The sequence below is a fragment of the Parambassis ranga genome, chromosome 5 (assembly GCF_900634625.1).
Source record: "Parambassis ranga chromosome 5, fParRan2.1, whole genome shotgun sequence".
NCBI classification, from domain to species: Eukaryota; Metazoa; Chordata; class Actinopteri; family Ambassidae; genus Parambassis; species Parambassis ranga.
Genome location: NC_041026.1, coordinates 22534484 through 22654748, shown reverse-complemented (window position 1 = coordinate 22654748; position 120265 = coordinate 22534484). Strand labels below are relative to the sequence as shown.

At 39.2% G+C, this 120265-nt stretch overlaps 1 protein-coding gene across 1 annotated transcript; it reads left to right on the top strand.

Moving 5' to 3' along the window:
* The first annotated feature begins 12922 nt into the window (after nt 1–12922).
* Nucleotides 12923–106049, top strand: LOC114435631 (copine-5). The gene is given in 22 exon segments (XM_075353404.1): nt 12923–12959; nt 13118–13390; nt 37279–37319; nt 37617–37663; nt 41869–41972; nt 42798–42837; nt 45716–45847; nt 52227–52228; nt 71193–71256; nt 78064–78167; nt 79340–79444; nt 87160–87201; nt 87507–87582; nt 89335–89388; nt 90024–90085; nt 92314–92360; nt 94004–94185; nt 94316–94443; nt 95647–95749; nt 100492–100549; nt 101091–101164; nt 102583–106049. Coding segments are annotated over 22 exon segments (1941 nt in total). The 5' UTR covers nt 12923–12948; the 3' UTR covers nt 102775–106049.
* The last annotated feature ends 14216 nt before the right edge of the window (nt 106050–120265 follow it).

Below are 120265 nucleotides of genomic sequence, written 5' to 3'. Positions count from 1 at the left end.
AGCATCACAGTTTCACACACATAATAAAAATTGTCAAAAATCTATATACTGCATTTACATTTATAAACAATTATCTAGGAAAAGATAATTGGACAAGCCATGGCCTCGTTAGATTTATTCGTTTTCTGCATTGTCAAAGCAAAGAAACTATGAGTTTCCCATTTTAACCTATATAAGTAGATACTAAGGATGTGCAGTGGCTGACATCCCAGTATTATTTAAGTGTTTTTGGATTAATGCAGATATTGATATATGCATCAAGGCTCTACTGTAGTGTATTTAGTGTTGACAGAATGTGGTTTCTCTCTACAGTCCATGATAGACTAAGTAATAATTGCTGCAAAACCTCCACAGTGCAACCTATTCTGATTTTACACTTATAGGTAATGTGATTTTTTTTTTGTTACATGCCTGCACACTAGTATTGCCAACGTATGTCAGTTTATTTACTGCTAGTAAGATGTTTTCATTTTAAAGCCATTACTGACCTGTGATGCACACCCATTTGAACAATTTCTTTACACTTTTATGGCATGTTTCAGCGTATTACAACTCCTAAACTAACCTATGATTGGACAATCGTTGTCATGGTGGCATGGTTTAGTGGATGGTCAACCAGCTGAAAGCAAAGTTAAATTGCACCAATTTTAAGAGGAAAACAGCTTCCACAATATGACCGCAGAACAGATGGAGAGTCAAGCTGCCAGTCAAAGTGATTGTGTGATTACCACCTTCAGCACTTACTTCCCAGCCTGACCATCTTATGACTTATGAGGATATAAAAGCTAAAAGTCTCAGCATTAGCCTCACACCTCAGCCAAGGCCTTACTGCCTTATAAAACAGACTGAATGTAGGACGGTGAGAATCAGTCACCCTAATAAGGATGTAACGGTTGTATTTTGAGGGTTGCATGTTGTCCTACACTGCGCAGTTTGGTTTTAAGTGAGTCGACGTCTCAGCTCGCTTTATCATTATGGCTGAACAGACTTTGCCTCTGGCTGTCGAGGGGATTAGACTCCATTAAAACACAATCACGACGGCACTTGACAGTGAATCTCTATCAGACACCAACACACACCTTCTCTGCAGCTGCTCAACTAGTTTTTCAGCAGGTGTGCTGTATGGTAGTACAACATGTTACAATGTCTTTGAAATGCGTACTCATGGGACATAAATGCAGGGTCAAAAGTCATTTGTGCCTTTTATTGCACAGACTACTCCCTCTCTAATGTGTGTAAATGTGTGTACAGGTTTTTTTTTTATATATATATGACAATGCATGTAACCAAGCCATGTAAAATGTTTTGACTGTAAATAATGTACATAAATATTTAATGAAGGATCACATGTTCCCACAAGAAAATAAATAAGGTAAAATAAATGTGAGTATGTGTTGCTGTTCTCCGCATTATACCCAGGCATTTTCTTTTTCTAACAAGAATAATGATTCTTTTAGCATTACCTTTGTGTATATTACAGGTGATATGCAAGCAGTTGAGCAAGAAAGTCCATCTTGCTCAGCTGATGGACAAGACGTTTATTGATTATCCATGAGAAACAAATGGGCTGAAAGGGAAGACAAGTAGACCTGTGAGGATGTTTTTCATTTAGATGCATTTCTCTCTATCTCAGGGATTGAGATACACACTCTGAACTCGTAAATCTTCATTTTCTTTGCACACTCTGATCATTAACTTGTGTTGAGCTGCGTCTGTCCCAGCCACCACAGGAGTCAAAAGCATTGTGATGTACGACGTCCATTAACGCCTCAAAGGAGGCAAAAACCCTTTATGGATGTCAGTCACAAACAAACATCCGTACACAAACCATGTCGCACCTCGCCTGGGTGCGCTCCATCTGCTCACACATAGGAAACTCTGGAAATTTCATTTGAATGCCTCCGTCTGTTTCATCACACTGCAAACCTTCCACTAAGTCTGTTCTCACTCGCTGAGCCATCAATCTCCGTCCTACAACATCCATCACATTGTAAAACTCAATGAGGAACACAGCCAAATATACAAAGAGCATTCTGAATGCCCTTTTGTAATTATGCTTAGTGGTAAGTAAAATAAAAAGATTTTATTTCAGTTTCATAGGATCAATAATAGAGCTTATTCAGTTGGGGAGCAAGAAGGTTCCTAGCTTGAACCTCCAGGTCAGCTGGCTCTGATCTCTGAAGAGTTTACATGTGCTCCCCAGGCCTGCATAGGTTTCCATTGGGCACTCCCATTGTGTGATAAACTGGTGACCTGTCCAGGGTGTACCCTACCTCTCGCTCATGGAAGGCTTCAGCACCCCTCCCCAGACGGTAGCCATTTTTGGCTGCCCTACCCCCACCCACCCACACAATTGTTTTCCTAATGAGGGAGGACTGTTTTTAATTTCTGTTAGAACGCATGTTAAATGTGTTAGACTAATGTATTGAATGTGTATCATATATTCTACATTTGCATTGCATTGTTTGGTTTTATTTACGCATATAGGTATGTTGCAAAATAGCATTATTGGAGATTAAAGGATAATAAAGTATTCAATATAAATATTGTCTTATATATGATAACATGGTAAATAATTAGGTTTACTACTCCAACACACTGGGTGATAAATTATAGAACAAATCCATTAACTATGTTTGGGGACGTTCCTCCCCAGCATTAAATTGTCAACACAACACGTAAGTGCAGAACATAATCAGATAATGCAGATTTAATTATAATTAACATTTATAGAGCTTTTGTTTTTACTCTTGCAGCAGAAACTTGTTTCTTCATATTATATAGAAAACAATGTTGCTTTAGTGGAGTGACAAGGTTATAAAATGGCCGACTCCATATAACTTGTCCCAGCTAATTCTAATGTCCGTTCATCATTTGCTGTTAGACTGTGTACTCACAGTAATAGTGTTTATTTACAGTAAATGACAGAAATGATCCAAGACTGATTTATTATAAAAACTTTGGATTTGGATGGATGGATTTGTAGCAGCACCATTGGGACAATAAATGAAGTAAACAAAGAACACTGCACATATATACAGAGCAGCTCGAATAGAGGGTGGAAATAATGTGTGAAAAGTAAAAACTGATCATTTTTCTCAGCGGCTCAACCTTCAAAGAAGATAGCAACTGTGATCATTCATGTCTAACCTAGTTTAACCTACACAAATTCACAAGAAGAGAATTCATTTAGAAGCATTTTTTGAGCCAGATGGAATGACATGAAACCAAAGACAACTTTACTGCTGAAGAAAAAAGAAAAAAGCACAGCTTCATGTTTCTCAGATACACACAGCGAGCGACTGAACCACTGCTGAACAAAGCCTTGGACTATCAACCAAATAGCATGGTCTAATCCCATTATACACTCGCTCTTTGAATCCAAGCTTACACACACACACATAGCTTCTCTGCTGGCAGGCTTAACCACATCAGAGGGTGACAGTCATTCATGAACATGGGTGGATAATTAAAAAACACAATGCTGATTTTTTTTCAGTGTTTCTAATAATTGTTTTTTTTTGTCTGAGCTTTTTGCGAATGGTGTATAATTTGCATTGTTAATTGAATTATCCAACTCATTCATGTAGGTATCCATGGGATCGAATGCAGAAATGAATCAATGCAGACTCAACTGCACAGTCAGTCAGTCAGTGTGATGTCAAGGAGGGAGATCTGTCCAGAGCTATTTTCTTTCATATTAGAGCACTTGTAAGAACAGAAGGGGAAACCATTTGTTGTATCTGCTGGTTTCTCACTTAAAGGGAATTATTTCTCATATTTGGTAAAGGTCTCTCACCAGGAGCTAAACAACACCATTTTCACAACTGTTAAGTGGTTTTAACTCGGCTTAGCATACACAGCTAGCCTGAGTCAGCCCAGGAGTATTTTAACAGCCCCTGTAGGTCTTTGCTTTTAACATGTTATAAGGATAATCATCAAAAAAAAAAAAAAAAAAAACAAACAAAACAACCACAAAACAGCTTCATCTATGCAGAGTGGCATGCATACAGTTTATACCCAGAGTTGGATTATTCACACATTTTTTCTCTCATGAGATATTGGCATCAGCAAAATATGAATATATGTACACTCAACAAAAATATAAACGCAACACTTTTGTTTTTGCTCCCATGTTTCATGAGATGGACTTGAAGATCTAAACTTCATTCCAGATACACAATATTACCATTCCTCTCAAACATTGTTCACAAATCTGTCTAAATGTGTGATAGTGAGCACTTCTGCTTTGCTGAGATAATCCATCCCACCTCACAGGTGTGCCACATCAAGATGCTGATCTGACATCATGATTAGTGCACAGGTGTACCTCAAACTGCCCACAATAAAAGGCCACCCTGAAATGTGCAGTTTTGTCTCACAGCAAAATGCCACAGATGCCACAAGCATTGAGGGAGCGTGCAATTGGCATGCTGACAGCAGGAATGTCAACCAGATCTGTTGCTCGTGCATTGAATGTTCATTTCTCCACCATAAGCCGTCTCCAAAGGCGTTTCAGAGAATATGGCAGTACATCCAACCGGCCTCACAACCGCAGACCACGAGTAACCACACCAGCCCAGGACCTCCACATCCAGCAGGTTCACCTCCGAGATCGTCTGAGACCAGCCACTCAGACAGCTGCTGAAACAATTGGTTTGCATAACCAAACAATTTCTGCACAAACTGTCAGAAACCGTCTCAGGGAAGCTCAACTGCATGCTCGTCGTCCTCATCGGGGTCTTAACCTGACTCCAGATCGTCGCCGTAACAGACTTGAGTGGGCAAATGCTCACATTCGATGGCATCTAGCACGTTGGAGAGGTGTTCTCTTCACGGATGAATCTCGGTTTACATTGTTCAGGGCAGATGGCAGACAGCGTGTGTGGCGTCGTGTGGGTGAGCGCTTTGCTGATGTCAATGTTGTGGATCGAGTGGCCCATGGTGGTGGTGGGGTCATGGTATGGGCAGGCATCTGTTATGGACGAAGAACACAGGTGCATTTTATTGATGGCATTTTGAATGCACAGAGATACCGTGATGAGATCCTGAGGCCCATTGTTGTGCCATACATCCATGAACATCACCTCATGTTTCAGCAAGATAATGCACGGCCCCATGTTGCAAGGATCTGTACACAATTCTTGGAAGCTGAAAATGTCCCAGTTCTTGCATGGCCAGCATACTCACCGGACATGTCACCCATTGAACATGTTTGGGATGTGCTTGACCGGCGTATACGACAGCGTGCACCAGTTCCCACTAATATCCAGCAACTTCGCACAGCCATTGAAGAGGAGTGGACCAACATTCCACAGGCCACAATAGACAATCTGATAAACTCTATGCGAAGAAGATGTGTTGCACTGCATGAGGCAAATGGTGCTCACACCAGATACCCCAGACCGCCAATAAAGCAGAAACAAAATGCACATTTCAGGGTGGCCTTTTATTGTGGGCAGTTTGAGGTACACCTGTGCACTAATCATGATGTCAGATCAGCATCTTGATGTGGCACACCTGTGAGGCGGGATGGATTATCTCAGCAAAGCAGAAGTGCTCACTATCACACATTTAGACAGATTTGTGAACAATGTTTGAGAGGAATGGTAATATTGTGTATCTGGAATGAAGTTTAGATCTTTAAGTCCATCTCATGAAACATGGGAGCAAAAACAAAAGTGTTGCGTTTATATTTTTGTTGAGTGTATTTATTTATCTATTTATTTATCTCTATATATCTGATTTTCTATCTTGAAGGCAAACAGTAATTGTTCTTCGATCAGTTTGATTTGGCCCTGTTAAGGTTTACTTAACTTTAAACTTACTATTTCTTATTTAACTTTCATTGCAAGAGATGACATTACTAAAGCACTGTTTACCAAAACAGCACTTTTACATATTCATTTTCTTTCTATAACTAATTTTATTGTTTGCAGTTTGAACCCACTTCCCGTTATCTCTGTGCTGTGGATGTTTCTTGCTTTCACTTTGTCTTTTTCTTCTTTGTTTCTTTTTCCTTTGCAGGCTGTTCCATTTTTCTCCATGGCAGAAAGTTGTAGGAAACCAGCGCTGTGAGGAGATAAGTAATCATGCCAGTATATCCTCCGATAACAAGACACAGCGGCTGAGCTAACACGAAGAGATAGAACACGTTCATCGACGCCCGGTCATCCAGTTCCACCCGATCATCCTGTGTGGCTTTCATCACTCCGAAGAAATACACAAGTGCCACTGCAGGATAGAAGGCGAGTTCCACCATGGTAGCAGTGATGAAGATGAGGCACCTTGGTACACTGCCTTAGGATGTAATGTGGACTTGAATTAGAGAGCATAGTTGTAAAATATTAACAAACTGACTGAGTATTTTCAGAGACGCACTCACCAGGATAAAAATTACACCACAACTCCCAGACAGAAATCCCCTGAAGTATGAAGGTGTAACAGGGGAACACACTTGGACCTTTGAGCCACCAACAGTCCTGTCAATCATTATCTATCTATGTGTTCTTTATCAGTACATTTGACAGGCGTTGCCATCACAACACATTCTGCTGCTTTCTTTTACTACGTTGTCCTTTAACAAACTAATTATACTGTGCTTTCAGGTGGCACATAAAGCCTACAGAGTCACAACAATTCTTCTGTCAGAGCTTTATGCTGGAGGATGCATTAGTTTGTGTAAATTAAGTGGCATTGTGAATTATTTATGTTTGTCATTAGTTATACTTTATTTTTATTTGTTTCATTTTGATATGGACACAGCTATGGTCACCACATGTGTTTTTATTGTAATAATACATAAAAAGGATGTAGCTATACCATTATCTGTGACACTGAGCAGAATGCTCCTCCTAGATCACTTAAGAAGTCCCCTGTGGAAACTTTGCCTTCAGGGATTTCAGTCTCACTCCTACTCAGTTTGGTTCATTTTCAGCATTTAAATTCAGTCACAGCTTACACTTATCAGCAGACAAAACTTACTGAACATATGGTTCACTGGTAAAAACAGAGAGGTGCTTCCCTGGAGAACCCGGGGTTGAACTTTCCCTACAGCATAAAAACTTCACCAAAACGGCACCATTAAAACTTTTGTATAAGCAGCAAGGACAGTGTGTTGTATCAAGAAGTTGATAATTAATATGACAGCTTGTATATCTCCACCTGCTCAAACTTGTGTGTGTGCTTATTAGCATTTTGCCAGCAGGTCTAAAGCAGCATTACATGCCACTGCTGCAGGCTGAGGGAGTGCTGGGCTCAGCCAGCCAATCAGTCACCTGGGCAGCTGTGGTGACCTTCCATGAACACTGGATATACTGTATGTGTGCTACCTTCTGTTTGTTTGTCAGTCTTAGAGCAATCATTCATAAAAGGCTTCTTAGTGATGCCTGCCACCTCAGGAGGGGTTTGATTCTGGATTAAACCGTTGAGCTGCAGAGCAGGATTACACTCTGGGAGGGAACATGTGGTCTCTTTGAACTGGGTTTATCAAACCCCTGCTTCTCTACAGGGTGCAGGTGAGGTACACAGAAGGAAACACAAAGCCTCAGCAGCCAGTTTAAATCCAATTCTGTCATAAATCAATGGACACTGGTGTTCACTATGACAAAATGGCCATTATTGTAATAATTAAAAAAAGTTTGAACTGTTCTCAGTGATGTTTGAGCACGCTACCCTTCTTCAGTCAGTGTGGGATGCAAAAAGAACAATTTGTGGTAATAACACGTAATTAATTTTTTGGGAGGATGTTATGAATATCCTGCACCATTGCACACTTTCAGCTAAAATTATTATCACACAGTTTTGAGTCTGAAGTACCCCAGCAGCACCCCTACTGACCTGACATTCAAGATGTTCAGTCAGTATACAGTGCTCAAAAGATAAAGAGAACACTAAAATAACACATCCTAAATCTCAATGAATGAAATTCCAGTTGAAAATCTTCATTCACTACATAGTGGAATACGTTGAGAACAAGATAGCATAAAAATGATCAATGTAAATCAAAATTATTAACCCATGGATTTGGAGCCATACTCCGGAGGTTCCTCAAGACGGTCTGTGGTCAGCACATACAGAACCTCTCCTTTATAGGGGCTGTCTTGATAACTGCCTCTCATTTCCACCTGTTGTCTGTTCCATTTGCACAACAGCAGCTGAAACTGATTCACAATCAGTGTTGATCCTAACTGGACAGGCTGATTTTACAGAAGAGTGACTGACTTGGAGTTACACTGTGTTCTTTAAGTGTTCCCTTTATTTTTTGAGCAGTGTAGTTACTACGAGATTCTACATCTTTATTATTATTATTATGTACGTTTTAAATACTTTTATATTTACATTTAAACTTTGGACAGATGCAAGTTTAGTAGATGCAGTTTAGTAGACTGTAGCTTGACATCTGCAACCTAATACATTAAAGGCCAAAGACATGCATGTTTTTGGAAGTTCAGAAAACAAAGCTGGAGGACCAAGAGACAATTCATGCATTCAATGCCTACATGAATTTTAAATTGCATTTATATTTGGAACACTTTTGGACAACAACAAAAGGATTTAATTTCCTTCTTTGGAGAAGTTAACTCCATGTGATAGAGATGAACACGCTGTTATAACTATTCAGATGATGATGCTCAATAACTTGACCACCGAACCAGTCAGCAACACTTTTCATGCCTTGGTTGAAGCCACTGAGAGTCAATATTGACTCTCAGTGGCTTTCCCATCCACTGATTCTGGTCAGTCATGCAGGAATACACAGTCTTCATTGAGGGAAATTGTTCATGTATCTACACCAAATCCCTCCTTATTAGAAGTCTGAGATCTGAGAGGCATTAATCCCATAATCGTTGCATCCAGCATGGACAACCAAAATATCAGGAGGATGCCCCTTGGATGTCTCTGCATAAAAACAAGGAAGAACATCTTTCCAGTCTTCTTGACCAAACCATCTGACTTTGGCATTAGGTCCAAAATTCTCCCCAAAAAACTTCATATGCTGCTGTTATTCCTCAGGGAATGTGACAATGGTGCTGGGAAACAATGGTAAGGTCACCTTCTGGGGTGCTCAACATCTGTGTGTAGTATTTCTCTTCCATATTATCAAATGAGCCCCTCATTTTTAAGAACTCTGAGGTGTTTCTGACACAATCTGACTTCTCCTTTCCTTTTCTCTTCTGCCTCTGCTCTTATGCATTTTGTTTTTATCTGAGAGTGCACCTGTTAAAATAACAGTTTTCTGCACGTAATGACTATCCCCAAATGTGGTCATCATTGGTTCATTCTAATAAAAGGATGCTCCAAAACCTGAGCCAGATGTATTCTTGCACTGGGATCTATGTGCTTGGCTGGATTGTTCGGACATGTGTCTTCTTAGGTTCATTAGGAACTGGCAGTATAAAATTGAAAGCCCAAAAACATCTCAGCAGCAAGGCACCCAAGAGACCACATGTCTACAGCATTACTAAAGGGGCAACCCGAAATGATCTCTGGGCCCTGTACCACAAGAACTGAATTAGCCGGCCCTGCTTTGCTCCTGACGTTTTAAAAGAAATCCCAAAATCTATTAGTTTTATCCTTAACGGCTGCTTTGTGTAGTCTACCATCATAATATTCTCAGGCCTGAGATCTGCTTGAATGATCCCTCAGTTCCTCAGAATCTGAAGAGCACTAGCTGACTGATGTATAATCTTCCGAATCTACTTTCACAGCACTAGCAATAATTAATGATCTACCAAACCTTCCAAAGATCTGCAGGACCTTGCTAAACCTTGAACCTTACTATGTTGGGACTGTGTTCCTATGATCTGGGGTAGGTTCAGTTGGATTTTACAAGCCCTAAAAAGATGGATTGGCCACCAAAAAGTCAAGACCTTTATCCCAGTGAAAATGTTCAGGATGTGCTTGAGAAGGCTTTGCACAATTGTCTGACTGGCAAATAAATCAGGCTCATCATAACAGTGAATGTGTTCTGTTTCTGCGTCTACTTTTTAAACAAAAGGCACAAAAAATCTCAAAAAGGCAGTTTATTTTATCAGATTATTTGAACACTGAACCAACACTACAGTAGTTCAAATGATGACCGGGACAATCCTCTGTCAAATATACCAACGTACCAGAAATGTACCACATCACCAGATTAAAAGAAAAGGTTATGTTGTGGGAGATATTTGATCACAAAAGCATAATTCCCTCAACAGCAGAAGGCAACTAAACCACACAACTGCATTATGTCTAACTGCAGATCCTTTTCACTGTGTTCGTTTTGACAGTGATGTCAAATTTGGCAAAAACATTTTTAAACATGTTCATGGCAGACAGGACAGGAGAGTGGACATTCAAACTGTATTTATTGCTTTGTCATTCTTTGAAATCATGTTAAAAACAGTAAAGTAGGATTAAAGTACATTTGCTGTGGAAAAAAAAACACATATTTTGTTGTAAGGAGCTTCATTTACTTGCCAGAGCATTTGTTAGTTTTTGCATAATTGCCTTCAGAAAGGCGATATTTTTGGACAGCATGACGCAAGTAAGAATAAACACAGTAATTAGTGCTTAGGAAACTGCAGGAAGCTGCAAGAAAAGGACAGAGGAAAAGGGGCATTTGAATCCCCTATGGTGTTATTAATGTCAATGGCAGTACAAAGCATTGACCACCTCCTAGTCCGCTGCAATTGGATGACAATTGCAGTTAAAGGATATATGTAGTCTTTGTAGGTCTTTGCTATTGATCACTCAACAAGCCCACACCTTATGGCATTCAGAAACAGGCATGACACTGTTTTCATTTGTGATAGAAAATGGCACCAACCTGATGCAGTTTATAAGAAATAAAACACTTTGATGGTGCAAGAAAAAAAGTGAAAATATCCAGATGTATAGTGCTAATGAGTCCTAATTTTTAAGCACTTAACATTCTAAATTATCAGCAAATATCCTGTTTAATATGTATTTATTTTAAATATGATATAGCTACAGGAAGTGACTGTGCACGTAAGTGTTTTTTATATGAGGTTAAACCATTACTGTGTATCAGTATCAGTTCCCCCAGAGCACACTGTTTGCAAATGAACAGATGGTAAAAGATATATGCAGGATTTAATTTGACATTTGTTATCCCAGTGTGTGTGTAAAGCATGGTCTGTTGTTTGATACTGCAGGTCACTACTCAAGGAAAAATAGCTGTTGTGAAGGTCTTCTTCCTCCCCTTCCTGCATTTTTTGTCCTCTGGCCCTGATCCCACCAACCCACTCTACGGAACATCTGCAATAACATACTCACCCACACTAAACAGAGAACCCTTGAAATACATGAATCATCTTGGAGAGAGAGAGAAGGGGGGGGTGTATGTGTGTCTTTATCTCTGTGTATGGGTCATTCAGTGACATATGAGAAAATTATTTGTTTGTATTTGGGCACAGTGGTACGTACACATCTGAAGGAATGATGTGCGTGTGTGTGTGTTCCTGATCCTGAGCTGGAGGGCTGTGTGGGCAGAAGCTTCCTGTGCTGGTGTAAATTGATTTCCAGAATCCAGACGCTAGGTCCTCAATGCAGGAAAGAGCTGTGTGCTTCTTCACCCATTTATGAAAGGAAACAAAATGGTTTATGGCTGCATGTGTCTGTGTTTGTGTGTGCATGTGTGAGCGTAAACAAGATGAAAAGAGAGACAGAGAAAGAGAAAAGATACAATGACACAGGAAATCTGACATCTCTGCTACAAAAAAGTGACAGTGGCACGTTTCTGGTGAAAAGTGGTTTCTCTCCTGATGCAACCAGTGATCTAAACAGCTGGTTGATTCTTTATTTATGACCACTAGTGTTAATGTGCATTTCATACATGTGCGTTGGTCCTTTGTTTATTCATGAGAAGAGGCAGAGAGGGATGTTAGAGAATACATGCACACACACATGCCTACATTTAGGAACAGCAGCTATCTAAAAATGACAAACCATCACTTTCTTGGCAGGCGGCTGCATCAGTTTAGCATATTCATTACAATGTGTTTTATAGGACAGGTTGTAGCTCCATATACAAAAAAATGGGCTAATGATGGATGGTGGCCATTAAATCTTTATGTAATTCCCTCCCTGTAATTAATATTGATTTTAAATCAGCCAGTATGAACACCCTTTTGATTGGTAGCTATTTCTTAAATGTTGTGCACAGAAAATTATACAATGCGAATAGAAGCAGCTGCAACATGGACCATTGTAGGACTTGAACTCTATTTGTATTTAACAGCACTGGCTGAATGAACAGTCACTGTTCCAAACAGCTAAAGGAGGTTTCTGAATTTTTAAGCTGTTTCCCCATTATTGAGGTCAGTGGTTTTCTCTGGGAGCTGTTCCACAGCTGTGGTGCTGAATTATTTCCTTTAATTCTGCATCTCAGTCACTCTGCTCTTGTGACCTTTATGGGGGGGAGTGCCTAATTAAACAAAGCCATGCCACTAATTAACAACCTATAGATTATTTCTGGAAGCTGTTAAGGTGAATTGTGTCTATAATTACTCAACAAAAATGTTGGGAAAAAAAGAAGTAAATGTGCACCAAAGTTTGTGTAGCAGCAGAAAGCTTTTCTCTCCCACCCTTAGACCCTCTGAATGATCCACTGCCAGTATCACGAGCCCACAGTCTGCACAGCTGCACTGTATTTAATAGTTTTAAATAAATCCTTCCACGCCTGGAAAAAAGTCACACATCTGTGCATGGTTAAATTTCTATGACAGACAGACAGTCTCTCAATGAAGAGTCCGCAGAGGAGGACTTCGCAGGGTGACAGCAGCAGCACCGGGGTATATGGGCAGGCTGGCTGCCCTGTGTGAGTGTAATTCCGTGTGGGAGGAGGATGGGTGGGTTTAAGTGTATCTAGTCTCTTCTCTTCACACGCTCTGCTGTGTGCACAGACTGAAGACAAAAGCAGAGAGCGGTCCACCTCTCCATGTGATGTGCAGCAGGTCGGTGAGGGCGCAACAGTGATTTCAGATATTGTCCCCCCGCATTCAAAAATATTTACTGCATGGAGAGTTAGACAAGTCGCTTCTTTTTTTCTTTCTTTTTTTTTTTATCCGGGTGTTCACTCACCGAGTGCTCCCTACCCTTCCATCTTCTTCAGCATCAACATTTGTGAAGTGGCTGCCTCGCCCGGTCGGACCGGAGGCCGTCTGGTCTCTGATCTGGTCTCAGGAGTCACCGGAGACTCGACGCGCTCCGTGGGAGCCAGGCTGTGCGCTTCTCGGATCACTCCCGAGCCACCGCGAGCTTTGGCGATGGAGATGATGGAGGGAGACGTTATGGACAAGCTGGAGGACATGTCCTCGGTGTACGACTTCGATCCGATCACCGGAAACATCCCCGCCACCAAAGTAGAGATAACCGTCTCCTGCAGGTGAGTGAAGGCGTACGCGGAGAGCGGAGAGCGCTGGGGAAGTTCTGTGTTCAGTCTGCGAGCTGGGAAAGTTGTGAAGGGGCCCCACCCTGTCTGTGGGATCAAGTTCGGATCGTTTATTGTCACGTTACTTATCCTGCAGCACTGACAGAACTAGAATAAACAGATCTATCGTGCTGCAGTTCACTTAACTAATCACATCCCAGAAAGTTCTTTTATACGGAGACTCTTTCTGTCGAGCTGTTTTTAAGATTATTATGTAAAATGCGATCAATATCTAATAAAGTTCATCATTGTTAACTTTTTGTATCAAAAACAACCTCTGAACATAACATGGCAGTGTTTTACATCTGTGTGCCGTAAAACATGTGAAAAGGTGTGAAAAGCTTTTTGCGCAAAACGCTTATTATGTAGACAAAATGTGACATAATGCACCCAGTGGTTATGTATCATATACATCCATTACCATCTCTCCAGCCAGAAGCCTCATTTATACTGTACTCCCTGTAACCACTGGTCGCTTTCTGAGCACTGACAGCCTGAATCCTCCTTCTCCTGCATTTTTAAAAAAGAGTTAAAGATTCAAAGCTTTGCATCACACAGCATGCATGTGTCGCTGGCCCCAAGCTTTACATCCTTTCTTGATTATTTTTCAGTTGGTATTTCCTTCTCAGAAAGTATGTCAGGAAAAGTAATCCTGCCTCACTAACTGTATAACCCTGCAGCACAGTGAGAATAGACAGTCACTCTTCTTACCATTAGGAAAGGTTTTAAAGTCAAGGCTCTCAACGCCTTTCGCCTCTCAGACACTAAAGTGCTGGCATGTGAGTGTCTTCATACACACACACACACAGATACACATGCGGATGTTTCTGGTCTTTGATGCTGGGTTTTAGGTTGGTGAGCCATCGAAGCAGAGTGAGTTTGAGCTATAACAAGCTGTGCGTGCATTATTGATGGGCTTTCCGACGTTCAGAGAAGCTTGCTGCCACATCTCTCAGCTCAGAGTGCAAAAAAAAAGCAAAAAAAAAAACAACAGAGAAATTTACTGAATGAACAACCACTGTGTTGGAAATGGTGGGCGATAGTTGAGAATCAGTTCTGATGGAGAACAGGATGGTCAGCCTCCTGCATGGATTTGTCTGTGAAGAAGACTGGGATTACATCATTACTGATGCGCAATTAAGCACCATTCAGGTAAACGATGAGTCCCATTCTGACAACCCCCTGCATTTATGCAAATGATACCTGTGATATGAGTATGCCTCTGCAGTGATGGTAAATAGAAGGAGACTGGTGGTGCATATTCCTCCTTCCAGAAGGAAGAGGAGTTTGAGGAAGAAATCATTAATCGAAAAGGGAGGGTCGATGCTTTTCCCTCTTGCTTCACTGCCTACCTTGTTTGTGTGAGAGAGAGTCAGGAGGAGAGAAGTGAAGGCAGAGGGTTCATCATAGATGGCAAATCCCCGCTTTCAATGAATAAGATGTTGAATATTGTAGCCTGCTATAAACAAACTCACTGATGAGGAGGTGTGCTCCCGGTGATCAAGCTGGAGGTTGCTCTTATAACCATGCCACCAATTTTCCTGCAATTCTTGCCATGTGAATATATGTATCAGCTGTGCTCAGGCTCCTCCTGAAGCAGAAGAAATCAACAGCTCAAGTCTTTCTATCACATTCACACACTTCTAATAACAGCTCAAGGCCTCACAAATCATCTAAATCCTTTGTACAGATGTTGTGTGAGTCAGATTTCTATTCAGGAGAAGAAGAGCCTCCCTGTCGGGTGTTCTTTGCAGTTCTCCCTTTGTCATCATGTACATGCACTCTCTGAAACCTCTGAACCATGATGATAGCTGTTCCGTGGGGGTTAATACCCCTTATTACAGACTACACCCCCTCTATTTGACAATGTATTATTATCAGGACCAGTGAGAAACGGGTAAAAGAGAGGGGTGGGTGGGCACTGGGATCAGGAATAAAGGGGGAAATGATAGGAATTGGTGCATCTTCATTCAAGCACGGGGAAGCATGGAGGATTTGGCAGCATATATGTGTGTGTGTGTGTGTGTAATTCAGAGCTATATACCATGTTGCCATTTGTCAGTATGTTTGATGTGCACATTTGTTTTGTGGGGAAGCTTGGCCTTCAGGAGCTGTGTCAGAAATAGAAAACTGGTGAGACAGCTTGACACTAAAAAAAACGAGAGCGAAGAGAGAAAAGAGATTTTTGGGCCAAAATCCAACCTGTGGTTTCTCTTAAACTGGTGTTTACACTCCCACAGGGCTTGTCAGTCAATGGTCTACTTCCTACGGAGAAATGAGGGAAAAGGGAGTGCAACTGGCATGTGGACAGGAAAGCGGAGGTGTAAGTCCAACAACAGCCACAAAGCCCAGCCGCAGTCCTCCATTCAGCTCTTTGTTGAATCCCCCCAGTGCCGTTTGTGAACGAATCAAAGTCCAGTTTCTGCTTCACTATCTCACTGTCCAGTCAATACAACAACATAACGAAGTACTTATGGGTCTAACGTGGCTCATAACCATTTCTCCAGTCAGCTGAGGAGAGACTGTCTGGCTTGCGCATTGAACCAGCTGCTGAGAGTGATATTGAAAAGCACTAAGCTCACCTGGAATTACCTATTGCTTTGTTACTGTGTGTTGCAGTGTAATAGGAGTATAAAAAAGAAAATAACAACTACATTTTGAGGTTATAGCATAATGTTTCTTTTCAACAGAACATTAAAATCATCTTCAAATCTTTGAAGAACACAGTTACTGAAGGCATGTGCAGAATCTTCTAATTTCTTCAAAACTTCTGGATAATAAACGCAACATACCACACCGAAGTCCGCTGTGGTCTTTAGAAAAATCATAGTTTAGGTGAAACCAGAACCTATCAATCAAACATCAAGCTTGTCCACCATCTTTTAGGCTAATATGGTGTTTTGTCCAGAGGTTTTGCATGTACTACTATGTATGTTCACATGACCACAAGAGGGAGCTATGCATTGCCTTTAAATATTGTTTTTCTTGGAAAGTCAGAAAGGGATAACATGTCCATGCCTTTTGTGTACAATGCAAAAATAATTCTAATTCTATCAAAGTAAAGAATTACACAAAGTTCCATCAGTACTGAGTATTGGTACAGACCTTAGTTTGGTTACACCGTGCAAACTGAGCAAGAAATATTTGTAATGTAATACAGGTTTTGATGGATTTTTAAGTAGCAGGTGCTGTCCAATATTTTTACCAGCCTTCTTGCTGTGTGGTTCTCTCTGCCTGTGTTGCTTTTCTCCAAGGGCTCAGGCTTCCTCCTGACATTTCAAAGACATGCATGTTAGGTTGGCTGGTGGTTCTAAAATTGACCATTGGTGTGCATGTGAGCATGAATGGTTGCATGTCTCTTTGCATTAGCTTTGTGATAGGCTGGTGACCTCAAGAAGCAATTCTGATACGTGTGATAGTGATTGTGAACATTGCAGGGCCACTGATTATTTACACATTGAGACAGTAAAAAATATGTCTGCATTCATTGGCCATTTGCTGGTGCTGATTTTCTCTGTAGATCTAGGCAGTTTTAATGTGATTTTCCTCCTCGTGTATTGCACACATTGCAGAACCCAGAGCGCAATGGGTTTCTACCATTTGTTGCAGGATGCCTTGTGGCTGAATATAGTTCTATGTGACACTGAGAGCATATTTGTGGTGTTTGTCATTCTCCAGAAGAAATATGAATTAATTAATTGTGGCAATATTGCTTGATGAATAAGACTGAACATATAAAGTGCCTAAAGCCTTTACACAGTATTGAAGGGGCACGTGAAGCATGACTTCCAACAAGCACTGGGTCAAAGTTCACATTGACTGAATGCAGCAGAAGCCCAATTAAACCATTAATAGATTGGCCTTTCCCTGACAGTGAGTGACACCTAGTATAGGGTGTTCAATAATTTAAAGATAGATCTTCTAGTAGTAGCTGGATTCTACTTTAATTGGTGGCTTGTTGTTGTGACATAATTCTATTCTCTCTGCAGTTGGCTAGCAGTGGGACGTGGGATTTCACAGCTTGTTTCCTGAGTGCAGGCAGTGCATGTGTTGCTGTGATTAAATTCATCCGCTAAATGTCTGGATTGTCTGCATTTGCATAGAAATATGTGCTTATGAGAACCCTGATTTCATCTTTCGCCAGCTTCCTCTACGGATCTGGGACAGATATGAAAGCATCTCACACAGAGTAGGAAAGCCCCGGGGAGATCCAGCACCACTGCTGCTCAACATTCTGATTTCCCTCGCTCTTTCACATCTCTCTTGGTTTTGTGTACTATTGGTGTGAATATGTGCTGCACCACATGCTTCACTGAAGCTTATTAGCCACAAGAAGAGTGCTGTGAGCTCAGCTTTCCAGAACACAACATAATTATCTTGCGGATGATTCCCCTCCACCAAAACGGCAACCACCCTCTTTCTCTCTCTGTAACTTACTCACACCCACGCACCAAAGCGTGGCCACATTTGGATTATAACATTCCCTCTAGTTGTGACATATGGTTATGTTTGTGCTAAGAACATCATGGACATATTGCCTGACATTCACTTTTATGTTATGTTTAAAGAAACATATGATTGTAATACCTGACATTATCCCATCAGGAGACAGATACAGCCACTACACTCCACGATAGGAGTTAGATTGGGGATGGTGGAGGTCTGTAAAAACACAGTGGACTTTTCACTTAAGTCCCAAGTTCTCCTGACTCCGCAAGAGGTTAACTTATGTTTTTTAATCACAGTTGGTTTGGCACAGAAAACTACTAACTACTACTACACTTTTTGTTAAATTAGTGTAACTTCTCTCTACAATGCGATAGCAACAGATTAGTTCAGCAGTTTCGCATTAAAACGAACAATATGAATCATCTGTGGAAGCTATAAAACGCTAACAACATCAGCCAATCCTACGAGGCGCCCCTGCGCGTTTAGTTGGCTGGTTGTCACTCTCTTCCTGCTCTGCGCGCACCAGAGATGATGTGCATGATGGCCGAAGTCACAGACTGGTTGGGAGGAGTGGCTTCAGGGTGAACTCGAGAGAAAAGGGCATGTGTTTACTTTCAAAATCTGGCTGACTCTCATTGAGTTTTCAAAATCTCCTACCCTACCTGTTTTACATGAAATACTGCTCCTGTGGCATGGTCGCCATGTCAGCTTCTGTTGCAGCAAGTCGACCATTCCAATAAAGACACTTTCCAGCATCTGAGGAGCAGTAAAACAAGTCGTGAACCTAAAATCAGCAATAATTATGAGTTAATGTTGTTAACACACAGGTGCATCATTTATCAGTCACACAGTGTACTGAATATTCACTTTATTTATTTTTTTATCTCTGTCTGATTTATTTAAAAAGACTCAGTACCAGCCACTATCCAACACTCCCAGCTACTGCAAGTGTTAAAGAAAATTAAGTTTGGTTAATTCTGGTAATTAAACACCATGCAGTTGTAAATGTATCCACTTTGTTCACACAGAAAAAAGACTCCTGATATGGCACAATAAAGTCTTACAGAAGTACTTAAAGCTGTGAGAATGACTAAATAACAAGGGCTACATTTCCCAAGTTGCAGTCACTCAATGACCCACATGATGACAGATGACAGGCAAATAAAGCACTTAAGCATTGTTTTATTGCAGGGCCAGCTATTCCAAGTATTACCCTGCAGTGACATATGGAAAGCATTCAATCATCTTTCAATTATTTATTATAATAGGCCCATGAGCCCAAGTAACACAGTATTTTATTTATAAAACTAACCACAGTGGATTTTTCTAACATGCAACCTGTCAGGTTGGTTTCACATATGAATGCTTGGTCAGGGTCACTTGAGTGACACACTGTAGCACATGGGTTAGTTTGGCAGTCTGCAATAGAAGATGTTAGGCATCAGAAAGAAATTCTCGGAGACTGCTTTGAACTGTTTCAAGCTACTAATGCTACTAAAGCTCTAATGCTTTAGATGTACTGGGACTCATTACTATGGCAACAGAAACTAAAACCATCTTCTTTCCCTAAACCTAAACTCAAGTCTCCTGGGTAACCCACCTCCTCCACAGTTTGAGTTTGTTAGCTGGCTAATGCTACTGGAGGTTAACAAAATCTTTTTTTGCTAATTAAGCCATGGGTACTTCCTGAAGTTTAAGTTCCTTCACCTTGTATCTGAAGTGTTAGCTGAAAATGAGCTTCTGTTAAGGACTGTGACACTTTAACATGAGCATTGATGAGGATGTCCGTGACTTCAGTCAGCTCCGATACAGACCTGGCCTTTTGGAGGGCAGTACACGAACTCCGTTGATACAGTAGTAGATCACAACCTTTCTAATCCACCTCCTGTGCTTTGCTGGTAGCTCTGTTGACAGCTGTGGGGTCAGTTGTGTGTGTTGAGGCTTCTCTAGCAGCATTTTGGAATGAAAAAAAAATCACTATATGAAGCTCAGAAGCAGTGTATATAAACACACATCAGAGTTTTGTGTTTGGCCTTTCCTTCCTGCCTGCAAAAACTGCATTGATCCACAGAAAACATATTATATTTTGGTATGTCTGTGGGGAGCTGTTTGCATACAAAAGGACATTTGGCTGCTGTTATATGCTAAAGCATTCTTTTCTACTGACCTGGCAGAGCCAATCAATTATTTTCTACCCTCTCACCTAGCTGCTAACAGAGTGAATGAGTGCATTACAGGCAGCAAACACATTTTGCTGAACGCTATTTACTATCTTTCACAGTTCAATGCTTTTTTTTGCCTTTTTAAATTCCTTTTAATTTTTTTTTGCCCTCTCTGTACGCTGATGGACAGACTGTGACTAATGCTTTCACTAAATCAATAAAGTGGACTGTGGGCATGCTGAAAAGGTCAAATGTGCACATGTCAAGAGCTTGCATCTACATTTATCAGCAATATTTTCCTTTACGTTTGTTTTGTATAAATCATATGAATGAATGATGTCAAAAATGTCATCATCTTTGCACCTGTTTTTGCCTTCAGTATGATGATATTATAAGGATGCTGATTTTTATCCGTCGCTCCTCACTCTGCACCCAATAATCCCCTCCAGTCCTGACAGCAGCACTGTTCAGTTGTCAGCGTCTTCACAGAGCGATGCCTATAATCGGCTCTGTCTGCTCTGCTACTGAGAATTAACTGTCTCATTCCTGTAGCCATCAAACTCTTCCATCCTCCATACTTGTACTGAGCTTGTATCTCGTGGCTCTTGTGTCTAGGTGAGAGAATCTCCTTGAATGCAAACAAGGCCTGGTGAGGCTGTGGATGACAGGCACTGAACATAAGTGATGTTAGTTCCAAGGGAAGAGGGGTGACACTCTCTGCGAGTGTTAATGATGGTTCACTGTCATGCTGGCTTTAGTGGCTGAGAGGCTAAAACGAGGCTTTGATCTGTGCTCTCTGGCTGACGGGGCTTGCTGAGTATCTGGCAGAAGAAGCAGAGAAACCATGGGAAGACAAAGTCAAAATGTATTGGTGAAGGTCTGGAAAAATCAAAGCAACAAACTCTCTCTGTTTTGTAAGTAGCTAAAAAGTGTGTTACGAGTAAACATGTTATGTTAAAGGGCTAATTTTAAACTCAGGTCGGGTGGGTGAGGCTGCTGTGGCCCCATGAAAAATCCTTTGATGTGAGGCAAAATTCTCAGATTGCTTTGGATTCCAGTCAAACTCAGGTAAATCTGAGAATCTTCACAATATTGTAACTACATCATTTTTTTTCTGGAATCCTAATTAACTTCACAAAACCACAACTATGATTGTTGCTGTGTCAGAAGGCAAAAACTAGTAGATAAACAGCAGAATCACACCTGGTTTGCCCTACTCCAACCCACACCCTGCTGTTTTGATCTCAATCCACCTCCGGGAAGTGTGGTGGACTGTAATGCTAATGCAACAGAGAAACTCGATCGTGCCATGGAACAGCTCACTTCAGGGATGGACAATTTACAAATGGAGGGTAGGGATTTGAGAGTGTGTACCTGTGGGACTGAGAGTGGCGGTCGTGCCTCCCCTTTTCCTGGGGCTCATCAGCAGAGCACAGGGGAGCACAGAGAGCATGTTTACTGACTCCCTGTGTCCTATGGGGGGTTGCATATTGTGTTTTTTGTTTGTGCTTCTATTGTTGTATGTTACCTAGGATGTGTTTTACAGTTATTGAATTTATTGAATAATCACCTCATGCCCTGTTTAGGCTGTATGTTGTGTTTTACATGCACATCCTCCCCCTCCCTGTGTATCTTGTTTGCTTGTGTGTTGTGAAATACGTGTCCGCCCCTTTGAGTAAGAAATGTATTATTTGTGCGAAAGTGACGTCATCAGGAGGGGACATCGTTATGTTTTTCAGAGTTGGCGGAAAAGTTGTCATTAGTGTTTGTCAGCTCCAAAAGAGGTTGGCAACAGCACCAAATAGTTAAAAGAATAACACAAGATATCTCTAAATAGGGTAATTTAATGCAGCCCGAGCACATCAAATCTGCTCTTACTTATTTTCCGGGTGTAAATGATTGACAGGTATCATGTCCCGCCCTCGCCATCTGGTGACCATTTGGGCTAAGTGACCAATCAGCAGCGGGCTGGCACCGGTTACATGATTGACAGGTGTCGTTTCACGCCCTCGTGATTTACTTTACCGAAGAAGAAAAAGAAAATGATGAAGAAGAAGAAAAAAAGAAGAAGGCGACAAATGGCGGGCGCTAACATGAGGTGGAGGTTCAGCACAATTAAACGGATAAAGTCTTTTCTACGGAGTAAAATGGGACGGGACAGACTAAACGCCCTGGCTATGGTCTCTATCGAGCGGGAGTTCATCAACACCAGACTTTAATGACATGGTCGTTAACAACTTCTTTTTTAAATAAGGTAGGCCCCAGCTTATGAACTGTTTAAAGGACAAAAGCCCTCCTGCCTGGCCTCAGTTGTGCTGTTGTTCATTGTTTTATTCAGGGTCCAGTGTAGCTACATGATAAGAGTTCAGATCCATCGTAATGCATGTCACCCAGTCATTGTACCGGTGAAAATTTGTCAGTCGGTTTGCGTGTGTGTGCGCATGTGCGTGCATATGACAATATTTTTTTTGTTAGCCCACCCAATCAATTTCACCACCAGCCACCACTGGTGTCAGATAAAAATGTCCCCATTCATTGCTATGTTTAAGGCACAAAACCAGGCAATACAGGAGAGTGCTGATGTTTTGTGACGGTAAAAGGTGTTCAAAATGGAATCATTTAATTGTACAAAAAGCTCTAAATCACCATAATTTTTATAGCTTGGCTAGAAGCCTGCAGTGTGCTTGAATACACCAGTATAACAAAGCCGTTTTTCACATGGTAAACGTATTCCAATCAGTCACTTGCACAGTTCTTGCTCCTACTGAGAAAGAAAAAAAGTTTTTAATCTTCCCTTAAGTCAAGGACTGAAGAGTGTTTACACATGTTTCATCTCCACGTTGGGAATTGCGGGTCACCTAAATAGACTTTAGACATTAATTATGTTTGTCTTATTAACATCTGACCAGGGTGTACAACTCACAAATCCCTGATTAGCATTTTATCAAAGTTACACTGGACTGCCACTGCTATCTCAGTGTGTCTTATTACTTTATTACATAATTGGATTAATTTGGCTTTCTTAGCTGGAGCTGTTGAGAAACTCTAACAAAGCTAAGAGGAAGCAACACTGTAGTCATTCAGCATGACAATGCTCACAAAAAAAATAAACAGTGTCTGTGGAGGAAACAGATGCAGTATTTGTAAAGAAAGAAAGACCTGTTTAATGTTAATTAATTACAGATCATCAGCAAGCCCATTTCTACTTCTTTGCCACTGTCTGCTTGCCTGGGGGTTGACAAGTTTGCTTGAAAAAGGTGCTATATACAATTGAGTTGAATTGAATGCTATAATTTACCATCTGCCTACATCTCTTGCAAGGAGATCTACACTGTACCTGCAGACAAAGTTTGAAATGCTGAGTTGACATCCGCTGGCACCGTCAGTAATGGGACCTGTTGCAGGAAGGTGTTCAGTGTGCTGTGGGTACTGTCAGTACTGAGTGTGAATGCACACATTCAGCATATATTTCCAAATGTGCAGGGAAAGGTCAGGAATGTGAAAAATAAGATATACCCACGTCATTAAGCCCACTAAATTGCAGATTTGCTGTGCCCTCTGTGCAACAATATCTACATGTAAACATTGTTAGACTGTTAGTCTGTTGTTTTACCTCCTGAAATCGAAAGATGAAATAGAATACAGTATCTGTGAGCATCAAAGCCCTCTGATAAACAAGACAGGTGCACGAACAGTCAATTACCTGTGTGAATTTCACCCATTGTGAAACCCGTGCTGTGGTAGAGGCATCTGTCCTTAGCATATGTGAGAGAGGATTGGGAGCTTAATGGCTCTCAGTCAGAGCTATTGAGGTAGGTGAGTCACAGCTGTGGACAGCTAGCATCACCTGGCAATTAGAAAGATGGGCCCTTTTCATCCTCAATAGGACCACATCACCTCAATTGAGGCATTTTAGTTGACTACAATTAACTAGTTTGTTTAGAAGAGCATGCTGGCGCTGGCCAGGAGCAGGCGATTGAATACCTACAGTGCTTACAGCTGTTACTTTCACCAGTCTCTTCTTTGAGAACTGTTGGTAGTTTAAGTTGCTAAGTAGGTTGGCTGGTGTACATTTTTTTCTGCTCTTGGTCTGAACAAAGTTCTTTGCAGCATGTCATTAATTTAATGCTTGTTCTCATCAATCAGGGCCACTTTAATCAGTGATGCTTAAAATTAGAACTAATATCTGGCATGCAATAGTTAACAAGCTCACCCTGCTACTGCTATGTGGTCTTAGGTTTGGATCTTTTAGTGTATTTTTAAAATGATATGTCTCCAATCTCTTATCAATATGTCATTTAGCTGATCTGTAGCTAGATTTTATTTTGAAAAATGTTTAATTAGGCTGATAATTAAATTCATGCTGTACCTGTGGAACCTTAAAACCTGATTTCTTGACACTTATAAAACAACAACAACAAAAACAAAAAAAAACATTCTATTTTATCTGACATTTCTATTACACAAGTGGGACTGAGAAGTAATTGTCTGAACAGTCTACCACCAACATTGTGTATAATTCCATTTTTACCAACTATGGGGAAGTCAGCATCTTGTAGTGAATGATGCATGATTGAGTTCGCTCCTCAGAGAAGATGTGAAATTGGTTGCCTATTCTCAGCCCACAGTGCTATTTCAGCTCTGGCTCGGTGCCCCTCATTGCAGGATGGGATGGTGATTGGACAAGATGGTCATGTGTGGTACAGCAAAGCTGTAGATGTGTGAAAAGAGTGTGGGTGAGATGACTGGTTTTGATGATGGTGCTACCAACGCCCTGAGTGGAAAAAATATAATGAATAAGGGAAAATGTGTAGGTATGTGAGTTGTTGTACGATTGCATCTGTGATTTTAGACAGTTATCGTGGTTGGTTATATGTGAACTCATGCAAATAACAAATATAGCCACATTTGCAAGTATCTATCCACCTAAAGTGTAGTTAGTCCCCTAAGGCATCACTGGTATTATATAATGAAACTTTCTTAGATGTGTCTTTATTTACAGTGAGTCATTGTGGACTTCTAAAGCTGTTAGTGTATTCTTTCTTCTTCTTCTTCTTCTTCTTAGCTAAACTGGCAGGGCTTCATGTGGATATCCATGTAACCTTGTATACTAAGCTCAGATCAGCTGTAAAGATATCTAAAGGGCTCTAATACCATCGGGATTTATTTCGCAGTTTTTTCTATTAGCCTGTATAACAGCACACAGGAAAGCCAACAGAGGACCACATTTGAAGGTGTGACTCCCAGGAGATGGGTTTAATTCCCTTGTGAGGCCATTATTTATTTTTTTTTAACTAACAGTAAATTGCACTTCTATTTAACTAACATAAATATTTTGGGTACAACATATTATCCATTCTAAATATGATTAAAGATTAAAGCATCTCTTGGCAGAAGAGATCTTATAGACCTATATATAGCTATACAGTTTTTGTCATGTCCAGAGTACCTCTTTATACAGAAGTGCATGTCTCAGTGGCAGGAAGAGGTGGACATCTGACAATAAGGTCCTCTCTCTATAACGACCCACTTTCCTCAAACGATCACACATTTTTATAATGACCTACTCTGAGGCAGTTTCCAAACTTTTTTTTTCCAAGGACTGCAGTTTTACTGTATTCTTTCATTTTTATTTTGTCCCTGATCCCCAAAACGTGTGCTGCATTCACTCACAGTATCAAAGGCGCAGAGTTGTAGAAGTATAAATATGTTCAATATTCCACCTCCAAAAAACGTATTTCTGCGTTTTCAGAACGTTTTCACCTGTCTAATATGAAGATTCATACATTAAATATTACTGCTTTAAACTGTAATCAATGATTCCCATTGGTCAGGGTCCTAACTGTACAGTAGTTTCTGCTCATTACCTGACTTCTGGTCACTTGTGCCATGACGCAGTCTCTACTGTTGGGATTTTTTTTTTGTGATGATCCCGAGTTTCCCTGCCAGGGCTGCAAGCTCGCTGTGTCTGTCTGGCAGGCTGAGCAGGAATCTCCCCTGAGGAAGTCTTGGCCTGAATAATTCAACAGCTGGTGGGAAAAACGATCCTGCCTGGTTCTGCCATCGATCCGGCACTAAAGCAATGCCAGCACTATCGTTTGGACTCTGATGATTGAGGCTGTTAAGAGAGCTTTATTTATGAATTGCTACTGCTAGTGGTTTTGTTACTGCTGTAAAATATGACACGGTTTCCCTGTAGTTATAACGTGGATGCCTATATTACTTGCATGTACCAAAGCACACATAGAATATATGTATGTAAGTTGACTATCAGGAAAATAAAACAGCCAAGTAATAAGAAAGACAAACGGCATACTAGTGATAATTTGAGAGGCAAAGATTTCTGATACATCATCTAGCTGTAATAACACTGTGCTCCATATGCTTTATCCAATGCTCCTCTCCCACTCTTATAAACAGATTACCCACCTTCCTCCACCTCCACATTTTCCTATATTGCATCCTCTATAATCTTTTTTCCTGTCCCCATCTGCTCACTGTTTTTTTCCACCTTCCACTAGTTACTCCACTGCTCTCTTTTCACTTTGTTCTTCCCTCCTTACCCCTCATTAACTCCTCCTCCTTTCCTCCTTTCCACCACTGCTGCCATCCACTCGTCACTTTCATTTTGTTTCTCTGCCGGCGCTTTTTCATTTAAGAGGTGTAACGACAGCCTTCATATTACAATCCATCCTTGTTTTCGTGTCCTTGAGGAAAACACTCACCCCGTTTCTGCTTTTCTTTAGTGGAAAATTGTCAGTACTGGATACAGACCTTGAAAACACCATGTTTTTAGAAAGTGAAAAAAGATTCTTTCATTTTTAGCTTCTCCATGCATTTTGAATGTGTTTTTTAAAACCTAGAAGTGTTATTACCAACACTGTAGGTGGATAATTATCTGTCACACGGACACATAGGTCCTGTTTTAACTTTCTTCTTACAGTAAAGCCCAGAACACAGAGGCTTCTTTCCATTAAATCTTTCTACCTCAGAAACAGTAATTTATTGCTCTGTTAATTAAGCAACAACACAAAATGACCAACATTACAGTTTCATGTCCTGCATGCTTGAAGATGCACATTTGCAAACCTCCAAAATATATTAAAAAAAATAAATAAATAAGTAAATAAATAATGTTATATTTAAGGGTTACACTGAGCTTTCTGGTGAGGACTGGTTGGTCTGGTTGAATGTATTGTGGTAATGCCAGACTCAAGAAGTCACTGTCAAACCACACTCCTAATGAAGCTGCAGTAGTAATTGGGCTCCACCTCTGGACAACATGAATAGTACCTTGCTAGTTTGAAGACTTTCTCCTCTTATGTTTATTCTCATTTTTCAGAAAAAAAGCTATTTTCAGAAAAAAAAGATGCTGTATTCAGTTTGTTCAGTTGCAAAGTTCCAGTTATGATTTAGTTCTCTTTTCTCTTTTCTATAGAAACACAAACAAAACATGCTCCTTCCCCCTCATCTTGACTTTTATTGTATTGTGTGCAAGCAAGAGGTCAAACCTGGGCTGCATGTTTTCAGTATAGACTCATTCCACACCCACAAACTGTCCTCCTTGCACCAGAAAAAAACACCTTTGGTGTCAACGTTTGGCTCTCAAAACACACATGTATTTCACAATCCTTTTTTTTCGATGTATATAATACTTGGCTAAAACATTATTCAGTGCAATGTGCAGCACAGTTTCCACAGTTTTTGTGTATATTTTTATTTAATGTCACTGGATAACAACAATAAATGTACAACAGCATAAAAGAAGACAGCACATGCTCTAAAATCAATTTACAAGTGAGGAGTGAATCTGTAAGCTCCCAAAGTTTTACTTATTAGCCTGTGGCAGCCTATTTGTGCTGACTTGTGCTCTATTCTGCGTGAGGAATCTCATCAGCTCGATTTGCATGTCTTGAAACGCCTCTTCAAAAAGACGCACTCATCCCTAGATATTTATCATCCTTTTCTTAGCCCGCTCACAGAGCAGTTAGAGTTGGAGAGCTGAGGAACCTCCCGCAGGTTAGAGGAAAGGAGCTGTCTAATTATTGTGGTTTGTGTCAGATCTCTGTAAATAAAGTCAGCAAAGTCTGTGTGTCTGTGTAACAGGCGCTCCTTTTTTCTCCCTGTGCAAGAGGAACTCAGTTATACTCAGTCTATTTCTGATATGATCTCAGAGGACTTCATTTTTCTCCCTCTCTCTCTTCTTGGTTCCATCTCTCTCTCACACACACACACATGCACGTCCTCTGACACACATTTTTCTCTCCTCTCCATCTCTTGTTCTTACATTTGATTTTCTCTTACATTTCTACTCTCTTGATTTCACCAACTCCCTTGTGCACAGAGACATACATACCCAAATCCTGCCCCCGCTGCCTCCGTGCATCTCATATTTTTTCATAACCTCATTTACATAGGGAAGTTGTGTTGCAGGAAGTTAGTTTGAAACCCCTTTAGTATTGCTGATCCCTTTGAAACATATTATGTAACACCTAATGCAAATCTGGTGACACATTTTAAATATTTTATGTCATAGCAGTAGTTGCTCAAATGTTATTCTTACTCTTAAAGGCATACTTAATACTGCAGTGATCCAGCCTAATACATTTAATTGAAAAAGCTCTTCTATCGTGCTGCTCAAATGTTGGATTGTTTTTTTCAACATTTTTTATTTTTCATCTTTGCTTGGTTCTGCAAAATACAGTGACTCCAAATTACAGAGACTGTCTGCTTGTGGGGAAGGATCAGGACATTATTTCACATTTTCATGTCACAACACTGTATTTAGGAGTAATTACCACAGTCTGGAACCCTGCAGACAAATCCTCCTGAGACTAAGTCTTAGTTGTTTTTAGAAATATCCGCTTGGCTTTCACTGGGCTCATTTGAGAGCTTCATCCACCTTTAGAATAAAACTCTGGAGCTTTGACGTTTTCATGTAGATGAGCACCTCATCTAAAGAAATTTTGGGAGATGTTTGCTTTCAGATTTGGGGCAGGACTATTGTTGTTTTGGGGCTGGTGTGTAGGAAGGCATATGCTGTGAGGGTTGCACTTGACAAGGTAATAAAAGAATTGCTTTGATGAGGCTTGTTTCTGCAGACCTAGTTTTGAATACACCCTGGTTGATCTCCTGTTGGCTGGGAGTTGGTTTGAAGTTTCAGCTAATGTAACCTTTTTGCCATACTCTTCCCCCACCTCCTGTTTGAGTGTCTTTACAATGTGCGTTATGCAACTGTGCCTGTTTATGTACTGTATACATGCAGAATTAATATTTATTTAACTGTACCAAAATACATTGTTGACAAGTGTTTTACATTGGTGTACCTACATGAATGACGGAGAGTGTGTGCATAGTAAATTAATTGACCATTCATTAAATTATGCATTTATTACATACTATTTAGTGTCACAATTAATAAACCAGTTGAAGAGGTGCAAACAAGACACCTACAACTATCAGTAGAGCAAATGTTAGTCAATAAAACAAGGGTTCTTGATGTTTATTTTCCTGTACAGTCAGTCTTTGGCTAAATTTATAAAGAAATGAAAAACCATGAAAAGTGTTTCTGTGTACCATTGTGACAAGTTCCACTACATTCACACAGCACATGGCTGTGTAAACACGGGTCAAAAATAAATCAACCACTATTGTTGTTTTTCCAAGTTACATGTAGCTCCCACAGAAAGTCAGGCAAAGGTTTTCCTATCATTCAACAAGGTCAGACATGGTTTATCCTTTGAAAGATTTCAGTAACCTGATATTAACCCCTCAGCATGACCACTCACTCTGCTGTTGGATAGCCTAAATACATGAACGGTATGTTTCTCTCAAGGTGCATTCACTGTACTGTGGAATCAGCATTATCTCTACCTTCATAGTCAACACTGACGTTCTCAGTGTGACACCCAGCTGTTGTTTCCTCTACTCAAACCTCTAAGCCCACAAAAAAGTAAATTATAATTATTAAAAAAATTATTATTAAAAATAAGCAAATGACAGGGCAGCTAATGATTAAACAACAACCTGAATTACTATTCGGGTTCATGTTTGATCAGGCACAGGTCTGCAAATCAATATAATGTACATTACCACAGTACTTATTTACTACAATAAGGTTTATCCACTAAAAACACAGCACTCCTTGATGTTTGGGAGCATTAAAATCCAATAAAAGTTTGGCTCCTTGACTTTAATGTGAAACCTTATCATCTTAATGTCACAACAGGACACAGCGTGTCAAAATAGATTAGTGCACCTCAAGAAACGGTGTCAACAAAACACTTAGTTTTCTAAATGCAGTGTTTGTTGCTGATGTAGCAAGTATGGGTGGTTAATGAGTCTTTATTTAAATGTGTTTCTTCAGTTATATCATTGACAGCCTCTACCAGAGCCTCAGATACAACGCAGGCTCTTTCAGAAACACAAGTTCTTTCTGTCAGATTTGTAAAACAAACGATAATTTGTAGTTTAAGTCTAATTGAATCTGTAACAATTAGGGCTGTGCGATTTGACGATAAATGATCGTGAAGGATTTGAACGTATCGGTGATCTACCAGAACGGACAGATCGTTTTATCGTCCATAGAGCACGTTCTATCAATTGCAGTTCTATGTTCGCGCAGACGCATGAGTTTTTTTCACTTGTCCAACTCTCAGTGCGCTTAATGTGAACACGACCAACCAGTGACAGCCTCCCTGTTAGGAAGCTACGGCTGAAAACGAAAAGAGAACGGAGCATCTGGTCCCTAAAACCAACTCCACCTTTATGTTCGTTACTGCGCGTGTTCTAAGCCTGTGTGTGTTTGCGCGCGACGTGTGTCGCAGTGGAAGGGCCGTGTGTATTATAATGCTACGAGCGCGTACGCGCCCACCTTTCTGAACATTTCCAGCTCGTTATATTCAGGTTCGCTGCTGTTGTGCCGTCAGCACCTGTGTGTGTGTGTGTGTGTAGTGGGAGGGCCGCGTGTGTACATCAGATGCAGACAGAGGCAACAGCTAATGACGTCAACAAAACAATAACGCAGGCATTTGATGAAGAGGCTCCATGAGAACTCTAGTAAACGGTGGACAGAGCTGACAGCAGCAGCTCCGTTTGTCCTTAGATATGATTCCCATGAAAGTTTGATCATTTGTTCTAAATCACATTAAACTTTAAGAGTTACTTAAGTCTCAATACTGTATTTATTGTTTAACCTTAGGAGGCACACTTTAGTCTGTTTAAATGACTGTTGAATAATACTTTACAGAACTACATTAGTCTTCTTTTTAACCTATTTGAATTTTGTTCTGTAAATTATTTAAATTTTCATGTTTATTGAAAACTAATACTGAGTGCACGTTATCAGAGTTTTTGTTTGCCTTTAACATCTACTGACAGTTTTTGAGAGGTAACAGAGTAGGCTACCTGACGTCATTTACACAGAAACATGCAAATTAGTGTCAATGTAAAAACAAATCGTGATAAAATCGAGATCGTGATTTTATCATTAAAGAATCGTGATATAAAATTTTTGCCATATTGCCCACCCCTAGTAACAATTCACCATTTCATTTTAAGAACGTTAGACTGAAAGACAATTATAGTTTGTGTGTATTTATGTTTTGAAACATTACAGTTTTATTATCATGATTTAGGGAGATGACATCAAACTGGTCTAATCAGAGGTTTACAGCTCAGCACAGAATTTATAGCACACATGCTTTTCATTTTTTAATAGAAACAGATGGGTGACCCCTTCAATAACAAATATATTATGTAGTCATCATTTATGTGTAATTCAGCTGCAACTTCTGTCACTATGTTTTTGTGTTCATGAATGTCTGAGTGCATTACATTTTATGGATGGGCAGACTGAGCTTTTCTTTGATGATGGTAGACACCATCATGGCAATGCATTCATTTGATCTTTGCAGCATCCTATGACAGCAGCTTATGCCACTGATACCGTAAAAAGCACTGAATGATACATTTGCATTTTAGTAGTGTGTACAGTGGCCCACCTCTAAAACCTGAATATTCTACTTGACATTAAAGATGGATTTGTAAGTACTCACCATATAAGATGCTCATCTATCATTCCCTACAGTAAAGTAACCATAAAACAGTCATTTTCTCACCAGTTACTGATCTGGAAAGGACACTAATGCTCCCAGAGGACATGGCTGTGTAAACCACAACTGGTACATGTATGTAATGTATACTCCCTGAAGACACGTAAAGATAACATTCTGTGTTTAGCACATATAGAGCAATGTAATTCAGGAGATTGAGTTTACATAATTTTATGTATGTATGTGTATGTGTATGTGTCAGCCATCATTACATTCTGCTTTTAAAAATGGTTAATAACATTAAAACATGCAATTTCCCCATTGTGGGACTAATAAGGGTTTCTTAAATCTTACATCTTAAAAACACATACTAAGATCCCCAATTATCACTGGAAAGAGTTGATGAGTTGATGAACTTAAGTGTGTTAGGTGAGGATTCATGTGGATGTGTTGAGACAATGTTCTACCTCATCAGTGTAACAACATTGCATTAGCAATGGTGTAAACACTGGCCTTATTAGCACATAACTAGTTTGTTTGCACATTTATACAATGCTGTCTTAACCTGCAGTTTTCATGATCTGAACCTTTTCCTACTGGTATGTAATTACCAGCTGGGACAGAGAAATTTAAACCAATGACTGATTGAAAGTTGGAAAATAAAGTGCAGTGGCACACTGTGTTTAACCATAACAGATAATGGAGAGACCATTAGAGAGATAACACACAGCCAGCAGATAAACAGAAGGTGAGAATGACAAAGATGGAGAGGGCACAGTAGTGGAATACATGGTCTGAATCATTTTGGACTGGTGAACAAAAACTAAATTAGAAAAGACAATGAGAGAGCAGTACAGCACACACACACTCACAAACACACTACAGTAATTATTTTTTTTTATTGTGCAGCTATGAACAAGTACAGAGTTTCTTTTGTTACTCTGTATAAATATGTGATTAATTCTTCTAAAAAGTCCATTGTCCAAAAATTCAAATTATTAACGCCTACTGACATCATCAGAATCTCAACCAGTGTTTAACAGTCAAATATATGTATGGTCTGTACAGTCCTGCAGATTCCTCTCCTCAGTGCATGTATGCAATATTCACCATAGGCAGTGTGTTGAAATCACCCACACATCGGTGGTGTTTTCAGCTGTCTTAAAAACACAGTCTTGAATTAAATAAGCTGAAAAATGAAAATTTAAGACACATGTTTAATTAACTTTTTTAATGCAGACATACAGGAGGATGTGAAGTTTTTCTAGTATTTTTTTCCCAACACATGTAATTATTCTACGGACATGAGAAAAGCCAATATAATGTGCTCTGAGCTAACAACCCTAAATACAAGGAACTGAATAAATGAAAGGTCAAACAGACTCCTACACTATTCTCATTTAATTTATGGATGCAGTTAGAACAACAGCAGCTTCCTCTGCCACCTCTACAGTTGTCTTTCTATAAAGAAAAAAACCCCAACAACTTATGTGTACACACATTTTTAGAGAAAGTTTATAATTTACCACTGATCAGTTATACACTGACAATCAGCAGTAATTACCATAATAACAAAACACTACGAAGGAAGAATGTCTCTGGTAAGAGTGTTGATTGAAATAACATCTCATTTTTTATAGTTATGATCAGTATTATTGAGTGCACAGTCTCATTATACACTATAGGGTATGTGTATATATTTGCATGTCATTTTGCAAAGTTGGTCAGTACTTACAGTTACTGCAAAGGGTTAGTTGCTATTAGCATACAGTTAAAGTGACTACGTGCTGGCTGTATGGGTTAATCTTTGCACCTTTATTACATTGTTTTTGATTGGTCTCATAATTTAAAATTTTTGAATAATTTGCATACTTTACCATATTTATGATATATAATGTCCCAGAGCAATTTTCTTGAGGACTCACATTCACACAACAACAATGAAGCATAAATAAACTGGGATTGGTGCACACATTGTGTGCTAATGTAGGCTTTGAGGGCTGTTAGGCTGGGGCTGGTTGATGGAAAGGGTCCAAACATACCTAAACATGTTTTTGGATAAGGGCTGAATAAATTAAAGTGAACAAAGCATCTTATTAGGAACAATACATTCAGTGTTTTCTCCTTAAGCATGAAAATATGAAAATAGCAAGATGCTTTATGTTCTTTCACTATACTTGTAGCACTGCAAGATAGCTGAAAGCTGCTGTGAGCTCTGCTTAACCTTTCACTGAAATGAAAGGCATTTGTGAACCGCAGCTAGTTTCTGTCTTTTTAAATTAGGAAATAATATGAAAAAAACTTCAGACTTAATGCGTTTCTTTTTTGTCCAGTATTTGTCTTCTCAGCTTGCTATAAAAGAGAAAAGAGAGAACACAGGAGTAGAGGAAAGATCAAATTGGAGGCTTATGAAAACAAATCACATGAATGTAGCTGAAGGTTTATGCAACAGAAGCTGCAGGAGAAAACCAAACAAGAAAAAAAGCCCAAAGTCAGAAGAGCCAACAGGCTCTGACATCTGGAGTGCAGGCTCTCATGTCACTACAGAGACTGAGCAAGCAAAAGAAAACACGAAGGGTAATAGTGCTGCGTACACATACAGTAGCCTCTGGCAGGCATTATGAAAAGGTCAAGCAAGCCTGATGGAGGTGTGACACAGGCACTCAAAACATGGGTGGAGATTAAGTTAGAGTGAGTGGGAGAGAGAGAGAGAGAGAGAGAGATTCATAAAAATACATTAAAATCTGTCAGGACCGGATGAAGGGAGACAGAGTGGAAAAAGCAGAGGAGAGAGCAGAACAGCAATAAAATAAATAATATAAGGAACAGAGTTAGTAACGTGTCAGTGTAGTGTCCACAGTCAAAGCCGTTAACCTGCATTACAAAGCTGTTAAACTAAAGAGAAGCTTGACACAACTTCAGGATATACTGTACTCTCAAACCATTAATGAGCTAACTGGTTGAATTAAGAGGGAAAAAAACTAGAGTCAGTCATGTAAATGTGTCAGAATGACCTCCATCTGTGATTGCTTCTCTGTGAACTGCAGCCTCGTTACAGTATTCACACTACAGGAGAGCTGAGTCAACTGTCAAACGCTGTGCTTTACTGCTTTTGATATTATTTGGTTGTTTTATTCTACTGCTCCACTATTATGGCTCAGATCAGTTTGCTGGAACACCTAAAACACACATTGTCTCACAAGAATATTTTAGCACAGATTAAACAAGCAAGCAATTTATCTAAACTCAAAGAGGAGGAAGGTGCTGTTTTTGTGACGCCTTTCTTCACAATCAAAGCTGGTGTGGTGCTGCCTCAGTGCAGGTTCTTGTGCTCCTTTTCACACAGCAGTCCATTCATCTCCATGACTACAGTCAGTCAGTGATATTCCTCTAAGCATGTGGCTCTATCATACACTGGTTTGGTGACAGGTTATGCCCTGTCTTAATCAGTCATTTTTTCATGCATGAAGCACAACGCTGAGTTTAGAAAACATAAAAAACTGGATACTTCACAGATTGTATGACAGAGTGGAGGGTGGAGAGGCGCACAGCATGAGAGAGAGGGACCCTTGATGATGACCTTTTTGTGCTTTCCCAGGCAAGTCTATAATTTTGTGTCTGCAACCTTTGCTGTAAATCAGAGCTGCAGGCGCTAATCAGACTTCAGGTTCACAGGGTCCCAGAACACTTGATGGCTACCAGGTTATCTTCTGATATTATGTTTTGTCACAGTGGCCCCATGTTAAATACCATTAGTCTGGTAATTAATAGCACTAAACAGCTATGTTTAACCTTCAAAAAATATTTATTCTTCAACATGAAAAAAATGGGTGAAGTGTCATTAAATAGAAAGAGGTGCAGTGAAAGACAGGGATGAATAAATCAGTCGAATAAACAGATTCTGGCGATCAGGCTGCCATTGTATGAGATTACAAACCAACAATTTTCCTTTGATACGCCTGCTAGCCAGCTGATTTTGTAGTCAGTGGCTGTATAAATGAACAGGTTTGTGCATGTTACAGACTTCACATGCAAGTAACTTCACTGTAGCTTCACTTAATGGCTGTGGTTTAAATTTGCTTTTATCATACAAAACTTGATCAAGGCTATGATCTTTGTTCATACTTCAGCTTCTTCAGCAGGTGAAAAAACACTAAGGTATTCATACTCTATGTGAGCCTTTTTTCTTTATTGAAGTAGTTACTTTAGAACTAGTAAGATACATAAAGATTTGTGAATAAAACTGGATATCAAAACACATTAGTAACTGAATAAAGCTATTTAGAAAAAGCATATTGTATTTTGCAAGTAAAAAAAAAAATCTTTAAAATCTGTAACAGTCCTGCACACAGATGTGTCCAATGACCTCCTGTACAGTAATATGAGATGGGACTCCCAGAGCTAATTAGCTGCTCAGCTGCCAGCATTTTAACCACCATGTAAACATACCTGCAGATGTCCCTTTGGTCTGTGGTCAGTGAGGGTAAAAAAACTGCCAGTGACCTGCGGCAACACATCCTCTGGCTCTAAATTTTTTTTTACTAAGATAAAAAGGCCAGAGGCGGAGAATAGATGTAGCTTAGATACAGCTGAGCTTACATGTGTGTTTTGTGCCAGATCATTTTGTTGTCAGGTAAAATTACAAAGATGCTTAAATAAGAACAATCAACATGAGAAAAACGATCAGAAACTGACAGCACAACAGGAGCCTCCATTACAGAGCAATGTTGAGGGCCACTGTGTCTCATCTTCTGTTCAATGTTGACTCAAATCTTTAGTGATCTCACATTTAAAATGCCTACCATTGTCATTTTTTTATGTCTAAATGCTGGTGTATGGTGCCTTTGATAGCATCAGTTGTGGAGGGAAAAATTCCTGCCAGAGTGCTCAGTAGACTAAAGTTTTGGATGTGTGTTGTGAATCTATGATCAGAGCAGAGTGGGTAGAGATCCAGAAACAAAGAACAAACACAAAATAGTGACAAAACCCCACAAATGACACAAATGAGGTTCCCACATTTTAAATAACAAAGGCTGTCAGCCACAGACATGCCAATTTATAATGCAACATCAATGCTGGGTTGCCCTGTATCTACAGCACTGATATGAGCATATCCGAATGAGACACATGATAGCCATTGGTGAGTAACATTTTGTATATTCTTTCCTCTTTTTTGCAGAAATCTGCTGGATAAAGACACATTCTCAAAGTCAGATCCAAGTGAGTATATCAATCATTAAGTATCCTGCCACTGTCCAGCTGTTTTTGTCCTATGTATTTCTCTTATTAGTGTGTTTTTGATCTTTTTTTGTGAATATGTTTCCCTTTTATTTGGAAAAGTCTTAGTTTTGTTGTGCAGTGGCTGTTTGTTCACTGTACTGAAGCTAAAAACCCTCACTTGGATTCTGTCTGCTTTTTTTCTTCTCTGGCTGTCTGATCATCTGTCTTTGTCGCTCTCATTTTTTTTTCTTTCACAATATTTCATCTTTTTAACCCTGTCTGGTGCTTTTTCTACAGTGTGTGTGCTCTATACACAAGGTGTGGAAACCAAACAGTGGAGAGAGGTGAGTGTACTCCAACACAAATAAAAGAGAAGAAAAGGAGAAAGCATGTATGTCCAATTACAGCTGTCTCTGTTATTGAGTGTGCACATGTGTGGAGCCGTCATGGTTTAGATAAGACGTTTAATCTTTAGTCGTTTTTTTCTGTTCATTGCTGGTTTTAAGATTTTATTAAAGCTGTTCAGTTATCTAGAAATGCCACAGACATATTCCCTGTTTGGAGACTCCAACCAACAAAGAAGGAAATCCTCACAATGTAATGATCAATATGTTGACCTTTTTTCCTGTATGTCATTTGGTTTATCTACCATTACACTCAGTCCTCTCAACATATGATCTGACCACTGAATCTCTTTGCTCAGTCAATAAAAACTAATAACCTGGATTATTTGAATATATATATAAATTAAAACTAATAAAAAGTAATTTTATGCACAGAACTGTGAAGGCAGCAGAATATATTAGACTGATGTATCTCATTCCTCTGTTCCACAGATTTCCATCACAATCCAAAACTATTAAAAACACAAATGGTCCTCACTGGCATTGGAAGTACTAGGTTATTTCGACTAAAACAGCTGTGACAAGATAATCAGCGTTTCTCACAGGCTATAATACATTCCCAGAAACTGAGATTAACTATTAAATATAAATTCTACAGTTTGTGATATCTCTGGTGTCATGTTTCTGAATGATGACATATTCAGTGGATAAGACATCGTAATTTAATCTGCAATTATACATTTGACCATTTTCATTTATACAGTTAGATGACCCTCATCTTGTGCTCTTGTGTTGTGTCACACATAACAGATGCGATGGTGTGGGCTCTCATTCAAATGTAGCTGAATTACTGTGGACAGCTCTGTTCACTGTGCATTAAAAAAGTGTGAGCATATGTGTTTAATGCAGTGTGTAATCATGCATAAATGCATCTTCACTTTTAACACAAATTACATCTCAATATAACTTAATATAATGAACATTTCACTCTTGTTTTCTGAAAAGATTTTAATCAGCCCTCTCAAAAGATGAATGAGCACATCTCTTGTCATCTTGATAAGAAATGATGAGCAGGTCCAGATGACATTGCAGCGCTGAACAAGTAAAACAAGCAGGTGACTCACCAAGACAATAATGGGGGTCCATTAAACTGGTGTATGTAGCACTGTAACATCATTATCACAACAGTAGATGGCTACTAGATAACAGCCCTAATTCTTGACACTGCATTTGCAGGAACTAAACAAAAGTGATGTTTGCAAAAAAAAGTTTGCAAGAAAAGTCAAAGAAAAACAGGCCACAGGAGGCAACATATTTTGGTCTGGTCATCCTGTGAGAACAGTACGGTTGATGTTGTTAGTTTGGCTTTATGGAGCAGTGACAAAGCTGCCTTTTCTATGTGCTTGCCACTGCCTGATATGGCTCCAAACACATGCTGTCCATGTTTCTTGTACATCCGTGTGTGCTGGTGCAGTGTCTATTTCTGTGTGTGATTCATTTTTTTGTGTCTACATGTCCAAAGCTCACACAGTGACAGCTCTGGCTGAAAGCTCTAACAAACCCTGATATAGTGCCACGCAACACTTGTCGCAAAAGAAAGAAAAAGAATCAGTGTTCAACTAGTTGTAAGTACTCGTACCTCTCTATCATTCCCAGGGTGTTTGTTTTCTTGTGGCTTGGGGAGTTTTTAAAAAACTCAACCCAGTGCTTCTCACTAAAGCCCAAAACAGAAAAAAGCTCAGCTCCACACTAACTCGCATTACTGCCATTTACTGCTCTCTGTGAAAGCACAAAACTCCAGCAGGCTCATTATATCTGCACTGTTATCCTCTACTGAACATGCTACAAGAAGAATAGAAACCCACGTTGTCCAGAGAACTGCATGACATTCAGATGGCACAAATCCCCAGCGGTGGTGCATGTGTGCTCCGGGGAAGAGGATAATGAAATGTTGGTGCATGTTTGGGACAGAAAACCCACAAAGATAATAGAGGATTATGCTCACATCTTGTTATCGCTTTTCTTCGCTCAAGCTTTTTTTTTTCTTTTACACCGCGCCCTTACTCTCAGTGTGACTGTGTTTTAGGGACATTTTCCCATTTTAATATCAGACACTGCAGGCCTTTACAGTAGCTGTTGGCTAAAGAGTTCAGTTTGTCATATGTATATCTGTATAAGCCACTGCATGTGTGTGTGTGTGAGGGTGCAGGTTAGGGACTTCATGCCAGATTCTCATTAGCCAGCTTCAGCAGCCCAGCAGTATCTAATGAACTCTGCAGCTCAGTATTGTCTCTTCCACTCAGCAGGGAAATCACATTATGGAGCTCATCTTTGTCATCACCTACCTCTTTACTAACATGTGCTCACAGCCTCATCAACACCTCAGGGTTTCTTAGAAAGACTAGGTGGTGTTTGAATATCAGTGTCCTTTCCTGCGACTTTTCTCTTGCTGCTGTTAAATTATGTTTTTCAGATAAAGAAAAGTCAAGAGTTCAAAGAGGAAATCAACACCATCTAACAATACAGACATGTATACAGTCTGTTGAATGTGTTGTTTACATCCACCTACAGTACACCATCTGCCTTTCACAGTATGGAAAGGACTCTTAAATGCATATGAATTCCTTGATAGTGTTGAAGCTGAGTTTGGCAGCTTTAAGACATAGAACATGGACAAATTTGACTCGTTCGTGTGTGTCTGATATGAAGCGAGAATGAATGAAAATAAATGTGATTAAGATCATTTTGAAACAAAAAAGTAATCATTAGGACTGTAGACCTAGCGCCTTCTGTGTGATATAGGAATGACACTAATAGTCATGACTGAAGGTCTACTATGGAGACATGCAGTGTAGAGCTCAGAGTTTACTGCGTTAATTAAGTTACTGTACATATTCTGCTCACATGGTTTTCATTCACAGATAAAGCCTTTAGTTTGGCAATCAGCACTTTGTCATACAAACATTTGTATAATGACTCCAGGCACTGGTGTAGTTACAACAAATAAAACAACAGCATCACATTAAATAGAAACAAATCATTTTAGTTTCAGATTTAAAGCTTTGCAATTATAAGATGCCTGTCTGGCATTTTCTTTTCTATTGGTCATGTAACCAGCATGTACAAAGGCTGTATTATAGTTCGGAGAGGATCCAGTCATACAGGACTTGGAGGAGACTTGATTTTTATGTTGGATCTTTTTCTTTTTGGAGAGGTTTTCTTTGCACTCACTGCTTGGCTTAGTTTAGGAAAACATGGGTTTGTAAATGTATCCACCAGAAGCTCCAGTTACCAGGATCATGAGTCTCCTAACAATAGCCCCAAAATGTTGAAGGGCCTGAATAAAAAGGACTAAAAGCAGAAGGGATCTCCCTGTGAGCCACAGCTGATGGGGACTGTGGTTACAACAAAAAGAGAGGAAAAATTACCCAACACAGGTCAACTTCACACAAGACCACTGAATGTTTAAAACAGGATATGAATCATATAATATGAATTGGATAATGTTGATATTATTCACAATGCTCAAAAGTCCTCATTTTGATGGAATATTTGATTAAATATAAATCCTGAGGGCTTCAAATGATTAATGTATGTAAACTCTATCTTATATGTGAAACTCTTAATCACCTTTTTGCATATGGTGTTGCTGGGTCTGCCAGGGATTTTCTTGGCACATTTCCCTGCATTTGGCACTTAGGGAGTGAATATCCCACTAATTAGGAAGCTTTAATGAATGCCTTCCTCCGCCTCTCCTCTTCTTACTCTTTTCCCACTCTCCCACCTCCATTTCTATCCAGAGCTCCCACTCCAGTAGTGGCCCCTTTTCATCTGCCTGCTCTTCATAACCTCTTCAGCCCAGTTTTATTCCTTACACCCTTTTTTCTCCTAGTCTGCCTATGGAGTTTCTCTGTCTACGCACTTTCCTCAACTTAATCTCTTTCTCTCTGTGGGGTTGATAAGCAAGTTATCCTGCCGTAATTAATGTGGGAGAGAGGTGAGGATCAAGGAACTAGGAAACACCCCCATTGCTGCACAGCAGCAGCACCTCCATTAATCAGGTTTCTGTAAATGCATGCGTGTGCAATAGGAGAAAGTCTGAAAAAGACATAAAAAAGAAGTGCAAACAAGCATAACTGTATTTATTTAACTGTTTTGTTGTCTTGCTTCTCTCCTGACAGTCATCATGTTTTCTCCCTCCACAGTTTGGCAGAACAGAGGTGATAGACAACACTCTAAACCCTGACTTTGTTAGAAAGTTTATCCTGGACTATTTTTTTGAGGAGAAGCAGAACCTTCGCTTTGACCTGTGAGTAATGTAGCAACATCATTTTTCTCTCCTACCTTCTATGCTCCTTCACAAAGCCCTGCTGTTACAGTTATACTGGTAACTTATTTTTTTTCTCATTTTTTTTTATTTACAGACTTTTAAATGAACCCAATAAAATCAGCTTCTCATTGTAGATCACAACCACATCTATCCTTTTCCATGTTTTTCTGACATGTGTTATAAATAAATAAATAATCCATCTTGCACATAAGCTGTGATGTTGTAGTATTTTCAGCTCTTCTGTGGATTTAGATTTGAACCGAAATCACAAAAACAAGCTTTTTGTCAAACCTCTTTCAACAGTGTGACCCTTAGTACAACCTGCTGCAACACGACACATTGTTAAAATTCCTATATTCAGGCCCTTTTTTTTTAATTACTAGGGTGAAACAATATTCAGATTCTTTTTTTTTGTCTACAGGATAGCACTCAGTATTTGTCCCAGATGAATCGAATCCATTGTTTCATCTGATGTTTAATCTTGGTACATCCTGTAGAGCTCCATTTCCTTCACTTTCATTGCTTTATATTCACATGCAAATCTGATCAAGACCCTTCCTCATTACTATGGAAGAGCAGACAAAGGTCTTGTTGACCCCTTGTTCTGCACCACAACAGTAACGGCTGAAAAGACACTAAGATCTGAGTTCTTTTTATCCTCCACGACCCATTCTGAATTTACACCCTTGTCTATGTTTCCCTCATGATGTCCACATGACATAGCATACACAGCAGTCCTCAATTTAACATGTTAAAATGTGATTTATTTACTTACTTTTTTATGTTCCTTTTATTTCCTTTTAGATATGATGTTGACTCCAAAAGCCCAGACCTGTCCAAACATGTGAGTGCAGATACATATTTGAACCTTGAACCACAGATAAATGGAGGTAAAATCTTAATTGGATATTGGCTCTGAAAAGAAAAAAAATATACTGCTTGATATAATATGGTGTATGGTTGTTTTGATTGAATATATTCCAAACTCTTTTTTATCAGTGGTCTAACAATGGGAATGTTTAGATTTTCTTTTCTTGCATGCTTTAGTTAAGTGTTGCCTGCTGCATGGTCCTTTCAACATGGAACAAAGCAAAGCCCTTTTATTGCCTGATCATACAAGTATCCAAATACAAATGTTTATTTTGCTCTTTGCACACTGTTGTTGTTTTAAGACTTTAACTGTTACATATGGTATGTTGTAATCTATAAATATGACATTTAAACAGTATCTATGATGTCTTACTTTTCATTTGTTGTAGTGGCTCTGAGAGGCTCTAACTCTGCCATATACTCATGTAGACAAGCTTTGTGATAGTGATGCTTTTAGCCATAAGTTTCCATTTTAATCCAAGTGTCACATTACATTATAAGATTATTTTGTTTCACTCCAAAATACAAGTCAAGTTTCAAGTCATAAACCTGGAAACTATGGTGACAGAAAGCATTGACAAATGTGACAAAAATAATCATCATCATAATAATAATGATTATTTGATGTATTTGGATAACTGGGTTTTGCCTTCTTCCATCACTTGCTTTGATTCCACCTGTAGTTTCAGTTCTGCAAACATTACGATTTGTTTCCGCTTTCACTTGGCCATCTTGGACAGTGGTAGGAATTGGTTATAGTGTTGTGTCTTGGTATATGATGTGCTCTGTTGTTGTCGTTGTTGTTGTTGCTGCTGCCGCCCAACTTTTCTGGAAGCCTGCAGAACTCAACGTAGGTCCCCCAGCATCTCTCTCACTTCTGACACTGCATGGCTGCTGTCTCACACAAATGTTCCCTCTCTCAGGAGAAAAGATGGTGTCACTCGTCAGAATAACACCGCTGAGAGCAAAGCCATCTGTGCAGCTTTGAACTATTGTTGCAGCCTCAAAGCACTTTACAATGGCACCAATGTGAAGAGAAATATACAGATATTACTTTATGTCTTTCAGTAGTTTTTATAACACAATCAGGATGATGAGATTTTCCAGGCTCTTACAGGACATGCTTGGAATCAGCTGGTGTAACAGACCAGAGACCTCACTGATTGAAACTCTCTAAATCCAGCTGATGAATTATTCATTGTGTCCTGTCTGTCAAGGCCAAAGTTAAGGACTTTTGGTTTGGATTGTCCCGCATCCTGTCTGTGTTCCTTCTGAAGAGACAATGCTGAAATTAAATACTAACTGAGGTTTTTTTTTCCTTCCTATTAAGATTTTGAGTCTCATGCACAACGCTAGGTGACACAGAGAGACTGTGTCCAGGGAAACGCATTATTACAGCTAAACCCATGTCACTCTGTATCAAGGCCCTTCTTTGCCGTTTATTTCATTTTGTTTGTGTCATAGGCTATTTGTCTCTATATCCTCTATTTCTCCCATTTCTGTACAATTCATCACACATGGTTTCCAGCAGCTGGGTTGGTGGTCATTTTAGTAGAATATTTTGGTGGAAAAATACATTGGAATGCTGCAGAATATCTGAAATAACATTTTCATTTTGAAATAGAGATATTGCTAATACAAGCAGCCCATTGCATGCAGGTTAGATTTAGGCATAAACAGTACTGAATAAACTGTAAGTGACATGCTACATGTTAGGGTTACAGCTAAGTTCAGTGGAAAACAACCCATCATCAACACTACATGGCCTCCAAACCACAAATTGTGCTATAATAGCATACAACTTTACTAAGCACTAAACATGGTTAGGTGCTCCTGGCTGATTCACTCTGACCTTCTGTCATTTGTTTCCTTCAAATAGCTTGTTCCATCTCTCAAGGATAGTTTTCATTGCTGTGCTTATGTGTTAGGGCTTAGGTTAAATTATGATTAGGTATGTCATGCTACACACAATTAAATTCATCATCAATTTTCCAGCAGAAGAGCAAACGGAAACTAAAATAACTTATCAGTGCTGAATTGTCAGTTTTTTTTTATTTAAACATCCTGCTAACATTATTCCTTACCACTTTGCTCTGTTAATTGCTTGCCAACTCAAATGAACCAGCAGAATAACTTTTTAGGTTCCTCTTGCACTTTTGTTGTTGTTTGCTGCTGTGTTGTGAAATGGACAATGTTTTCCTAATTTGCTTTTTCTTTGTGTCTTTGCATGCCTTTTCTGATGCGCTCTAGGGCAAACCTGATTCATACTTACCTAAAGTTGTTTTAGGTTTTATTTAGTACATTTAAAAACACTTATATTTAATACTGAATGGGTGTTAAGTAGTTCTGTGTTGACTGTGATCTCATTTTTGAATGAAATTTCTGAAGTTGAGAACCACTGCATTAGCCATTCCTACTATGTGTAGCCCTACAGGTGATGTCAGCATTTAGGTTCATTTCAACAAACTTTTCTCACAAGTCAAACAAGAATGGTGTCAGTGCTGAGGAGATCACAAACAGTATTTCTGTCTCACAGCTGACAGCAACCCGTCAAAGAGGTGTCTGCTAAATGTTGCATACCATACGGTTACAGTACACCTACATAATCAATCATTTATCCAGAATATGTCAAACCAAATTTCAGTGTTCTGTTTTTCTACAAGTGTGATGCACTATCAAACTGCAAATGTGAATGAACCATCAGTCTGTGAAAGACTTTTTTTTCTAATTTTCTTGCTTGCATGGACTGAAGCGATAACAGAATGAGTGAAATAAGCGAGTGATTCGTTTTTGAAGTTTTGACTCTACCCTCTCTGCCCCTCCTCATTTCTCACTTCCTGCTATTCTTCCAGGACTTTTTGGGTCAGATGTTCTGTACTCTTGGGGAGATTGTTGGATCGCCTGCCAGCCGACTGGAGAAAACACTGGGGTGAGTAAGAATTTCAGCCAATTTTCTCTGTGGCAAAATGCCTCAGTCTTAAAATGTGATTGAGGCGCTTCACGCTGTGCTACAAAGTGACTCAAGACAAAACAAAAATGTGAACAATAGTAGTTTTACTTTTCTATTTGAGGGTATAGGTCAATAACTATCTTCAGCAGCTTTATGTCCAAATTTCTGGTTAAGGCATGTAAAACCTGAAATGGAAAAGTCACACTGCTAAATTTAAAAACCAACATGATGTTATGTCAGTAAAAACACACACACACACACACACAGATGCGTGTTTGAGTAAGACTAGAACTGCAATAAGATCTGTCTGCCTTTGATATGAAACGTGTGATCAAATACATTCATCAATTATCTTTCTAAAATCCTTTATATCACTAGGAGACCCTGAAGGTATTACTTTTAAGACTTTAAACACAATTGAGCTGCGATACCTGTAGAAACAGAGTGAAGGAGAGTAATTTAGGAGACAGAAATCTGAGATAAGATACATGGGTGACTTTGATCACACAAAGAAGGAGAGGGAGGGAGGGGGGATGACAGACCCTACAGATGTGTTCCGCAGATAATTATTGTCATTTAGGAAAAGGGTAGAAGTGCAGAGCAAAAATTACCCAAATTACTGTTCGTCTCCTCAACGTGTACCCTCACATTGGCTGAGGGAAATGTAGAATTAAGGAGTTTTTCCTGTCTTTATACACCTACGATCAACCATCATCATCATCATCATCATCATTATCATCATCATCATCAGTCTGCCTTGTTATTGGGCAGTGCAGGTGAAATCTTATAAATGCAGCAATCAGTTCAATGTGCTGTTACCTTGGATATCACTCAGATTTAGCATTAGGATACTGAAGTACTATACTCAAGTAATACTACTTAAAGTTAATGAAATTATATTAGTTTTACACTGTTCTTGCATAAAGTTTCTTGGTTTTACTCATGGTTCCAATGACTCAGCTTAAGTACAGTTTTGTAGAAATGACTCTTTAATATAATACACGGTCATTTAGAAAAAAACGTATGATCAATTAGACTTTAGATTATAATTACGACTTAAATTCAAATCGAGATAAAGGACTAAACAGAGAGAAATCGGTTAAATCCTCTATTCTGTGAATGCATCAAACACTGACAGATAAAACCAGCAGCTGTTGGTTTAAACTGAACATGTTTAAAAGAACAACTTTTAATTTGTATGATTATTTTTGCTCAATTTATTGACCGAGTTGCAACAGATGTTCTTTTCAGTGATATTTTTGTTTTTGTTGCAGGTTGCCTCTATATAGAGCACAGCATGTTAGTTCAAAAGCATGCACCTGTGCGGGCATCTGCAGATTATTAATCTGCACAGCGTATTTAGAATTTATGCAAATCATTGTATAAGGTAAATACAGTTGGTTGTGTGTATGATCTACCTTGTGCACTGTGACCACCTCGATTGTAAAGATGATATTTTGGGTCAGTGGTTATGCAGGTTAGTCTCCAGGAGGTGTAGCATGTGTGTGTATGTAGAACACATGATTTTATGTGTTTGTGACATTGTAACATTGATATTTGCTTGACTTCAGCCTCAATATTAAGTGTAACACACCCATATTCAAAACACAATCACTGAATATGTAGTGTATAAATGGCGAGGCTGCCTCTGAACAGAGTTAAGAGCTGCCGCATTGGATACATAATCAGTTGTATCTATTTTTGCAAGACCAACATAGTTGGTTGATATTTAGTTCTGTTCCATTCAATACATGACAGTATAAAAACCTTGTGATTTTGTGAATATGTAGATCAACTTTCTCCCGTTCAAACACTCTCCGATTTTTAGTGCCTGTTGTGATTATGTTCAGGGCTGTGGTTCATTGAGCACACACACACAGACACCCTGATAGATATGTTCTCAGGTTGAGTGAGTTTTCATGTGGTCATAAAGAATAATTCATATAAAATGTCAAGGCATTTGTGTAAGCTGAGCCGGTGGGAGAAGGTTTCAGCATTTGTTTGTTTTTCATATTTCAACACTTTTGAACCTGCACATAAAACCAATCTTGGCTGTAAAAAAGGTGACTGTTTATGAATTATATAATAACACAGAGACATTTTACTGACTGGTTTCATAAAAACCTTGTTTAAATGGCACCTGAATGCAAAAGAGTATATTTTGTTCTTGTCTCTTGTTGTCTGGCTAATTGTAATGGCTTTAATCTTCCTTTAATTAGTGCTTGTTAAATTAGGCAGCAGCAGCAGCCATTGTGATTTCCATTATGGAAAAGAAGGCTTCTGAAGGTAGAGTGTGTGTGTGTTGGTGTGTGTGCATGTGAATAAAAGGTGACATTATTGACCAGTGAGACACAGAAACAGACACTCAAAACAACCTTTAATTGCTTGTCAGGTCCTTCACAACACTAGTTGTAACTATAAGAAGCATTAGAAGTTAAAAAGCAGAAGGCAAGACAAATTTGTGAATATGATGTGAATTCCTTACCTATTAACTATTAGACATGATATTCATGGAGCCTATTCATTCCACTGAAAACAAGTGACACACACCCACACTGTATTTGTTGGAGTTTTACAGCCCTTTGTGTCATAAAAGATGCTAAAGATGCCAATGTATTGAAAAGAATGTATGTATGTATGTATGAATGTATGCCTACTGTATAGCACACATGGTAATTAACACTGACTTGACTTTTTTAAAAAAACAATGAGAACGCAGGCACCATAGATCTCTGATTAATTTGGTGTATATGCCAGTATGTGTGTACACAACCATAACAGCAGAATATGAAGCATGAATATGAGCTGTGCATGTATTAATGTGCTCTCTGCTGTCATAGGCTGCATTTTTTTATTTAAGTGAACCATTTTTCCTGGTGTTTCACCTGTTACACATATTCTCAGCTTGCTCAAACACTAAAGAACGTGTATGTTTCACAATTATGTTTAATACCTGACCGTGTCTCTACTACTCATTAAGTTTGCATAAAGAAAGCCTTTTGTATACGTAGGGAGTAGGATCCATGTTTCAGGGCTTTTCACATTGTCACAGTATCTTAAGGTGCAGACCATCATAGGTTCTTCTAGGTGCTTGCAAAGGAAGAGGTTAAAAAAAAACAACTAACTTAAAAAACACATGACCAAACAACCTCATCAAACCACCCATCAAATCAAATCAAATCAAAGCAATCTATACAACTATCAAGGCATAAAAAACTATAGGGTATGGGTGGACTTATAAATAGGCTATATAAAGGTTAAATAAATATAAATGTTATTGCACTAAATAAAGATGTGTATTGCACACAGGTATATTACTCAGCAGGTGGCTGCTTAACATCCTGTGTGGGTGTTGCAGAGGCTTATTCTGTAGACAATAAATCAAACAGAAGAAATCCAGTCAGCTATACAACAAAATATCAAACAGCTGCAGCTGAGAGATGCTGCTTCTCAACATGAGCAGAAATCTAAGCTTTTGTTAATTTATGAGTCTCAAGATAGTTTTCCTTTGTAGAAGAAAACCACTGACCATGTCCTCACTTCTGTGTATTTCCAACAAATTGACTCTCGCACATTATGCAACATTAGAGGAAAACCACAAAATATGTTTTCATCTTTTTGTCATTTGGATTCACTGGTGGTTACGACAGCTGTAGAGCACTAAAATGTGATTGACTGAAAATAAATCTTCCTTTATTCCGGTAAAAACTTTAGTAGAGCAGAAAACAAACATAACACTACAGATGTCTTTGTGAAGCTGGACCCTATTGTTGTGTCAGCTAATTTGAATGACTAATGGGACACCTAGACGGAAGTGAGCTATTGTGAATATAATGAATTGCTTCTCTTTTTGCCCCTCATCATTCCCCCTAATAAAGTCAAAATGTCTGCATTTAGAAACTTCTGTTATAGAACAACTTTATACAAATTTCCTGACGTGAACAGGCAGCTGGAATTAGAGTACATTCCAGCATTGCTTGCAATCTAAATTTAGACCACAGTAGAAAATATCTCTACAACACACAATGAAGACCACATGTTAACAGTTGAATGATGCTAGTCTTTTTTTAATGGCAGCCAGAAATGTTCTTGTTCAATCATGCATGTCTCTATTGAACTTATAGGTTTCCCCAAAGATCATAAAACAAGAAAGCTTACTGCTGTATTCCATGTTTTAACGTTGCATATCATTATGTCTTTGGTGCTTAATGTTCAGACAAGTGGTCCATGTGTGGCCTGTAAACAACATCTGAGTGGAATCAGTTTCCTTGGCAACATCAACTAACCTTTCTTGTTCACTAAGCAGGTGTGGTGCAAGACAGCCATGATCCACAGCTAATAATGTCATGCTGAGTGTTTGCTTGAACGATATAAAAAGAATTGTTGACCTAACCATAACAGATTCTACAGACTCTGATCAGGAATACATTAAAAAAGTTATAGCTTTAGGTACATCTTACCCAATAATATAATGTTGTGAGACCGATGAACTTTGGATTACTGCGCGGAATCAGACCTACAGACATTATTACAGATAAGGGATTTCTTCTAAGCAGAAAAATTACAGATGCAGTTAATCATATAACAATTATTCCAACCATCCAGTTTCACCACCTCACACTGTGCATGCACAGTGCACAGCTAGCTGATCATTTAAAGGAAGAGAGCTATAATTATTGTTTTTTTGTCGTCTGCGATATGCCATGTAAGCTATATCGACAGTATATCAAACCTAACTTATTATGCTGTTAAATAATGCTTCTCATATTTATAGGCTTGTGTTTAAGATATGATGCAACACAAAACTACTTTATTATGTGTGTGTGTGTGTGTGTGTTAAAGAGAGTAAAAAACGGAGCCCTTCCGCTAAAGAAGACGTGTTTCATCTGAACATCAAAGGCACGCTCCTCTTTTATGATTGCTTCAGATTTTACTGTGCTCTTTTACCACAGGCCGCAAATGCATAAAGAATGAACGCTACATAATGTGTGTGTGTTAATGTGTTACATAAATCAAAATGGGTTTTCTCTTGATTATAATATAATTGACAGTATGTATGATAGGTGTAATAGCGTCCATGTCATTTACCATGTCAAATGCTACATCTTTCCAGTTTTTGTATAATCAGAACAGATGAGGGCGGCAACATTATAGCACAATCAGTGATTTAAAAAGAACAAAATGGCACAGGCACATTTATGCATATGAAAAGGTTCAAACAAAAAAGTAATATAGTTAAGTCTAAATCATTATAACAATCCCATTTCCCTAAGTATTTATCCCCTGTCTGCTTTTGAAGTCAAAGAATGGAAGTCATTTTCTCCATTAGGCAAATAGGGTTGAATATGTTTATAAGATGGTAATTATTTGACAGCTTGGAAACTCTTTCAAATCTTTCCAAGGTGCACATAATTAAAGAAACTATTTGAGAGTAAGTCACCCACCAGAAAGGCTAAACCTATGGAGACCAGGAAAGATTTAAATATTATAGGTTTAGGTATTCTGAGAGATCCTTTATCATGTAAACGGACGTGTTGTGGAAAACCGTTTCTCACTCAGACTTCATTAAGTAAGTGAGTAAGAGATGTCATTTAATTAATTTACAACATTATTCTTTTCAGGTATCAACATAATAGACTGATCAAAGCCTCATTTATAAACTTCAATTAGTTTTAATGATCAGCTTTTGTGTTTTCAATTGGGCACCTTTTTATCCTCCTTTCTTTTTATTTTCTGTCATTCAACTTTTATTTTCTATATTTGATGATTCAAGGAATCACTGCTGATGATCGTTTACAGATGCACTGATAATGACACTTCAGTATGGTATTATGTCCTGTAGCCATAATGGCTGCTTCGGCACTGTTTATCAGTGCAACCTTCAGTTGTGGTAAATGGAGAATGAGTTTAATGTGTTGAGTTTCATAACTGAGACATTAAGTGCTGACAGCAAACAGTTGGATAAAGGTGTGTCTGCCCTCATCTGTGGCTGCATGTGGGGCTGGAAATCAGGCTGGTGCACCATTTCCACTGGTGATTCTGATTGTACAGACAAGGCAACATCTTGTTTTAATCTGTTGTAGAAGAGATCTCTCGTCTATTTCTCCCCTGCGAACCATAATAATTTGTTGTTGAGATGCTGGTCAGAAAGATTGTGTGTGTGTCTAAGATGAAGAAACAAAACCATTTTCCTGCAGTTAGAGTAAACACCACCTCACTGTGAGACGAAAATCTTGGCTATTATATTACCATAGGAAGTACGACTTCAATTATCCAAATGTCATGGAATATCGTTTAGCATTCTGCTGCTGTTCCGCTGTAGTATGAGTGCAAAATCATGTTTATATAGATGAGATATTAGCTGTCATTTTTTTGCTGTAATTCTGCCATTGCAGAGAACAAAGGTGGAGAAGGGGTCTGAATTTAGATAGTTTGATTGAAGTTTCCTTTTTCCTGCAGATCAGATGTCAAGTACTAGTGCTGGATTTCTATAATTGATTTTGGTTCATCAATAGTGCACAAAACATCTAATATGAACCTCACATCATCATTTATTATTTAAATATTTCAACATTTAACTGGCAGATTGACCCAGACTTTAGTAGAGACATTGATTGCTCTTACATGATGGACTTGTTTGGTGTTGATCATCCTGTAGCTTTGCTGACAATTATGTTTTAATGTAACAGCAAACATCAGATCGATTACTGTGACATTTGGTAAAGACGTGTATGATTAATAGTTTTAACTCAGGTGATGCCTTACTTTTCATCATAACCACCAGGACAAGTTTTATTGTCCACAAACAAGATGACGTGTTGCACCATCATATCACATTGAACCTATCAAAGCCAGCCCAGCTTAACTCCCTGAACAAATGTGCACAAACATGTGTGTGCACAGTTTCAGATGTCCTGGAGCTGACCATAAACTTCTGTTTTCTAGTGATGCCCACAGAGCAGCTCCACTGCAGCAGATGGAGGTTAAATGGCTCACTCTGGGGCACTGGATGATAGCCACACAGGAAAATTATTGTGATCCACTCTTTCCCTGGTTGCATCACTCAAACTTTAACTTTCAGACTGCATGTTTGATTTCCCCAGACCGCTGCTATCTACTGTTAACAACTCCACTCGGCTGTAGTTGTAGATTTTATTTTGATTCGTGCACAATAATGTAGAAAAACAAAATACTCTCTGCTGTGTATAGATGTGTGCATCGTATGTTAGCATTGGAAAGACAGAAAAAAATTGAGCAGTGATGGGAAGAAAGTATGTTTAGGCATGCGTGGCCATTTACTGCTTTGATATTCCCTGAATGTCAGAGCAGTTTACCAGAGCAGAGTAGGAAAGTGGAGGACAATTATTTGTGAATGCCAACAGAGGCAGAGGCAGGATACCCAGTTGGATACAATGACAAACCACGCACGACACCTCAGCCTTGCCGTCTCCAACTGTTGGCCCTCCTGGATGAAGTGACAGCTACTGTAGAATATTTGTAGCCAAACGAACTTTGGAGATGTTGGGACATCATTCCATTTAGGGCATACTGGGACTATGGCTGTCACTTGTTTTATATGTAAGGCTTATGGAAAGCTCTCTGTTTTGCACCTTGAGAAAGACTGGATATTTCTGCATGTCTCCCTCAGTCTTGCCCCTAGTGGTATGTAGACATGTGGAGTGTTTTGACAAAAGTTGCCTCAGAAACGTTTGTTTTGTTGGGTTTCTCTAATGAAGCACGATGACTTTTAGAAATCTCTGACACATTTATGTAAACACATCTTTCTATAGTCTTAAGTCATGAACGTTTTATTTTTGTTTCTTTGGAAGAAAGTAGATCATCTTGATCTTCTTCATTGCCTCAACTGGTTATATACAAATATAAGAGATAAAGTAGTCTTTTGTCTAGTTTAAATCCTAGCAGTAACTACATGGAATATATAGCTGCTTAAATTAACATTTGAGGTTGCTCTGATAATGGTTAAATAAAGTACACATGTAAACAAGTAAACATGTTTCCAGGCTAGTACAAAAACAGTTCTTCTCTGTAAATAATTTGCCTGCAGAGGGGGGAATTTTTCAGCCCTCCTTACCAGCTAATTAAAAGTAGTGATTTAATTTGTGAGTTGGTTTTAATGATCTGTGTTTATAGTTACACAAAATCTTGCAATCGTGCAAATTTAGTATCCCCCCACTCAGGTCTTTCAACACCAAAGAGTTAGAACTGATGAAGCTGCTCGGAGGAGCAGTGAAACTTCTGCAAGGAAACTCTACAAGTCCTGTTGCCTCGCTTAAACCTTTGGAATGATAATGACCTGGATTTGAGAGAATCTAACATGTTGCAGACATTTGCTGCATAACATTTGTAGCCTTTGTTACTGAAAGAGTAACCTAGTATGATCCAAGTAGCTTTAAAGCCTTGACCTGACCAAAGAGCTTCTGAAAATAGTGCATAAATGTCATTGTCTTTGGTTTAGATGTGAGTATGGAAGGCTAACCTTAGGGTGTGACTGCCTTGAGTTACGGATGGGTGCCATCCCAGGTGAGTGACAACAACCCATGCTCTACCCTGTTACTCATATTTAGATTAGTTCGGATTTAGGCTCTGCTGACAAAGTAACCATGCTGAGCTTCAAGTTTTTCTTTCCCTGGTTAGACACCATCCTTGGCTAAATCCCTGCATAAATACAGGCACCCTGTCTGATGGTTGTATTAAAATTTTAGTGAGTACTGACCAGTTCACACAAGTCACACAAGTACTTGAAGCTGCCTTCACAAAACTAAAATCATCAAACCAATACACAGTCTTTAGTTATCAGTAAATATTTTATAACTGTACCGTCAGTGAAACAATCTGCAATCGAGGTCCAAAATAGCTCACCTCACCTATGAAAACACAAGCGTCTTATATTTTGCTGAATTGTGGGCTGTAATGTACCTGTGAATGATGCAACATCCTGAGCTGCTGAGAAGACACACCGGGAGGCTGTAGATATGGCTGAAAGCCATGGCTCAGTCCTCCAATGTTCTGTTGCAGCATTTGTTGGAGGTGCTTTTGAGCTTAAGTGGTCAAAGAAGGACACAGAAAAAGGTAGAATGTCAGTCTAACATAAACAATGCATGCAAAATGACAGATTCACCATTTTGAATATTGCTACAGTTTACATCATGTTGTGGCTGCAGAGCCCTTGGGTTGGATCCAGGGTTGGGCGATATTGGCAAAAAAATTAATCAGGATTAATTGTGGCATTTAGCTGATAACGATTAATTGATGACAATTGCACTTACATGTTTTTGACTCTAAATCGCCACATTGTTCTAAAATGATACTGACAGATCATCCGTCAAGTTAACTACTTCATTCTAACAGGTTAAGCTGGTAAGCAGTGATTAGGCACCAACCAGCCATGTTTGAAATATGTATTGATAACAGATGCACTGCACAATGCACAAACTGCTTCAAAATAATAATGAAGCAAACATTTAAAGTAACTTTGTCCTTCAAATGTTCTTATCTTAAGGTCACAGAGGAGTGCATATCAACATTAAAATTAAACAGGACAAATAAGTTCAGAAAAAAGACAATTCCACATTTAAACGTGTGTCTGTGCAAATCAACCTGCGTTACGTCCTTCCAGCACTTACTTTGGTCGTAAGGAGCACAATGACTAAAAGTATCACGGATTCTCGGCTGAGTGGAATTCTTTCCAATATCTGCTGCAGGAGACTTCGCTGTTGTAATGTTTCCTATCTTGCTGTGGAGTCCTTAAATTTCTTCAGTCGGAGTTCATTCTTTTAATACGAGCAAACATCCAGTTACTATGGCAACTACAACCAACGCTCCACGCTTCACACCTAATGCATGTCACGTATGCACATGCGCACTCTTTGCCCTCTTAACCTTTCAGACCTAACATTGACTTCTAGATGGTAACGGGTGATCTTCCTAGTTTTTAGGATATTGTCAGACCTGTAGCTCAGCTTGGGCTTTTTTTAATTATTATTATTATTATTATTATTCAGACCTCTGAGTCAACAAACACCCTGCATGCTTTATTATTCATACAGATGAACTAATACATACTGACACCTATGAGCTGCTGAGCTTAGTCATACAACCATATGCTGGGACTTAAATGCCTTGCTCAGAAGCTGCTCAGTTGCTTTGGAAAAGGGATTCTGTTCACCTTATCTACCTAGACTTCTTCACCATGATTGAAAATTGAACAGTTTTATTCTCTCTGCAGGCTGAGCATCTGTCTGCCCATTTCTTGGCACTCATCTTTTAACATTTTCTGCTCTTCATCTCAGCTCTTCCCCCTCACCTGTCATAGAACCAAACATCTCTTTCTGTTGGTATGCCTACCAGCTACTCCTGACCCACGCTTTGAGTGAGTCGTGCTCCACTGTGCCTCATCATTATCTATCTAGGACATGCAGATGTACATGAACACAGGACACGAGAAAAAAAATTGCTGCTCATGCAGCTGCAGTTGGCGCCCTCTCTGACTGACATTTTTGTGTGATAAGACTCTCATATATCACTGGCTCCTCTGGGATTTTTGTAATGACAACAACAACAACAACAACAACAACAGTAATAATAATAATCATAATGTTAGTTTTGTAAATGCTGGATGTTTTGTTGTTGGGTGTGTATGTGGTTGAGTGTTTTGTTTGCAGCTGGTGCAAATATAGTCTTACACAGGTTCTTCTAGTAAAAAAAAAGGTTATTATGAAGAGGGATTTTTTTCTGGACAAGCAAAAACAGTGGCTCAAAATAGGTTTGCTTTACATTTCAAGGCAACACTAAGTCAATCAGAACTTGCTGGTATTCATTAATAAAAAATATAAACAGAAAAAAAGGCTGCACAATCAGTACACCAGAACAGAGAGATATTTCTTAAATTACTTGAAATAAATCTCACAGAAAACAAAAACACCTCCATTTCCCAGCAGGCTAACCTGAACATGTTAGCTCATTTCTGAATGAATATAGTGAGAGAAAATGTCAATTCCGTTCTGATTATCAGACAGCTTGGTGCCAGTTATGTTTGAGAACTGAAATCCCCATGTGCCTCCTCCCCTGACTCTCTGAGAATGTAGACAAAACAGAGTGAATGAATGGATTCAAAAACAATCCAAACGGCAATAAAACATGACTAATTGTGAGCACCAGTATAATAACAATACTATTCCATTGGTATGGATTAATCTCTGAAAAGATGCACACACATCCATCTGTGTTTGGATCATCTGCCACCATGTGCTAATGATGGTCTGTCACAGTGGACTGATAAATTTGTCATATGGCCTGCTTACACAGAGTGATAAATCAAGTCTCTGCAACAGCATCACTTTCACAAAGAGACTTCTGTCTGCTAACAGATACGTACACACAAATACACACACACACATCACAGACAAATACAATGGGTCTGTGTGTCTCGGCTCAGCCAGTGACTATTCATAGCTTCCAAACACAATCTCCTCACCTATCCCTCAGTCATACAGTATATCTTTTATTGTCTTCTCTTCATACACCTTTCATGCTTTCCCTCTCTCTCTCTCTCTCTCTCTGTCTGTTTCTTCCCCTCTCTCTCTCACACACACACACAAGGAAAGAAAACAGGCTTCCTTTGAGACAAAGATCATACAGTAAATATACAGTGTGAGACTTATTTCCTTGGGGGGGTGTTTTGAGTAGTCAGGAGAGGGTAATGGCTGTGTGTGTAATTACTACTAGAGACCTTCTTAGAGCACCTAACCTTCTTCTAACACTCTTTATTGTCTGTGTTCATGGAAAGCTAGTTTGCTTGCTCTTATAGGAGATATACATTAAAATAGAAATAAAGGAGATAAGGGAAAAGGGGGCTATAAGCTCATTGTAAGAGGGTTACCAAGTTAAAGTCAATTTGCTAGCAAATATGTGGGTCCATGGTGCATAAGCAGGGACTGACCTGGTGGACAAGTCTCTTTAAACACAAAAACTTCCACAGACAACATATTTCCTTTAACTTGGTGTATAAATTAAAAAGTGTTAAAAAATCATATGTACATATGTCAATACATGTTCACTAAATCAACTGCATTTACTGGGGATAGGTAAACTGGCCTAAAAAAAAATCAAATAGCAGTTAAGGAAAATTAATGATCAATCTGAATGACAACTCCTGGTTGCCTCATGCTAATCCTGTCACCATGACCAAAGGGGTAAAAGTTCAGATATCTCCTAATGCTATTTCCCTTCTGCTTTTACTCTGAAAGTTCTGACTAGAACCTGCTTAAAGGTTGTCCTAATCTTTTGCCAAATTAATGTTATCTGGAATAAAACATCTCAGAGTGTCTACTTCTATTTGTGGTATTGTAGCATGGAAAGCAGATCTGAATGTTGTTGCTGAATTATATTCAGTGTCAGAATGGAAAGTGTCAGAAAGGCATATGAGCAGTTGGTCGGCTGGGGACCATGGTATCAGAAAGCATGTCCACCTTTTTTTTTAATATCTAACAGCAGTGTGACCTCATTATTTGTGCCTGTCATTTTCCACTGTAGCTTCAGGTTGTCAAGGAGGGGATGGCTCTGTTCAAAAAGATTCTAATGTTGCAGTATTTACAACATGTTGCTGATTGTTTCATCAATTGGTTAATCTTTGAAGTGCAAACAGAGCAGTGTCTCCATGATTACAGGAAGGTAGTGTATGGGGGAAGAAAGCTGCTACCCCCTCCAGTTTCTGATTCACAACTGAGAAAGAAGTCCTTGATGCATTGATGAAAAATGACGGCTGCACTGCCGAGGGCGGCTCATGTTTGCAGGGCTGGGTGGACAGACGGTTCACAGAGCTGTGCTCACCACAGAGAGGTTTTTCCTCCAGGAACATCACAAGTTGTTCCAGGAACCTCTCTGATAGGAAATACTGACATCAAAAGAGAACGATGCTTTGAAGAGGTGTTGTAAGACCACAGTGATACGCTAGGTGCAAATGATAATATACATGACTTTAAAAACAAATAAACCAGTGGTTTTTTTCACATAATTGTCATGCAAGTATGATACACTGTTTCTGAGACATCTTCTATCCCTTAATGCGTTGTACATACACTACTGTTCAAAAGTTTGGGGTCACTTGGAAATGTCTTTATTTTTTTATTTTTTTAAAAAACCTGCATATAAGGCTTCATAATGTATAATACAGTATAAAGTGCACATTAAACCAATACACACAAAATAATTCTGCAGAATTTCAATGTGTTAAATATTTAGGCCTTGTCCATGAGGTCCTTTTGGAGCATTAAGGGCCACCACATTACTGCTCTCTCTGGATCCCACTGGGCCTGCAGATGCTGTTGGCTGTTCCTCACTGTCAGTCATGATCTGAGATTGACAGGCAATACAGATTGTTATAAAAATTGTATTATTAATTCAACTGTCATATTTTTTTAGCTTATCTAAAAAACAAATCTTATTATTAAAGGCTAATTTTAATGCATAATGTGTACCTTGATGTTGAACGCAAGCCACTGAAAGGCCTTCATCACCAGAATCCTTGTCCAATTCTACAAAAACACATTAATTATGATGATTAATCAGAATCAGAATCAGAAAAACTTTATTGATCCCAGGGGGAAATTGCTTTCATTCCAGGTGCTCCATGTATACTCAAAAAAAACAGGTTAGAAATATAAAATAAGGTAAAGTAGTAAAAGTAAAATAAAAATAAAACCTAATAAATTCTAAACATTAATAAACATTCAAGTAAAATCCAGGCAAGTGAAAACTGATAGTCATATATAATACAACTTATACTGTGTGCAGTAAAATCATTTAAAGTAGTGTTACACCTAGTAGGCTCCACCTGGCCTCTTCCTGCCCTCCATCACCACCGACTGTTCTGTCACTATATTTTATTTTACCGCTCCAGTCATAAAAGAGGAGTCGTGCGCCAAACCAACTTAAACATTTGTGAGAGAAGAAAAAAATAAATAAAAAAAAAACTTCTTGATGAACTGATAGATATTTATTCTGTTAGCAAGGCCCAGCACCCAGGTTATTTCCTTTGTCTGAGTACATGGTGAGGCACAGAGAGACCTTCACATGCTGACCATGGTGAATGTCAGTTTGTATTCTTTATTTTTACTTTTGGCTCTTTGTAATTTTATTACAGACACTACATTTTTTCTCATGCAGGGACAGAGATGCTGGGACAGAGAACATATGACAATTGTCATATATTCTCTGTAAGAGTCAGCATTGTGATATATTACACTCCTATCTCACCTCCTTGACAAATCTAATCAAATCTGCACCTTTACCACTATTTAAAAACACATTTTCCACATCCACCATCTATATATAGCTTCCAAATTTTTAAAAGTTGCATATATAGTTTCAATACAGCTTTAAATGTATGATGTAGTTGTAGCAGCTGAAAGCTGCATCACAATGTGTTTGCAGGATATATCTATACAAATTAAAACAGACCTTCAGGCAATAATTGTTTATGTTTTATGAGACTACAAAAGAATTGAACGTAATAAAAACTATTCAAATTGTGAAAATAAATAGCATGAAGAGAGCATGAAAATGAAAACAATAAAAATCATCTGGAAGATAAGGAGGGATAATAAGAGTTTTCTGTCTGGCTGCTCAGTTTAATTTGTTTTCTTGCCCCAGAGTTTGATTCATTTACATCAATACAGAATTCAGTGTGACCTCATTTGAAGCAAATAACCCTAATAACAACACAGTACAATACTGTTTCCTCTCAATAAATACACAAGTTACAAGGAATCTGTAGAATGCTGGTTTCAACGACATGATGCCTATTTGCATTTAGATATTTACTAAATGCACATGACTGTTCTTTTAGACACAGCATTAGCTGTTGATTTGCACTGATGGAAGCCTAGAAAAATATTTGCACCATTACATGACCCTAATGATATTTGCTTGGTCCAGTCCAACAGTCTTTAATTGAAGGAAATAATTGCCTGTTTTACTCCTGTTTTCACCGTTTTTACTACATAAGCAGCAATGTTAGCACTTTTTTGCCGCCCGAGTAAGGTGGCATGTCCTGCTGGGAATGTGACATATGTGCATACCCACTGTTTTAGCTACCTTTGTTATTTTCATGCTTATGTTAAGTCCCAGCTGATTCATGAATTGCTCAAAAACTAATCCTTACAGCGGCAGCCACAGGTCTGTGTTTACTGGCAGAGCTGTTTTCCCAATTGTGCCCATATTCATTAACTGAAACAACAACACCAATATAGGTAGGGTTAAACTACAACAAGAAACCATAAGCAGATAATATTGCTTAAGTCTGGGGTCCATAAAATAATAGTTGTGTACTAAGCCATTTGATCATTTTTTACATTTTTAACAGTCAATAAATGATGATCTTGTAATATTATATCCACCAATCCATCAATTGCAGAAAATTACTATGATCATTTAATCTTTTTTTTTCACTGTGGTTATGTTTTTTTTTTTTTTTTAATTCTCAAATCTCTGCTAGTGTCTGACAGACACTGCATGGCAGGATGTTGTTCAGGTTTCTTCTGGCTTTGAGCAGGATCCTAAAAGCAGGGCTGATAACCCTGGCAGAACCATTTACAATAAACAGCAAAGAGATATTTTCCCCCCTGCACTGTTGCTTTAGTGTGAAAAGGATGTTTGTTGTCTGAATGAGAGCTGATCCAGTATTGATACCCTTGTGTGTAATATCTCTGAGCAAAACTCCATTTCCTCTTCCAGCGGGCAGAAATTGATCACGTCCTCTGTCTCCTAGCGGGGCCATCTGTTAGGAAAACAATTTTTCTGTCATTCTGGATTCAATTGGAACCATCAGTCAAGATGTCGAATGAGGATGTCTTACATTAAATTTACACATTCAGGAATGCCAAGGAGGATAAACTATTTTAACAGGTTATAGTGAACTTCACACTTAAACCTTGCAGGTTAAAAACAAACCAACAGATCCAGAGAACACTTTACTGCCGCTCTAAGCACAGCCTGTTTAAACATTTGGAGACAGCTCTTTTGGCAAATAGCATCGATTTTCCTCCAAAACGAATTAGTGGACTCAGCAGCACTGATGAAAAACAAAGCATTATAGAGATTGGCTGCCATTGCTACGATGCTAATTGCCTGAGGTGTCATTTGTTCCCTTGCAGAAACAGGGAAAAGGTATGTTTTTTCTCCTTCACCCTCTTTGTGCTGATAAACAAAGGAGGGGAACGAGAACAGAGTCAGAGAAAACACATGTAATGAAATTTGTCAGGCCTGGTTATCATACCATCACTTGAGTATTGATTTCTTTTCATCACACCTGTCCTCATCCAGCTTGGTATCGAAATTACATTTTCAGATCCAGGTCCACTTTGACAGCTTCTGCTCTAAGAAATAAAAACACTTGATGAAATGCAAAATTAACCACATGGTGAATAATAAGACACATTAATCAAGTGCCATTAGCCATAATTACTGTATATCTGTCTCTAAGTGCCTTTGTTTCCAGGTGCCTCAGTATAACCGATGGCTCCACTATACCTTGAAAGATACAGCAGCATTGCCTTTTGATGCCATCTGTGCTTCATTTGGCGTATGATGGATGCTGGGTCACTTTCTTTTTCAGACGGAAGTAGAACAGAGAAACTGCTGCAGCCTTTTCAGTTCATTTCTTTGTTTTCCTGGGTGGTTGCTCACTCTTTTCTCTCTTCTATTTGATTAATGGCACCATCTCTCCAGTGACCATTGTAATAAAGTCAAATGAGGTCTCGAATGGTTGAAGCTTTGTAGAATCAGTAGTGGATAATTGAGGGGGTGGATGCCTCAGGTGGGGCTCTGTGTCCTTCCAGCAATGAAATAGTGTTTCACTTTTTCCCCTTCGGTAGAATTAGTGAAGTCAGTGATTGTGTTAGAGAGATTGGGCTTCACTGCATTCGATGGTGTGTTTGCATGGCTGTGTTCTGTTTTAAAGGTTACAGAACTGGTGATGTGGAAGAAGCATCCCTCATCTGAACACATCAATGTGTGCTCAGTTTGTCTCCTGAATAATACAGTGGCAGTGGAGTGATAATTGAAACTCTGTATCTCCTTTAAACAGCATTGTTGCTCAGACAGGCATGTTAGGCCTAGGTAAGATTTCATGTTGAAATCTTACAGGAGTTTACAGAGAAATCCTCTGTGAAACCTGGTAATCCTCAGCATCTCCTTTCACCAGGCAGGATTTGACACTGTTGTGTATAGACACTTTATATACCACTGTCTCTGATACCCAGCAGTGATGGGTAATTGGAGCTGAAGAAGAGTCTAATGTGGTTCACCAGTTCTGCCCATATCTGGTTCAAATTCAGTCCATGCTGCAAAAACACAACCTTAAAGCACCCAGTTTCACATAATTTATGGCTTAAGCCCCGTCAACACATGCAGCCCTGACATCAGCAGACTGAGCTGTATGTGTCAGTGTATCACCCAGTGTGTCAGGCAGATATACAATCACCACTAAGTCCTCCTCCTCCTGCAAGCGCCCTACAAATTTCCCTTGCATTATTAATATTTCCAGTGTCACACATCTTGAGGCAACTACTGTGTCAGGTTTAGGAAACTGGTTAAACTTTATCACACAATCCCAGGAGATCAATAGCTCAGCGTCAACATATGTATTGATGGAGGTAATATTTGGCCAGGCACTAAACATCTTGTCTGCATGTACGTAGCAGGCACACAGGTCCTCACTTGGTCCTCCTAATTTATAACTAAAAATGCAATACTTATTGTTACTGACGAAGAACTAACAGCTAAAGAAAAACAGGTCATGCTAAAGCAGGATTATAGGATAATTCTCAAGATTTATGTTGATACCAGAAAAAGAGGGAAATGTACAAAAATAAAAGTATTGTACTAAACTCTAATTATAAGTAAAACTCATCTAACGTTTGTCAGTCTGTATTTCCTAATTGCTGTCTGTGATGGGACATGTTGCTGAGTTTGCATCACCAAGGCAATTAAAAGGGAAATAGGGGAAGCCTGAGACCAGAATTATTACCTTTCTCATGTTGCAAGGCAACAAAAGGGTGGGGAAAATAAGTTATGTGTAAAAGCTTAGATTATCCAAAGCAGAACTACTATTTATACATATTTGACTTAATTCCTCAAAACCTTTTAAACTTTGTAATAATCAAATAAGCATAACTGGGTTGGGCGACTAACGCTATTCTGATGAATTCATCTTAACCCATCCATCTATTGTCTATCTTTATTAAAATGGTTACTTGAATAATCTAATTAAAGATTGCATAATTAGTTAATAGCTCCAGCTTTTACAATTACTAACTCATTGAACTAACAATTAAGATGAATGCTTTAATCAAAAATATGTCATTTGTTTAACCTGCCTAGAATAGGCAAGGACCAGCAAGGATAATGTGTGCCATCACCCTAACGTGGCAAACAAAAAGCCTAAAAAACCAACATATTAAACAGAATGCTAATTATCTGCAACTCTAAGATATCTCATAGAATGTTTGAATAGTTTTGGACAGACTCAAATACTTCACTGACACAAAAATAATCAAATGCACATTTGTCCATTATGGATGCAGTTCCTGTGCAGTGACTATGTTTTCCCTTTCTTTTCCCTTATATGTATTTATTTAACCCCTTAAACTTCCTTGAATTTTAAGCTCACTGACAGTTTGAGTTGTAACTAACTGAAGCCCACCCTCTTAAATACTTAGTGAAATATTTATAGCCAAGATGCCATGTTTTATGAATGCAGCATTACATCAAATGAATATATTCTTCTCTTGACTGTCTTTTTACCCAGTACCACAAACTTACTGTGACATCTTTAGTGCCCTTTCAAGCTTTGAGATTCTCACTAAAATCTCAAGTTAACTTTTGTGAGTAAGAAAAACCCGTCATGAGTTTTCTGTCCTCCACAATGGCATCTGCCCACAGATGATGTGGTTTTACTTACTGGTGATGGGTGACAGAGAATCTGACCTGACGGAGAATCAGACCTGCATCTGATCCTGAAACGATCTGATGAAAAAAAGTTGAGTCCAGTCAACTGTACTGTAACCCTGTCTGGATTCAGTTGTAAAACTGAAAGAAAGAACACTAAAGTAACTCACCTGATCAAGTTATTGATTTTACGCTCATGTGAACACTCATATTTATTATGTCATATGCCGACATCCATGCTGTTTTACTTTGTGTTAACTTTTCCCTGTGACTTACTTTTAAATTTAACCTGCCTAACTGTTGACATTTTTAAACATGGCTTTCTTCTCTTAAACTTAACTTCAAATACACAGTGCTGCCACAGCTTTGTTGTTCTGACAGCATGGGGCACTTTTCATTAATAGAAACCTTACTTTCAGTAGGTATTCATTGCTCTGCTTTCCAAAACACGTGGATGAGCATCTGGCCCCTTTTACTGGCAGCCAATAATCACCATATCTGACAGGCTCCCAGAGGACACCCCCACAGTGCTTTCTGCCTTTCTGCCTCCAACTTGACTGAGTCAGAGTGCAGTTGTAGCCTGAAGATCAGTAAAAACCTCCAAGAAGCTAAATATTCCACCTTCCTTTATTGTTGACAACCATAGAAGCTGCAGAGTTGAATAGATTGACTGACCTGTGGATGAGGTGCAGCTGGAAGGCAGTTCACCCGCAAACATTAAGCATACAGATTTGACTCTGCAGAGTTGTGCTGCATTTGTGAGCATGATATAATTACAGATTTAAACAACTTGACATTCATGGCAGTCCACATAGGCATCAAATATATAGAGCAGTGCAAAGGGGGCAACGTGATGTGCATTAATAAATCAGCTAACATCTATCTCCAGATGGTTCTGTGGGATGGTGAGGTGAAACACAGAACCTTTGGGGAACTGGGTAAAAAAAGGTGCCAGCTCTTGCAATGAAGCAGCCTTTCGTTTAGAGGAATCTTCATCCAATGCACATGTCCCCTCTTGAGAGGGTTTCGTGACAGAAGGTTGTCTATATGTGTAAGGTTGGTGTCAGTCCTTCCTGTGTCACCCTTATCTAATCTAGAGTCACTCAGGTCCTTATTAGTAGGCAGTGACAACATGCAACATGCTCAGGACCGTGAACAGCATTCACTTAATTTTAAGAGTTATAGAACTTGAGAAGTAGAACTTGTGTTTGAAGGAAAGTTCTACTTCTTGATTAAGAGCATAATGCTCCCACTCTGTTGGACAGGGTCACTGAAGGTGGTCCACTAAATGATTACATCAATGAGTCAACCATTCCTTATTGTTCTTTGGTATAAAGGAGCACAAGCCTTTCTACTGGAAGTGAATTAATGACTGAAAACCTTGTCAGAAAAACTCCAGCCAAAGGTGATGACAGTAACGTGTGTTTAAACAGCCTGTCTTCTGTGCCTGAACTCATTAATGATGACGTCCACGGGGACGATGTCATCTACGGTGGTAACAGTTGGACTGATGGGCAGCAGGATGTGTAATCATTTGAGCAGATAAGGCAGCAAAATATATTTTGTTGTGAAGCAAGCTAGAGTAAAAGGTGTTCTGTATGTCAGCCTATAACTCAATAAATTGCTCTCAGCCTGTCATGAAATGCCAGCAGATTGAGGGATGATGCACCCTTGGACAAATTACAGGAGCACAGTTTCTAAAGTGGGCTACTAAGCATGAATCTGAAGATCACAAAATGGTACTGAAGAAAGGAAAGTGCATGTGTGTGAGGACAGAATCAAGGCAAAAGCTGCTTATGTCACAGACTGATTCTCATACCTCACAGACTGCAGGCAGTCAAGCAGTGAATACATATTGTAAGAGGGGACAAAGAAGTAGGGCTTCATTATATCTGAGCTGTGTGTGTGTTGTTTGTGTGTTGTTTGAGTACAACCAACTTTATTACACGTGTCCGTCTTGCACTTTGTGCAAGACTGACTCACCTGACTGAGCTGATGTTTCATTGCCCTTCAAATATTCTGTTCTTTCTTTAACCTCCGTGCCCTTCTCTCTCTGTTCAACCCTCTCATTTTTCTGTGTTGATCACAAGTGAATTTTTTCAGGCTCTGAGTTCTGAGTGAATCAATGAGGGGCTATTCTGTGGTAGAGTGCTCTTCTGGAAGCCCTCCAACACAATCTCACAGTCAAGTCTGATAATGTACAATGGCCCTTTGGCCCTGTGGACAAAAGCTTGTGCTCCTATTTAAGACATTCTTAGGGTGGGAAAATGTATGTCTTTATGTTTAACTCTGGCCGTTACCTCAACCACTGTTTGAAATTCTTACAGTATGTGAAAGGTTCCATGTGAAGCATGCCTAACTTTTATTAAATATTTAGATAAGCTAAGGTATGCACACATCTTTAGCTATAAAAGACCACTTAGTTTTTCTTTATTTATATATTACTGTGGTATTTGTAACCTATAATTAGCTCAGCCATTATTGAGTCCACATGTCCCCACCAAAAAAAAAAACATTGATAATACATCCTCCAGGTACAACACATGGTTACGTTACATTGTCCTACGTTTACACTAATGGAACAAATGATTGTATTGCCTCATATCTTCTGATCTGATCACAGGACCAGCCAATTTAGGCTTGCGACCTGCCACTGTGAGGCTGTAATTCTAGTTTCTCATAGCGACTTGGTTCATTAGAAGAATAAACTTTTACATTTGTATGTCACTATAATGCAAAGAAGAAAACTGCAGAATAAATGTATCATAAATAAATAGTAACATACTGACATAGCAGCACTCAAACTGAATAAAACATAATGTGTAATGGGATCTAAAATAGACATGCATTGTTATCTAGAAAGAAAAGAGAGTTACTCCATTTATTTCACCTTTACCTCACATACCCCACAGCAAAATTAATTTAGCTGTGTTATTCACAGCAGGTTTGATAGTTGGCCTGAGTCTTTGACTCCCTAAGATATCAGTAATTACACATTCTCAGCACAGTGAATACAATTGGTTTGTGCAGCTTCAAGGTTTGAGTCTAAGGTCTAGGCTTACACATTCCTGTGAGAAACAACATGTCTCCGTCTTTCAGTGCACACAAACTGTCAATATACAGGCCTCCTTTGTTTTTTTTATTACAGTCTGTGTGCCCCTGTAGGTCTTTGAAGCATTGTGTTAATGGATAGGTTATTATTATGCATGCACCACTGCTTTGACTCTCAGATAAATAGACAAAAAAGAACTTCTTTGTTTTCAGGTGTTCTAAGTCATTGCAAGAAGAGCTGTCTGATTTGCCCAAGTGCTGTTCAAAGAATAAAAGTTTTTAATAATACGAGGGAGCAGTGTCTGTGTGGTACCCTCAGGAGGGCTCTCCTCTGTAACTGAGACAAATTATAAATCAAGCCTGGCTTTTTTTCTTTGCTGTTGCATATCAATATCAAGGTACAAATGAGATTTTGATTTGATAATTTTTCCTAAGAAACAAGATGGGTGTGTGTTCAGGGATTTCCTGACTGTGTGTGTGTTCCAAAGAAACTGAGTATGATCATTACATTCATAAAGTGTTGATTACAGTAGATACGGGAATCTAGAGTATTTTTAGTAATTTATCTTTCAGTAAGTGAAATATTATGCAGTAACCTCTGTGTAAGCATCAGTAATTTCACTGATTGTGCACCCACACAGACACATCAATGACAGTGGCAGTATTTTGCCCAGAAAACACTGAGTTATGGTTGAAAGCTTGTTATGTTATTGCAGCTGCTGTGTGGCCACAGCTTGGCAGCACAACATACTTCCAAACCCAAACTCCTTTGCCAGAATGTAGTTTTGAGTGGCCCTAAGATAATGGGCTTTTTTGGGAGAGGACATTGATTCAGTTACAGGAGGTGAAGGCAGAAATGGAGAAGAAGTAGAGACGGATGTGGAGTCATTTGTCTTTTAAAAGCTGTTTTTGAGCCAGTGGCTGTTAAGAGTGCCAAGTCTATGAGTGTGTGCGTGTGGTTTCCTCCATCACTCACCCATGGAACCAGGATGGTTTTACCACCTGCTGATCGATTAGAGTCTTTTACCGTGTGACTCAAAGGTCTTCATCTACTTCTTAAAACACACACACAGCTGACAGCACTTCCACACACAGCTGGAGAGCACTCTGTCTAGTTTGTTGACCTTAACAACTTTGAGTGCAAAAACCCAGGACCATCAAGTCATTAATCCTTTGTAGAAACCTAGAAAATTGCAGCTAGAAATATATTTAAATGTAGTTACGTATGTGCTGCTCTCACTAACATCTAAAGCAACATCCTGCCAACGTGTAATCTTGTTTTTCTTTTATGTTTGATATGTACCTTATTTTTTCCCACTATCTACTAATATTATTCAGATTCACACACAGATTCAGATTTTATAAAGAATACTGGAGTCCAGCCAGGAAACCTAAAATATGTAGTGTTTTTAAATTATTGTTCTATTAATAAAAACAACCACCATGGCAGAGTTACAATCAGGTTTCGCAAATTACAGCCCTCCACTTTGTGCGTTTGTATGCGCTGAGGTTCTAATATAAGACAACAGAACAAATCTACAGTTTGTGGCAAAGTTTCTGAAGTTTTGAAACTCCTAATGGCAGAAATGAACAAAGATGCTTCAGAGTCAGCAGGTTGTCTGACTGTAGAGGTGCTTAGAGCATTATCAAGCTAATTGGACACAAAAAGCAGTGTTGCTCAAAAGTAATTATATTAGCCCACTTATTGGTAAGTATATAAGTAAATACTGAATTCCGAATAGCATCCCATACTCTGCTCATTACTGAAAAAAGAAATACAATTACTGTTTCTAAGCATTGTGGTCCTGCCCAGGAAGTGTAATCAGACACACTAACTAAATCACAGTAAACGTCCTTCAATGCCTTAATGCACTTACCACCATTCACATTATTGGAAGATTCCAAAACTCACCACTGCAGTACAGTGATAGAACATAAACAAAAAAGACAAATGGCTTTCTGTCACCATCGCCTAGCAGAATTTAAGGTAGTGAGCACTGACAATACATCATTTAGACCTTCATTCACTGCAAGAACTGAGAGTTTCAGGATACTGGCTACTAATATTAAATCTATAGGTACAATTACCGGTCATCGGTGAAACTGAAAGAAAGAAATGGATTTGAATCTTGTGGGGGTGGGTTGATTTTATTTTAGCTGCTTCTCTTCTTTTATCTCTTTCCCACAACATCTCATTTCCAAATGTATGAATTCCATTTTCTGGGCATTAGAATTCAATTCCACCTGTCACCTTCAGCAGACACATACAACATTGAGGAGATTTAGTTGTATTTGACTGGCTGCCTGCAGTTCAAATACCTATCACAAGACACAAAGACAAATCTATTTCTTGTTGTAGAATCAAAGATTGTAAAGTTAGAAAGTTAGAAAAAAAGGCAGAACAAAAATGGAGGAAAAAGCTACCCCCCACCCCCCGCCCCTGTCTGAGTCATATAATAAGCGAGAAAATGCAGCAGAACTTTTGATGGACTTTCTGATTTTGCTATATCGTGCCATCTCTGTTTTCCTTTTAAGATTGAGATTTAAGCAAAACATGATTAAAAACTTCTGAATTAGGGCACAACCTCAGTCTAAGATGATAAGAAGATGCACACTGCAAAGCAGAGGAAGATCCAAATATACTGCTTGTTCTTGAGTGAAGCTCTTCTTAGTGTGCAACAAAATACACATAAAGTCTCCATCATAGCAGCAAGAAGACAATGTGATAGGATGTTTACAAAAAGATGTCTGTAAAACACGTTCCTTTTATCCTTTTATCTTGGTATTTAGATATATATTATATATTTCTATTTTATATTTCAATGTATCTTTGACTTCTATTTGTCTGAAAAGAATTTCCCCTCTGGGATAAATAAAGTAATTCTGATTATGATTCTGATTTTATACACTGAGCTTATGAGGATTGGTGATCAGCTCAGGATGAAAGCTTTGCCTCCTGCATTCTGAACAGCTCAACACACTACAACTTAAACATGTACTAATGTTAAGGTTTTCTGAATTTGCTGATATTTACCCCTTTTCTGCCCCTGTGAAGATTGATTTGTCACAGTGCAGTAATGAGGCTAATAATGAAGACACCAAGGAAACAAAAGCATGAATAAGTTCTCTATAAGACACATAATAATACGAGCTGTAATAGAAAAACAAATTGAAATCCATTCAGCTACTCACCTTCACTTTCAAGATAATTTTGATCATTTTAGAACATTTTAGAACTAGCTCACATGCTGTAATATTCACAGCGACCTTATCTGATTGATTATGAGCCAATAATTGTCTAATAGAACACACATTTTCCTTTCATTTCTGTTAATCTTTTATTTCCTCTCTCTCCTCCACAGGGGCATCCCAGGGAAGAAATGTGGCACTATCATTCTGTCTGCAGAGGAGCTGAGCAATTGCCGAGTGAGTAAGCCATAATAATCTCGCCTGCCAAACAGATATTAGCAGGCAAACATCTGTTAGCAAAGCCTGGTTAAACAGACTTCACACATAAAGTGGAATGAGCAAGAAGAAAGCTCACAGGGCCAAATAAAGCACTGTGGAGAAATGTCCAAAGTAAGCTTTGGATTTGAAAACAATCACAGATGTTCAAATATTTGCTTGTTCCATTAGTACTGGTTACTGATTTATTTTGGCAAAGTGTTTGTCTGACCATGCAAATGATCCAGTTCTTAGGCGATGATGAAATATGTTGACATTTAAATAACAATTTTGATAATTGTAGCTTGTATTTTTTATTTGAGTGCATACAGGTATGTTACTTTTCTCCATTTCAGGGTACAATGATGCTCAGAAATAAAATTAAAAAACAAAAAAGATTACAAATTATAAGATTGGAAGAAAAGCAAAGAAAATGTTCAGCTTAGAAAAAGTAATTAGTAATAAAGCCATGATCTGGATAAGGTAATGGCTTTTGTTTGCTCATCTTTTCTGCCTCCATACGTTTTTCTTTCAATGGCAAAGGTTTATATTTTTATTTTGAATTAATTGCTACAGCTCTGCTGCCCCTGTATCTATTTACCTTCACCATGTCACACTCGCATCTAGATTCATACATCCCTCTCAGATAGTACAGCTATTTCCGCTCTGCAGTGTGACCTGCTGTCTAATGAAATGGCCCTGAAACATGATGGGGTGAGTGCTGACATGGTGTACAGCTCTGAATGCTTCAATGGGCTCCCAGCATGCAGATTAGAAGAGGACATTGAGCAAGAGAATGCAACAGAGCAAATGGCACAAAGAGAAAGATAATGCAGCGATAAGATGGGACAAAATAGATATCTGTGTGTGAGTGTAGAAAAAAAGAAAGTGTCAGACAGATAGAAACAGATACAAAGAAATTGAAGTGAATCAATAGAGGATTATTTCACGCTTGGCATGTACCAGCTCTTAGCAATAAAAACAGCTTGGCTGATGATAGTGTGAGACCCAGTGCTGGTTAATTAAACTGCACCCAGCCTGACCTTGTCCCCTGCAGCCTGTGGGACAAACACACAATGAAAGCCACATATAAACAGATACATACACACACACACACACACACACATATGCACACTGTTTTGCTTTCACACACTTATTCGCCATCTGCTTACACACACAACCACACACCTACTGCAGGTTCAGAATGTTTGGTTGCATCGAGGTCACCTGCACAGACTAGAATTTGAAACAATGAATCATATGTACAGAGTCTACAGACATTTTTGGAAAGCTTTAGCTAAGTGCCGCCCATAATGTCCTGCCTGTTGGATCACATAGTTGTGTTTTCACAGCAGGCAGATGTTTGCAATGAAAACTCCTTAAACCCACTGAACACGGCCTGCCCACACCTGTAATCACACATGAAATTCCACTCTACTCGATCCTGTCACACAGGCAGAAACCCTTTAGTTGCTAAAACAAACCGGCAGCTACAGTCACTTGTGTTCTCGCATGAGTGGGTGGTGATGTTTAAAATTTAATTTTCTGCTAAGACCATCACAGAGATAAATGCTTCTGGGAATCTGCAAATGTTTTAGTGAAAGTCTATTGCACAATCAAGAACTTTATAAATATGTAATGCAAAAGCTCTTTAAACTCTAAGTTTACTCTCAGCTTTTGCAGCTTTAAGGTGAAACTAAGCATTTACATACAGACTTTAATCTTCTCTGCCAGGATTGATCAGATTGGCCATGTCTTCATTTAAACAAAACCATACTGGTAGCATCTTCTTCAGACTCTGTACTCCAGAACCAAAACTATGAATGGGTCTCTCTCTGTCTCTAAACTCAGTTAAAGATGTGGATAAAGAATAATTTTGCATTTATAAGAAAATTGAAGAACTACATGTAACATACTGGCTGCTGAAGTTAAAATACATTAATACATTTGTTTAGTGGGGGCAAGCTGGATAATTTGGAATGAACTAATTCTCACATCAGACTGATGTTGATAAATCTAAACCATACGGACAAAATACCAGAAGATCTTGAGCAAGCAAGCAATTAGGAAAAGATTGTTCTCTCATTTGATCAAGTTTATGAGCCGTGCAGAGAAGTAATGAATATATATATATATATATATATATATATATATATATATATATATTACATGTAACACAGTGAATATCAAAGATATTTGGTTACATAAGCTTGATTAACTCCCACTTGCTACCACTACCGACACACCCAAAGCAACCAATTTGTTGGGGAGGATATGCCTTCATCTAAACACTAAATGTTTTGGGGTAGACTATTATAAATCCTGATTCTAATGGATTTCTGACTGCCTCCTCCTGTCATATTTATTTTTTTGTAGTGTGCTCTTTCTGCATTTATTTTTCTCATAAGAAGTGTCATAGCAGTACTGACCACCTCCCATGATCCCAGTCACATGGGCAATGTGAGACTGCTCTAAACTCAGTGACTGTATAACGCTGCCTGCAGGGTCTCTCTGTGTTTCCTCTCACTTGAAGATAAATTTCATTGCATGAACACGCTGGTACATCCCCACAAGGCTTTGCATTCTGCTTTAATCGCTCACATTTACCTGCTGGACTGTCTCACAAAATGACTACAGACAGTGTGCCAGCTGATACAGCCTATAACATAAGTGTGCCAGCCCATAGCCCTTACAGGCTTTGTACATATCTTTGCTATTATTTGTGATTGTTTTCTTTATGTCTTCAGAAAAAAAAACACAATTTTACTGAAGATGAAACATTTTCATCTTGAGCAGTTGCCAATGATCAAACAGCAAATCCGTGTCTGTTGACGTTTAACACTTTTAAATTTCCTTATACATTGTGCAATACCTAAAAGGCAGCTCTCCCCACTACAGGTACACAAACTGGAATTTCAGCATGAGTAGACAACACATTAGTAAATAGAAACTGAAAACCCTAGACCAAGTGGGAGTGGAGGGGTTATAAAATTCTACAAACCAACATAAATCACATACTTTAGGTAGTTATGGCATTAAGTCAAGCAGATGACATAATCTATACAATGACTGATTATGTTAGCTTCCAGAAATTTAGCTGTGCACACGTGTACACTAAACACACAAATAGCACACAAACAGTGGGGTGTCATTTGTCATCCTCACCTTCTCACTTTGGCCTTTCAGCATTCACTACATTTTCTTCCTTTCTTCATCTCACTTTTGTCTATTTATCTTTTCTCCCCAACACACAAACACTGTGAGTCACACTAATTCAGACTCATGTGATTTCAATGCAAATGTAGTGGTTTATTATACTTTGCCACCTTTGCCTTCCACATGACTTAATGAGGACGACTGTAACCCTTTCTGCTGTGACACACTGTCTTCTCGCCTGTCACACACTCCTTCATTACTCCCATGAGGGGTGTGAATGCATCTCTACCTCTGCCTAACCCCCCTCTTTAAATATTGATACCCCAATTCTCTCCATATTAGCAAATGGCTGTTGATCACAGAGCTGTGCAGGAGTGTGTGTTCGTGCCACAGAATGTTAATGAGGCTAGAACAGATGCATATTTAATATCCCCAACACATTCCATCACCATAAATGCTTTTATGTGCCTATTAACTCCACCGAGATTTCCTGGTGTGTCCTACAGGCTGACTCAGAGCAAAGATACCAGCTCACCTCTGCATGTTAACATGGTCAGCATGTTACTGTTGGTATATTTAGTTTGTGTAGAGTACACTAGTTAAAACTCGAGCGGAGTCCTTTTAGTGAGCTCTGTGTTCTGTTACTGCTTTACAGAAGGTTGTGATTCAGATTAACTCTAAAGCTGCCTTTCGGTTATCGCATTACATCCACCCTTTTTTAGAAGTTTAACTGCTTTATCAGGAAAATGCAATAGAAAGGTTGATTTTTCAAATCAATTCCTGGAAATCACACCTTTGAATTCATTGATGGCTTCTTTTATTGCATCATAACTGACAAATCGGCTGTGGCCATACAGTGCAGTTTCTTGCGACTGATATCAATGTCTGTTGATAGTAGATAGATAGTAGTGTTACATTATCCCCCTGTTTGAGGTACTGGAATACAAAATTTTAAAAATGTATATGTGATCCAGTCTGAAATTGAAGCTTGTATACTTTTCATGCACAGGAACTAGTTGGAAGTTAAGCACTTGTCGGAATAGAAAACAGGTATCGACTATTCAGTGATGGAAGAGAGAGCAACAGAGATGAAATGAAATCTGTTGCTGCTGCTGCAAATATATCTACCTTCACATGTTCAGCTGACAGTATTCAGCTGCTTGTGTATAAATCAGTGAGCAGTCTCCCTGAGGACTAACGGAGTGCTTTTAAGCCGCATGAGGCCTGTGGAGGAGGGCTGTGTCAAAGGCCAGTCATGTTGTGTGCTTGTGTCCTCGGGGTGAGGGCAGAATACAGATAAAGTTCTTCCCTCGCTGCTGCAGTGGAGTGGATGTGATGTGTTCATGGGTGTGTGCTGCATGGTGCCTGGCTGCGTGTGATAAAGACACAGAGGACACCGCGTATACAGGAATTACAATGAAAATCGACATATGCATATGAAAACACTTCAGCTCCAACTATTGCACACACCCATACACACACACACACACATATTCTTTTGCTGATTTGCCACTCGGCACACAGCCAAACACGAGGTGCAAGCTGCGACATTAAAAAGCTATTAAGTTATCATTAGTGGCGCCATGGCTGCCCAGTGTAAGGCCTCCGGCTCTGACAACAACAGCCATCTACTGTTATAGCATCTGAATGTACTGTAATGAAGACACTGTGTTTCACAGATTATACCAACAGCTCATACGCCAGAGATAAGCCTGGCCCCATCTCTGCAGTGCCACCTCACAGGGAGAGCCAAGAACAGGGAGGGCTGCAAGTAAACAAGTAGTACTAGCTTCAACAGCAGGCCAGTGATTTATATTTGGAGTTTGGAAAAGCACTACATTTCATGATAAACAGCTTGTGGAGAAAACGCACAATCAGGCTTATTTGTTGGGGAGTGTGGTGTACTATAGAGAAAGAGCTGGTTTGCAGCAGGAATTAATCTCCCAGCATCTTCTCCTGGCTTTTGATTTATTTGTGGTATATTTAGTATTTTACAATTAATTAATTTACACTTAGTACAATTTTTTGTGGCATTTATTTATGCACAATATCCCAGGTCAACAGACAGTTATTTCTTTCCAAGTCTGCTTAAAGAAATACATTAACAAGTTCACCACCGTCAGACTTTAGATAATTTGATAATTAAATGAAAATATATTCTTTAAATGTGACGACTGAATCTGTAGTTTGTAACAGCAGAAAGGAGATTTCTTAGGAGTTTCAGTGCTATTAATCTGGGATTTTGCATATATATATACTGCGCAGTGGAGAAACTGTACACAAGATTGACTTGGCTTCACTTTACAGACCAAGTAGTGTTGACTAACTACATGTGAGGGAGTTTTGTTGAATGTAGAGAACAATGTCACATCCTGGTACTGACATGGACATGCATGGACATACATTCTATTCTAACTAATAGGAATATAAAAACAATGTGATTAATCAGAAGTTGTTTCTTTTTCACAATATGATTTGGCTCAATGCTACTGAAGCAAAAACCACATATGTGCACAACATTCTTGTGTTAACTGGCTTAAATTCAACATAGAGCACATTAGAAAGTGTGCATGGATGTCTGTCTCTTTGAGGCTACAATGCTACTTGGAGCATGCTGTGTGATTGAGGTATCAAGAGAAGATAGCTTGACAACAACATGGCACTCACCCATGCTGGAATTAGACTTGGTAGGCTACTGTTGCTGGTGGTACAGTATTATGGTTTGGAATTACAATGGCAGCACACACAGACACACACAAATGGTGGCCCATTAGGTCGTGTTTATAGATAAAGTTTGAGTGTATCATAGGTTGGTCTTGGAGTTCAGAGAAAGAGAGAAAAAGCAGGTGACATTTACACTAAGCAGACCTAGCATTGCAGCCACATGTCTGTCATTGCTCCTCCCAAAAGAAGACACATTTTCAGCATCAAATGTGTATATAAATGATTAATTATTAAATAATTTTGTTGGTTTTAACAGTGAATATCTTGGCACACTAAAGATAGAAGAAAAAAATAATGTATCACTTCTAAACCAGACAAACTGGAGTTTTCCTCTCACTCATAGGACACAGGTTGTAGAACAGGTTGTAGTGTCTCTGCAATAAAAACGTAAGTAATAGCCGAGCAAAAATGAGTAAAAAAACAGCTACACTTATTGCATTGTCATCAACACACTCACTTGCTCACTGTGAATCCTCTGGATAATTACCTGCTCTGTTCACGCAGAGCTCAATCAGACATTACACAGACTTTGTTCTCTGGAGCTGACAGGATAAAGCCTGTTTAATGTTAGGTTTGATAAATTCACATTCTTACATAAAGCTCCTTTAGCTAATGTCTGAAAACTGCCAGGAGCGCAGGCCATATATGAGAGAGCCCATGAACCCATTCACTTTCTTGTGTAGGGTTGTGTTATTATGTAATTCTAATAAAAATATGTTCCACATTTTTTCATATTCATAATATGACAAGACACTTTACTTACTTTAAACTGAAGAATAACAGAGTTAACAGAGAATTTGTATAGTTTAATAATGCTCTAATAATAAAAGCAGAGTTGTAGGGACAGTAGATCAGGCTATCAAAAAAACTCATCATGCACTTTCTCCTTCATTTCATGAATTCCTGCAGGACAGTGCCACTATGCAGTTCTGTGCCAACAAGCTGGACAAGAAGGACTTCTTTGGCAAGTCGGACCCTTTTATGGTTTTCTATAGAAGCAACGAGGATGGAACGTGAGTGCTCTGTGGTTATTTTAAAATGATGTTGCCATGCTCCCTGAGACACATATAATCCACTGAGACGCTCTTACAGTAGAGTAACTGCAATCAAAAGATACACTTCACACTAAAGTTGTTGCATTTGCATTTTGCGCCAGTAAAGCTTTCTAAGGTCCATGTTCTAAGAAAACACTGTCAGATAATAGGTTGGCTCTCCTAAAGAGGGATACTTCAGTGTATTTTAGAGCCTGGGAAAATCTGTTCTGAGACATGAGGGAATTTTAAATTGAAGTCAGTAACAGGAAGAGGCATAGGGAACGAAGAAAGTACAGTATAAAAGGGTAGCTGCAGTGATTACTGAGGCATGCACATAATAGGAGACTGCATACAGATGCATGCAGTAACACCACAACTCCCATGACTATGTCTTATAAATGACTCTAGAGCAAATAGTAAAAATGAGGCAATTAATGTAAAATTCATAACAAAGAGATAAAAAAACACAGCATCTGCATTTTCCATCAAAATGAAAAACCCAATCAGTTTTAGAGGCAATTCACACAGAGATGCATAACACTCTTCCATCTCCTCACACTTTCCCAGAGTGCTGTTCAGCCTCCCTAGGGGCTCTGTAGTTGTGGCAGCGTCAGCCCTATCTGGCTGGAGATGCTTCAGCAAGTTGGTTCGTTAGTCGTGTTCTGGCTTTTGTAATTTTTTCATACATAACAGGGTGGTGAATGATTCCCCACAGACATGCTACAAGTATCCGTTGTTGGTGCCAGAGGGGGGTACAAATTTGTGGCCTGCATGGTTAAAGGCGCAAGGCACTAAATGGAGCATGATCAATCCACTGCTTTGGGTGAAAAAAGAATAAAATCTGAGCCTTTTCTAGAGGATACTCATTATGGTTTTTATTTTACATCTGCTCAGTGAAATGTTTTAGATCCATTTAAATATAACTACCACACTTGTGGTCAAAGCTCTCCGTGGTCTTAAACGCAATACAACTGTGGCCAAGCGGTAAACAAAGGCCTATTTAAAGCATCTCTCCTGTCACTGCATGAAAATGACTTCAGGTTTTACCCTTGTCTCTTCAGTTGCATGCTCCACCCCTCATTTGCATACTTGTCTTTCTGTCTTATGTAACTATAAAAATTCATTTTTTCTCTCTTTCCCACCTCCTCCAGGTTTACTATCTGCCACAAAACAGAGGTGGTGAAGAACACATTAAATCCAGTGTGGCAGCCTTTCACCATCCCAGTACGAGCGCTCTGCAACGGAGACTATGACAGGTACAATGCAGCCGCTTTACATTCTCTGATCCTCACAGCTACCTTTTATCCTTTCACTGCTGCACTCCCTTCTATTTCTGCCTCACACGTATATGGTGATACGCAGACCATGCATTGTAATGTTGGTCCCAATGACACATACTGCCATTGATTTCTTTTGGTTCAATCTATTGACTGCCTTCATGACTCTAATCAGTGTCTGTCTGAGTGACAGAGTGAGCATTGATGGTAGCCATTACTATACCCTGAGTGTGAACAAGTTCAACCTGCAGAAATCAATAGTAGTTCAACATGGTGCAGTTTTAACCCTCTTATTTTTCCACTACATTATGTGAAAGCAGCTGTGTGCATTGGACATCCGTGTTTGCTAGAATAGCATCGGTCAGACCCAATGAGCCTCTCTATTCATCACTGCCCTCTGTCTTCTTAGTGTTTTTGCTATATGCACAGATAATCTCCAAACAATATCATAACAATTTCATAATGAGCAGACACTATATGCTGCTTGAGAAGAAATGCTAGTAACTTCCATAGAGAGATGCTTTTATTTACCCCCATAAGTTGCAAGAATGAGATTGCAGCTACTAAACTCGGGGGCTGCATACTGTATAACTGCATTGCAACATCAAATGAGTTGAGAATAATAATGTTTGAAAATGATCTACAGAGGTAGTTGGTACCTCTGAAACTCATCTGGGTGAATCAATCAACAATACTGAGGTAGACATACAAGGTGATAATATAATTAGACTGCATAGAAACAGGTAAGCAGGAGGAGTAGCTTTCTAAAATAAAAGTAAGAGGAGATCCTGAATGGCCAGATGTGGAGGTTCACTTGCCCCATCTTAAGCCATTACTAGTAGGCTGCTGCTGTAGGCCGCCTTCCTCTGATGCCACATACATTGAAAATATCTGTACAATGCTTCAGTATGCCTCAGACACAGACAGAGAAATGTATTTCATGTGGGACTTAAACATAGACTGGCTTTCCAATGAAAGGAAAGCTTAATGACACTGCCACTGTATGTAATCCTGATCTAATGATAAACCTACCAACTAGAATAAATACTAATGACTCAGGCGTATTAGCATCAACTTGCATAGATCATATTTTGCATAGATCTTAATCTAACCGATTCATATTTAATAGATTATATTACCTGCCCATCTGTACCTGTTAACACAACTTTAAACAGCCAATACACCTCATGAACTGCATTTTCCACCTGCCAAAAGGTGATTAAGGCCTTTAAAGTGTGCCTGAGTGGTTATTTCTGCCTTAAAATTTCATTCTTGTCTATTATATATGACAGATTATAAGGTATGGTTGGATTGTAATCTGTTAAATATCACAGACAACAACTAAACCTTCATGGTTCATGATAATTGTCTTTGTGATATATTTGAAGTATATTTGAAGTATGCAGGTATGTGTATATTTATATATAGGTTATATGTATATATGTATATATGCATAGTTATATATAGAGGTGTATATTCAGATTGAGCATATGCATTTTATTATTGTAATGGTGGACCCCAGTAAACTGAGGCAGTGACTTATGGGGATTTTTAATAAACGAATAAACAAATAACACAGCACAGCAAATGGTCAGGTAATTTAAAAAAGCAGATTTAAGGGACATTTCGTAGTCCACTTTATAAATTGGTTAATATTGTGACTTGTTTTTATACCCCTGAAAACCCAGGATTACATATTCGGCAAACATCGAGAATAATGATGGGTTGCACTTCCCAGTTAACTCATAATTAATGTAGATGGGTTGTGTCAGAGGGGTTATGAATTTACTTTCCTCACAGCTTATCTGCCTGTTTCTAATTTGAAAGACAGTGTGTGGAAGAAAACAAGCTAAATCATGCTGCGAGGAGCTGTGAGGGTAGATGAAAAAGGAGTGACAGACAGATTACTTTTATGAGGAGAAATATTTCATGTGGAATATCTTTTTGCCTTTTTCTCCCTCTTTTCTCACTTCTCCGTCTCTCTCAAAGATGTCTGTCCTGTCTTGTTTGTATGCAGTCTAACTTTAATCACTGAGAAGGCTGATAAGTTGGTGTGTGTGTGTGTGTGTGTGAAGAAAACTGAGATAAATCCCAAATAGGCAGACAAAGAAAGAGCTGCTGATAACAAAGTTGTTGTATGGATTTATGGGAATGCCTCAAGGGGTGTTCTGATACTTAAAAATATTAGGTAAAACTGTGGCAGCCAGCCAATCAAACATGAGTCCAAGAAAGGGTCAGTTCCCTGTCAGAGCCAATCATACACAAGAGACTGAGCTGGGCTTCAACCACACTTCCTAAAATGCTTCTGTGCCACGCAAACACACATGCCCACTCACAGAGTGTAATGAAATGTGACAAGCCACGAGCTGAAACAGCCTGAGAAGTCTTAATATAACACCAAGACAGCGCTATAAACAGGTTATATATTTGTGTGTGGGTGGGAAATAAAGTTTGTGTGTCAGTGTTTGCTTTTTTTGTGTCTACATTTCTCTGAGAGGGGAGTAGGAGGGCCTGTCTGTCTTTTTAACTACATAGTTCTTGAGACCTACTAATAAATGTTTCTTTCAGCCTTGTTGATGGTACATTATCAGCAAACTGTGTTCCAGTAACACACACACACACACACACACAGCTCTTTAGGCTGTCAATCCTTTTGATCTATGTAATTATAGTTTACATCCATCAAGGGAAGGAAAGCTTCCAGTGATTTGAAGTGCTAATGTGGTGCAAACAGCCAGAGGGGGAAAAACATCTAATTCTGTTCAGCCCAGCTTTTAGCACATGTATTGTATGTCTATGTTTAAGTAAAAAATAGATCATTGAATTTCAATTGTTGAAGATTATCTTGTTAATTGAAAAAGATTAGAGCCAAATGAATTGAAATGTCTGACCACCATACTACATTCACCCATTTGTATTAATGAAATATTCCTCTAATATTGCAGCACGTTAGAGATGACATGAGACCATCTGTTGATAGTACTGACCTGCACAAGTGTGTCAGTAGATCACCTATTGCTATTTTACTTTAGTCCAATTAGACTGTGGTTATAATTTGGACACGATCCTCTCTTTAGTGCTGCTAAAAGGTGAAAGAAGAAGTTGAAGCAAGTTTACAACCATCCACAAAGAGTAAAGAAGATTTGGTTTCTCTGCTAAAACAGATCTCACACTGATTGCTTGACTTCTCACTCAAACCAGACAAATCAGCCCAGTAGGTCTCTGAAAAATTGTGCCTCTTTATGTTCTTTCATTCAGTCCAAAGGGCCATTTACTGTAATAGGTTTAGAATGTGAAATCCATTTGAAGCTCTCATAGATAAGTTCCTGCATGGAGACACAGTGCACTTCAGATCTGAATCTAGGAAACTCTTTCAAAGAAACTCTCAAATCCGATGATGAAAAACATTTGGCATTTCTGTTTCAAAGTTCTCATGGCAGTGCTGTATTCTGTGGGAGGTGACTGCAAAGATCTCACTGACAGCTGAACTTCATTTAGATAGCTTTGTGCTCCTTTTTAAGGCCAAATTTATGCTGCATTCGAGTGAAGTGCAAATATAACCAAGTGTTTCCACAGTAAACTCAAAAGTCTTTATTGTAGTCTGGAACTTCTGTTTGCTGATGTTGTTTTCTGTTTCTCAACTTAATTTCCCTCAAGGAGTCATCAATGAAATTTAGTCTTAGTCTATCTGTGTATGAGACCTCAGCACAACGGCTAACTAAACTGCCCATTTAAAAGTGTATCAAACACTAGACAAGACCTCTCTTATTACAGGATTCAGTTTCCTCTGCATAAATCAGCATGTTCAGATTCAGAAGCAACCCTTTTCTCCATTTAACCCCCTAAAATCCAATTTTAAGCCCCTGCACCTCATTAGAAAGGAATGAAAACATAGCAAGATGAAGAACAAGTAACAGACGTATGATAATTTAAGCAACGGATCTGAGTAATAACAGCAGTGAACGCCAATATCAAGTACATCTTATATGTAATGATTCTCTGCAAAGGCAGCTGGATCAGAGCAGAACAGTGGGCTGTCGATTACCCCACAGCAGGTATTAACAAGGCACTGCCATGTCTATGCTTAGATGGTACGGTTAGAATAGCTCAGTTGGAACAGACTAGCAGGAGGCCACTCTTCAAAAGAGTCAGACTTCATAAGAGATTTGACAGAAACGATCATAGTAGTGTATTGGTTGGATTGCTGCTCCATGCTGTTAAATTAGAATGTGGAACCTGTGTCTCTAAAATTCACATGTTGTTTAATGGCTGCTACAGATTTGTTGATCAGTTGATCTGTTGGTACTGTAGTCATGCTCTCAATAAGGATATCAAGTTGAAGTAGCTTATTGCTTTACAGCCACTGAAGTTTCAGAAGTTTGAAAAGCTGTAATGTAATTTAACAGAAACACTAATATACTGGCAGATCTCCACTTACAGACATATTGTGTTCCTAAAGTAAAAAAAAAAAAAATCCTATAACTTGCTGGGAAGAAGAATTAGAACTCCCTTGCTGGTACCTGTCAATAACATGTTTTTGTTGTTAACTCCTGTTCCTGAAGTCCACAGTAAGTGTGCTGATGTGTTCATCAATCATCTTTATATTTGTGTGAGGGCTGCATATTAAGGAAGAAACATAGATACTGCAGATGTCCATTGTGTTTTTCCTTAGAGGGGACATGAGAAAATTCTAATTTCATTGTTTTTGAAATGATTATGTCCTTTTAAGAAAAGACCAACTCCACATTTGTCTCTTTCTCTATGAATGAAATCAGTGTGTCTGAAAGAGCCATTGAGGTATAAAGCCCCTAATGACAAAATAAGGGGATAAACACAACATCCAGCTGGTCAAAATGTAGAGACTTGAATGTACTGGGTCTCATGCATAGTTGTCACTGTGGTGTGCATGACATTAGCAGACAGAGCACTACTACGATATATATTGTAGTAGTGCTCTGTCTGCTAATGGACAAACAGTCCTTAAAAAAAACATGTAATACTGCTTCAGAAGAGGCACTCCCTTAAAAGCTAAAATCAGGAAATAGGACTCTTTGTGCAGAAAATACCATAAACCACATAAAGATCGAATACGACTGATTGGAGCTGTACACTACAATATGTGCACTGATGCGTATCTGTGGCTGTTCTAAATAAGTATGTGTAAATCCCCCTGTCTGTGTACACTGTATACCTGTCTATACGCTCCACTACACCTCTGCACAGAGTGCTGCTCGTTATTGCTGGGGAACAACAAATTGAAATCCCAGATCTGAACTCTTGCTGGGGGCTATCAGTCCTCCATATAGTAGTCAGATCAGTTGGTAACCTTGTCTTATAAGGAAGGATGTATTTAGAAAAAAAACATTTTCCAACTTCATGGCAGACCGCAGGGTGCGAGAGGGATTAGGCACACCATCCTTCAAGTGGCAGGATCCCACTGAAATCCCCGGTGACAGCAAGTATCTGAACAAATCTGAGCAACAGACCACATTTTGGCAGGAGGAGAGGGGGGAATAAATAAAAGGAGAATAGCGGATAACAGGCAGCAAAGGGCAGTACACTTGCAGTGTTACAGCAGGAGAAACAGAAATCCAGTGTGCCAGAGGGCATCTTCCAGATGAGTAAGTGAAGAAGACGACGAGGGAGTGTAAAGAGACACAAGTGTGGCGAGAAGTGGAAGGCACTTCCAAGTTGTTGTCTATGCTGCTCAACAATCGTGTAGAAAAAGATATTTTCTCCATCCGTGTGTATACATCCTTCACACCCAGTATGTTCCATGTGTAGGTGGTTCCTCAGGTATACATGTCAGTGTTAATAAAGCATTAAAACCATCAAAAGATTCAAGTCTTCCTCATTAACATGCTGGCCTGGGTGACTCAAACATAGTCTATTTCTGTCCCTGGCAAAAGATCACAGGCAGATCTGTTTAATTGGAGCTGAAGAATCACTCGGAATCAAACACCATCTCCCCTTTTTTCATTCAATTATATGGGCCTCCATTACTGGAGATGAGTCATGTTCATTAAAGATGTCTTAGAATAGTAGCTGGATATATCTATGAGAGATTAGTTTTGGAGTGTATATTGTTCTGAGAGTTCAAGGGCCACTCTTAGACCTGAGTGTCAGAGTCCTCTGAAACAGTTGAAAGTTAGGATGCAGAGATTTAAAATAACATTGTGGCAAATGCTTTGAGTTGGTTCGATGACAGCATCCGGGTGTTTCGTTGCAGCAACATGCTATGCGCTAAGATGGCAACGTTTCGTTCCTGCATATTGACTGGTCAGGGGGGAGGATGACTTTTTCTTTTCTCTGCTTTTTTTTACCTTCTTTTTTTTCAGCTGTCTCTTTCCGTCTGTGCCCATTTCCTCTTTTTTCCCATGCTGGAGGTGTACCGCCATGTCTCTACCACCTAGGTGACAGGCACATTTTCTCTAGCTCACAGCCTTGAAGATAACCTCAAAAGAACAAACTGTCACCATGGAACGACAGGGGCAGGTGGCAGGGAGGAAGTTGGGCTTATATCAGGCATCTTTCAGTTCCTCAGTGACAGGAAAGAGTCTATGATGTACCGCTTGCTTCTATTTTCTTTGGATCTGGATGGTGTCAGTACTTGTGTAAGACGAAGTGAGAAGAGACAGGAGACATGGGGTTGAGATCAAAGGGACTCTGGAATGAAAAAAAAAGTTTTTTTTCCTCCTCTGCAGGGACATTGTTTCTGTTGCATTTGCTTAAAATGTCATCAGTGCACCTTTTTTCCGTGATGTTCCTGTGAATGTTGCAAGCTACAATATTTGGAGTGAGTGCTTTTTACAAGTTTTTATTTAGCAAGGCGGAATCACCTGCTCAGCCTTGTTCTTACACTGCTGATTATCCCAGAAACAAAGTGACATCCATTTAATTTGACTCTGGGATTCCCACAACACAATTACAAAGCCTGTTTTAAGTGTTTTCTTCTTCTTTCCCCTTTAATTTCAGCAGCTTTAATGTAGTTATTTTTCCAGAGAGTATTAATATTTCAGATTTGAACTGTTCTCAAAATGCTCTGATAGGCATCCCAGAGTGTTTTCCACAGAAGCATTTTTAAATCTTAAATAGAAGTAAAAAATATTTTAATTTAAGAACTATGACTTTCAAAAGAGGCCATCCACAATAAGATCAATCTCAGCAATTTTAATAATGAAGGACTTCCCGTAAGCATCACCAGCTGTCACAAAACACACACCTGTCACCGAGCAACCTTGGCAACTGCTGTGGAAAGTGTAATCCTCATCATTTAAAGCTGCCAAGTGCCCTGTTGTACCTTACATTAGTGGTGTGTGATGATGGCGAAACAAGGCCACATTTCATGTCTGTCTTCCCGATGGGACAGCAACTGTATGCTATATTCTCCAACAGCAAAGCGAGTATGTAGAGACTGAACATTGGAAATATCTCTTACAATCAGTTGGTGCATATTGTGGAACTTTTATTCATATAACAACATCTTCCTCTGCAGATGGAGTTTGTCCAGTTGTCATGGTACTGATGATGATTACTCTACAGACTTTTTGACCTGGTTGGCTTCAAAGATGAGAGCATTTATAATAATGAGGGAGAATGAGAACACTGAATGAGCTGAAACAACCTGGTGGTTAAAAACAGTCCGAATCTTTCCTCAAATCTAACACTGTGTTTGTTTTGATTTATTTTTCCAGAACAATCAAGGTGGAGGTTTATGACTGGGATCGAGATGGCAGGTGAGTGTCATTACAAAGACTGGACAGAAATGGGTGCTGTTAACATATGGGCTTTTTACAATAAAATTTGTATATATAGAAAATTAGTCATACAAAACATTCTCATCAGAGGACGAGTCTGCCTTGATGAGGATGTTTTATGCCCAGTGTAAAAAGGAGCCACAGTTAAATCCAATTAGCAAACATAAATTTCTTAGCTCAAACACAAAAATGTCCCATCCTGTCCTAAACGTCTGCCCTGTTATTTTGGACTTGGCAATATTTCATACTCACCGGTATTTCTCCTCCTTTGTTCTTTCTCCTAGTCATGACTTCATTGGGGATTATACGACCAGCTACCGCGAGCTAGCTCGAGGGCAAAGCCAGTTCAATGTGTATGAGGTGAGTAATTCCAATGTTCCCACAGATCAACATCATGTCTGCTGGCTCCTCAGCTGTAGAGTCCCTCTACGGCAGATATCCTGGATCCCATTCCTGACACGACTGACATTTCAATCATCACACATCACTGTTTCACTGTTTTCCATTACTTTAGCACATTTCTTTCCATGGATGGTCTCTGCTTCTCCAGAAAATAAATATGAAAAAGAATCACATAAAACATGTTTATAAAAGTCATTCCATGCAGCGCTACAAAAGGCATTTCTGTGGTATTTGTGTGCTCCTCCTTACTTTGTCATATAGCAATGTACAAAGGCCGTTTCTTCTGCTTGTGTTCTTCTTTTCAAAATCTGAGATTTATGCTGCTACTATAATCACCTGGAAGCTGACACAAATAGAAGTAACATGAAACAGGATTAATAGCAACACAATCCGGGGATTTAGAGTGATCGCAGCCCTTCCCTGTGTCAGGGGACACCTTTCTGTGTATTGTAATAACAAACAATATGACTCTGTATGCAAACTACAAACACAATGTTCCCAAATCCAAGATTAAACTGCAGGACCTGAAAGTGGATGAGTGTTGCCTTCGTTTATAAAAATCACCATTTTTATGTACAGAATAGAATTTATCTACATACAGCATTGATGACAGGAGAAAACTTTCCAGGTTTAAGGCTACTATCTATTATCAATCAATCTAAAAAAAAATACATATTTCTGTAAAGCAGTTAAAAGTCAAATGTAACCAGCAAAGAGGATATGTCAATACTTTCATGCTTCTTTGGTTTGGTGGCCTTCAGCACAGGACAAATACCTGTCTTTTAGATGTCAGCTCCATTATACGCCACTGTTGATTCCTCTCTACCTCCCAGTAAGACTGAAAGGCCCTTTAGTTTTTGCATCAGCAGATTGTTCAGTGTGTCAGACAAATTGCCATCCCTCCATGTTAAATTAGGGGCTGTCACTTTCATGCCTAGCAGCCACAGAGAATTGAGGTAATGAGCTGAGACGTCTTTGGTCTTTAGATTGACATTTCTCTCTTGTTCTAAGGCCAGCAGAATATTGGTAAAGTAAAGGCAAGTCTTGCACCTTAAGCCTGTTAATCCATTGCAAACTGAGATTTCTGTTTGTACCTCACACATTTAATAAATTGATTGACATACACGCAGGCTATTTATATATTAAGCGCTCCTTAGTGATCTCACATGAGCTACACAAACTCATATTACCCATCTGTTATTTCATTAACATGCTCCTTTTTCCACTTCCCTGCCTCAATGTTTGTTTCATCAGTCACATGGACAAAGTCATTGTTCAACCTGCCTACAAACTACATACATCTGTGCCGCCCACATGCATGCCATTGTTAACATTTGATGAACCGAATTAGAACAGAAATATATTGTAAAAATAAAAGGTGTTGATGTGCGCAAAAAAAGATTAGAAAATAGTAGTGAATGTGTGCAAAATAAAAATACATAGACACATGCTAAAACCTGCATACAAGAAATTATACAGTTATAATCACTGGCTTACTTTGGTTGGATGGCTATAGAGTGGTTACAGTTTTTTATTTATTTAGGCTGTATCTTTGGTACAGTTTTTGTCAGAATTTTAAAACATATTTCCAATGCTTTGTTATTGTTTTTATTGCTATAACAGTAGTATACAGGACATAGTTTCACACAGGTTTTCGTATTCTTTTACTTGACATTTTTACTCTTAACTCTTTTTTAAAATGTTTTTTAGGTGATTAATACAAAGAAGAAAATGAAGAAAAAGAAATATGTCAACTCTGGAACAGTGAGTATAATCACAGCAACGAATCAGGACAGTTTTCTGCGCTCCTTTTCTGTTAATGATTCCCTCTTCACAGTACATGTCATGCAATTCTTACATCTCTGGACAAAGATGTGCCTGCTATTCAGGGTATACAATAAAGTATGATTGATTATACATCATCTATATCAAAACATATTTTACCTACATTTTATTGATATGTTGTATGCTATAGTGTGACTGTGCATGTTTTCAGATTCCTGCTGCTTTTCTATGCTCTAAAATAGAATAGTTTCCTTACAAACAATCATACAAATATTTACAAATATTTCATAAAATCTAAAAGACAGTGATTGAGAGATATACCAGTTGTATGCATTACCTGTGTCTGAATGGCTGTGTTGAATGCTCAGTTTTTAAAATATCTCCTGATGAAGGACAGGGTCAGCATTGTGGGTAAAAGGATGAGCACTAAGGCATACTAATGTGTTTTCTGGCAATGCAAATGAATGTGCAATCAGACAGAAGCTAGCTAACATGTTTTAGTAAAAGTGTTTGAGGTGCTGAGCTGTAAGTCAGAAGGTGGAACTTTTATGCAGAAGGAGAAAGACATTAATGTGACCATCACGTCTGATCAAATCTCTCTCCTTATATTCCAGGTGACCTTGCTCTCCTTCTCTGTGGAGTCTGAGTTCACCTTCTTAGATTACATCAAAGGAGGGTATGTATGTATTTAAGAACAGTTCACACATATTTCACATATTTCTCTGTTTTATTTATATTTGCTCTGACTGGTGATATCAAGTCAATGCAGGAGGAGTCATTAATATTTTTCTTTAAATATTTTAGTGTTCTGTGTAACACAAATAACATGCTGAGTAGGCTGCAGTAGGTTCAGGTTCCAAAACTACTCTGTGATGTCATAATATGGCACCTTCCTAACTACTAGCAGCTTCAAGAAATGGACAACCTACATTCCAATTTCTAATGATTTATTTATAACAGTGGTATCCAAATCTATCATACTACTATTACATTACGTCTGCTTTTCTACTTAGACTGAGCAAAGTTCATTCACATATTATTGACAGCATTATTAACATGCACTCCTCTAACGCCCTTATCTTTCCTGTAGTGGCAGCACAAACATAATGTTCCCTAACCTATGCTGATTTACAAGTTCAAAGCAGGTGCTGTCTCCCAGTATTAAGAGAGGCCTGTTACAGAGAGTAACAGGCCTGTGACCTCACTTCAGTTTTAGCACTTGTGAATATCAAGTATTTCTCAGGTGAAGTGTACATTTCAAGCAGGTTGGGTTGTGCTTTCATCTGCACTGTCCCAACACAGCAGGTAAGCTGCCAGAGGTTTTATGTGCTGTGGCAGAGCTGACAAGTGTGACAGATTTCACTGACAGCTCCTGGCTTTGGTTGATTTATGATACAATAACCTTAAGATTTAGTGGCCTCACTTCAAAAATATCCTTCTCATCACTCTGCCGCCTAACATTACTCTGGCACTTACTGAATGACTTATTAGACAGCTGGTTCTTGCAAATGTGGAGCCTCGTACTCTTAAGAAAATGGATTAAAGTTCAGAAAAGCGTGTCACTTAAACTGTCCGAGCTCTGTGCAGGAAAAACAGGAAAAATGTCACTTCTTTTTTAAACCAGCCGTTAAAACTATATATATAAAAAATAACCAAAAACGATCCTGTGTTACAACTTTTTTGACAAGATCTGTAATCATGAAAGGACATAAATAATTTGACTACTCAAATAGCTCTAAAGCCTTCAACCTCAGAGGTGTAATAAAATGCTCATGGGGACGGAGAGTTTGGAACATGATGAGAGGGCAATCATCTGTATGTATTATGACTCAGAGCACTTATATAAGGTTAATAATTCGAACACTACCATTTTCTAACTCAGAATGAGAATTAGGGTGAAGTAGTGTTGTAAAATATGGAGCCAGTTTTTTTATTATTGCTCACAGTGAAACATACCAGCTGTTCCAGTGTTAGAAAGCACCAAAACAGAAAGGAGGACTAAAAATACGATCTGGATTTGGACTGAGGCCTTACATTTCCTGAAGTTACCATTTGAACTACAACACAGCAAGATTGATGATTGTGTCATTGTGGCCAAGTGTCAAGAAGGATTATTGTACAAAGCTTCACCAGAGTGACAAGAGTCCAGAAAAGATGTCTTTTTCTGACCTTTATCTCAGTGGTGGTACACACAGATTGGATGGGGAATCCGCATGCTTCAGACTTCCAATAGGAAAACGCCTTTTAAATAATTTATTCACAAAGACCTTATGAATTAATAAAATGAAATTTAATTAATGCCGAGGTTATCCGGGTCAGGCTGTGGCATATTCTCTGTCCCCACCCCGACCGGAAAGGTTAATGTGAATCTTTAACTCATTGGTTTTATTATCATCCTTTTGCCATTGTCTCTGGTAAACTCTCATAGATAATCCGAGTCCGTCGTTTGAGTCCCCAAAGGCCTCGTCTCATTGTCTTAAATTAGCAAGAAGAGGGGAGTGCTTCATCAGCAGGGAAAATTGGATTATGATTTGCTCTTAAGTGCTCCGTCGGTCTAATTGCTTGTTACCAGGCATGGTGTCTCACAGACTCCTCAGCACCTCCCGCTCCTCCTCGTCGAGGTTAAAGTCAGATAAATGGAATTTAGTCTTTTAAATCACATCTGACAACTGAGAGATTGCACTTTGTGTCTTGTGCACAGTTGGTAGTGGCAGCGAAATTATTAAATATTGACCCAGACTATACCATGCTATGAAATGATCACTGTAAATATGTTCTACATTTCTTTTAGGAACACCCTTTTCAAGAATGTGTGTGTGAGCGCTGGATAATGAGCCCTGGCATGTTGGTATTGCTTGTTGATTTTTTTTTTTTTTCATGTCCTCCTCTCCATCCCTCTTCTAGGACGCAGATCAATTTCACTGTGGCCATCGATTTCACAGCATCTAATGGTGAGCGATACTAACAGCAAAGTGTGTGTTTGGTGGGGGTAAAAAATAGATAGTAGTGCTCTTTGACTGTGGCATGTCCAATTTCAAAATCAATCACACAAACACAAGCAGACAGTGTGGGCACACAGACCACACATACACTGTATGAGTGATAGCATTTTCATTCCTCCTAAATCCTCTGTCAATAGACTCTAAATGGACATAATATCTTTTAGAAATAAACATAAATGAAGCAAATAATACAGCTTGACATCACAGCATACTTGAGTCTATCTACAAGTTTAAAATGAAGGTGATATGTTTCGCCACTCCCTCGAGGGGCTTCGTCACTTTTGATTCAGGAGATCTAATATGACCTAGATGAGTCTTCATAGACACACTTCAGTGTAATTACACTACATGTGCTGTTAATTATGGCTGAACGTAAGGTTCCAGCTGATCTATTCATATGAAGGAGCTCTTCCGTGTGAATTACAGTTATTAGTGAAGAAAGTGAATTTCCCATTTCTCTATTGATTTCAGCTAACCTCACCCCCTTAATTGTCCAATTCAAGCTTACCAAGACAGCGAGGTAATGCAGGCCTGTTCACATAAATAACCCTGGGTGCTACATGCTGCTTGCTGTGGCTCCATATTTCCATGTCTGTCATTTAAAATGCTGAGTGTAGCTACTTGAAAGCTTCAGCCATGTAGCTTTAACCTTTTCGGATGATATCATACAACTGCTTCAGAGCCGGAGACATGCTTCCATAAACCTCACCTAAAATCAGCTATAGTTTGGATCTTCCAAAATATTAGTACAAAGACACAGAAACTGATCTATTGAGCTTACACTACAAGTAGCTGCCTCATTTTATACTACCTAATCATTACACACTGCTAAATTAAAGCAAAAAACACTGTGATGGCATCTACAGTGTACAAACTGCAACAGCTGCAGCTTCTTCACCTGTCATTTTTTGATGCTTTGGTTGGTGTAGCAAGAGCAAAGGTAGAAAAGAAAAGGATTTGAGAGAAAGTATAGGTTTATTCTTCATGGTAACAACATCTGTGGTGTTATCCGACTCCAGATGGAGACAAGGATCGATTTTCTAAATTAGAAATCCAACATAAATTGCATCAAAAACATATTTGAAAGTGACATAAATCAAATGCAAGATTGCAAAGATCAACAGTTGTTGCTGCAGATAGGGGTAAAAAGAGTCACATAATAAACCGTCAGTTTCTCTTCTAATGCAGGTGTTGGTCAGGGTGACATAAGTGGTTGTTGCACTCTGGAGTTTAGATAAAATAACCTGTTTTACATCTTGTGAACACACAGCCTGATGACAGATGGTAAATAATCAAATGATGAGGACCTGTTACCCACAACATCACTGCAATGACACAATCATTTTCTGAAACACATCCAAAATATCTCAGCTGAGACATTAATACTGAATCACATAGTGGTGATATGTTATTAGAGATAAGATCACAGAAGGTCACAATTATTGAAATTTAATTTCTTAAAAACCTGTTCTATGCGTCGTTTGATAGTAAGTTAATAACACAATCCTTAGAATGAAAAGCAATGCTCCACCATCTGAAATACCCATCAGGTACATTGAAGATGTAAATGATGTTAACTGATTTGTCAACAGGTAACCCATCCCAGTCCACGTCCCTGCACTACATGAACCCCTACCAGCTGAATGCCTACGCCATGGCCCTGAAGGCAGTCGGGGAGATCATTCAGGACTATGATAGTGATAAGATGTTCCCAGCTCTAGGCTTTGGAGCCAAACTTCCGCCTGATGGACGGGTGTCTCATGAGTTTCCACTGGTGAATCTCGACTATTTTATATCTATTATCTTTTATCATAAAACCAGTTACATTTTGAGAAGAAGATGTGTTTTCTCTGTTTCATGAGTGTATTCATTAAGTGGAAATACCATCTGTTTTCACTGTTCAGAATGGAAACATGGAAAATCCGTACTGTAATGGCATTGAAGGCATCTTAGAGGCATACCATCAGAGCCTGAAGAGGGTGCAGTTGTACGGCCCGACTAACTTTGCTCCTGTGGTGAACCACGTTGCCAGGTGAGTGACTGAAGTACAAGCCTTGATGATATATGCACAGATGTGATTTGTGGCTGAGAAGTTGCAGACATTACTGACTGAGGTGCACCAGAGAAGCCACAACAAAAACCAGGTCAGGTTTCCAGCTGGAGCTGATCTGAGATCTGTGATGCAGGAAGGAATTCTGATTATAGCATTGAATCCAAACATTATTTGTGGGGTGAAAGTGGCTCATGAAATTAAAATTTAAAAGCACATTCAAAATACAATTCATTGTTCTCTATTCATAGCACCATAGCATTTTGTTTCATCCCTGCAGATTTTCCTCTTGTAGCAACCTGCCGTGCTTGTGATTCATTATTTTCCCATTGTTTATATTCAAATGCTAAAAACAGTGAAGAAACCCACACAGCCTACCTCACAGGATTACTCTAAACAGAGTATATCTGCAGAGAGCAGAAGCCATTGTTCCGTTGAGTTTGAGAATACCAGCAGACCTTTATCATTAATAATAAAAGAAGACTCATCATTATTCATTATGTGATTATTAAACTGATCATAAAACAACATAAAACAGTTGAAACACTCTCTTCTAAGCTGCTAACTGTCTGTGACACACAATAAACAAGCTTTGATGTGCTTGAACATGAATTTTGATAAGGGCCTGTGAAAGTGTACTAACATGTCACTCAGTTAAAAAAAGAAAAACTAGGCCAACTCTGACAGGATCTGACTGAATTGTTGTGGCTGTGACTCTTCACCTCTCTTTGTCACTGTGTCCTCCTCCACCTCATCTGTTGAGCCAAATCCAAACAATTCTCCATCTGATTACACACAACACTCTGTGGTAATTAAAAATGTCATTCTGATAAAAGCAAAGTCCACTTTTTAAACTGTGGCATCAAGCCATTTCTCTAACCAGTTAGTATTTAGCATTTTAATAGGTGAACTCTTATAGAAACAAGCAGCATAAGAATGCTTTGATTTGAATCTTGATTGCTTTGATTAACCAATGCGTACCTGTGACGCAGTTTTTTTTTTTATTATCTGAAGTACTGAAATGACAAAGGACATTTTTATTGACTCTGCATGTGGTGGGAGGGAATGATAAGGCATAGATGTTTCGATAAAACCATTAATAAATCCTTGTGTCAGTCAGATTTGTTTTTGTATTAAACAGATAACACAGCATCCTCTAATGTGTGTTTGTGTCTGTATGTGCAGATATGCGGCGGCAGTGCAGGATGGCTCTCAGTACTTTGTACTCCTCATCATCACAGATGGCGTCATTTCAGACATGGCCCAGACCAAAGAGGCCATTGTAAATGTAAGAATGAATAATATGTATACAATACATAATATGTAAATAATACATCTTTGTAGTTGAAGAGCTGAAGATGACAAGAGTGCCATGCTAAGCTATTCCAAACAAACAGCAGTATGACTGTATATGAATGTTGGTGCAGGAGGCTTTCTGGTCTGATTGAAAACCATTATCCCTTTTGGTGATCCTCTCTGGTTACACTTTAAAACCCTAAAACATCTTGAAAGAGCTACCTCTGACAATAGGTAGTGGCTTGAGGCTAGAATCCCTTTATATTTCTATTACCAGTGAACACGCCCCTTACAATTACACCAAGCTCAAACTGTGACCCCCCATATATATTATTTTGTCTGACCAACAATCCCAAGCTATTCAATAATCTTAGAGGCGTTATTTAGTCTATTGATAAACAGCTCAATTATTGAAATTGCCATTCAATAACTTACCTAATTTCACTGCAGTCCACAGCCAGTGTAATAATGACTGCACCTATCTGACATTTTAAAGGTTTGGAAATTTGTAGATTACTGTCACTACAGATATTTGTATCAATTAAGTAAAAATATGTTCTGTTTGTGCCAGAAGACTTTAAACAGTGAATAAAAGACATGGTGACTTATTCCTCAGAGCTTTCCCTAAAACTTGTCCTTTTTCCTGCCAGCTTTAAATAGCAGATGGCTGCCTTCCTTTCCTTCCCCTTTTTTTCTTTTTCTTGGTGTCTTCCTCTGTCCTCCTCCTCCGCCTGCTCCTCCTCAGCCTGCCGCAGGCACAGAACACCCAGCAGACTGGATTTAAAGGGAATTTGCGACTGTTAATCAAAACATTAGAACAGCCACACCTTCCTTTTAAGATCTTGCCTGCTGCTCTATCTCACTGCCTGCACTCCTCTGGTCTACTGATGCTTGCCACTTCCTTTCCTTTTGCTCTCCACGGATCCTGGGCGAGGGAGGACACAGTACTGAGGTTATATAAGTCTTTTTCATATTTATTTATGCTGGAAGGTATCTTCAAGAAAGACCTTAGAAACAGAGCAAGAGGAAGTGATAGCTTGAATGTGCACAATTCTGCATGAACATCTGGAGAGTGGGTTTTTGTGTACGCAGGGGTTTTTAATGTGTTTGGTCACGGTGTGGACATGTGCAGGATAGTTTGTAAGTGTCCATGCCATTAAACAGAAAGGAGTTTTATCAGCCACAACTGATTCTGCTATGCTGCAGAAACCCACCTGTCAATCACCACTTCTTCACTTACAGCTCGAGTCTCTCCGCTGCCTCATTTCCTTTCTCTCTGTGGAACCATGAGACTCCCTCGCTCATAAATACAAAGACTTTAGCTGTCGCTCTCCATCTTTTTCCCCCTCTCACAGAGCTACATCTCTTTGTCTTCATCTACTCTCTCCATACTTGTGTCACCATATTCCGTGTATAACAAATCCTCCGCTATCTTTGATTTCTCTCCTTCTTCTTCTTCTTCTTCTGCTTGTTATCTGTCAGTGCTTTGTGCTTCATCTCTTTATCAGTGCAGGGACTCTCCAAAAGCACTTCACTTTACTTCAAAACCATTTTCCATTGATTTACTCTGAACTGGTTGCAGGACTTGTTTTGTAAGAGGTAATGGGACACCTGCTGATGGGAAATTGAGTTTGGAGTGCAGAGAAGAAATGCTGAATTTGCGAGTATAATGTAGGTACAGTGTGTGAATCTGTTATTCCTTTTGATTTTATGATTACCCATTTGATTGTACCAATATAGTGAGTCCAGCAGCAGCTCCTTCATCAGGATCTCCAATACAACCTGATAAAACAGAAAATCAAGATAAATGCTTAAACAAATCAATTTTAAAACAAATCATCATATAATCAATTTATCACTGTCAACATTTTTAATATTTTTACATTTATAATAATATTTATGATGAATACTAGATCAACATACAGTATGTCAAGTGCAGTTTTCTTAGAATATTTATACACAACCACTTTTTTTACCTCAAGGGAAGGTTGAAACGGTCAGATTTTATCAGATTTAATCGCCTAACAAATTGAGCTAATATTTGTTTTATAAGTTGGCTAATGGAGCCAAGCCCAGGAATGTAAAGAGGTAGACTGTGTTTCCAAACAATGCATTAAAACCATAAAGAGTAGGGTAGAGGTGCTAATATGACCCCTTACTTACAAGTCATTTGTGTTACGATTAAGTCAGTGTTACAGTAAATGGATCACATAATGATGTGGATGTGTTGTGCTTGGTTTCCAGTGTGAAAAGTGATGTCATGTGGAGATATCCTGAGCCTGACATGTCTTGCCATAGGCTCAAATGCTAAGCTACAGTATGGTTAAAAAAATCAAGAAGTCTGAACAAGTCTGACAGCTAATTACTTTTCCTTTTTTTTGAATGACATTAATTCAGGCAGCACGAAGGAGCAAGTAATTTAAACTTTAGATGTATAATTGCCAGACAGAACAACAGCTGGTGATGCATTTATAAATGTACAGTGGCCCTGAAGGTCAAAACACAACTCATCTTGTTTCTGATTGGACAGAACCCAAGCTAAAATATAAACTGATGTGATTGATTTTTTTGCTGCCAGTCAAGAAATGACACTTTGTGAATGGTCAACTACGCGGAAGTGTCTACACTGATGCACTTGGACAGAAAAAGAACAGAACAGAAAACTTCTGTCCACATTATAAAAAGAATTGTGTTGTTGCCAAATTTCTGCATACATTATATGTATGTCCTCTTTCAATATTTCCAACGTGGCTTAAAACTTGTGCACAGACACAGTTGAGTAGAAACAGGAAATGACCTTAGACTATCGGGTTCTGTCCAATCAGAAACAAGAAGTGATGTCCCTATCCTTTCCATATTCTGAAATGTGGTTGTCTAAATTTGAGTGAGATGAGGAAACATTTTTATTAATTGGCAGTCACTTCAATTGCAGATTAATGTGGTGTCTTGGCAGTTGCATGTGCTCTATGACTTCTCACAGCCTAACAGGATTGTAATGATTTATATTTACAGCAACTAAAAATAAAATATTAAAAGGCAGTTCTAACAAATCACAGCATCCCGGGCAGTCATTGCTCCAAACACAAACCATTAAAGTATGTTTGTATGTGGCACATATCAGTGCAGAGAGTGAGCTGTTGGAGTATCAAGTGTTGATTGACGGTTTGTTTTGTTGTCTCATTAGACTGGCTCTCTCAGGGTGACGGGAGGATGGCAAAAGTGGGGCATGGTGGATTGCCAGGTTATTTTTGGTGCCATTTGATGTTCTGATGTGTGAGTGTGAGTGAGCATCTTCAGCTATGCAAACACACACACACGCGAGTGTGTGTGTGTGCACATGTGTGGGAGGACAGGCACTGACAGGAGTTGTGTTGAACACTGATAATCGCGTTGATGTGGCTGAGGCAGTGTCGACAGAAACTGCTCTCGTCCCTGTAGCAATATGTGGTTGCCTGATTTGCCACAGTGTGTTTGTCTGGTGCCAGAGATGAAAATCTTCTAGATATGACTGCTTTGTGAAAAAAAATGTGACTCCAGGAAACTTATTATTTGATAGAACAGCAGTTTTTTAGCATCTATCTGTAAAAAGAACCCTGTTTACAGATTTTCAATACATTCCTTTAGTTATGCCTTTTTCCATTCAATGTGAGTATCTTAATGGAACCCAAGTGATTTCTGGGATATTGCTTATTAAAAAGGGGATAGACATGGGATCATAATGACATTTATTCCCCACACATTTAATCAGTTAATGCTTAAATTAAAGAGAGAGAACAGAGCATACGACATTGAGATCTGGGTTCTGTGGGTTCATATATGTTGGAGCGCTGCTTGCTCTTGACTCTGGCTGCATGATGTTATATTACTCAGTTGTTTTATAAATGCTGATTTTCCACATGCTGTAGGGTTTGCCTTGGTGCAGACATTTGTTCTCCACAGTATGGAGACTAACCGGTGGGTCATCTAAAATGAGGTGTGGCTTGGGAGTGGCTGGGCGGGCGAATGAGGAAGGTTGCTGTAGAGACTGAAGTTGGCACCTCCTCCCTCTCCCTCCTCTCCTGGCTCATAAATACACCCCTCCATCCGCCACTATGTGAGACCCTATCAAGTTGTCTGGCAAAATATTTGTCACTTTTACCAAATGTTTCCGTTTAGCTTCACCCAGCTTCTTAAAGTTTTAAAGTCAGCACACAGTTGTTTCTGCAGGTCCTGGCTGTACATTCAGAAATAAATTCCATCATACATTTGTGTGAAAAGACTTTGTGTGAGCAAGGAGCTATGGTCAGATAGAATTGTCTGCATTCGCCCAACAGGTGATTCTGTTAGTGTCGTCGCCAAGTATAATCTCCACTCCTCAGCCTGATAACAAGTAGCCAGGAGCAGTCATATGATAGAAAATTGGATCTGGGATAAGGAAAGCAGAGAAGGAAACAAGTATGAGAAACAAGTCAAAATTTCACCAGTAACTCACAGCATCAGCTTCTTTCTCTGACTTCCTGCCTCACCTGCTTTTTCATTTCCTCTTAGTTAAAGGTCATACAGCTAGTTAAAGGGGGATACAGAACATTAGTGTGGTTGTAATCTGTGTGGGTGAGCATGTAACGGCTACAGTGTCATACTGTCACAGTAATGAGCAGTAGAGGTCAGCAATGATGTGAACAACTCTACAGAAAAAGAAATGTGAACATGTGCCAGGTGTCTGTTAACACATGCTCCTTTTTTATCTGTCTACAGGGTGCCAAGCTTCCTATGTCCATCATCATAGTTGGAGTGGGTCAGGCAGAGTTTGACGGTACCGTAACTTTAATCTAACAGCAGCATGAATATAATTATTAAGATAGATTTATGTAAAATTTAAAATGCAGCAGTAGAAACTCTGAATCTAAAAGTGGTGCTCTGACTATCTTAACACTGTGTACATTAATCATGTTGGTTAAACAGATTAAAACATCACCAATGTAGCCTTTTGTCTATCACAGCTACAGCCAGTGCTAACCTCCCTGGCACTAATTTAGAGAAATAGCAGAGAGATTATTACTGTACAAACTGATCTGAGTCAGTAGAGACGGGGGTGCGTAGGTGGATGCAGACATAATTGTGGAAGAAATGGCTGAGGTTAATTGCTGGGTTTGTGGCGTTTAGTGCTGATGATTCTAGATTGTACAGAGTTTATAATGAAGGACTTATTAGTTGATTAGACATGCTGTAAAAAACAGATTACAGTGGTACAGCTCAACATCCCTCTCCCTGCAAAAATGCATCCCTGCTTTACATGAATCAGTCTAAGAGCAGCTTTCTTTACCGGGAATCAGACTGTATGTTGTGTCTTCCAGCTATGGTGGAACTGGATGGAGACGACATCCGGATCTCATCGAGAGGGAAATTGGCAGAAAGAGACATTGTTCAGGTGAATACAATTTCACAGTATGGAAGAAACCTTCAATGTATTCACTAAGTGCTCGATTATTGTATGAGTTCCCCAAACTGGGACTGCTGATACAAAGAAATCTACTAATCAGCCCTTTCAGCATGTGTGCTTTTATTGCCATGTAGAATCCACCTCATGAAGTGACATATGAATCAAAATGTCTCTGGAGTGCCTGAAAAAAAAATCTTATCCGTTCCTGCAATGGAAAAATACAGGATGTCGATGTTTGACTTTTAGTCAGCACTCCTGCAGCCAGAACTTTCACCTCCACCGCTCACACAGTACGAGTCAGTTGAGGTGCCACCAGGTGGAGCTGATGCTACATGTAGACAACTAGCCACCGGTCGCTCCAGTCAGAGAAAATTCCATTTTTGTCAGAGGTGTCCTCCCTTCTCACTGGTGAAATTGATTTCTTGCTTTGATGGTTATTGGACATTTTTGAAAGCCCTAGATCACTGACAGTGTGCAGGATTTAGGTTTAAATAGAAGGAAACAAATGTATGTATTAAACCAAATGTAAGGTCTGTAGCAGCCTCTGGCTCTCTACAGTTCAGCACACAGAACAGCTCACAGCCATTATTGTTCTCTTTCAGCATTTTATCACAGTGGTAAACAGGAAATGAGGGGAGACAGAGGAATGCATCACACATTCAAGTCTGAAATCAAACTGCAGGGCTTATGTTCCTTATCGGATTTTTTATGACTAGGCTTATGTGGATCACAATCTATAGGCAACAGTCCTTCCATATTCCATATTTCTAGATGATGCTGTTATCTCTGGTATGCTGGTACAGTAAAACACCATCTGTTCAAACTAGCAGATGAGGACTTCAATATGGTTACTGTGAATTCTCATATCAAAAGGTTTGGTGCTATGTATGCCACTCTTAGAATCCATATGTGTCTTACTCACACATATGCAGCTTTCTAATCGTTCTGCTTCTAGAGAATACATTTGCTGCTACACAGACACAGCACACTTCCACATATCTTCCATGGTATTGACAGTAATGCTTCATTTATCACCAGATGAGATGCATCAGCATTTTCCTAGGACAAATAAAATCCTATCAAATTATATTAGGGAAAACTAGTCCTTTCAGTCAGGCTGATTCATTTCCTCTCACTCCTAAAGCAAGCCAGAGCCCAGGATTAGTGATGGATGAGCATCTTAAAGCTTGCAGGATCCTGCAAATGTTGACTAACACAGGGGCTTAAATATGGATTTCTCCATTCACTACACAGCCCTGCTTCCAAGACTTACACTTTTATGCATTTTCAAAAAGTATTCTGAGCTTTTCAGTGGTCCAAAAACCTTGATGTCAGTGCAGCACAATCTTTATCCACATTAGTGTAAAGTTGCTGTCATGTGTAATCATTTTACATTTCTTCCTCAGTTTGTTCCCTTCAGAGATTATATGGACCGAACAGGTAACCACGTGCTAAGCATGGCACGGCTCGCTAAGGACGTGCTAGCAGAGATCCCTGACCAGTTCATCTCTTACATGAAGAGCCGGGGGATCAAACCCAATCCAGCACCACCTCCGTACACACCGCCCGGACACACACACCACCACACACAGATCTGAGGTCCCCTTTTGTCTTTTCACTGAGGACTAACAGCATGCAGCAGCCACCTTAAGTCCAGAGGGAACTCTGCTTCCTGCTTTTTTTGGTTCAAGTAGGAGACATGCACCAGGAAACAGGTGTTGAAGTTTGTGCTGTACCTTTCCAGTGACTATACTGGAAAAGTAGTTTTTGTTTTTCTGTGATATATTTCTTTGGTTGGTTTCTCTTGCGGAGAAACTGCAAACCTTTCAGGACTCATTGGTGAAAGCCTTTTAGGCAGTGACTGTTTAACGTCTAATTTGACAGCAGGTTGGTTCAAAAGGTCATGTTGTGGTTAAGACTTGTGCCTGTCTGTGGTTGTTTCTCTAAGTGTATCAGGACATGTGAACTTTGACCTATGCCTTGCTCGTCAGTCATTGGTGTGGCCTAATAACAGTGATACTTTTTAGGCACCTTTTCATGTCTGGAATAAGTTTTTATATTTGGGGATTATCTTCATATCTGCTAAGGCAACTGTTATGATGGAGGAAAAACTACAGGAGTGTAGTTTACAGTTTATTACATTCATCATTAATCAGGCTACTAACACAGAATGTCACATCCTGTAAATGTTTATAAGAGCATGTTGTATGACAATTGAATTTCCATATCCCAATATTTATTCTAAAATGTTATTTAGAGTGGCATGAACATTTGATAGATCTGTTTTAAAAACCATAAAAACATAATCCATTCTGAAGTGGTCACCAATTTTTTTTAATATATAATTGCATATGAAAAGCACAATCTTTCTCTATAACAACTCCTACAATTACAATGATGCTACAGAGCTAACTGTTTTAAAGCCTTCTGATGGAGCGTATTTGTTGTTTTTTTAAGAAAGTACACAAATGATTTTTCTTTTTTGCACTCAATACAAAACGTTTGATGTTGGTAACCATCTAACCTCCAACTGATTATAGGGTTGAGTACCATTTACATTTAAACCTTTACCTGGACTATGCCAGGCCTTTTATGTAAACGATTACATAATGGAAGTGTTTGCTAATGTCAACCAGCTACTGTGGGTGTGATCTTCTCCATAGCAGGACGACTGATATTTTGGTTTGTATGTGTGTTCAGGAAACCAAACAAAAAATAGAAAACCTCCAGAAAACAGCATATTATTAAACCACAGAGCTGTGGTTAGACTATCAATTAGACGTAATGGCCCACAAGCCCACAAAGCTGTGTAGCAGTTACTTGGAGATATTTCTTCAGGTGCCATTGTATGCTAATGGCAGAGGTATTGGCTAAAATAATACCTCATTTCCCTTTCTGTTTTACACTAATTAACTGACACATAGCAGACAGTAGGGTAGCTCAGTAACATTCTGGCTGTGGTATGATCCCTTACACACCACCTCTGCACCTCCACTGACAGTGGAAATCTGTGCGGTCCCTGTGGTCACACATCAGCTGCCACATAACCTCCATCGTTATAAACTCTTCCCTCGAGATGTTCATTTAATGCAGAGCTGTCCTCGCTGCGCTGCACCATGAGTATCTAGTGACAGATAGTTCAAACAGGGTCTCAGAGCTTCAAGATTTATGTTCATTACATTTAACTGTTCCTTCATGTGTAAAATGCATTAGCAATCCATCTACAGCACAGGATGAGGAGGGACCCTTTCATGTTAATTTGGTGTGTGTGTGTGTAGCCTCATACCATCTGTGACGTCAGTTTAGTGTGAAAAAATAAAGACAAACTGGCTTCCACGTAGCAAAACCAATTTTACGGCATCGGTAAAGGTTGTAATCTGAGATTCCTCCTTGCACAATGATGCAATAATAATCCCTGACAGTCCTGTAATGTGTTGCCTTACAAAATAAATTGCTCTTTAATAACATACATTTAATGCTTTCATGATTATGCATGCATGATATATACAGAAAGTAGGATTATGAGGGCTATAACAAAGCAGAGAATACACCGCATCACAAATTGCATTGTTTTCTCTCCTCTCTTGCCTGTCATCTGATAGATTACACAATATGCTGAAGTTAAAAGTTAAATACTTCTCACTGTTTATTATAAGCAATGTCACAACCTTTGTACACAACTTTGTTCGTAAAAGGACAGGACACCTGAAAGTATGCATGCTGAATAAAAACTTTTACATCTTTACATTTCCACTCCTTTCCTGAGAGTGGCTTCTCTAACTTGGACCAAATGCCCACAAATATGGTTTGTGGATATTTGATCCTAGAGCAGCATGGAGAACAATAATGGATAATATTTCTTGCATATTTTTATTTTTCATACATTTCTTGTGCCCACTTTTTATAAAATCCATATATTTGTTTGAAAAACAGCAGCCCTGATGTTCACTTGCACCATTCCTAGTTTGACAAGCATGTTTGTCACTGTGCAGCAGCAATGATTTTGTGAGCAGGTGTTTGTGTAGTAAAACTTTCCACCATTCACACCCTCATGTGGCCCTTTTGTTTCTGAGGACACAATCAACCAATTCTCCAGGCGAACACACAAGGACACAGAAGCCATCACAGGAATGCTAATGTGTATTTAAGAGACATCTTTTCCCTGTTGTTAATCCTACTTTTAGTTTATCTATTCATGTCACATTGTTTTTTGGTGTTTTGTGACCGAGCTCAGCCTTCATGTGTCCCACACTGAAACTCTGATATTAGTAATAAATGAGAATAAATGGTGTCTTTTCCTTTCAAACAAACAAAGCAGAGCTCATCAGAGTTAAGTAAGTTCTATTCACGTGTCTAATGTAGCAAACTATAGGCCTTAATGATGTGGAAGGCAGTCATTCCTTTACATATAGTCCTGTACTGAGAAGCGTTCAACTGAAGAGTGTGGTGGAGGAGAGAAAATGAATGGTGTTCACAATGGGAAGCAGTCCTCTGGTTGTTGTTTGTGTGTAAACTTCTCTTGGAATGTAAAGTTTAACTCCTTATCTCTGAGAGGACTGCTTATTGTACATGTTTGATATATTTTTGGAAACATTACTGTATTAAAGATATTTACTGATTTATTTTTGAGGTTTATATGACAAGCCATGGCCCCAACATCTATGTCATTATGGCGATTCCTCTTTAAGCCCTGATTTACTTGTATAATAATCCATTGCATGTTTTCTCTCAGTAAACATTGTCACCATCTGTAAAAATAAACCAGCCCAGCCCAAACAGATCACATGCACTCCTGTGCCAAACATGGCCATAACAGTGGACTGTATGCTATTTCTTCTCTCTTGTGCCTGGTTCTTTAAACATTTCTTGTCTCAATGGTGGTTAAAAACAAACTGTAGCTATTTTGCATGTTACAGTTAACACTTTTTTATTATTCAATTTTTTTTGTCACAGTTTATCTTTGTTGGTTATATCTCTTGAGTTTTTTGATTTGCATGACTCCCAACTTTCTGTTTAATGGGGTTTTAATTGTACATGATTATTGTCATATGGTGGGTTGTGAAATGCTTTGTATTGGATTGCCTTAAATGAAAATTAATTAAAAAATGATTACTTTTATAAAAGAGCTTGGAGAGTTCTGCTTTTTTTATGGTCACTGTAGCACAATTAGTGATTTAAAAGCAGCGATGATTAGATTAAAGCTGCTGTGTGCTGATTAGATGAAAGACCGGAGCGGCTGAAACACAACACGGACAACAACAAAATGAAGCCTGCACATATTAGATTGATGGATATCGTAACAACACAAAATCATACAACAATAATAATAATAATACATTTTATTTGTAATGCACTTTACATTTGCGAGCAAATCTCAAAGTGCTACATAAAATCAGCAAGGCAACAGTGTAAACTAGTCATTAAAATTAGCAAGGCAACATTATAAAACTAATCAATAAATAGGGGTTAAAAGAACAAAAGAAGAAAAGCAGAAAGAAAACCAACATAAAAACCAACATAAAACTGTGCTAGTTGGAATAGGCTTCCAGGAAAAGGAAGGTCTTTAAGTCTTTTTTAAAAGCATCCACCGTTTGTGGAGCTCTAAGGTGGTCTGGCAGAGACAGACGGGGAGCAGCAGCCGCAAAGGCCCTGTCGCCCATACTTTTTAAAAGAGTTCTGGGTGGCTGCAATCTGTGACTGTTGCCTGACCGGGTTCTATTGTTTGTGTGTGAAGTGAGGAGTTCCCTGAGATAATCTGGGGCAGTTCCATACTCCGCGAGACAAAGAGCGGAGAACGCGCTCCACGGGTGGTAAGAGATACAAAAAAAGGTCTTTTCTGCACTGAGGTACCATACTCCGCGAGACGCGTGTGTGCAGAACTCCTCATACGGCCCGCCCACTAAACTATAAGGAAAGACTTTACTGAGTTTTTTAACACACCACAAGGACTTGTGCCATGGCAAGAGGGCATTATACAGAGAGGGTGCCTGCAACAGCGTGAGATGTCCGGCGATGAGTTGTGAAAATGCGACATTAAAAGTAACAATAGCAAAGATTCAGTGTTTGTGCCTTTATGACCACATTTGCACATCTACTGTGTTCCAATGTGCCTGCGATACTTCAAACTGTCCGGTGATGAGCTGTGAAGATGCGACATTAAAAGTAACAATAGCAAAGATATACAGACATTGTTAACGAGCCTATTATGCCCGGGTATGTAGGAGTATATAGAATGGTAATAACAGTCACCATCTGGAATGTGTGAATGGCTGTCTGGAGTTATTGGTGACAAATCACCCTGACTTGCCTTTCTTTCTTTCTTTTATTGCTCATCATGCAAAACCGGTATGGTCTTATCTAAATCTGTTGAATCAGTGCTGTTTATACACCTACCTATATACCTGGAGAGGCTCTTGCGCTTCTCCACTTTCATCACGCCCACAATAAATTCCGACCAATCACAGCATGGTTGCCGCACAGCCTTGAAAGACAAAGTTCGGCCCGGACCCTGTGCACAAAAGTGCGGATCAGCGGGCGGTCAGAGACAAAAAATGACGTCATTTTGTGAGGGTAACGTCTGCAGGGGGGAAAAATGTCTTTGACATTTTTTTTGGAGACAGAGGTGAGTGTGGAGGAGGAGTTTGTACTTTATACGGGAGCGGATGGGGAGCCAATGGAGTGTGTGCAGAACGGGGGTAATGTGTTCATGTTTTCGCACCCTCATCAGGATCCTGGCAGCACTGTTTTGTACATACTGTAGCTTTTGTAAGCTCTTGCCAGGAAAACCCGATGAGGAGTGCGTTGCAGTAGTCCAACCTGGAGGAGACAAAGGCATGGACAAGCCTCTCTGCAGCTGGGCGTGAAAGGGAGGGGCGGAGTGTAGTGATATTACGGAGGTGGAAGAAGGAGGTTTTGCATATTTGATTAATATGAGTTTCAAAGGTGAGCTGGGGATCAAATTTGACTCCCAGGTTTGTGACAGAGGGGCTGAGGGGGATGTAGTGGCCACAGACTGATATGGAGGTGATGGGGGAGGATCGAAGTTGATGGGAGGTGCCGATTTGAATGGCTGAGGTTTTGGAGCTATTCAGCTGCAGGAAGTTTTGACTCATCCACCCCTTTATCTCCTCCAGGCAGGAAGAGAGGCGTGTGATGTTGACAGATGGGGTGGAGGGGGTGACCTTAATGTACAGCTGTGTGTCATCAGCATAGCAGTGGAATGAGATTCCATGCCTGCTGATGACACGTCCAAGGGGGAGCATGTATATGGTGAAGAGGGTCGGACCGAGCACTGAGCCCTGGGGGACCCCACTGGTCTTAATGTGGGGCCGGGATGTTGCATCCCCCAGGGCTACAAACTCAGTCCGCCCTGTGAGGTATGATTGAAACCAAGAACATTGTAGCCGGCTTTGTTGTTGTGATTCATAATCCAGTGTTTGTTAGAGATAACTTTTAGATGAGTCGGTGGTTTCTGTAGCCCTCTCGTGCTCCTACTATTATTCAGAGGTCTCTAATTAAGGCAAATGTATTGCCTTGAAAGAACAGAAAAACAGAAAGTAATAAAAATATTTTTAGAGGCCAAATTTCCACAGAAGAAAGAATGAACCTTTTTCCCCATATTTCAATAAATAAATGCATTTTGATTATGCATTCTGTGGCTGATAAGGACACATATGGAACAATTAGAAATACCATCTATTGCACATAGTAATTAGTTCTGTGATTATAGCATCTTGATTGTGGTCTTAAGTCCCAATGGGTCCAATCAACCACTCATTGCAGAGGATAAGAGTTATAACTCCACTCCAAACTTGGACAAATCTGATAACAGACCTGTAAATATGTCAAGACATTCTGCCTACAGCTAGGTTTAGCTCAGACACAGACTGCACAAAAACAAGAACACCTCATTTGGTCAGTAATGCACCTGCCATGTACAACCCATGGTAACAGGGGTTTAAGTGCCCAAATGATCCTAGGAGCTATGTTGCAGGGAGCAGGGCCTCCCAAAGCAAAAAGTTCCCAGGCGAGGGCCAGACTAAGAGCTGTTCAAAAATCCAGAGAAACATAGAAATACACAGTACAGACATGACGCCTGTGCTGCAAACATGAACATGGAGAGAGGAGGCAGCCTGTCACAGAAATTCACAGAGTTCGCTTTACACAGGAAATGTAGACAGAGCCGACTTTGAGCATATAATATAGTTACACTGGAACTTCATCTCCATCAGAAAGCTACATTCAGATCCCAGCGTGTCACGGCCACGTCGTTACAAAATCACTTTGCTCTTGGCAGGTGCAAACACTGTAGCAAAATGAGCTGTGGGTCCAGTCCTCTGAAAAATCCCAGAAACAGAACCTTAAAGGTCTCAAGAAGAAAACAAAGCACAACTTAATTGAGCGCAGTCTGTACATCAGGCCACAGAGAGAAAGAAGAACGAGCGCATCACTGAGGCTCACAGGTCCTGGTTCTGATCATGGTCCCAAAGGCAGTGCAGATTTCAAACTGTCACATCACACAGGTGAATGCGTGCATTACTAAGCAGGTGTAAAAACTGTGCAGGTGTCTGTACACAGAACATCATCCCCCGCCTTTTTTGGATGTGCTCTCTTTGTAACCAAAACACAGCAGGTGTTTTACTGTAAGTGTGGTCCCTGTATCTTACATTTTATGCATGCCTGACTGTTGAGTTTCCCAGGACGTCATTACTTTTGGCTGACAGAGGAAAAGCAATTTAAAGACGTTTCTGGGTTTTCTCTCAAACTTAGTGAAACTTCTCTATTCTCATTTTTCTCTTAAAATTAGCATCACAAAGAGTTGTGGTTGGGGACAGAGGCAAACAATGCTGAGTTTAAAAATAATTGCCATCTTGTTACATATTCCATATTTAAAAATGAGCACCGAGAGATGATTTGATTTGAATGGATAAGACTCTGTCACTCTTCACAGTGACAAATAAAGAGGATAAAGCCACAACATGCAGTCTGTTCTCACCAGAAAAATGTCACAAGAGGTCAATATTTCTGTTCGTTGAGAGGCAGGGACTTGTCCTGATGGCAGCCGAAAACGGAAACAACAGCAGTGAGCGGGTTTTATTTTGTAAAATGTATTCAGAATTAGTCTGTTTACCAACCCCTGTCCTGTTTTTAATGCCTCACCTGTTTACCAGTCCTTATTAAGCTAAAGCCAGCTGCTGTTAAAAACAGATGTCTGAAGAATGAGGGAGCGGTAGGAGTTGATCCTAGGACTCCTGAGTCCACTTTGGATACCCATTCATTCATCCAGCCCACACCCACCTCTGTAGTTTTGCATCTTTATTGGTCCTTTGATGCAATCATATGGTCTGTTAATGCAAACTGCATTAACAGACCATATGATCAGTTGTGCATTACTGACAAAATGAGGTGTTCTTGTTTTTATGCAGTCTGTGTCTGAGCTATAGGTGCTGGGCCACTGCAAAGTCCCACAGCACCTGTGGCCCTGCAGTGAAGGGACATTATTCTGTTTATTACTGTGTGTTTCTACACCTTCTACCTTTTCTTTTATTTGTTTGACTTTGAAATCTTTTTCTTGCTCAACATGTGTCAACGATAAAGTTTGCAATCAGATTTGTGAGCTATGGCTAGCAAGCTAACTGTCAAGAATGGTTGCGCCATTTTTGTGAAAACAATGCCATTTTTATTACCTGTCCACAGCATCCCAAGGCTAATTACTGATACACATTCACACCCTGTGCTAAAGTATATATGCTTGTATGCACTACGCTGCACTTTATAACATCCTGCTGGACTTGACCATGCCATTATACTGCAAAGTAGCTCTATTTTGAGTATTATTGTGTTTTTGTATATATATTGCCTTTTCTGAGCTGTCGGACCAAATTTTGCTGTTCTATGACAATAAAACGTCTTGATTCTTTCTGATGTCTCAACAACTGTTACACTGACTGTAAAAAAAGGATTTGGATGATCATGTTTCCTTTTGTGATGACTTGGTGAAACTTTAACACATAATCTTACTGTATTACCAAACGTTTGGTTCATGGACAGGACATACAAGACGTCCAGTATAGTTTCTTTTCCAGCCTACACCAGTTAGTTCTTGTTAAATTGCATTAAATTGCATTACATTCAATGTACTATGTCTTGTCTCAGCTGTCTGGTGGGGGTGGAAGGGGCGACAGCTGTCACAAAATTGAATCAATCCAAAACTGGATGAAAAAATACCTTCACTCCAGTTGACAGTAGCCTCTCCCTGCAGTGGAGCACTGCTGCTCGCAACATGGCAGGTAGTGCATCCTTCACGGGAAATTATCTTGTTATAATTTATACAATTTATTCATCAACTTTCTAAAACACAACTCATGAAATGTCCAATCATCTCATTTCTGAAAAGTCTGACACTTATCTGGGCTTTGCGGACCAGGCCACATTTCAAGAGGAATTTGCTGTCTGCAAAAAATATACTTCAACATCCCCAAGAGATTTCGGGATTATATTTAGTTTCTGGGTCAAGAAGAAATAACAAGGTAGGGAAAAGGCAATTTTCAAAGTTTTTCCATGCACTTTACTATAACATATTATTCCACAGTCACAGAATAGTTCAGGCAGACTGACACTAATGAGCGAAAAAGGTTCTCCTGATAATGCCTAGATAAAAAAGACTGAATGTCTTTTTGTTGTAAGTGCCCTTTGCTGTGTTGCACTATACATTTTGTATGTGTTCAGACAATTGGAGCATCACAGATAGGATTTGTGTCAATAAAATAAAAAAATTAGTCATACTCACTTGCTCTTGTGTCTGAAGTCAGACTCATTTAAGGTTTTTCCATCCACAGCCTCACTTCGCTCAAGTTCTTCACAGAAATACACACAGATCAATATTGAGTCACAAAAACACGTCCAAAAGTTTCATCCTTTTTAGTTCAGTCTCTGTCCGTACATTGTGGACTTATGTACAGTAGTTTTCACATGGGCTGAGATGTCCAAAGCAGCTGTAGTAGATAGTTCACAAATATCTACATTTTTGCCAAAAAAGCAGATATTTGCCTTGGCAGTCACAGGACTCTCTCCAAATGAGTGCCTAATATCACAGATGTGCAGCTGAGTTAAACCTCCTCTGAGCCATAAAGACACGCTTTCAGAAGCCAACACTGTGAAGGTAAGCCTATTCTACAATGTCACCTGACATTATGGCCAATAATTCGTGTGATTAGTTCACTCAGTAATCAATCAAAGCTGGGTCAAACAGTGGTTCATTTTATGTGCTGATAGGATTTTACTCCTGCTGGAAAGGGCTCTTTTAGTCACTACTAATTGCACTAGGTCAACCGTGAGCAAAGCAGAGGTACAATCAAGCAGATACTTACAAAGTCAACAAGTTTTTTTATTTGATTTGATTCTTTGGGGACCTTTGCCATATGTCTTTCCTGTCATGAACATTCATGCAACAGCACCTCTCTTGTTCATGACACTATAATGTCCTCAGTAGCATACAAGGTATTTAAAAATAGACGAACAGATGGATGTTCTGTACAGACGACTGTCACTCATGGTCATCTGACAGATTGTCTGTATGGCTGCCAGTCTGGTAAAAATATCTTGAGTGTCAATATTTGACTTGTTTTGGAATCAATGACAGTAAAAAAGCAAAATTAACAGGATAATGAAACTCTGCACAGACATGAAGCAGTAATTCACTCTATTATGTGTTCCTACAGGAGAGTCTTATAAAATCAGAAAAGTCTCACACTGCTACTGAAAGCACCATATGAAGATAACTGAGCAGCAGCAAACGTTCAGCTTTCTAAAGAGGAATACACATCTGCATTCAGTGAGAGCATCCCTGTCCTATGTTTAATCCCTATGGGTACAGCCTCTGGGCACTGACTGAAACACTGCAAACATAACCAGTCGAGGTCAAGCGTCTCTCCAAAAGAACTGTCCTCACGCTCTGTGACATCCAGGGAGGAGTACAACACTTTCCTGCAGCTGCTCTCCTCACAACGACAGGAGCCAGCTGAGGTGATTTAAACAGCTGGTCAGGATTTGGAGCTCCTGAAGGAGGACCTACCATGACCTACATGGAAAGGGCCTTGAGTGTACTCACGCACAAGTTGGCGGTGCAGGTGGAGTTTGTGGAAATGTAAGATTTCACACTTGACAATGATATAAGCCAGAAAAGTTATGTTCAGCTTTCCAGAGCTATGAACCAGATAGATATAACTAATTTTACTGAACATCATTCCCACGTTGCACTCAGTGTGAGAAGATGAACAGCCAACTTTTGCAATAACAGGCAGAAGTTTTTGTACCATTTAAAAACCAGAGAGATGACAGAGACAGCCAACTAATAAGGAAACATGTTTTGATTTACCATTTGGAAAGGGCACAAACACCCCGACAAAAAGGGCAGTGGCCTCCCTCCCTTCCAGTCTGCATGGGGTTTAGTCATAAAGAACATAATACATGTGACAGAGAGGCCACAGTGCAGGTTATTTAGGCAAGTTCACCTTTAACTGTAAACATGCAACTACAGCATCAGTGGCTTCCATATTTTTTGAGGAATAAAAGGTTCTCTATTAAATTCACCATTTCATTAGCTTTCCATCCAATTATCTGGAGGTCTATACCATAGTGTATACATGGAGGAAGTGCAGTGAAAACTGTGGTGAGGGAAGGATAATTAGTGACAGCAGCAGCCAGAAAGCAATGCAGAGAAGTAAGAGTCTAATCCTTGAGAGTTAATTAATGGACTTGAAAGTCCTCGCCTGAGGATCAACACACTGATATACACAGTTAAATGAAGAGTCACAAGCCTTAACACCAAGGGTAGCTGCAGCCTTAGTGTCATCATAGTTCAATGTCAATAATTCATGACCAGTGCCCACAAAGCTGTGTTGTGCATTGAATCCATAAGAGACTTGCCCTCAGTATAAAGGTATGATTGATGATGGCAATCTATTTGTAGGATACATAAACATGTTAAAACCATAATATAAGTAATTTTCTTTCAATGCACAGTTCAGGGTTAAAAGCAATATTTAGCTACACCCATACATACATACACATTGGTTCTGTTGACACAGAATAGATTTATCATCCCCCCCGACAAGCACACAGCATTATCTGGATATAAATAAACATAGTTTCATACCCAATAAAAATACATGGCTCTGCTCCTGCTATGCACACAGTCGCTACAATCAGACAATTATTGTGTCCACTATATAATAATGACAGTAATAACTCTATGAGTGTAGATTAATGTGTGCAAGGAAAAAAAATGTTACCTGAAAGATGTTTTTCTCAAAGTCAATACTGAAGGTCGACAAGAATGGCAGCGTGTAGCACTTCAGCCAAGTACACTAATTATGTGAATTTGCTGTGTGTGAAAGTCACAGTTTACATCCAGGCGATATTCAACGTTAACCTCCTGCAACAACCTCTGGTCCCAATTAGCTGACAGCAAATTATACAAAACAAAAGCAACAACCCGGAGGGAATTCACTTCAGCCAACAACACACAACAGTCAGACATTAATATTTATATTTCACCCTTGGGTTCATTAAGATCAGGGAGGAATCACAATGAGGCATCAATAAAAATAAAAAACATCATCACACAACCAGGCCTCAGCTACAGCAAAGGAGCAAACCTCCTCAAACCTGCATGGTGACTACATGCTAAGCTAGCTTATGAGATGCTAACTGTGTTGGACTCAGCAACCACAGACCTGAGCTGATAGACTGACAGCCTGAATAACCCCTGTCGTATACAATATGCATTTTAAAGAGGAATGTATAAAATGTAGTAACAACAAATCAAACCAGGTGCATTTAGTTTGTAAAAACTCATAAAGTATCAAACAACAAACAAGCAAGGCGCCTGGACTAAGGTTTTTTGAAGACGTTTCGCTGCTCATCCAAGCAGCTTCATCAGTTCTGTTTGGTGGGGAAACATGGTTTACAACGTCTTCAAGAAAACTCTACAAGTCCAGATGCCTTGCTTCAATCTTCTCTACGTATTATGACCTGGATGACTGAGAATCTTCATCAACAAAGTACCAAACACTTGTACCAAACACTTGAGAAGAAAAAAATCAACAACACAAAAACAACCTGGCAGCAACTATTGATCAGGTATTTCATCACACAGTACAGAGGAGAGGATCCCAGCTAAGCTGAATAAAATTGAAAGCTCTGGTTTCTGCTTTCCACTCTACACTGATTCAGACCCACAGAAATGAATCTCTTTGGTCTTACAAACACGTACCCACACAACCAGCTGGTGCTGGTGGCTGCAGAGGTCCCAATATCCACTCCAGCAGCCTCACTTTGTGTTGGCAGACAAATCAAAGGCCCTTCCATCTACATTGTGATTATAGATCTACCTGTCTCTCTCAGTTCATATTTATTGACTTCAATGTTGACCTGTTTTTCCCATTTAGACCAACAATACATTTCCTTTCATCAGATTTCATTCTTTCATCAGATCCATCCTGTCACTTTGTTTTTTGTAATGAACAAGATCTAAACCAAGAAAAGACTCTAATACAGAATGTGTCACTTTACTGTTTGCTGGGCCACATTCCATAATCATCATGGACTCAGTAGTTCCCCCATCAGCTCTTACAATTAAATAACATTATTACTATTCAAATTTAAACTGAGGGTGCAGAATACAGTGAATGTGTGAGAACCAGTGTGTGCTGCCACTGCACTGACCTGAATGTTGCAGACAGCACCGAACTGACTGTGACATCCCTGTTGATTATCCTGGTGCATGATTTCTAATAAGAGTTTTTTCTCTCTTCCCAGAAGAGACAGATTTGCATGACTGGACACCCCAATTTTCATCTTGTCACATCTCAGAGTGTAATATGAAACAGACTCCTTCAGCCCTATTCTCAAGCTCTCCTTACTAGTCAAAAGATTTCTCATGTGGTGAATTAATGGTAGACTGTAACAAACATCAGTATGATGTTCTGTTGCTGCTGCTCATGATGTGGAGGGAGGAGTGCATACTTTTAATCACCTTAAACTGCAAAAACAACTCCAGTTCGACAGTGGAGAGAAACCTTTCAGTTCACATGTGTTTTGTGGTAACATGGTTTAAAGGTTCTACTTTAGTGTTCATGTGATCATCCTCAGGTTTCTAATATATGTCAGATCAAATGTTGTAATCAGATATGAAGATGCTGCACTTATTGTCTTGGCGATGATATCCTAATGTGTGTGTGTGTGTGTGTGTGTGTGTTTGCACTAGGGTGGGGCATCAATCACTAAAGTGTATGATCAGAAGGTGAATGTCGCCATCTTCTGGAGATAAAAAACACAGCAACTTTATTATCATATTTTGAATAGGATAAAACAAATGGACTTGTTATACAGAGAATTTACCTGACAGCATATAAAAAGAATCATTTTCAGCTCTGCCCCAGTCAGCTACAATACTTAAATACTGTTTATATGTTACTATATCAGTGATAATATATACAATATCATGACAGATCTATTTTAGTAGTCTATAGTTTTGGATTGTATGCGTATTATAATCAAGTAAATGATTACTTTCATACCACAAGTATGATATGATATGATATTATCTAGGGATTTCTATGTGACTTATTTTTCCTTGGGCAAGACACTTAACCCTGCCACTGGTGTGTGAATATGGGAATGTGTGTGCAAAAGGGTAAATTTGAAGTAGTATGAAGTGAGTAGGTAGAAAAGCTCTATATAACAGAACATTTATCATTATAACTCTGCAACTTTTGGTTAGCTGCTTGTGAGTCGGCCTAATCAATTTATAGTCTAATAGTAATATAGTAGAATCAATAATGTCATCAATATTCAAACTGAACTTCTAACACTATTTTGCTAGTTGTCAGTCAGTTAAAATGATACCTTCTGAAGCTCTTTAGGGCTTTGTTGTTTTTACCATTCTTATCTGATGTGAGTGTAAGAACAGCTGATAATTGTAAAATAATTACAAGCCTTCAATTTGATCTTTATTCACTTTAAGTGTAAGTAAGTGTTGCTGCCCTTAACTACCAGAGTTTATGCTGTCTTCATTACTCCTGTGGCCTTAGGCCTACTGATGGCACACAACAAGTGCCATGTGACGTCCAAGGCAAGAGTGTTCTGAAGCTAAAGCCATCTTTGATCTGCCCTGTAGAGTAGAAATAAAGCTTTTGACTTCCAATGGGCCGCTGTATTTGTTATGGGAGGCACCAACCTGAGACAATAGATGAGCCAGGGTCATCCAACCTGGCTCATCCATTGTCTCAGGTGGTTCATAAATGAGGGGCTTGAGCACAATATTAAAGGAAACATCTCCAACTGGCTTAAATGTCTGACACTTAAATTACTAGGTTAATATAACACTATCACTATCAGAGCACTATATGGAAATATCACCACAAAAACTGTTTTAAAACAGTGAACATCCAGATTGAGCTCAAGTTACCAAATTATTTTTAGGGACAGGACACTGCTAGGACAACAAAGTATGCAGGACGCCACAGGTGGAAGGATTGTTCTTCTAGTATTTCATGACGGAAGTTGGTGATTCATTGATAAGAGCCTTGTTACAGCTTGGTTGTTGGTTATTACGTACACACGCCGGAAGGTATCCCTCCGCCGCGGCGCCCGCCCTCCTTGCCGTTGTCTGTCCCAAAGTCACAGATGTTGCCAAACCACAATGGCTCCAACCGACTTTAGTAATGTCGAGAGGCAGACGGATCTTATAATTCAATGTCTGCTTGAAGACGAGGACGATGTTGATTGTCGTACATCGTCGTGCGATGACATTGAGAGTGACGGCGCAGCAGGAAATGGTTGGTACGCTGTTTTGAGCCTGTGTGTTGTATCGTTGTTCAGGTACCTGTCCTGCCCGTAGTTTAAGCTAACATGTTGCTCTGATAATGATTAGCATCTAAATATTTGATGTTGTTGAAAAATACTCTGTAGCAAACCTAAGGACAACGTTACTACATAACCAACGTTATTTTACATACACTTATTTTCACTGTGTGTGATATTTTATGTCATGTTTGTATGTTATTTTACACCCTAATGCAGGTGATGTTTCCTCGTATTAGGTCATTAGTTGTCAGTTCATGTCGCTATGCATCCTCTGCTGTCACTGACCGCTGTCAGGATGCCACAGAGTGTGAGAGCTGCTCATCGTGTGTGTCTTTGTTTCAGATGACAGCTTTGATCCTGTGATAATAGCTGATAAACTCAGAACTATCGCTGATGCTCTGAACGACGACGTCAAATTTAAAACTGCGTTGAGTGACCTGAAGTCAGTAGCAGCACAAGAGGTACAGCCATTCAAAGCATCCATTAGGCTACATTTAGAATGTGTAGGTGACGTCCTGGAAGCATCTGCTTCTGGTGGCGTGTTATCCACTCATGCATGTGTGGTTTTATTTGTTTATATTTCGAAGTGAGTCAGCAGTCTTCACAGGGAAAGCATATTTGTCATTAGATACTTGCTAGTAGTAGGTCCAACAGTAGGTGCAAACACAGTATCACCAGAAATGCCATTACAGGTAGCCAGTGCACTTGACTGAAAGGAGCATGTTTATAATAAAATGTTAATCTACTGGTCCATCAAAGAACCTTAACAGTACCAGCCTTTTGATGACTACTTTGTGTTATGTTCTGGTCACAGGGACACACAGAGAGAATCTAACATAGTATGTCTGACATCCTATATACAGACAATACAGGAATGAAACATTTGGTCAGGATGTGTTGACAGATCACCTCTGACAGATCTGAATTTTTTAACACCTACATGGTTTTGTCGTCTTTCCCAGGCAGTAGAAGCAGTGTTCAGCCAAGGCGTGGAGGCCCTGTGTAAGACACAGGCTTCTCAAAAGGCCGAAGTGGCTCCAGAGTTGCAGCTGATCCGAGTCTCTGTGGCCCTTGGACTTTATATCAAGAAATCCTCCCCAGAGCTAAAAAATAAAGTCCGGGATGCCATGACTAGCTTCCTCAACAGGCACGTGGGCACATGGGTCGCTCAGCAGGGTGGATGGGTGAGTAGAAAATTAAAAATATCATCACTTGCATTTAGTGAAAATATAATATTGAATGCATGCTGAGATGAAAATATAAATTTGCTGTTACACAGCATGTGCTATAAATGAAAGATTGAAACCTTTAGAATTTTGTGAAGGTCAGTTTTTTCAGTTTTAATTTTTTAATATTGTCCTCATTTTGTGAGGAACGCTTTCTGTTGAACTTCCCCTTCTGACAGTTTTTTACAAATCACTAACTGACGAAAGATGAATGCAGAACTATGACCTGGTGTTTAAAGAGCAGACACCCCACCACTAGCTGAGTACTCATTCAGTGTGTTTAACCTGATGTGTATGTGGCAGAACTTGCATTGCAGGAAATGGCAGATGAGCTGTTGTATCTTTAGCAGTGAAAGTAAATAAATGTGTTAACAAATACCACAGGACCTAAATAATCTACTGTGGAACTGAGTGTTTAGCCTTTAGCTGCTGTACAAAGTGTTTTAGGATGCCCGCGCGCTGCTTTTTGTACATAAAATAAAATTGCACACAATTTTTGTGTGGTGTTTTTCAGGATAAAGTTCCCACTGATTGAGTCTTGCCAAACCAGCCTGTTTCTTCATCTGATGGCCTTGTGGACTGGGAAGTGGCCTGTAGTGGTTTCTGATCACACCCTTTGCCTCTTCATAAGACTACACACTTTCATATTTACTGTAAGTTTCTCCTTTAGACAATCAGGCACCAACCACGCCAGGGCATGTCAGTATAAAATCACATGACTTATAGTTTAGGGAAGTTACAGTTCAGCTGACTCGCAGGTTAATAAATAATTCTATCTAGTTGGCAAGTATAAACAACAGTCAGTGATTTAACTTTGATTCATAAACAATAACAGAATTACACTGCATTTTTACTACATCACAGTTTGCATGTGTGTAAAACATTCACATTTAGTTTTAACAAAAGTCTTCGGTGTGATCCGGGGCCACAGGCTCTAATCTTGTTTAATCATTTAATCAACAGTTGTAAAGGGTAAGACAAATGGAGAGTAGAA